General features: G+C 39.3%; 10 protein-coding genes across 20 annotated transcripts; 7 read left to right on the top strand and 3 right to left on the bottom strand.

Moving 5' to 3' along the window:
• Positions 1-11,501: 11,501 nt before the first annotated feature.
• On the top strand, positions 11,502-13,552 carry LOC102233699 (parvalbumin beta). The gene is made up of 5 exons (XM_005811685.2): positions 11,502-11,609; positions 12,065-12,131; positions 12,466-12,598; positions 12,949-13,058; positions 13,145-13,552. Exons 2-5 carry the CDS (start codon positions 12,071-12,073, stop codon positions 13,168-13,170), a joined length of 330 nt encoding a protein of 109 aa, XP_005811742.1. The 5' UTR covers positions 11,502-11,609; positions 12,065-12,070; the 3' UTR covers positions 13,171-13,552.
• Positions 13,553-15,825: 2,273 nt separating this feature from the next.
• Positions 15,826-20,505, top strand: LOC102233956 (parvalbumin, thymic CPV3-like). The gene is made up of 5 exons (XM_005811686.2): positions 15,826-16,037; positions 17,099-17,166; positions 17,753-17,885; positions 19,095-19,204; positions 20,238-20,505. The coding sequence occupies exons 2-5, from the start codon at positions 17,106-17,108 to the stop codon at positions 20,261-20,263; spliced, it is 330 nt and encodes a 109-aa protein (XP_005811743.1). The 5' UTR covers positions 15,826-16,037; positions 17,099-17,105; the 3' UTR covers positions 20,264-20,505.
• Positions 20,506-21,359: 854 nt separating this feature from the next.
• Positions 21,360-35,355, top strand: ccz1 (CCZ1 homolog, vacuolar protein trafficking and biogenesis associated). The gene is made up of 17 exons (XM_005811687.3): positions 21,360-21,505; positions 23,744-23,819; positions 23,908-24,004; positions 24,099-24,196; positions 25,233-25,326; positions 25,427-25,507; positions 26,563-26,610; positions 26,700-26,783; positions 27,711-27,886; positions 28,325-28,406; positions 29,972-30,033; positions 31,088-31,199; positions 31,552-31,585; positions 31,720-31,837; positions 33,153-33,311; positions 34,622-34,749; positions 34,842-35,355. Exons 2-17 carry the CDS (start codon positions 23,806-23,808, stop codon positions 34,895-34,897), a joined length of 1,443 nt encoding a protein of 480 aa, XP_005811744.1. The 5' UTR covers positions 21,360-21,505; positions 23,744-23,805; the 3' UTR covers positions 34,898-35,355.
• Positions 35,356-36,364: 1,009 nt separating this feature from the next.
• dlgap5 (DLG associated protein 5) lies at positions 36,365-45,179 on the top strand. 2 transcript variants are annotated; one of them, XM_023340293.1, is made up of 19 exons: positions 36,365-36,462; positions 37,581-37,829; positions 37,960-38,144; positions 38,249-38,326; positions 38,435-38,474; positions 39,656-39,700; positions 39,786-39,896; positions 39,996-40,070; positions 40,427-40,461; positions 40,562-40,809; positions 41,574-41,732; positions 41,824-41,912; positions 41,994-42,154; positions 42,236-42,337; positions 43,296-43,482; positions 43,567-44,072; positions 44,157-44,322; positions 44,725-44,768; positions 44,924-45,179. In XM_023340293.1, exons 2-19 carry the CDS (start codon positions 37,592-37,594, stop codon positions 45,026-45,028), a joined length of 2,574 nt encoding a protein of 857 aa, XP_023196061.1. In that variant the 5' UTR covers positions 36,365-36,462; positions 37,581-37,591; the 3' UTR covers positions 45,029-45,179. The 2 variants fall into 2 exon arrangements, with proteins under 2 accessions (XP_023196061.1, XP_023196060.1); XM_023340292.1 differs by having other exon boundaries at positions 44,918-45,179.
• Positions 45,180-45,280: 101 nt separating this feature from the next.
• Positions 45,281-54,280, bottom strand: rsph10b (radial spoke head 10 homolog B). Of its 2 annotated transcripts, none has more exons than XM_014473569.2 (18): positions 54,001-54,280; positions 53,376-53,451; positions 53,199-53,267; positions 52,917-53,090; positions 52,318-52,403; positions 52,125-52,245; positions 51,757-51,933; positions 51,217-51,316; positions 51,025-51,152; positions 50,754-50,952; positions 50,548-50,656; positions 49,973-50,052; positions 48,935-49,083; positions 47,533-47,637; positions 47,269-47,445; positions 46,010-46,085; positions 45,626-45,798; positions 45,281-45,400 (listed from the first exon to the last, which is right to left on the bottom strand). In XM_014473569.2, exons 1-18 carry the CDS (start codon positions 54,210-54,212, stop codon positions 45,341-45,343), a joined length of 2,271 nt encoding a protein of 756 aa, XP_014329055.2. In that variant the 5' UTR covers positions 54,213-54,280; the 3' UTR covers positions 45,281-45,340. The 2 variants fall into 2 exon arrangements, with proteins under 2 accessions (XP_014329055.2, XP_023196062.1); XM_023340294.1 differs by having other exon boundaries at positions 51,025-51,140.
• A 61-nt stretch (positions 54,281-54,341) lies between these two features.
• LOC111609857 lies at positions 54,342-61,758 on the top strand. Of its 2 annotated transcripts, XM_023340655.1 has the most exons (3): positions 54,342-54,388; positions 54,980-55,184; positions 58,930-61,758. In XM_023340655.1, exon 3 carries the CDS (start codon positions 59,896-59,898, stop codon positions 61,144-61,146), a length of 1,251 nt encoding a protein of 416 aa, XP_023196423.1. In that variant the 5' UTR covers positions 54,342-54,388; positions 54,980-55,184; positions 58,930-59,895; the 3' UTR covers positions 61,147-61,758. The 2 variants fall into 2 exon arrangements, with proteins under 2 accessions (XP_023196423.1, XP_023196424.1); XM_023340656.1 differs by lacking the exon at positions 54,342-54,388 and having other exon boundaries at positions 54,800-55,184; positions 58,927-61,758.
• Positions 61,759-61,825: 67 nt separating this feature from the next.
• pms2 (PMS1 homolog 2, mismatch repair system component) lies at positions 61,826-72,122 on the bottom strand. Of its 3 annotated transcripts, XM_023340359.1 has the most exons (15): positions 71,968-72,122; positions 70,854-70,996; positions 70,522-70,608; positions 69,980-70,082; positions 69,714-69,897; positions 68,488-68,655; positions 68,295-68,392; positions 68,124-68,223; positions 67,963-68,047; positions 66,807-66,947; positions 65,941-66,715; positions 65,034-65,201; positions 64,856-64,956; positions 64,615-64,784; positions 61,826-62,687 (listed from the first exon to the last, which is right to left on the bottom strand). In XM_023340359.1, exons 1-15 carry the CDS (start codon positions 71,979-71,981, stop codon positions 62,544-62,546), a joined length of 2,481 nt encoding a protein of 826 aa, XP_023196127.1. In that variant the 5' UTR covers positions 71,982-72,122; the 3' UTR covers positions 61,826-62,543. The 3 variants fall into 3 exon arrangements, with proteins under 3 accessions (XP_023196127.1, XP_023196129.1, XP_023196128.1); XM_023340360.1 differs by lacking the exon at positions 61,826-62,687 and having other exon boundaries at positions 64,653-64,779; XM_023340361.1 differs by lacking the exons at positions 69,714-69,897; positions 69,980-70,082; positions 71,968-72,122.
• A 446-nt stretch (positions 72,123-72,568) lies between these two features.
• eif2ak1 (eukaryotic translation initiation factor 2 alpha kinase 1) lies at positions 72,569-88,378 on the top strand. Of its 4 annotated transcripts, none has more exons than XM_023340762.1 (16): positions 72,569-72,928; positions 75,997-76,053; positions 76,148-76,315; positions 76,398-76,534; positions 76,973-77,016; positions 77,093-77,192; positions 77,301-77,381; positions 78,614-78,707; positions 78,806-78,854; positions 78,966-79,350; positions 80,040-80,148; positions 80,315-80,421; positions 86,116-86,230; positions 86,319-86,398; positions 86,530-86,763; positions 88,053-88,378. In XM_023340762.1, exons 1-16 carry the CDS (start codon positions 72,757-72,759, stop codon positions 88,176-88,178), a joined length of 2,058 nt encoding a protein of 685 aa, XP_023196530.1. In that variant the 5' UTR covers positions 72,569-72,756; the 3' UTR covers positions 88,179-88,378. The 4 variants fall into 4 exon arrangements, with proteins under 4 accessions (XP_023196530.1, XP_023196528.1, XP_005811745.1 ...); XM_023340760.1 differs by having other exon boundaries at positions 86,530-86,766; XM_005811688.3 differs by lacking the exon at positions 75,997-76,053.
• Positions 80,432-86,109, bottom strand: ankrd61 (ankyrin repeat domain 61). Of its 2 annotated transcripts, XM_023340765.1 has the most exons (5): positions 84,510-86,109; positions 84,235-84,329; positions 83,863-84,034; positions 83,551-83,751; positions 80,432-82,632 (listed from the first exon to the last, which is right to left on the bottom strand). In XM_023340765.1, exons 1-5 carry the CDS (start codon positions 84,684-84,686, stop codon positions 82,018-82,020), a joined length of 1,260 nt encoding a protein of 419 aa, XP_023196533.1. In that variant the 5' UTR covers positions 84,687-86,109; the 3' UTR covers positions 80,432-82,017. The 2 variants fall into 2 exon arrangements, with proteins under 2 accessions (XP_023196533.1, XP_023196532.1); XM_023340764.1 differs by having other exon boundaries at positions 83,863-84,589.
• A 204-nt stretch (positions 88,379-88,582) lies between the features above and the next one.
• Positions 88,583-104,582, top strand: usp42 (ubiquitin specific peptidase 42). Of its 2 annotated transcripts, none has more exons than XM_014473571.2 (18): positions 88,583-88,900; positions 91,328-91,574; positions 92,067-92,273; positions 92,389-92,499; positions 92,814-92,913; positions 94,275-94,342; positions 94,447-94,517; positions 94,629-94,711; positions 94,807-94,918; positions 95,282-95,422; positions 95,625-95,725; positions 96,718-96,883; positions 96,982-97,617; positions 97,710-97,786; positions 99,074-100,126; positions 102,652-102,947; positions 103,031-103,088; positions 103,179-104,582. In XM_014473571.2, the coding sequence occupies exons 2-17, from the start codon at positions 91,337-91,339 to the stop codon at positions 103,084-103,086; spliced, it is 3,516 nt and encodes a 1,171-aa protein (XP_014329057.1). In that variant the 5' UTR covers positions 88,583-88,900; positions 91,328-91,336; the 3' UTR covers positions 103,087-103,088; positions 103,179-104,582. The 2 variants fall into 2 exon arrangements, with proteins under 2 accessions (XP_014329057.1, XP_023196527.1); XM_023340759.1 differs by having other exon boundaries at positions 99,053-100,126.
• Positions 104,583-105,497: the final 915 nt, after the last annotated feature.

The following is a 105,497-nucleotide window of genomic DNA, read 5'->3' as shown; positions in this document are numbered from 1 at the left end:
AGTCTTTTATGAACTATGTTTCATACTTTGTTATTAATAAATTCAAACTATGCACCCATTTTTGTCTTTTCTTAACTTCATCAAAGATCAGTAAACAGACAATATACACGCATATGAACAATTCTTGATGGTGGGTATTTTCACAGAATCAAAAGTCTAAACACTGAATCAGTTGAGTCAATCTTTGTAGAAAATTTTACATTTTAAGTTGCATTGTGGATTTTATCTTTTAAGTTTATATTGTCTTTTAAACCAAATAATTTCACGTTCTTGCCATAACCTTCTTTTTGGGGACCAGGAAGAAGGTGGTACCCCACCATATTTGGAAAAGTGTGTGAATTACAATGAGCTGCAGTACCAATCTAAAACCTTAAGGGGGCAGTATCGGGTCACACACCCTAACACAAAAGTGACAGAAAAACATGTGATATGGGCCATTGTGGAAACTTCACAAGAACCTTTAAAAGGGTTTATACAGTCAGTTAAACCCACCTTCTTTATGGGGACCAACTTTTAAGTCCCCATAAGAAAGGAGGTCCCCATGACATGACTGTGTAAACAGATTGAAGTCCCCATGATGTGATTAAAAACAAGATCACGCACACACACACATACAGACACACACACACATTCAAACATGGTATGTCTTTCTGTCTTCAGAAAGACTTTGGATCTATTTCCATTTATTTTTCACACATTTTTGTAGCACACCCAGTGCTGCTGACCTAAACTCAATTCACACCTTATTCCTAACCCTAACCCATAACTCAAAACCAAGTCTTCTTAGGGAACCCAAAGGTCCAATAAGGAGCAGTCGTCCCCACAACTTAGTATTAGTAGTATGTACTTACAATGTATCAAATTCCAAACCACATATATGCACACACACACATACCCCCCTCCCCCCCGCCCACACACACACACACACCAACGCACCCCCGCACACATACACACACACCAACGCACCCCCGCACACATACACACACACCAACGCACCCCTGCACACATACACACACACCAACGCACCCCCGCACACATACACACTTGCATGCAGATGTCAAGAGAATGCATGGTTGAAACGGATGGGTAGAGGATCAGGACGGCGTTAAAACCCATCACCTGGACCTCTGACTTGTGCATGCGCTCCCCCACAAGCATATAGGTACTTCACCATGCACAGTTGGGGACAGCTGAGTGTTTCCTTGAGTGGTTTGAAGTGTTTATAGACAGGCTGACAGAGCTCTCACTTACATGCGTACGTAGGCCAGAACGGATAAGATCAAATGAGTTTCAGCAGCTAATCTTAAAAGCGATGAGCCTCTGGTCTAGAATAAACAGAAATATCTTCATGAGGGATTAAGGCACTTGGTAAGGGATCGCCTTTCTTTTTCATGAAATTATTATTTCTTTAGAGGAAAATTTCCTGCAAACCTTTGTGACAGAAGAATTGTATTTTGAAAAGCTAATATAACTGTCAGATTACATCTTTCTTCTATATTTGCTGTAAGCACGGTCTCATCACTCCTCAGAGTTGTCTGAGGAAGTTCCTGAATCTACTAAACCCTCTCACCCTGTCCTGTATCACTTGCATCCTAAGCTGACTGGCATTCGTCAGGCCTTCCGATCCAGTTGCAAAGCAGCGACCACATATAAGTCAAAAATGCAATGAGTCAGGGCTGCCTCATAGCTACATTTCAAAGAGATGAGGCAAGAAGCCAGGGCAGAGGAAAGGCTGTGTTTCATTGAAGAAGCAGAGGAGGATCCCCTTTTGTTCCACGAGTCACAAAAAAGAAGATATTATATTTTCATTTGTATAAGATATTTATATAAGATATTTTCATATTCCTATGAAGATAACAGCCCCACAAATAAGAAGATAAAGAAAGAAAAGATACAAAAACTCTTTTCTTGTATATATTTCATAAAGTGTAGGTAAATTTCATATCTCCCAAAGTGATGGACTGACCATCCACCATCAAAGGACTCAGAAGATTATTTTAAGAAAAACCACACAAAACAGTCTGAAATTTTTAATTTTCAATGAATATCACAGCCTATTATTATATTTTCAGAACCATTGCACCTCAAAATATTCTTCCAGCTGAGCTGCAGCTCCTCCAGAGTTGCCACAGGCCTCTTGGCTCTTTCTGTGATTTACTGTAGGTTTTTGTTAATCAGTCTGTTGGTTCAGATGCAATGCTGTGCCTTACTGGGTTTTTGACTGTATTAACCTCTTTCCAGTTTCAGATAATGTATTGAACAGAGCTTAGTTCAAAATGTATTCAGATATTAGAAGTGGTTAGCCTATGTGCAGGAATAATTAGTGAATTAGTTAATTAGGAATAATTGAGAAGGTGTATGCAGACAAATTTGTCAACTGGAGGAGCACAGGTTTTAGAGAGGTGAGAATAGTGGAGGGCCTGCAACCCACAGTCCCAGGCAGACAGACACAAAGCAGCGCCCCTGGGCAGCCATATGCCACACAGTGACAGAGGTGGACAAAATCTAATAGCCAGGTGTCTCGGCTGAACTTGAAAGCGTAAACGGCATGCCCAGCCAACAGCAGGCCAAACAGAAATAGCTGAGGAAGTAACTGAGCTCAGGAAAAACAGGAACAGACATCAAGGTATATTGAATAAAGTGCTTCAATGTTTCTGTATGAGATGATGAAATTGTTTGGTTGTTAGCATATTTAGTTTACCTGACACTGTGGTTACATCACTGTCCACATAACTTTAAATCGGTTGCAAGAAAACATACTGAATAGCTTGGTTGAAATTCTACTGAAGAAACCCAAGTGAATGGGAGAAAGCCCAGACTGTGCAGTAAGCGAGACTTGAATCAAGCAGAATAGCTCAATTCAACAAGCAAAGTAACTAATGTGCCAGTTTTATAAATGTGTAATGTTAGTAGGTTTGTTCACAACAACAGCCGTGGTACCATCAGCTAAAAATGAGAACAGCTCACATGCACATGTAATAAACTACCATCAGCATATTAGCTAATGAAAACATTGGTTTTAAGTGTCCAAATAAGTTGTGCTTCAGCAGGTAAAAGAAACTGGCTTTAAAACAAACCCATGACGTCAAACACCGCTTCAGTAATTTTACTGCAAGGAGAGACAGAGCCTGAAAGTCAGTCACTAACATACATGTATATCATTTCGAATATTATTACATATGTTCATATTTTGGATCTAATTTTCACCATATTCAAACAATGATAAAGTAAGTGAATGACAGAGTGAATATCACTTCTGTTTCCTTGTAGGTAATTTCACAGAAAACTAAACCTTAGAGAAAAGACGTGTTGAGAAAAAAACCAAAACCATCTGGAGTACAAATAGTTTATGCAATGTAAATGATGGCGCCTCCCAACTCAAAGGGTAATATTAGGTTTTTTTCATTGAATACTTGGTGAGGTTAATCAATCCAAGCTATTTAACCCAATACAGCAAAGTACTTGGAAATGGTCACCGGATAGTGACATTATAGGACAGTTACCAAGTCTTTTTGTTAGTCATGTGCCATATTCATATTCTATCCCATTCTGATTCTAGCTCTGCCTACTATTCAATATCATCCATCGCAAATGACAAAAAGGCATTGGATGTAAAATATTTTAAAACATAATCATGTGTATACTTACTTTAAACACCCAGTAGAACCAAGGACACCCTCTGATAGGTTTGATGATATGAGAAAAAATTATGTTGCAGGTGCATCCCACCAAGAAAATCACTGCTTTCTATCTGTTTTGTCATTTCCCCTTTTAAAATGTTCCACCTCCCTCATACTTGCACGTAGACAGAACAACAACAAACAAGCAGAACGCTGAACTGACATCCCCTCAACTCAACCCGGCCCTCTCTGTGTCTGTCTCTTCCTCTCTGCCCCATCCCCCCTTCTTCCTCCTCTCATCCACCTCTCCATCACACAGGAAGTCTGCTCTTCCTGAAAACAAGCCTCAGCGCATGGAAAGGCACAAGGCCGGCAGGTTTGTACGTGATGGAGGGTAGAGGATGTTTTTGTCGTTTCCATGCCCCTCTGGTCGCTGCAGGCCTTAGCGTAGTCCATCCTGAGGAAACCCTTCTTACGTCACACTGTTGGTCCTTGAGCCAACTCTCACTGGCCTGTCCTGTGACGCAGTGAGAGCTGCGGCAACCTGTTACGCATCTGCACCTGAAAGTTTTAATGAGCAGAAAATGGAAGTGAAGAGAGTCCAAATGTGGTGTTGACAGATGCCACGAGGAGCACCAGTGGTGACTAAGAACACTAGTCTGCCAACAAACATCCATTCATTTCCTGGATGGAACTACCAGAAACTTCCAGCCCACCTGCCAGTGTGAGAATTTATCAGCATGGGGGTTTCCATAGATTTCCATAGATTGAGTGATATATAAAACTAATGATGTCCTGTCTTTACTAGGACATCATGTTAAAACATCTTGGAACCATCTAGTTTCTCAAATCACAAAGACTCAGAGATAGCAAGACATATATTTATATTTTGAAAGTATGTTAAAATGAATCTTTACTAAGGGAAAAGGGTTTAAAATGAAAGTGTTTGTTAAAAGCTATTAGTCTTAGGTTCTTAAAGATTTGGTAAAAATTCAATAAAACATAAAATAGATTGTATGCGAAATGTATTTATATGCATTTATTTTTTACTCTTTTTTTTCTTATTTTCAAGCCATAATATATCGACTTTTCTGTCCTGACATTTTAATGTCTACCTACATATACTGTACATTAATGTTTTTCTTTGCTTCAAGTTTCAGCCACTGACTGGGAATGACCAACATCTTTTGATTCATTTAATATATATATATATATATATATATATATATATATATATATATATATATATATATATATATATATATATATATATATATATATACATAATCTAATATATAGATTTTTTTTTTAACCATGAAATGTTGCTACACTGACAAGTAGCTCCTATAATGAGCTCAGCAGATGCACAGTTTCACCAGGCGTTTGCTAATAGCTGCCAACGCCTGGTGGCGTAGGTGAGTTACAGGGGCCGGGTGCTGCAGCTCTGTGGAGGAGCCGTGTCTTGAAGGCGGGGCTAGGTCCACCCAGGCGTTTTGCACAGCTGAATGGTTGCCACGGGAGATAAATAATTTCTCTAACAGGCATGAAAGAATCAAGGCAACACTCCAGATAGGTTTTTGATGATTGAATAACTTTATAACATGATGTAAAGCCCAGAAAAGTGGATTTTACATAATACTACTTTTTTAAGATCTGCAAGCAGACCTTTATGTAGGTAGTTGTTTCACAAAGGCAAATTACGACATGATTCTACATTTTTTTCCCTCAACTTGATCTGAAAATACGGATTTGTCATTTATTGCAACAGTGTCATTATTATTATATTCAATATGATTTACAAAGCTACAATTTTGTGCTTATTTTGTTTTCTTATAAATTTTAAGTCAGATCTGCAATCCCTTTTTTGAAGCAAAGTAGAATAACTTGTTGAACTTTCTCCAAAAGTAGCTATTCCATTTGTTTTGCAGTAGGTTGTATCTCTATGTGTACATATACAAAAAGTAGACCTAGAATCGCATAACCTCAAACATAAGGGTGAATGTTATCCACAGCATGCCTTTATTCTATTTTCAACAGACTATCCCAGTGGTGAACAGACCTAAATGTTGCATATGCAAACAATGTGGCTGTGTGAGCGGAGGGAGCCCATGGAGTAAAGTCTGAAAGTGATGGAGGCCCTAATAACAGGATGTTTACAGCCTCAGGAAACACTGCCAGAGCAGAGCGACCACGAGCAGTCAGCAACCACGGCTGGAAACTCGAGTGAAGAGGAAACGCAGGCCGAGCCAGGTTTCCCCCAGATATGCCAAATATAACCTCTCTGACAGCCGTTCGGTTTACGCACACACACACACACACACACACACACATTACAGTACCTGCCCAGGTTAGATCAGGTGGATGTAGCAGCATGATGTCAGATCCTCTTTTAATACATAATGCAGCAGAGGTTAAAATGACTGTCTGCAGGTGACACCAAACACCTGCAGACAGTTTTGTGATAAAATGCTGTTTTGTGATAAAGTACTGTAGCTATCATATATTATTCCACCAGAATTTGGTGCTGACCTCATCATTGTTGACATTGTTACTTTATATTTTGCACCTCAAATGTTTTCAGTTTGCAATGGAATGGCTCCTTCCAAACTCTAAAAGATGCAATCCTTGTTATTTATAGCAATTAAATGATAAAGTCAGACATCATCCAAAGCAAACATGCAGTTATATATTTAAGCATTTTTTTTGTCGAGAGGCTACACAAACAGTGACTTGTTAGGATCCCGAGTTGTTCAGTTGTTTTGGAGTTTGATTTATTTATCCTAGTTTGGTTATTCCGTCTTAATCTTTTCTTTGATCAGATCAATCCTATTTCTGTTTTACTTTACTTAAGTTAATGTTCCTAGTTATGTTCATTTCTTGTTTCAAGTTATTTTTAGTTTCTCTAGTCTAATAGATTTTTGTTAGTCTAGTTGCCACCCTGTGCTACCTTCCCTCTCTCTTTCTCTCCTCAGTCTGCCTCTTACTCTCTCCTAACACCTGCAACTTGTTAGCTCATTCAGTCTTTTGTCTCAGCATTCAATCTCCCCAATATTTAAGCACCTCATCCTCAGTCACTCCTTGCTGGATTTTCTCATCTTCTCCTGTTGTTCTTCCTTTCTGTACCCTGTCATCCTCTTCCCCCAGATTTCATGTCTGTGTTCCTATTTGACTTTTTGGATCTCCTAGTAAGTTTGTTAATCTTTTCATTAAAATGAAAAGATTAAAATCACAAAAACTCAATGCGACCATAAACAGTACATGCCTGCTGTTTATGGGTCCAATCTACAAGACATGACTAACAATGAAAGACAAAGTGAAGTCACCCTTTATGAAACACACTGCAAATTTTGACTTTAAAAGTTGTAGGAAGTGCTTGTCTGTAACTGTTTATAAATAGGTCAAAATGTTTAATAATGAATGCAAAGTAAATATGCAGCGAGACAGCAAAGCTTCTTGATAAAGTGTGTTTTTGTGGCACTCTGTTAGTCAGGTGTAGTTTACATCTTATCTTTTTGAACACAAAGTGAGATGAGATAACCTTTAGATTGCTGACAAAAATATGTACTTTAAAGCACACAGTTATCACAGCTAGAAACCAGCAATCAAGCCTGAAATCTGGGTTAGCGCTGAACTCAGACTTGAACCTTCAAAGTCACATGAAGACATTTACAAATTCACTGATCTATCACCTGAATAACATTTCTAGGATTTAAGGACTAATGTTTTAGCAAGATCTGGAGAAACTCATCCATGCATTTAACTTTAGTTGCATTGATTACTGCAACGGTGCCATCACAGGTTTGTCTAAAAATTCAATCAAACAGTTGCAGCTGATCCAGAATACTGCTGCTGGCAAGCTGACTAAAACCAGAAAGATAGAGCACATCACCCAGTTCTAAAGTTCTTCTCTGAGAGAACAGATTTTAAAATACTGCTGTTAGTTTATAAATCACTGAACAGCTCAGCACTACAACACATTATAGACTTGTCGCCATGGTATCACCTCTAGTGCTGCTAGAACCACTCCCAAAGTATCTACAGGATCTCTGCATAGATCATGCACATCAAACCATGAAACACCTTTTTTTCTAATACTAGAATTGCACCACTCATAGGAAACATGTTGGAGTAGCTCTGTTACTTTCATTCTGAAATGAAAGTAACTCTACTCTTTTTGTAGAGTTTTGCTTCTATTTTTTCTTGTCGTTTTGGTTGAGCAGTTGCACATTTGGACAATCATTCCTTCTGGTGTTGAGCAGCAGGAGGGATTTTTAGTACTTTTCTTTTGGACAGACAGTTGTTGTGATGTGTTTCTGTGACAACCAGGGATTTCCTGGATGTGGAGCGAGGATCATATCCCCTCCTCTAACATCTCTGAGTGCGGCTTTCTAAACACACAGCCAGGCAGATTTAAAGAAGAGCAACAGAAGCAAATGAGGTTAGCAGTGCTTGTCAATAACTGATGATGTCATCCATGTCACTGTGAAACATCGCATATTGTACAGTTATGACAGTCATGTCATTTGAAATTTTTTCAAACCATTTTATTTCCTTTCCACAGTTGGGCTTTCAATATGGACGACATAAACATATTTTTATATGGTCCAGTAATATGGGGCATATGACTAGAGAAACTTACAGTAAATGGCCAGATTTTTTTGTGGTTTATCTTTTGGTAAATGGACTGAACTTTTCCAATCATTTTGACCACTCAAAGCGCTTTACACATTCACCCATACAAACACTCACACAACTGGACACCAATGACATGTGGCAGGAGAAAGCTGGAATCAAACCTACAACCTTCCGATCACAAGACGACTACTCTACCCGCAGAGCCATAGTCGCCCCAATTAGTCACCCCATTTTATTTGCTGAATAAATTATTTCGAACAGGGTTTAATGGATCAGTACCAGGGATTTACCAGCTATTTGACACCTCGCTCTCAAACATGGTGGACAAGAACCATCATCGGTGAGAACAGAAGTGTGCAGATGGGATCCAGCTGGAGCTCTGGCAGAGGGAGGACCAGGAGGCTGGTGTCTGGCACTGCTTCTATAGAGTCTTGGTGCAGGGAGGAGGCCGGGTCTCCTGCGGTGACCCAGGGGAATGTCTGGGAACGGGGTAGAGTTTCTGAGCCAGCCAGTTTAAAGGGCTTCTGTCTGGGAGTCACATTTATTCACAGCTTTTCTTTCAAGGTGGGGGACTGTGAACAAGGGGGCCACATCTATTTCTGCTTGCAGCATAACTGAAGGAAAAGGTGGAGATTTGAGCAAATAATTTAAATGTAATTGCCTAAAACTTACTTAAAACCAAGAACATCATGAAAAAGATGAAAAACTGTTTGATTATAAAAATTTACGAATTATTAAAAAAAAGAAAATCCCATCACTACACTATTAGTAGGGAGCATTTCAGAGTGTAACGGGGATGTTCCTGCACTGTATAAAATTACAGTCCTGCTTGATGGGTGTCATTCCTGCTGTTAGATATTTGTAATCCTATCACGATACTGAAGACAGGCAGGAATAGTTACAGTATCTGTGGCTGAGTCGTTTGAGGTGAGGACCTCATTTAACCAGAGCATGTACTGTATGTTTTACACAGGGAGAGAATAAATTTGGAAATGTTTCTACATTTATAGTTTTCCTCTTACAGCTGAGACCGCAGCAGCTAGTGCAATTCAATGATCCAAAATTTTAAAGTTGAGTATTTACAAAGTGATTCTATTTGCAACCATAATGGAATTATTTCACTACTGCCACCTAATGTAAAATGACACACATAGCAGCCTGGACCAGTCCACCAGAGCAAATATGGCAAGGAAAGACCCTTGTGCTACTCCCCATTTCAATCTAATTGTTTTGGTTCAGGCTGTGAGCTCATTATGTAACCCAGCTCTGGTGTCAACATGATGATGAGGAAGATGATAATAGCTACGATGATGAGACAGATCATATTAGCCTTTCAAGATTCCTAAACTAGCATCACAAATAGTTTCATCCCCATAAGGAGGAATGGACCGAATAAGTGGAGCAGGTCCAAAAATAGAAGCTGTCCGGTGCCATTCAGTAAATGATGATGATGATACGGTTAAATTGAAACATTCCCGTTAATCCTGCAGGCTGCTGCACGCCGTGCACTCCTAACATTATTTATCCTATAGTTGCCAAAAGGATTAAGGATTTCTGTGTTTGTTTTTTGCTACATAAACTTTATTTACAGGTAGTGTAATGACAGTATTGTCTTGAAAAAGTGATCATATCCTTGTAACTCTTTCACAAAGTACTCTGAAATACTTCAGATTAGTTTTTTGGAGTCGATTTGACCAAACCAAAGTAATGCATAGCTGTGAAGTAGAAAGTCAGGCTATAAATGCTGTTGTTTTAGATAAGAGCTCACAAGTGTGTTTTATTTCTATCTATCTATCTATCTATCTATCTATCTATCTATCTATCTATCTATCTATCTATCTATCTATCTATCTATCTATCTATCTATCTATCTATCTATCTATCTATCTATCTATCTATCTATCTATCTATCTATCTATCTATCTATCTATCTATCTATCTATCTATCTATCTATCTATCTATCTATCTATCTATCTATCTATCTATCTATCTATCTATCTATCTATCTATCTATCTATCTATCTATCTATCTATCTATCTATCTATCTATCTATCTATCTATCTATCTATCTATCTAGATACATGTATGTCGGCCTCTTGCATATCGAATATCGTCCTTTGTCACACCGTCGCCATAACAAATCAAGCTGGTGGAGAAATAGGATTCAATGGACCTAAATGGTCCTTCCTTCACTTCAGGCCTGAAATAAAATTCCCTTGTGACTGAAAGAAATGATCAATTTCCACTTCCTCTGACTACCATACAATTTGTGCGTCATAAAGTCAAACATTATTCTTTTATATTTAAGTACATAAGAACAGAAACCATATAGAACCATTAAAAAAAAAGTAATATTACTGAAAAGTCCATTTATTTCATGAACTTTATCACTTAGTGAAACACATTATGTAGAATAATTACACACAGGAAGCACTGAGTCCTGTGTGTGTCTAACATTTGAGCTAGTAATGATGATTTTCTACTTACAGTTAATGAAAGCATTATATTTAAGATTTGAATACTACATCAGACAAATATAAAACCACCTTTAACAGCAGAAATGTGTATGTAATGAAAAGTATGTTTAGCATCTGCTTAAAACCTGTTATTGTATATTTATTGAGTAGGACCGTAGATTGAAAATGTGATGCTTTAGATTTCATAGTTGTTCTCTTTAAAGAATAATGTTTTAACTGCTTCAGTCCTGTCACAACAGCTGCATCTTCCTGACATAAGACTGTCAGCAGGTTCTATATAATAAGTCAAACTGTCATTTAAAAGTCCTACCAAAACTATTTTAAATTAAGACGAAGACATTCAGTCCCAAAATAGTCAATAATTTGCCCTTCTTTGTGAGAAATATTAAATCAACTGCTGCTTTGTTTTATAGTACAGTAAAAGGCTTGTTGAAAGGCAAACTAACGAAGGATCCAGACTAATACTGCTGGATCTGTCTGATTATGTGAACCACCTCTTGATACAACTCTAGGCCTCAGATCGCTCTTCACTCTGCAAGGAGCAGCTCAGACCAACAGGCTGCTAGCACAGTGTGTTTTACCCAAATCAGCAGCATTTATTATTAGCCTGATGCAATATCAAGCACTTTCGCTTGGGCCCACACTTGGCCTACCATTTAAGCATCTTCATTTATGTACTTATAAATAGAACGGCTCTGTCTACTTGACACATTTTTTCAAGCCGACTTCTTCGCACACAGTGTCCGTTACATGGCCTATGCATCATATTTCGGCTGAGCGGCGCATATATAAGGCGGTGAGAGCGGCCAGGGTGTTCACTGCAGTCGGCAGATTCATCTGAGCGAATCCTCTCTAGTCTTAGAGATAACCTCGAGGTGAGTTTCACTGGAGGGCGGCAAACCTGCAGGCGAATGTGGCCTCTGGTTCAAAGGGTGTTCCTTCGTAAAATGGGATATAAATCAAATGAAGGGCCACAGAGGTCTGTTTCTTGAACATCAGGGGCCCGGTGTCTGACTTTGGACTGGAAAAGAAACAAAATAGGGGTGAAAAAACTCGACCTGTTGAGACCAAAAGAAGATTTGATCTTTTATCTTGGAGGGTTTGGTTTTGGAAAAACCTGGACAACCTGAAATGATCTTTTTGTTTTCATGGATTACTTACTGATCCGGACAACCTTAGAGGCTGAAGATTACTTATAGTTGTGTATACGTTGTAAACTCAAAGTACATTGAGATGTTCTTTGGTTCAGACTTAATCTGTTTGAATGTGTTTGATGTTCCCAAAGCTGATGTCCTGGACTGACGATTTTTCTTCTGCTCTTCTTCCTCAGTTAAAAATGGCATTCGCCGGATTTCTGAATGATGCTGACATTAGTGCAGCCATTGCAGCTTGCCAAGGTAAACCAAGCAATAAAACTGTCAAGTCATTTTTTTTTCGCTTTCTTTAAGCTACTTAGAAAGCTACATGTTAGTAGACCTATTATGCAAGGCAGACGATTTAAAATATTATTTCAACCATCAAGTTAAAAGGCTGCAATCTTTTAAAACACTGAAAAAGATGCAAAACTAACATTGTGGCAAAGCCTTTTTTACGTCTGGCTTAGCATCTGACTGATGCTAAGACAGAATTGTTACAAGTAAATACTAGTCCTTGCAAACAGCACCAGCAGCAGGTTTGTGTTGAATCATTTCTTGACTTTCTGATGTGATCCTCCTCTCTGTCTCCTCACAGCCGCTGACTCCTTCAAGCATAAGGACTTCTTTGCGAAGGTCGGCCTGACTGCCAAGTCTGCTGATGACGTCAAGAAGGCCTTCGCCATCATTGACCAGGACAAGAGCGGCTTCATTGAGGAGGATGAGCTGAAGTAACCAGTCTCTCTAATCTCTCTTTATACTTTAGCTTTTGAAGGTTTACGATATGGACTGTCTTGATGAGGGTAAATTCAGAAAGAATGTAACCAAAGAAAGTCCAAGAGAAATCATAAAAATACTTAGAAATAATTAACTTTCAAGCACTAAAGGCAACAGGAAAGGTCCAGCTGGTAGTCAGTTCAAGGAATAGCAGAATTACCAATTAATTGGTTCCATAAATTGTGTCCTCAATCAAACAATTTTGTAAAACATTCCCAAGCAAATGAGCTAAGACACTTGTTAGGCACACAATAAAACATGTTGTTAATATCACTCAATAAACTTCCCTCCTTTTCCTCTCCAGGCTGTTCCTGCAGAACTTCTCTGCCAGCGCCAGAGCTCTGACTGATGCTGAGACAAAGACCTTAATGCAGGCTGGTGACTCTGATGGTGATGGCAAGATCGGAGTTGATGGTGAGGAAGCGCCTCCTTAGGCCAAACCCATTTGGCCTAATGAGGCGTGAAAGTTAAAAAATACCTTTCTTGTCTTCTCTATGCAGAGTTCGCTGCCATGGTCAAGGGTTAAATGGACAAACTGACCAACATCTGGCTTCACAACTCTAAAGGAACAACATGAGCCAAAGACATCCTCTTCTTCTCTTCTCCTCTTCCCATTCACTCTACCCCTTGTAGACTCTGCAACACTTTTATATATTTGACCTTTGACCCCCTGACCAGACGAACAACTCTTTCTCTCTCTCAGACCGTGCTCACCCCAGTGCTATCCACGATGAATGTACCTGACTAAATGTATGGCGTGGCTGACTTGTGTCTCTCTCTCTCTCTCTCTCTCTCACTTCTGTCGTCGTTTTACTGTGTGGGATTTGCATGCTGTGAGATCAACAATGATGCTCTTTTATGGAAAACGGACGGACGATGAGACAATAAAGGTTCTTTTTCAATAACAACGTTCTGAAACTGTTTTTTAATAGGCTGTTGAGGTAAAACTGATAATGCACAGGCTGGACCAATCAATCAATCCATCCATCCATCCATCCATCCATCCATCCATCCATCCATCCATCCATCCATCACAAACACCCACAGGCCAAACAACCATCCTCACACATTCAACTTAAGGCAATAGTAACCGATTACTATCGGTTACTAGACACTGTTTGTCTAGTTCCAAATAGTGTTTGGAACTAGACAGAGTACCCAGAGAGAACCGACACATGCACAGGGAGAACATCAAACTCCATGCAGAAAGAACGACTTGAGGCTGGGATTGGAACCCAGGACCTTCTTGCTGCAAGGCAGCAGCGCTACCAGCTCATCCAAATTTCAGTTCGCTTAGGAAAAATGCACGAGATGCAATATGGGCTGCAGTGTTGAGACCAGAATCAGGATTACAAAGCAAATATAAGGAGCCTGAAAACATTTATTCAGAACTGTTACAAAGTATGCTAAACAATTTGAAACAAAATTTTAAAGCTAGTTTAAAAATTACCTAAAATGCCAAGATTAACTTGAAACATCAGGAATTCAAACACTAATAATGATGAATTATGGAATTATTTTCAGGAAGACCACTGTGTGCATACAATAACAATCAGGAGGGAATAATAATCATATTTGTTCTTCCAACTTTAATGAGGCACAAAGAGGTTGAGCAAATTAGATTTGAACCGGGAACACAGAGAACTCTTTGAGAGTGACACATAAACTCTCTCTGCCATAAAGTTACGAGGAAGTAATAAGGAAGAGTCAAAGTCTGCTCTACACAGAATCATTCTGAATCCCCTCGTATAGGAAATACAAAGTCAGCACATAGCCTACTTCAGAGCTTCAGTCCTATATCAGAAGTGTGGACAAGCTCTGCGTTAATGTAAAATAGCCACAAGAGGGTGCTAGTAAGTCACCTACATTTTAAGTTGGTAGTGGTTGTTTTTTTCTTCAAAATAAATATAGAGACTAAAAATTTACACATTTAGTCATTTTTATTTTATGTACCAAATGATTTAAGAGTTAAGTGTAAGATTTAGAAAATAGATTTTAAAAGAATTCATTTAGAACGTTTTAAGTAAAAGTTGGAGGTGGAGTGGGGGAAGCAGGATTTATTCCCCTGATTCTCATTAGAAAAGCAGTTTTGTTCCTCCCAGCTGCTGCCATTACTGCTGACTGCAGTCTCCAGGGACGGCGGAGCGTCAGATGGTTTGACAAGTTTCCCCTGGCAGGCAACAAGATCATCAGTTTAAGTGGCCAGACTTTGGCATGAAAGCATCTTAGATCCCACTCTACTTTCTGAACATACACTAGCATATAAATATAATATCATTTCTTAAATTATGAAAACACAATTTGAATATTTTAAATGTGTTTAAAATATTAAACTGCTCTTTCTGGAGCAGTTGTGATCTGGCTTTTCCCACTGAAGCACCATTTAAATCTGCAGGCCGCCTTCAGTATCAGAAAGTTAAAGGGGCTGTATCATGTAAAATCCACTTTTTTGAGCTTTACATCATGTTATAAAGTTTTTCCCTCATCAAAAACATACCTGGAGTGTTACTTTGACTCTTTCATCCATGTTTGAGAAATCCTTTAATCTCCATGGCAACTATTCAGCTGTGCAATCTGCTCGGGTGGAGCTAGCCCCGCCTTCAAAACGCAGCTCCTCCTCAAAGCAGCCCTATCCCACATCTCCCCCACTCAGCTCCTTCACACTAGCAAGCAGCAATTAGCAAACAGCGGGTGAATCTGCACATCTTATTATTATTTAATTTCCCTTTGGGATTAATAAAGTACTTTTGAATTTAATTGAATCTGCTGATCTCATTGTAGGAGCAGCGCTGGTAAAAACGTTGTTAAAGGGTTGATTAAGGAGCCATGTTTTGATAACTCCCTGAAGGAGGAGTTTCAGAAAAGGCAGAAAAAGAGACAAAAAAAGGGACAGAGGCCGAACCTCATGGTGCTAAATTACATAGCCAAATTTCTTTATATAGCCAAATTACAAAACAATGTAATGTAACAAACAGGATCTAATATTCAACACTAAATATATATAGCCTGTATTTCTCTACATTTTAGGAGATTGTTTGCTAAAGGTTCTAGATGCACCTGAACAGAGGGAGGATGGACAGGCAACAAAAGGGAGGGGAGAGATGCTGAGCGCAAAAAAAGTTGATTGGATAAAATCCACCCAGTAGAGTTAAGGGAGTGCAGGGCAGAGGCAGAGCTGGATATAAACAGGAAAGGTTAATAAGACAGGTGAGACACGGGAATCTGAGAAGCAGGCTGCTGTGACTGCAGGAGAATTTGATCCCCGGATTCATTAGAAACTCAAGCATCCTTCTGAACATTGTGACTGGAATATATAAGACAACTGTCAGCAGGAAGCAGTTTTAACTACTGCTGCTGCCCTGGAGTTGGACTGAAACGAACAAGTCAACAGTGGTGAGTCCCACAGCTGCACAGGAAGTTGGTCAGGTGCAGCATGACATTTATTCTCAGCAGCTTCAGCTGAACTATGGAACTTCAAATCTAAAACTTTACCTAGACTTCTTTGTCAACATGCAAATGAATCAAATGAATGTAATAACATGGTAGTTAACAGCAAAGTAGACAGGTTAGGCTGACTGCTGATTATATAAAAGCTGTTGTTAAAACTGTAATGTTACTTAGAAATGTGTATTTTTCAGTAAGTTGACTGCAGCTACTGCTTAAGTGCATTTAACTCAAATTATTATTGATAAATTTCATGCATTAAGCATCAAATAACTGGGAACTTCCAGCATGGTCTGCACCTGTTTTAATGCATTATATGTGGTTTATGTAGAGGATGGATGAGCTTATTAAAAAAAAAGAAAAACTCATGTTGTCCCAACTGAGCCACTCCCTTTTTACCATTTTAAAGGTGCATGTTGCAGTGATATACTGTTTTTATAACTCCACATTTTACACCAAAACATGATGTTATATTTCTATTTAGTTCAACCTATAACCTCTGCAAATCATTAATTTCATTTAATTTAATTCAACTTATTTATATAGCGGTAATTCACATTAGAATTCATCTTCAGCCACTTTAAAGAGTCATTTCATTTCAGCCATACAAACATTCCAATTAATCCTAGTTATCAAACGATGCATTAAGTTTAGTACATCATTCAAATTCGTTTAAAAAGTTTTCTATCTGAGACTTGCAGCATTCGCTCCTCAAAGTGTGGAAAGTTAATGAGGAAGCCCATGGAGCAAGCATAAATGCAAAAGAATTTATTACAGTTCTAAAACTCTAATAAAATACATATTTAAAAAATATTTTTCAAAAGTATGTTCAGATGCAAACAGGTCTGTGTGGATACTTTCTGGGGTCCTGATGTCAACCTAATTACAGCTGAGAGGTTAAACACTGTGACACAAAAATAGATCCAGAGGAAACACATAAAGCATGAAAGTCGTGTTTTGTCACTGTATGTTCATGTTCCCAATTTATTATTTTCTTTTGTATGTTACAGGACCAACATGTCACTCACCTCCATTCTTTCAGCAGAGGCCATTGAAAATGCAGTCAAGGACTGTGAAGGTACCTCGTCTTGAAAATACATCCTCCTGTTAAATTCAGACAATTATCGTTCAATCAGTAATTCAGCTTGAGTTTCCCAACAGGATCAAAAGGCTTGTAAGATTAAGTCAATAATGATTCAAATAAATACTTCAAAATGTGATGCCTCAGTGCTATGCATATCTTAAATACACTTTCCATCATAGAAAAATTTAATCCTCTCCACACTTTGTTTTACATCAATGTCTGAAAAGATTCATTCCGTTTGTAGCGCCGGGCATGTCTGTGGGCTTTTCAAAATGAAAAACAAGAACACAGCCACATGCTGGTTTAATCCTCACAACCGCGACCAACCAGGTGACTGTCAGGGTCATGATAAACTCTCTGTGTTTGCTTTAAATGTGTGTGTGTGTGTGTGTGTGTGTGTGTGTGTGTGTGTGTGTGTGTGTGTGTGTGTGTGTGTGTGTGTGTGTGTGTGTGTGTGTGTGTGTGTGTGTGTGTGTGTGTGTGTGTGTGTGTGCGTGTGTGTGTGCGTGTGTGTGTGTGTGTGTGTTGGGGTGTGTGTGCGTGTGTGTGTGTTGGGGTGTGTGTGTGTGTTTTTGAGCAGCTCCAGAATCGTTCTGCCATAAGAAGTTCTTCCAGCTGTGTGGTCTGTCCTCAAAGACACCCAAGGAGGTGCGAGACGTGTTCCAGATCCTTGACGAGGACAACAGCGGCTTCATCGAGGAATCTGAGCTCAAGTGGGTAAAAACTCATCTGGGAGACAGAGAGCCTGTTATTCCTCAGACACTGGCAATCCCACTTAGTACTTCCTGTAGTTTTCAGCCTTTCAGCAATGTTTAGCTATAGTATTTGTTTGGTAAATATGAGTAAATTAGCTACTTTGAAGTGCACATGTAACTCGGATTTGGGAATGAAATCTGATAAACAATACATTCAGAGACCTGATTAACTCCCAACAATAAATTAAATTCATTCCAAAATACTTTCTTCTTAAATTAAACATTTTTGTAACTCATATTATGCCGTTTTTTAAAAGAGTCGTTGATGTTGATGGCTGAGGGCAGAAAGCATCTCCTACAGCAGTCTGTATTACTGCAGTTCAGAAGAAGCCTCTGACTGAAGCCACTCTGACATTCTAAAACAATCTCATGAAGAGGAAACTCTGGGTTGTCAGTAATTTTCTTAAAGGATGAGAATACTCTATTCTGACGCATTTTATTCTCTCAGTTACCATGGCAACATCTTCACTAATGGAGATTGTGTAACACTCTGTGTGAAGAAAACATAAAGTGAGATACGAATGCTGCACAACTTTGAGCAAATTCTAAATGTAAGGCAGCCATATTGGATTTTGAGGTCTGGGTTAAAGAAAGAGAAAACTGGGACTTTCCCTATCAAAATTCAGGCTTTTAGGAACCGTTCTGTTCATTTCTCAGACTAAATACTTGGACATTTCAACTTCTCAAGCAAAAACAAAACAGCAAGCAGCCTTCAGTCAATCAAGAAAAGCCAGAGGGGGAGAATGTTCTTTCTTTTTGTAATTTCATGACATAACACCACAAGTTGAATAATTCCTTGTCTTGCTGCAATGTTGGTAAACGTTTTTGGAACTTGAAAAACTTAGCATTTACAGATATGTTTAATAACCAATGATTTTAAACAAATCAAGTAAAAATTAAGTAAAAGTAAACTGCATAAGATAGAAAACAAAAATTCAATACAAGTCAGACACCAGGAGAAGCACTCTTGTTATATTTTGTTATATAATTCAGCCTCTCAGAGCTCAGTGATGAGTGTTTCAATGTCATATTTTGATGTTTGTGTGTGTGTGTGTGTGTGTGTGTGTGTGTGTGTGTGTGTGTGTGTGTGTGTGTGTGTGTGTGTGTGTGTGTGTGTGTGTGTGTGTGTGTGTGTGTGTGTGTGTGTGTGTGTGTGTGTGTTTGTAGGTTCTTCCTGCAGCGGTTCGTCCCTGGTGCACGGACCCTGAGCGATGCAGAAACCAAGAAATTTGTCTCATCAGCTGATGAGAACAGTGATGGCAGAATTGGAGCGGATGGTTAGTGTCTCATTTTTCACATCGTCCAGGTTTAAAATGACAGGAAGCGCTGACTCCATTAACTCTCCCATCATAGAACTAAAAGAAAAACAAAAAACATTCCAAGCAAATTTATGACGCTAAATTTGCTCGGATGTGTTACACCTTAGTGACATTAAGGTTTTCCACATTTTTTAAAATGACAAACTTTTACTAAATGGGATTTTATGATAGATCAATGAAAAGTAGCTTACGGTTGTGAAGTGGAAGGAAAATGTTGCATGATTTTCAAAATGTTTCACTTCAAATTGAGTCCCTTTCCTTTGATACGCCCAATCAGAAATCTCTCCTTCTGTCAAGAAAACAATCCTAAATTCACAGCTGGAGTTTAAACAGAAAAGTTCAGATCAGACAAACTATAAGTCTACTTCTGTTGCAGGACTTGAAATGTTGATGTTCACAGACATTCCCTTTCCAACCTGACTGACCTTGAGCTATTTTGCAAAGAATTGGCAAACTATGTCGTTTCTAGATGCACAAAGTCGGTTTTCAGATTTTTACTTGCAAACAGTTTAAACTATACGTTATTTTCTTTACACTTTACAAAATACATTGAGGTTTCTGGTCAATTTCTTCAGAAGTTCACATGCAATTCCTCATCACTGTGCATGCATTTAGGTTAGAGGAGGAATATGCATTTTAACCAGTTTGAAAAATAAACTGAACTTGACTGCATTGTTTGATATATCAGAATTGTTATGTATAAATGAACATTATATAGATGAACTTTGTGAAATTTGTTGAGATGACATGTATTTTGAAATGAAGCTAAATAAATTTACTTGAACTGTAAAAAAACAAAATGAATTGGGGAGGACAACAGCATTATGTGCATAGCACAATTTAAGACATACTAGTTTTATGTTTTCAGGCTATCAGAGGCCATGTGCTTAATTAGATTAAAGACAAAAAATATTTGTCTTGTGGCTCATTTAATTCAGATGTTGAATACAACTTAATCGTGGTTAACTCAATATGTTTCACTTTTCTCCAGAATTCCAGACAATGGTCCTGTCCTGAGGTCTACCAACAGAAAGAAGCCTCTGGCCATTCCCCAACCTCTGGAGTCTTCTGATAGGAGCGTCCATTCCCAGGAATTTCAAATGTTTTCTATTTCAATCTGTGTGTGCTCATGATTTTTAAATGACCTTACATGTCCTTTTCAAGACTCCAAGCTTCAGGATGTCTTTTCTCTTGGTCCGTTGTTTCTTGTCTAAGCACATTCCGCCTGTAATAAAGAATGAAATAAACATCTGGAAGCATATATGTGCATTCACTGATTTATTTTCCACACCCACCAGGTGTAACAGTCAGACAACAGGTAAAATTCTATATTAAATTTGTTATTATAGCCAGCTCAACACAGAGATACACTGTACCAATGACCTTGCAGGTTGTCCAACAGTAGATATGGCTGTTGGACATACAGTCCAGGTTAGGGTGTTCCCTAACCCTAACCCAGGGAACACCGAAGTCATGTCAGAGTATCTTCTAGGTTCTTAAACCTAGAAGATACTCTCTTTCTTACAGTTGAGATTGAAAATCATCAATATGGATGCATTGCAATATGATTTAAAATTGTGTCATTCCAGTCACAAACCATATCATGAGTTTTATTGTTGCCAAACACATACATACATACATACATACATACATACATACATACATACATACATACATACATACATACATACATACATACATACATACATACATACATACATACATACATACATACATACATACATACATACATACATACATACATGAAGTTTTTGCTGCAGACTTGCTGTAAGTCGCTTAAAATTCTGAATTTGATTATGTATTAAATAGGAATATAAAGAACTACATGAAAACTCGAATCAGATACCAGACACTTACGGAAAGAAAGTTGTTTTTTGGGAGGGTTGAGGTTATCTTTATTGAATAATATGATGTCTAGCACTAACTGCAGATGATTCCAAGTGACACCAGATTTTTCAGATATATGCCTTGATCTGAATAAAACAACATCACTGTTGGACAGTTCCTGACATTTTACTCCTGATACACGACTGCAGTCGGAACTTTTAATTCGCTTGAAGTCTCTACTACCCGGACAACTAAGCCTGTAACCCTTCACTGTCAAAAGCAGGAAGTGAACGATGGAAACTGCTATAATGTGATCGGCATGTCGTTTCTTTGAGTTATTTCCATACTTTCCCCCTTTATTTGCACAATAACTAAGGTGTAGCTGGACGTCTTAATTGCAAACTTCGCGAGGTGAGTGCTTCCGGTCATTTTTCATTGCGGTTGAGGTGAGCTACAGGAACATGTTAGCCTGTTAGCCGGGTTATGCTAGCTGTATCGGTGGCTGAGCAACAGTTCATGGGCAGAAGTTAAAGGATCCTCGTTAAGCTCTAAACTGCCTGACATCTGAATTCACCTTGTTACATTTTGATGCAGCACTAATATTTTAAAGGACGTTAATGAATGTTTTGTTTTCTTACGTATTTACTTCTTTTTTTGGTGAGATTTTGCCTCGGCTTGTAGGTTTTACTCCGTCTTAGACTTGATGACAACATTAAACAGCGAATTAACTGCTTACATGAGCAGATCAATTCTTTTTAGGAAGCGGGACTTGAATACTTCGACAATAAATAGTGAGTTTTCACTCTGCGGACATGGAACTTCTGCCTTTAGAGGGCTCTTGTTATTTCTGGTTTACTTGCTCCCTCTTGAGCACATTTTGAGCACTTTTAAAGATATCTCATCACTATCATCACACGGATGATATTCAGTTCTACATTTCTTTAAGGCCTCATGAGGAAGCAGAACAACATGTCTTGCACAACTGCTTAGACTGTGTCTGATGTTTCTCAAAGGTAAAACTGAACTTATTTGTGCTCCAGAAAAGCACACAACTCTAATTGAAACTTTCCATCAGGAACCTTTAGGTATATTTGGACTTATGAAATATTGTTAGGTTAAGTAGTATCATCTCTAGAACAGAACTGGAAATTGTTTGTCATGTATTTGTTTCTTCATCATTTTCATTTCTGCAACTCATTATTCAGCTGCCTAAACAAAGCAGCCCTGGACCGTCTGCAGGTTGTACAGTATGCTGCTGTCAGATTTCAGAGAAAATCACTTTTTTTCCTGTCGCATTGTTTCTTGTCCTGCTCCACAGGGCCCCATCCATTCAAGCGCATCACTTTATGATTTTGGTTGTTAGTTATAGGGTTTTGAATAGTCAGTTTCTGGCATAGATCTCAGAACGTTTCCATCTGAATGTCCCTAGGACAGTGTTCAGCAACTTTTAAAGTCCCTTGAGCCAGTTATGGTCCTGCTAAATAAAATCAGTTAGAGCCACAAAGTAAATAAATAAAACTAGTCAAGCTGTACAACATTCCCTATATTGAAATAATTTTAATAAAAATTATTTATTTTGAATCCAAGTACCGGAAGTCATTCCCATATTTTGGAAAATCAATAAAAACTGCTGCTGCCCAATGCAAAATGTGTTTCTTATTTGGGGGGGGGGCGACTTTCAAAACCTCATGTCTAAATCAACTCACATAGATAAAGATAACTGTTGAAGCCAGTCGTGCTGTTGCATCTGTATTAGAGACAACTCTTGTTTCTCTATCAGTTGTGGTCGTAGTTAAGAAGAGTGATTGTGCTGGGGCCAATCTGCACAGGGGCCGCATGTGACTCTGGAGCCACAGATTGCAGATAAGGTCACGTGAGCACAGTCTCTGCCAGGTAGCAGGAGCCCAAGAACTCTGAAGCCCTCTACCTTTGGGGTCGGTGGATTCTGTTGAGCTTTTTGAAAACGCAACTAAAAACTCAATATACTTAGAGGACTTTTGTACTGATGTTTGCTGTTTAGCTGTTGTCTGAGTGATCTGTCTTAAAAAGTGTTATTATGAGACACATCAAAGAAACAAGAAGCTTCTCAAGAGGCAGTCTGTCTTTTAGGTTCTCATAATCCTATCTGCCTGTCTTTTTTAAGTAAAGTTGTAAGTTGTATCATAAACATTCCTCCTTTTTGTGCCAGTCCCTAAAGCACTCATGGGAAAACGTGAAATAAAGGTTAATGCTAGTTAATGTTATCACGAGTCAAGAAAGATGTGTAAAATTCTGATATCAAAGATCACGTTTTTCACTCATCACATTTTGAGTGATGACTGAAAAAAATACTATAATTGTAAATCCCTCAGAAGCCCTCAGACCTGTTCAATAAATGAAAATATTATTGAAAATATATAGATTAATCCCACACAGATTAATTTTATCAAGTTAATTGATATTTCTGCTAACAGCTAATGAAAACATGACATTTAAAATTTGAATATTATGTGAGACCAATAAAAAACTATTTTCAAAAGCAGAAATATGGGCTTAATGAAAAGTATGTTTAATAACCGCTTACAGGTTGGAATTTACAAAAGGTACTGTTGATCTGACAAATGAGACTCTTATATTCTAATTTCTAGAATATGACTACTCTTCCTGCAGGTACACGGCATGGTAACCAGACTGTCACCTGAGGAAAGGAAACCATAACCCAAATTTCACTAATGTTAATGATTAGGTAAGAAATATTCATTGATGGCATTGGGTCAGACTGGATTAAACTGAAGGTTTCCATGTCCAAACTCTTTGCCTTTGTCCTTTCCCAGTCCTAAAATGGCCTCAGGAGCACAAGACAAACAGTACACACCATCCCTTCTCAGCTTTTTCATTTATAACCCTACGTTTGGACCGCGCGAAGGAGAGGTGAGAGGGGGCTTTCAGTGGAGGACATCTCTCTGGCTTCTCTGCCAAACCTTGTTCTGGACTAAGTTTCTCATATCACATTTTTTTCTCTCAGGAAGAGAAAAAGATTTTGTTTTATCACCCCAGTGAGATTGAGAAGAATGAGAAGATCAGAAATGTGGGCCTTTGTGAAGCCATTGTTCAATTCACCAGGTACAACACATCATTAACACTTGATTTCACGATGCCTCTGCAAAAACAATATCCAGGTCATTTGTCACTAAAACCTCCAACTCCTAAGTAATTGATTGGGATTTAATGTAATGCACCCACATGAAGCTGTACATAGTTATGAAACGGAAGGAAAACGATGACTGAAAATCAGACAGTGGGTTGTGTATTTGTATTTAGCTCCCATGAGTTAAAGGGGTATTACTATGTAAAATTGACTTTTTTGAGCTTTACTTCATGTTATTCCCTCATAAGCATACATGGAGTGTTGCTTTGATTCTTCTTGCATGTTTGAGAAATCCTTTAATCTCCCGTGGCAACCATTCAGCTGTGTAAAACACCTGGGTGGACCTAGCAACGGCTACGCACCACATAATTCTAAAATTTTCCATTGATTATCCCACCCAGCTGAACCAAGCTATCGAGCTTCTGTCTCACAGAGCAACCCTCTCCTTGTGACTTCCCCACTCAGTTCCTTCAGACTAGCCAGCAGTAATTAGCAAACACCTGGTGGAACTCGTATCAGCAGTGCTCATTATAAGCTACTCCCTAGTGTAACAGTAGTAAAGTCCCTGTTAAAGGGTTAATAGAGGAGCCATGTTGTGATAACTTCCTGAATGCGGAGTTTCAGAAAGAGCAGAAGCTTTTAAAGAGACAGAGGCCCAATTTCAAGGGGTTAAATTACAAAGTCAGATTTCTTTTAAGTCATATTTGACATATACAGCATTTTTAACTGAAGCTAACATAATTGATTGTGCTATAAAATGGTACTATGTTCCTGGAAAACGCATAGTACTGCCCCTTTAAGACTTTGTAGAAGCTCATTTTACTGCAGTTGCAACTGGAAGGCTGATGGTTCCACATTTGCAGGTACTTTGTGAAAAAACAAAAAGCTGGCGGGAATGGGGAAATATCTCTGTAACATTATAATCAATTCCTCATCAAAAAACCCACAAAAGATCGGTTAGTTATCTTTTTTTAATGCATTCTCTTTTTCACACCCACTTCTTTGTTCCAGGACTTTCTGTCCAACAAAACCAGCAAAATCCCTTCACACACAGAAGAATCGGCAGTTTTTCTTTGAGCCAGAAGAAAATTTCTGGATCGTCATGGTATACAGCAGCTACAGATTGCCTCAATTCCGCTGGACTTATTTTGATATTTAGTCAGAGTAACGTTTTGTGTTGTTTTTCTTGTGCTTTTATTCCGCAGGTGGTTCGAAACCCAATGATTGAGAAACCGAACAAAGATGGCAAACCTCCCACAATAGAGTATCAAGAAGAAGAACTACTTGTGAGTTAATGACGAGTACCTTGTTGGGGGTTTTTAACAAAACATTTAAAACTTCTCAACTTATTGATTTTATTAAAGAGAAAAATCATAAATCATTCACTTGCTTCTAAAATATAATGCTGATTATTGCAGTCATTAAATGTTGTGTCTAAGATTTAATTATTGTATAGAATTAAATCCACAGACTACAGCAGAAATCTGGTAAAAATGTTAAAGGGTTAAGAAGGGAGCCATGTTGTGATAACTTCCTGAAGGCGGAGTTTCAGAAAGACCAGGAGTTTCTTAAAGAGACAGGCCCAATTTCAATTCGTTAAATTATAAAGTCATATTTCTTTTGAGTCATGTTTAACCAAGGTAATATAGTCACTTGATCGTGCTATAAAATATTTTGTACCTATAAAATTCTTAGTAGTGCCCCTTTAAATGACCTTTATCTTTAGTTTATTCTAAAAAAATTTACATTTTTTCTTATCCATGCTTCTTTCATTCTTTGGCCTGTTATAGCTTCTGTAGGGATAGACAATCGAATGCTATTGTTAGCTATTGACAGACAAGCAGGTCAGTTTTTTGTGGAAACAGTATACATTTACCAGGGTTTAGCTTGAATTCAGGGATTTCCAAAATGCATCAATATTACAGCATATTCAGATTTATAAATATCTTCCTTCAACCAAGGAGTTTGGTTCTGATAGGAATTCAGACGAGCGTCTCTTAAAAGATAAGGAAGAAATGTAAAAGGAATGTCAGTTTTAAAAAAAATAAGTTATGTACTTTTTCTATATTTAACAAAAAAGATGTTGAAAATTATTCATATCGTTCTTAATTATCAATGAATTCTTAGCAGTGAGCTCCAGCTCTTTGGAATTGGAGGGCCTCCTAACCATCACCCTAATCTAAAGCTTGCTCCACAGATTATTTGATTCAATTCAGGACTCTGGCTTGGCCACTCCAGAACATTAACATTACTTCCACTGGAGTCATGTGATACAGATAAAACATGAGCTTCAGGTGGTTTATTTTTTTTTCCAATTTGCCACCATGTTCTCTTTTTAAAGGATACGGTTTATGGTGCGGTGGTCCGGCAGTGCTACAGTATGTACAAGGTGAGAGCTTTAGACCACCTGTTACCAGTAAAAACATACTTTCTTTAAATCGTAGTTTTAATCATTTTGTTATTTCTCTGGTTCTGCAGCTGTTTAACGGGACTTTCGGTCGAGTGATGGAATCCGGCGGAGTGGAGCTGCTCATCCAGAAGCTTGAGAAATTCTTCTACAGGGTAAATGTTGCCGACTGCTGTTGCTAGGTGTCTTTTTGTTTGGCCTTGTTTTGGACTGTACATATTGTCTTTGTCAAACTAAGTCCAGCATTGCTTCTTTTTTCAAGTCACCAGAGCCTGTCGGTGTTTCCATAAGCATCTGAGTTTTGGCTCCTCGGCTCCAGAGACTTTGTCGGTGTGTGTGTGCGAGCGTGTGTGTAAACAGCAGGATGATGTTTGGAGTCATGGTTCATTTCTCGGCCCTTAGCGACCTGCCTTGACTGTGTCCACTTCTCACCATAAACATAATTGCCTAAGCCTGTCACATTGACCAATTAATCAATTAATTGCATGATAAGTTTAAATAAAATAATTAATTTTCACTCTTTTTAATATTTTTTGTAGGGCAATTTTATTTATAGACTTAATAATCTTTTTCGTAAATGCTTTGGGTTATGTTTGTTCTTTTTTTCCGCACTTTATTGTTTTTGGTCATTTTTTTTTTTTGGTTATTTAAACTATCTTCAAGTTCTTGTGTTAAATGCTCTTTACACAGTTGGTGTTTGTCAACCTTTTAGACGGCGAACTTGCATTCGTTTATTGCCTTAATTTCTGGGACAATTTATCGTCCAGCTAAATTTGTCACGGTGACAGGCCTACTCTTGCCTTAACCAACTCTGTATAAAAGTTTAAAAAATTCATTTTTAATTAGGGAAGACCTTAAATTGATCCAGGCTTCCCTCTCCACCGTGTAACCTAAACACGAAGAGAAAGTAGACGCTGCGGTGTTCTGTGTCTGAGCTTGAATGTCAGCTGAACATCTTATCCCCTCTCTGATGCAGGAGCTTCTGCATCACATCGGTCAAAAACTTCTCAGTCTGCTTTCTTTATTGCATTGTAAACTAATCCTTTGTTGTTTTTGTCTCGTCTCTACTCTGGGCTGTCCAGTATCTGCAGACGCTCCACCTGCAGTCCTGTGACCTGCTGGACGTTTTTGGAGGCATCAGCTTCTTCCCCCTGGACAAGATGACCTACTTGAAGATCCAGTCCTTTGTCAACAGAGTGGAGGAGAGCCTGAGCCTGATCAAATACACAGCCTTCCTCTACAACGACCAGCTTATCTGGTAGAAACTGTTAAAACTTTACACGCTCATCCAGCTAATCCGCTCTTTACCAGAATCGGCAACTCCCACTGCTTTAAAACAACCCTGCATGTGTGCAGCCACTTCCAACAGTATAATCCCACGATTAAGTCAAAAAAACATGCTGAATAAACAGAGATGGTACTGAACAAGAAGCCTGATCTTCTTTATGGTTTGCATGCGACCTGACAGGTCACACATTGTCAGCCTGCTAGATCAGTAGGTAAATACATGGATGTTAACTAAAGGTGATTCACAGTAAACAGTCTTCACACAGGAGGGGGTTTATTTAGTTAGCACACAAATACTCTGTCTACTCATAGTGTCCATTTCACGCCTGAGCTTTAGTTACAAGAAAAAAAAATCATTTTTAAAGGGTTTAAAAGTGCATTTTTTTTATTGTCATGGTTGTGTGTGCAGGAGTGGTCTGGAGCAGGACGACATGAAGATCCTCTACAAGTATCTGACCACGTCTCTGTTTCCCAGGCACTCAGAGCCCGAGGTAGATGGAGGTGAACCCTGGGCACAAGGCCTTGCAAATGTCTTCATACCTACTGGACGTTTTCACATTTTAGTGTTAAAATGACACACTTCAAAATCACCAAGAAGAGAAGTGTCCTGCTGTTGGGGACAATGAAGCCAAATACAAGACAGTCGACTCAGTTCAGTTTATTTCCACAGCACCAATTCACTACAGATGTCGTCTCTGAAGAAGAAAGTCATTTCAGTTCTATCACACATACATTCAAATTAATCCTACACTGCAAAAACACTAAATCTTACCAAGTAATTTTGGTCTAATTTCTAGAGCAAATATCTCAGTACACGTGAAATAAGACAAGCTAACTTAAAAGTAACTTTTCAGCACGATATAAAGGCTTGTTTTAAGTAAATAATTCCTATTGATGAAAAGGTTTTAGTCCATTGGCAGATAAGTTAACTTATAGCATGAAAAAAATGTCTTTTTATAAGTGAAATAATCTGACAATAGAATAAGTATATTTTCATCAATGATACGGAATTACTTATTTAAAATAAACTCCTAAATCTTGCTGAAAAGTTACTTGTGAGTTAATTTTATCTCATTTCAAATGTACCAAGATATTTTCTCTAGATGTGAGACCAAAATTACTAGGTACGATTTTGTGTTTTTGCAGTGAGTTATAAATTAAGCTCAGTTTATTATTCAAATTAGTTTACAAAGTTTTCTATTTAAGAGAAACCAAGGAGATTGAATCGAGTCATTAACTTGCAGCATTCACTCCTGGATGAACATGTAGCGACAGGAGACGATCTCTTGTATTGTGTCGTTGACTTTACAGCAATCCGTCATACTGAGCATGCATGTAGCGACAGTGGAGAGGAAAAACTGCTTTTTAACAGGAAGAAACTTCCAGCAGAACCAGAACCTGGCTGAGTGTGAGCACAGAGACACAGAAAAGAAACAGATGAGCTGATATAAAGATGTTTGTTTTGTGCTAATGAGAAGTTAACAGCAGGAGATGGAGAAGGTTTAGGTTTAGGTGAAGGCAGCATTATGTCAGCTGATTCCCTTGTCCTGGAAGGAACCACAGCCAACGGAACGCTACACCGGGTGCAGCTTCAATGGAGAGAAAAATAACTGAGAGAACACAAAAAGTTGACAGTTGAAATGACAGCAAATGATCCAAATTGGAGAATAGTAGAAGAAGAAAGTAGCAAAGTGAGAAGAGAAGACTTGAAACTCGGACAAATGTTCACCTAAAGTAGATAAGGATACAGGTAGAGCTGCACTGGAATGCTAATGATCAAAGTACGTTCAAAGTCCGGACCTAAAAATAAAGACAACTTTTTGTTACTCATTTCCAAAAGTTTGAGTTTATGAAAACCTCCACAAGTCACCTTAGTAGAGAGAATCAGAATTCATAAAGAATGAATTTATCAGGATTATTTCACAGCGTGTTTCAATCCTGCATCAAGATCTTGAGCATTTAATAGTTTTCCATGTTCTCTACAATAACATGGCTTTGGTGGCCTTGTACTTTTTAAAACTGAACTGTTTTGTGTTTTTCCTGTTTCCTGCTGCAGTTGGCTGGCAGGGACTCTCCTCTGAGGCCTGAAGTCACAGGAAATCTGTTGCATTATGGGAGGTAATTCCATCTTCTCTTTAATCCTGTACTCTGTAAAAAACAAAAAAAACATTTGAATTCATCTGCTGCTCTCATCCCTGTGCATCACGCCATGCACTCGATGTGCTAATTGAATTTTTGCATCATGTTTTTCAGCAGTCTGTGTTTGATGCTGCTGTATAGGCAGGTTTGGACAGAGGATGGGTGGATTATGTTACTGTACTAAAATATGGCATTATTCAAAACCTATCTTTACCTCACTCATCTCCCAAAAGTAAGGAATTCATACCTAATGAACCCCAAGATAACATTTTAGCAGATCAATAAAAACAACCAATTTCCTAAATTAATTTCTTGTCATTGTGGCTGTTACGGCCCGGCTCAGATGGCCGCAACAAAACTAGAGAGGACACGGCAACCAGAAACATTTTTAGCCCTACAGAGGCATTTATTAAAAAAAACGATTGTCTAAGGGAGTAATGGGTGCTGATAAACCAGCGTTCTTAAAAATGTACTATTTCATTATTAGAATATCTGTAGTAACAAGTTTCATATCACAACTGTCCTAAAATAATAGCATATATCATTTTTTTTGCCAAAAGTGATTTTCTTTTTCTTTCTGTTTTTTGCCTGACTCATATTTTGGCCAAAAAGAGGTGGGTTTTTTGTTGTTGTTTTTTTTTTTTTTTTACAAAACTCACTTTTGGCAAAAACAAAAAAAAGGTGCCGATATATAATGGAAGCTAAGTTCATTCACAAATAATCATAGTCACCATGGTGAAGACTTCATCTAAAATAATTGTACCTTTGTCATTCACTTGTTGGGCCTATGTGACCTGGTACATTTTTCACTCAAAATTTATAGATTAGACAGGCATCTCACTCTTCTGAGGATCTTAGCTCCCTTCCTCACTGCTTTGATATTCCGGCTGTAGACTCCTGCTTTGGGTTCTGGACGATGGATGTTGAATATGTCATCATTTCAAAACCACTACATGTATCGTGTAACTTTTAACTGGTGTAAAACTCCAGACCACCTCACAGTCCTCGCTCCCCTGTCTCCGCGTGTCCTCAGGTTTTTGACAGGACCTGCTAACCTCAAAGACCCAGAGGCCAAATTCCGATTCCCCAAAATATTTGTGAGTGCAGAAGACGGATATGAGGAGCTGCATCTGATCGTTTATAAGGTGTGTGGAATCAAAACTGACGCTGTTCTGTTTTTTTGTTGTTGTTGTTTTTTGCTGCTGATCCATTCATATCCTCGCTCATATTATAAATGTATCAGTGACCAGGTCATTCATTATCAGGATGATTTTCTAACCTAATCTGTAATGGAGGGGATTTTGGTTCTTGTTGATCATGGTAGCTGTAGGATTAAATCTCTTCCTTCTCTATGGATGGATTTTTCTGGATTACATGGCTCAATTTTAAAATGAAGTACTTCCAGCAATGCTTATCATCCGATTAGTGTGAATTTTCAACCTTTTTGACCTAGATTCTGCACTGGGTTCCTTTTTTTTTTTTCTTCTCCCATTGCAGGCGATGAGCGCCGCTGCTTGTTTTATGATCAGTGGTAAGTTAAAGCCTACATTATTTATTGTTTTGTTATTTTAATCGATTCATGCTGTCTTCTTCCTCATATTAAGCTGAAATAAGACCTTTTATCCTGTGGCAACTGAATTTCTTCCCTCCGCCATCTTTTCCCAGCCAATGTGGAGCTGACCAGGGAGTTCTGTGAGCAGCTGGACGGCTTGGTGGGCCCTCAGCTGACTCTGCTGGCATCAGATATATGTGAACAGTTCACAATAAACCGCAGGATATCTGGGTCAGTGCCAGCTTCTCGCTTCCTCCCCATACAGTTTTATTTAGTTTTACTCCTCTTCTCAGCGGTATTAGTGTCTCGTAGCATGAATAACAATAGTCATGCAACTTATAAAGCGTCTTAGAAGCCTCAGTGTGATGCATGAACTGTGTTCAGTAATAGACGTTGTCTTAAAACTGTCCTTTTTCTTTTCGGGTCCACAAATACAACTCAGTCGAATATTTACATACTAATAATGAAGACTATGAATGTTATATTCATTTTGGGCTTTTAAAGACACATTTTTCATTGTTGAATGATAATACAATAAATGATTGTAATAACAGTAGCAAGCAAGAAAAGCAATTGTTTATCGTAGATATTCTGTGATGCACATCTGGTCAAAATCATGCATACTGTCCCACTAATGTTGGGATAGAATTCACTTGGCAAAACTACACTCTTTACAGCAGAAGGTCATTGTAAACGGCATCATGGAGGAGTATTAATGTGATGGTGCTCTGAAGGCAGTGTTGGAAAGAACAGGGGCTTCTTAAAGAGACGGAGGCACAATTTCAAGGCATCAAATTACAAAGTCAAATTTCTTTGAAGTTATGTTTAATATGTACAGCACTTTTATAACAACTTTTATAAGTAACCCTACACACACACACAGCTTTCATAAACACTTACCAGCTTTTTACTTTTTTCTTCCTCAAACTGGTCAGTTAGGTGATTATTTTGTACTACTGTCTCTGTAGCCTATTAGCAAAAATTAAAAAAAGACTCCATAAGGGCAGGAGAAATGTTTTTGTGGAACAACTACTGTAAGTAGCAATGTTTGCATGCTGCTTTAACCTGAATGCTGTTGCTATAGCGAGGGCTTTGTGATTCCAGTTCTGAATTTCACCTGTCATCATGTGTTACCTCTGCCTGGCTGGCAGACACAGACAGAACTCTAACATTACTGCAGCTCTTAAAGGGTAACTCAAGCAAGGCAGCACTAAGGGCTGGCATCCTGGTCCATGTGTCTTTGACCCCATCAGTTAGCTCCAGATCCGTAATCTTAGACCTGCCCTGGCAATTCGATGGGCTCCTCGTAATCAACTTAGTAAAGAATGTGCTGAATAAATAATAAGGTTCCAAATTCCTCAGCTATCATTCACATCTCCATCCTGAATTTGGGCTTCTGCTGCCTTCCACTCAGCGATCCACTTCCTGTTGGAATAAAACAAATTGATCCCACTTTCATAGGAATGACAAACTGCTGCTAAAACCTACTTTCAGCTGTTTTGGTTCATCCTGTCCTGTTTGTGTGTCTCCCATATTGTTGCTCTAGGCCAGAGAAGGAGCCCCAGTTCAAGTTCATCTACTTTAACCACATGAACCTGGCGGAGAAGAGCACCATTCACATGAGGAAAACCGCCAGTGTGTGTCTGACCTCGGTCCACCCTGACCTCATGAAGATCCTGGGAGACATCAACTGTGACTTTGCGAGGTACAGCAGCAGATCCTGGAGCTTTATTAAACAAATATCCAAGGTGGTGTTTTTATTTCCTAGTGCCATGTTGCCAATCTGCTCCGTCCTGAAAGCACCGAGTAGATACAAGTGATTAGTTTCAGTTGGAGAAAGTCGACCTTTTAGTGCTCTGTTCCTGTAAGAGAACACCACAAAGAGCCACATCATTCTGAGAGATTTTTCACATTGGAGATTCTATGTTGTGTGTTTTTACAAGTTTTGCAAAATGACTGAGAAAATGGCTATAATTTTTATGGTTTAGTTTAAGCTTTCATTTTTGGCATAAAAGACATTCCACAAACAATAGCAGTGTACTTTACAGAAATGGGATCAATTCCTTGTTCCGTATTTTGAGCTGTAGGGTACAAATGAAACCATATGTTTACATACACTGAGTGAAAAGACACACACACATTTTTTCTCACTGTTTGAAGTTAAATTTGACCAAACTTTTCTTGTATTAGGTTTGTTAGAATTCCCAAAATTATTTCTACTTGCAAAATGCCAGAAAACCTGGTAATAAATGATTTCTTTTTTATAGCTTTCCTCAAATTCAAGTTTACATACATTTGGCCAGTATCAAGGGTAACTATGTAAATATCTGATTTGAAATGTATGGAAAATTATGTTGAAGGACGACAAAACCTACTTTTCTCGCACAGAGAGTCATATGGAGGGGTTGTGAGCTTTTGTGTTGCCTTTCACAAAAAATGTTTTGTTTTTTGAAAATATACCAAGACATTACATTTCAAGTTTTATTAAAAATTTAAAGAATAGCATAAATGTACAAAACCAATCAGCAGGACTTTTGCTAAGGGCACCAAAATGGCCAAAAAATGCCTTGCATCATCCCTGCTGCAGTTCTCCTCATTGCCATCTTAAAAAAAGAGATTGTGCTGCCATGGTTGAGGCTACACTGTCTCGTCCAGCTCCGCTGCCCCTGAAGGCGGTCTAAAGCAAGACTTTAGTTACTTCCATTTCTTTTGAGCAGAGCGAACACGAGCTGACTGACAGAACTAAGACCCTCCTCCTGGCTCTGATTGGTTATTTCTGACTGCTGTATTTCTGCGGATGGCTGTAAAGTCACAGGGAGACAGATAATCACTCTCATGTTATACAGTCATGACACGGTGACAGTATTAACAAATATGTAAAAAAAACAACAACATTTTGCTAATGAAAGTTACATACTGCAGCTTTAAGCCTCAAAAAATCTATTTGTATACAAAGTACAATAAACATTACTGCATGTACTTCCTCATCCTGATTTCTACCAATCTGCTCCCAAGGGTTGACGAAGATGAGGAAATCATAGTAAAAGCTATGACGGACTACTGGGTCGTCGGCAAGAAGTCGGACCAGAGAGAGCTCTATGTGATCCTAAATCAAAAGAACGCCAATCTGATTGAAGTAAATGGTATGTCCTTCAGCAGGAAGTACAGTTGTGTATTCTAACCAGAATGTGCTGTCATGTTTTCAACCTCATCCATTTTCATTTTTGAATTCCAGAGGAAGTGAAGAGGCTTTGTGCGACGCAATTCAACAACATTTTCTTCTTGGACTGAGCAAACAAGATGGCGACTGATCACACTAAAAACTGTCAGGGTTTCAGCGGCAGCATCAACGTAATGCAATAATTGCATTGTAAAATAAACAATATTGTTGAAAAGCTTTCTCACCAAGTTTTTTATTTAATAGACTAAAATTGTAATTTTATCTTGTAATTACCTGTAAAAAAGAAAATACAGATTTGACTTTACATGTACTGCATCTCATTTTGTCTGTACATATTTTTATGATTTTGTCATCTGTTTTAAGTTCGCCCGTATATATTTGTGGATATTTTTATTGAGATCATGATATTGTCTCATTTTAATTTAAAAACTGACATGTACTGATGTGTTCATTCCAGTCTTATTTGGTGATCAGTTATGATTTTAAGATGTCATCATGTCGGAACTATTGTTAGGGTTTGTATACAACTGCACTAACTTGAAATAATAAACGAAGTAATTTTCCTAAATGTATAAACTGCATTTTACTCTTAGCTCTAGATCACAAGTAAAGGCTATGAAACATGCATCTGTGGGTCACTATTAACATTAAGCTTAAACAGGGATTTCCTGGACACAGTAGATTACTGTAGAAAGAAATTGTGGTTTACTACCATGTTTAAACAGCAGCTTGATTATTATACTCCTTGTGATGTCAACAAAAATACAAAGCTGAATCAGCTGTTTTGTTCTGTTTCAGTGAGCTTTTTAAACACTGTATTTTGTGAAATACTTAAGTGAAAATGTTTTTCATTAGCCAGATATTTTGTTGTCACTGTACATTTATTAGTGGGGAACATATGCCCTAATGAATAGTATATCTAATTACAATTAATTGGAAACAAATAAGCAGTTATAATTTGATATGGTAAAGTTGTACCTAAAATATAGAAAACACTCAATCTGAGGACCTATACTTAAAAGATAGTTCTTAGCTCTAAGTCCTTGTCAATCTTGGAATTTAATTCATACCAGACAGTCTACCACTGGAACAAACATTATTAACCAGCTAAACTAAACTTCCTATAGACCATTCTGCACTTGATTACTGATTCCAACCAAACAAGGACAAGGTTGGTTGTTGAAAATGTCTTCCTGTTTAGTAGTGAATTAACTAAAGAAAACGTCAAAGAAAAAGCACCAGTCAGAAGTGTTTTATGCAACTAAAGGAGAATAGGAGCAAAGTAAGAAAAATACGAAAAGAATAGTTTAAAATGAATGTTAGAAACAAAAGACGATGAGGAGAAAATCAGGATGATAAAGCATTTTTGTAAAAAAAAAAAAAAAAAAAAACATAGGGGGCTGTGGAGGTAAACATGTACAGTAGGTGGCAGTATGCACCTCTGAAGATCCGCCAAGAAAAAGAGGAAGATGAGACGCACCAATCAGAAGCCCAGTCCTGTGGTAGGCAACCAATCAGCGTCACTTTAACAGGATTTAAAAAATTCAACCGCCATTATTGTTATGTTTCTTAATCAGGCTGCTTTCACTGTGTTCGTTGGGCTCGTCCGGATTTTAAGTTGCTGTTTTGAAAAGAAGACGCGATTCTTACGCATTATTCTTAGAGAGAACATCAGGTAGAGTATTAATTTAGTATTTATTTAGTATTTATTTGTTTGTTGGTGGCTGTTAAAGGAACATAAGGCTTGCTGTGTTTTCAATGAGCTTAGCTAGCTTTGGGTTATTTTTGATCTTCCACTATAAATAAATATATTCTAGTTTAATTTTATTGTTGTTAAATTACTGCAGCAAGTTTGAGTGAATTTAGACCGTCTTACCGTATAAGGACTGATTGGGTGATGTATATTCAGCCACTTTGGCCCAGAAAGATGTGTTCTTACTTACTACCTGGGTAGTAAGTAGTTACAGTACATTTGCTAGTGTAAAAAAAAAAAAAAAAAAAAAAAATATATATATATATATCATGTAGCAACAGTAGAGAGGAAAACTCCCCTTTAACAGGAAGAAACCTCCAGCAGCACCATACCCTGAGTCCATGTAAACGAGCAAATAGAAACAGAGCAGATGCACAAAAACAAAGAAGCACTCATCCAGAAGTATGTTTAATCCTAAATAAAAAGTAAAGAGAAAATAATTACAGTAATGTGGAGACAGAGTCAAACACCTAAAGGCAGGACCAACTGGGTCATCTATGGAATGGGAACATGAAGTTATTGGCAGCCACATCTTAGACTTAGACTTGTACTTTATTGATCCTTTGGGAAGACTCCCTCAGGAAATTGAAGTTACCAGCAGCTCCCAGGCAAAAAACAAAGATAACACACAGTAAGCAAAAGTGCAAAAGAATACAAAATACAAATTAAATACTAAGGTACACACCAAATGTGAGTAACCAAAACCTTAAATTATACAAGAAAAACCTTAAATTATGCAAGAAACAAGGAATAAGAATATAAGTAAATATTAATACAACACAAAAAAATATAAGAATTTGGCGGATAGATTGACCAGTGATATCGTATTGCACTATGTGGTTTGACCTGATAAGTATGGAGAAAAATACAAGGGGTCACTACTCCTTCCACCCTCTCAACCAGTATTTATTTTTCCAATATCTGCCATGTTCCACACACGCTGTACCTTTTGATCATAGCAGCTCGCAGTAGATTTCCTTTATTTCGTCAACATTTGTGGAAGCTGAAAGTTGGATGCGTTCTGTTTTTCATTCCTGCAGAGCTCTCAAAAATGGATTCTCGATTTGCTGACCTTCGGCGGCGAGACATGAGCGTGTCAATGCTCCGAGTCAAGCAGTCACGCCGGAGATCTCAATGCCAAAAAGAGAACCGGGAGCGGATGGTGAACACTCGCAGGCAGCTGGACAAACTGCCAGAAGGGGACGTGTCTTCTCTGGACGTCTCCACGGTGACTACCAACATGTCCACTGTTCAGAAGAAGACACAGATCAAGGCCACACCAGCTAATAGTATGAGCTCGCTTTTCCACTCACGGGCATCTCTAGAGATGCTTTAAAAATCTATGTCACATTCTGAATTCTTGGCTTCTTTGGACTTCTTTGCCACTAATTGTGGCTTTCGAAATGTGTTTTCCTACAGCCGCAGTAGTAGACAGGCTGCAGCGGCTGCAGAACTGGAAAGAGCAGAAGGAGCTGAAGAAGGAAAAGGAAAAAAGAGAGAGGGAGTCAAAAAGAGTGTTCAAGACTGGCCTCTATCAACCCAAAGACATGTTCAGTTTTGCTCCGCTGCCTGCCGTCCCGTCTGCTACATCCAGACCCAGAGAGGTGCTGATCCACCCATCCCACACACATCTGGCTCCTGTTTATATATTAGATAAGCAAAAACACGTTTGACTAAAAATAAATGTCTGATAATGGCTTTCTTTCAGATAAAGGTGAACGTAGCTCCACCCCAGAGCAGCAGAGTCACTCGCTCCATGAAACAGGCCCAGCAGGAACCACAGAGGGTAAGTCCTCCGATTCTGATCCTGAGGATTTTCTTATATCCATCCGTAATACACCAAGTAAAATATAAAGCATATTTTATTGCTCTTCTTTTGCAAATGTTTCTGCAGCCTCTGGTGACGCAGCATCAGAACACTCGGGCGAACAGAGGTAAGTCGGGAGCAAGCAGCTTATTTTAACATGTTCACCTTCAAGTGAAACGAGGGGAGCACTGATATCGATATGCAATATAAATATTGCTGTTATGGCCGATAACAGATATTTACCAACATTGTATTTACATTTCATATATTTTGCTACTCTTTCAAAACCTTGATTAAAACAACCACAGCATTGACTTCAGCATTGCTTCAGTTAAACTTCCCACAATCCTTTGCTGCATCTCTGTCACATGACCACTCTGCTCCCCTGCACCTCCAGAAACACAAAGCAACAAAATGGAAATAAATCAGTTCTTAATATTGACCCAGTTTTATTTATCAGACTGATACCAATGTGTTAAAATATAACTATTAGTTGATACTGATATCAGTGGCCATATATCGTGCAAACCTAAGTAGATCTGTCCTGATATCAGTATGAATCACATGCTTTTATTACTTAATTTATGTAGTGGAATGTTAGGAAAGTTGTGATTAAGTGATATTACTCAGAACGATAGTCAACAACAATCAGGATGAGAACAACTGACCCACTTCTTATTAACCAACCAGTCTGCCTGCAGGACAGAAATTCAGGAGCAGACTAAATGCTGGAATGGAGCGATTCTATCAGCGTTAATCTTACATCACAGAGTTTCTATGCAGGCCGATAGAATCCCATACCTGTTTTTTGGCTGATATTGGACTGATTTCCGATGTAGTTATCGGATCGGGATACCTCTTTCCCTAAGTGGAACTTGGTGCATTAGCATATCATAAAGTGCATTTATTTTGGTGGTTAAGTTAAAAAATGTGTAACTCATTGTTTAGATTGTTGCTCACAGTGGGATGTATTTTAAATGATTTGGGGTTTTCAGAAAATTACATAATATCAGTAAGAACAGGAGTTTTATTAAAGAAATGTGATGTGGAACTCCTGACACCTGCTCAACAGACTCAGCAGTCTGATATTTCTGCATTAAAATCCTTCATGGGTGTCATGCAATACAAACGATTTGAGAAACAGAATTTTTGGCTTTTCCTTTGGATGTAACCAGTAATCATCAAAATGGAAGTAGTGTGTGTAACAACCTTTCCTTTGAGTTGGATGACTCCAACTCTTCCATGATGATGATGATGTTTTAGATCGATCTGAGCCGTTAACTGACAGCTTCCCTTCTTCCTTTTCAGTCCAGCCGGCCAGGACCCGTTCTGCTGCCACCAAGACCAGTGCAGGTAACCCGCTGGACGGGACGGGACGCCCGCCTCGGCAGCAGCTATAGTGTTTCCATATTAGCATGTCAATCTGTGTGTCTGTCAGGCTGTCCTGCTGCGTCAGGGCCAGGCGGCCGAGCGTTATCCACCAGATCGGCCAACAGGCCTCCGGTTACTAGAGCTCAGGCTGAGGTGAAAGACAATCCTAAGGCCAAAGGTACGTTACACAATCACAGGCTTCCTAGTTGCTGCTAACGAGCTGTTTGATTTGGTTGGTTCAGAAAACTGAATCTGTAAAGTCTGTCTCTGTTCTCAGACGGAAGAACCACAAGGAACAGAGCAGTTATCATCCCTCTACCGCCCTCGTCTGGAGAAGGAAGGAACTGTAAAGGTACAAAGTATTTTCCCAAAGGTCTGACCTGCATTAAAGGGGCACTATAATGTAAAATCGACTTTTTTTAAAAAAATCTATTTGTCATGTTATAATGTTTCATCATCAAAAACTCACCTGGAGTGTTGCCTCGACTCTTTCATGCCTGTTTTAGAAATCCTTTAATTTCCATGGCAACCATTCAGTTGTGTAAAACACCTGAGTGGATCTAGCAAAATTCCAATAAACAACTCACAACGACCATCAAATCACAATGAAAGACGGCGTAAAATAAATACACAGTTTTACATACACCATTAAAAAAAATACATACAAATTATTTTTAAATATGAATTCTGGTGTTTACATCTCTACAGCTGTGATCACCACAGTCCAGCCTGATGAGCACAAGGTGAGTGTTTTCCCTCGGTGTCCCATAACACAGGATTACAGTGAGATTAAAGTCAGAGAGACACACATCAGGTTGTTTGCAGCCATTTTCCTTTTTGTAGGAGGCCAAGCTCACTGAACCTCCGGTCCAGGAACAAGAGAAAGCAGTCTGTCCTCCCCGCCCCACGCCTGGCCGCGAGGACAGAGCCACGGCAGTGAGCCCGGCTCCAGAGGAAGCCGCCCCTGCTGAGGGTTCTGCTGCTCCTTCATTTGCCCCTGACGGTTTCATCTTTCAGGCCCCTGCCGGCCTGTCGGCCTTCAAGTTTGAGCCTCTCACCCCCCGATCGGCAGACGCCTTCCTCACTCCGAGGTGATTGACATTCTGATTCATCGGCATTAACATCGTATCGGCATTAACATCGTAGCGCTCCGATAACCAATGTGTCTTTCCCTGTTGTTGCCAGTTTTGGGTGTGTGAGAGGAGGAAGTTGGTCATGTGATAGTGATGCATGCAGGATGGTGGGGAGTTTACATGAAGCCTACTCTGTGTGTGTGTTTTCAGTGACAAATAGGTAGAGAAATGTGAACAATGCTGGTTACTGGCTGAAGCAGAAATGTTAATATTAGAGTGAGGATACATTTCTGCTTAAATAAACTTGGGCTGGACAATAAATGTTTTGTGATAGACATGATCAATATCCATAGATAATACATCTGATAGAAAATGTAGTAATTTCACTGAACTCTGCACAGCATTCTGGGAGTTGTAGGCGGAGGAAAGGCTTAGTTGCTTAACCTCTCACAGCTTGCTAAGCTAGGTTGCTCTTTGATTGCCTAGCAACAACCTGTCTGAAAACTTGCTCAGCAGCTGTTTCAGATTTCAGCACTGTGCTTCACAACTGCTTTAAAAAAAAAACAATGTTATGGAGAGAGAACTGTGAATAAAACAGGAAAAGGTTGCGTTCCAGCATGGAACTGTTTCAGATATTTAAAACTAATAATTGTTGATATTAACTGATAAGAAACCTTTAAATCCTGACAGTTTTCCAAGCCTGACAAACAGATATTATTCTTCTTATTCTCACCAATGTCGGCTTGTTTTTAATGTAAATGCTGTGCTCTGGTTCTATCCAGTCCCAGTTTCAGTTCCCTACCAGCACCAGTGTTCAGTGATGAACCTCCAGCTGAGCCTGGAGAGCCTACTCCGCCCGAGCCTCCCGGCCGCTCTCCTCTGCGCATCGCTTCGACCTCAGCCAGCCCGCATGAGTCAAAGCATGACGTGCCGTACTTCAGGTAGCGGCACTTTGAAATTCACCGCTCTCTTCTTCTTCCTCACTTTAAAGCTGGGAGAGTTGAAGCATCTTTTGGTTTCTGGTTCGTTCAGATCAGAAATGTCCAACGAGACGGACAGACTGACAGACCTTTGTCTCCGCTGGGAGTCCAGAGTGGAGGACGAGACCATCCCAGAAGAGAGTGAGTGTAAACCTGAAGTGCCCCAGACTCGTGTCGTCAGCTGAGCCGTTTTCACTCAGCGCTGCTGTGACTCTGTGACAGTGAGAGACCGAATGCGCACAGCAGTAGGCCAGGCGAGGCTGCTGATGAAGGAGCGCTTCAAGCAGTTCAGCGGCCTGGTGGACGACTGCGAGCTGAGCCGCGGAGAGAAGGTCACCACCTGCACCGACCTGCAGGGCTTCTGGGACATGGTGTACTTCCAGGTAGGGCTCCTCTGTGGGGCAGACAGGAAGTGATTTTAGATTCAAACGCGGCAGCGTAGCCAGATGTGCACTACCTTCCAGGTGGAAGACGTCAACAGGAAGTTTGATGCCTTGAGAGAAGCGGAGGGCCGCGGCTGGTTGGAGGAGCTGAAGCCGCCCCCACGACAGAGGAGAGTGGTGAAGGTGAGCTCTGCAGAACAGGCCTGGAAAAACAAATTCCTCTGATGCATCGTAAAGTAATAATATCACACACACGGGATTGGTTTCAGAAAGGTTTTCATCTTTCTATCCCCCCTGAGAGTTTTAAACCGGAACACGCCGATCCACTTTCTTCACTTTCGATAACGACATCTGAGCTTCAGTGTTGGCTGATACCGATCCGATACAGATAAACAGCTGAATTAACTCAAAATGTTTTGGGTTTATTCTAACAGACATAGATGTACTTAATGCCTAATTTATTTCATAACTGCACCAATACAGCACACTGAAGTCCACCAACAGCTTCAAAAGCTAACAAACATGTAAAATTGTTCAGTCAGTGCAAATAGGAGGAGAACAACCGATAAATGGTAAAGAAACGAACAAAAACAATATGCTGTTGGTCAAACATGAAGAAATAAACTTCTTTCAATTGGCTCAATGGTGTAATTAGGAATTCTAAATATAATGTACAATAAATAATAAAGCATGACGTTGCTCAGAGCACAAAGCATAGAACTAGACTAAATAGATATGCCCTTATGGATCGGACACATTGTCACCAATACCCAATGTAGAACTTTTTTTCAATATCTGGACTGATACAGATATTAATATCGGATTGGTGCATCTCTAGTTTTAAACATGCTAATCCTATAGGGGGCAGTGTAATGCAAAGCTTAAAACCAGTCAGCCAATCAGAAAAGAGCAAAATAAAAAAACTCCTCCTTTAAATACATTTTAAATTGGTTGTTCTTTGCACTGAAAATCCTCCAAACTACTATATGTATCTAAATAAAATCTAAGTAGCAGAATGTGACCAGACAGTTTAGTTTATAATTTGTGTCCCATTCCCTCCCATGTTTATGTGCACAGCCTTCAGTACTGAAGATCAGGCTCTAACCAGTAAAAATCCTAACCTGTCCTGATTGTTTTAAAGAAAACGTTGGCCATTCCCGCCAAGCCGCCAGGAAACAAAGCTGCAGCCAAATCTCGCCTGGCGGCGGTGAAAGCTGCCATGAAAGCCCGGCAGCAGGCAGAGAAAGCAGAGGACACAGGGGGCGCTGCTGGCAGGCAGGAGCCACTGGAAGGTCTCTCCCAGCTGGAGAGCCCAGCCAGACCGTCAAGTGAGTGACAAATACAGCTTTACTTCTTTATGCTTTATTGTTTAGAATCATCTTTCTAATTGGCGCATATGTTTGTGTTTTCAGCCCGGCGATCCAGCCGCCTGAGCGCGGCGGCGGCGGCGTTGCCCCAGACGGTGTTGGCCCAGGCTTCCCCCGCCGCAGCTCACCCCTCACCCAGGAGAGTCACCCGCCAGTCCCTTGCATTGACCCAGACCCCAGTTCCTGCTCCCCCCGCTCAGCCTGTCCACTCTGCACAGAAACACATGGACTACAAATCCCAGCAAGAAGCTCCTCAGGCCTCCCAGAAGCAGAACGCTTCTCTCTGCTTCTCCCCTGTGAAGGAAGTTCCTTCAGACGAGTCCCAGAACCAGACGAGTCCCAACCAGCGCTCTGAGCAGGAAATGGCGTCCGAAGACCTTTCAACTCTTTCTGTGGACAACAAACCCTGTGATGTCATCAGCGCCAGACTTTCCCCGTCTTCATGTCAAACTCCTTCTGCAGTCCAACCACTGGCCCGTTCCCCATCCGATCAGGTTCCCATGGAGACCCAGCCGCCCAGCTCTCCCACTCCAGATGTTTCAGTCGTTGAGGTCTGATCCAAATACTTATGTATTTATCAACACAAAGTCCTTTTTATGTGTTGCTCAGATTTTATTCTGATGATTTAAATGCAGGAAATTCCTGGTTTGGACTTTGAACGTTATTTCCAGCCGTCGCAGAGATGCAGTATGTCACCGGGGGACACTGTTGCCATAGAGATGTCGTCATCCATGGGAGCGGATGTAGAAATGGAGAGTCCTAAAGGACAACCTGCAGAGCTGCTTGCTCATCTAGAGCCAGGTATGAAGAACGCTGCATGAGCTCCGACTTCTGGGATTTCCACCTGTTAAAGCTTCATTAAGCAGGAAGCTACAAAATGTATTTATTTATTTGTTACAACTGCAAATTTTTAACTGAACTGCAGGGATTATTTTCCTTCCACTTTAGCTATGCTATACCTTATTTAAATCCCCCCAAGATTACACGAGTGAAACATTTTGAGCTGTATGAAGAACTTTACAAGAAACAATTTATTAAAATTGCAACCAAAAATCTAATCTACATATATTTAGTTATTTTTCTGCTTAATGAATTCTGATTTTTTTTTTTCTTTTTCATTTTTTCAAGTGTACTCCTACTTATTGCTGCCTGCCTGATATGGTTTGGGGTTTGTTCACATTTTTTGCTCATCTGTCACAACAGCACTCTCAGCGGTGTCTTCAGTGTTCAGTCCTCAATCACCACAGGTCATTTTTATTTTTTATTACTTTTCTTTAGACAAAAACAAATACTAACTTAAACCAGCACACAAGAGTTCTTTGTGCTTTAATAATTAATAACTAATCCATTCTGGTACTGGTTTCTTTCATTTTGAATCTAATTTGTGTATTTGTAGGTGCAGACTGCGCAGTCGGCCCTGCTGCTCTTCACCCCGGACCTGAAGGACCGGATACGCCCGTCCACCTGTCCAAGTGACCTCATGGTCTTCACCCCTCCAAACGTATAAAAGCTTCTCTTACATTGTTCTGTTTTGACTAAACATGTTCAACGTCTGGAAAAAAAAGAAAAATTTGTCTTTTTTTTTTTTTATATTCAGTTGAAAATATTTCTTTTGCTTCTTTTGAATTAAACTTTGTGTTTGCAAAGTGTCTCTGAAATTGCTTAACATTCCATCACAGACCAGCTGTAAGCCTTTCCAAAGATTTTTTTAAATTTTATGTATGTATATATATATATATATATGTATATATATATATATATATATATATGCAATGGAGAGAATAGACATTGAACAGAAGCTTTTCTTTTATTGAAGATGTCAAGTGTCCTCTGATTCTGGTTCCTCATCTTCATATAAGCTTATTATTGCCTCTGGTTCCTGCAACGCAATGATTGAGGATAAGTATCATTTTGTTAATGGAACAAAAGTTTAGGACATTTAAAAGAATGAAAATACTTATGCATTATTGTTTAAGCCAGTATTAAAAAAAAAGTGGAAATTACAGTAAGTACAAAGCTAACAATTGTTAGCTTTACCCGCTCATGATGGTGTTATTTTAGGAATTAAAACCTCTTAGTTTTAGTTTTCTATAAAGTGAAATACTTTGGTGTTTTGGACTGCCTCAGCAAGCTTCTCCATCTTCCTGGTAACCAAAACATGATGTTCAACTGCAGGGAAGAAGCAGTGGGTAAAAAACTGTTGGATGGTGCTTGGTTCTTGATGGTCTCTGGATTCATGTTCGCTCATTTTCTCCTTGCTATGATCCTCTAAGAAGTCTAGGGCAAAGAAATAGAAGTAGTCAGACCAAATTTTTGCTGAATGAAACATTCCTGCAGATGATTTCTAAGGCAATCATAAGATTTAGCTCTTTTTAAAACTATGAACTAAATGTCAAATGTCCTTTCTATTCTGAATACAATCTGTGTAAAAAAAAGGATTTCTAAAATAAACTGCAGATGGAGGCAACACAACTAAACCAGGCTGAACCTGCAGGCTGTGGTTCCTCTGGCTCTTCAGGTTCGTCTTCCTCACTCTCCATTTTTGGAACAGGGTCATTTTCTTCCTACAACAACATGATTAGTTAGTTTAAGGTGACTATTTGTGTGGATATTAATCAGAAGTATTAAAGATGGCATCCAGTAGAGTTTATTCTTTATACAAAAATGTTAAAAAAAAAAAAAAAACAGAGCTGTGTAATGAAGTCTGGACTTCCACTACACAGTTCACCAAATCTGTTTTTAAAAAAGCATCCAGAAGGAAAATAAAGGTGCTAATTCTGTCCTGTTTATTTGGGTTGATGACATCACAAGAAGCACAAGTATAAAAGTGACGCCAGACAGGTGGTAGTTTCTGAATTATTTGCGTTAGTGTAACTGGGTCTATATTAATAGTTGTATATGTACGCAAAATGTGTTCTTTAATGTATCTGTCCGCTTATACTTGACTGTCCTTGTGTTCTTCTGTGTCTACTATAAGGGGTTTGGTCCTCCAGCTCCGCCTTACTTTCTTCTTTTGTTCAGGGTCCTCCAGGACTATTACAAATATTAAGTTATTAATTTCCTCTTCCCTTTTGTTACTCGTTCCACTGGGGAGAGGCAAGTTTTATAATCCATTGGAATCCTTTCATTTATATTTTTCCTTCTGTATTAATGACAGGTATGTTAGCTTGGCCCTTTTCTTATTCGTTCCACTGGGGCGAGATCGGGTTGGAGAACTGGAGCACATGCTAATGCTAATATCTCCCGATTGACAGATTAAATAAACGGAGACCGCCTCCAAACCCAGACTTGGTGTGTTGTGGTCTGTCCGATCACCATGACACACACACAACGCAGAAGTCCACTGCTCACATTATCCCTGTATGATGTCACCAGAGGGAATGTGAAGCAACTTTGCTTTATTGTGATTTTCAACAAAATACAAAACAAACATGGAACTTTTTATATATAAATATATATATAGTATATATATATAATATATAAATCAGTTCGATCAATTCTACAGTAAGTTCTAGCAAGAAGCTTTGCTTTTTCCACGTAAAAGAAAATCAGTTATTAGAGGCCAGGTTTGAAAAATATTGAATAGGTGCTGATCATATCAACATTATTTGGTTTCCCACTTCAACACTTTTCAAAAGTGAATTTTGCATATTAGACTGTCTGATGTGAAACACTCGTCTCCGCAGGAATTTTTTATCACTCATACAATTTTTATTTATGTAGGACAGTAAACAGAAAGATTCTCACTTCCTGGACATGTTCGGCTGTAGCCTCTGCTTCCTCCTCCCCTGAGGCTTCTTCCGCCTCTGTAGTCTGGCTGTCGGTCACAATCTGGACCGTGCTCTCCTCTGGCTCATCAAAAACCTGCTGGAACTTTAACTCTGCACAGCCCAAAAGCACCTCAAAAAACTCCAGGAACACAATCTACAGATGAGATCAGCACGAAAGCATTAGTGAAGAAACGCTAAATGAAGCACATTATGATAACTGACTGGAAACGGAGAGGCGAACCTCCAGGTCCACACGAGAAGGCCAGTTGTCGCTTAGACAGTGCTCTGCAATGAGGAACTCCAGTAATGTTGTTGTGGTGAGCCGCTGATCGAACAGTCCGAGGTCCTGGGAAGGTAACAGAACATTATTAATCTAATGCCTTAACCATGTATTAGAGATATTGCAGGGTAGGAGACAGTAACTGAAGACTAAATCTGAAGCCTATAGAAGGCGGTAGAGAGGTTCTTAAAGGGTTTGATTATAAAAACCATCTACATTCTATCAGTCTATCACCTGAAAATGACTGGAGGAGCTGCAGAGACAATCGATGCTTCACTGCCACGGGCTTTAAGTAGTTCCATTAGCAGTTTGTTACAAGCCATGTAGGAAAACCAGCAACCAGGGCTGGAACCATTAACCCCACACATGGTGTTGAATTGATTATTGAAATAATCACCAACTAATTTAGAAATTCATTAATTATTAATTGAGCTGTACAGATTTTAAAAAGTCACATTTATTTGTAACCTGTTCTACACAGAACTCATCAAGTGACAGTTTTATCTTCACCTGGTTCAAATTTTGCATAAAAAATCTAATATTGAGCACATTTTGCTTTCCAATTAATCCAAAAATTGAATCACCAGATCAGCGAGCAGAAAGGGCCGAGCTTTTCACATGTTGATGTCAGAATGACTTTTTAGCTGCAGATGCGTCCTTTGCCACAAATGATCAAGTGTTCACTAAAGGAATGCTGCTACTGCTTTTTAGGCAATGACATTTTCTTTTATTAATAGGAATTAAAATATTTGTATTCTAAAACAATCCCAAATAGTACATGAAAAATCTGCAGAAATTATATCTGATTAATCATCAGAATAGTCAAATCCTAAAATAACACCCTGTGTGGCGGAAAACTCACATCACACACCTCTGAAAAAACTGGATGGGCTTCTCTTCCCAAAAAACAGCCACATACTTAGAGGTGGTGGGAAGCTAGCTAGAAGTAGCTAGAGCAGTAGTGGTTTGTATCACAACATATTCATTTGTAAGAATGGTCCAGTCAAAGCACTAAATCTAATTATAAAGCTGTGACAAGGCCTAAAATGAGAGCCTCTCCATCCACTTTGACAGAGCATAAGCTGTTCTGAGAGAACTGGCAAGAAAAAAATAATCACTCTGTAGGTTTACGGCTCTGGTTATCAAATGAAGAAACAGAAGTAAAAGAATGAATCAGTGCAACACACTGATGTGTGTTCTACAGCTTTGCATTTGTGTGTGTGTGCTTTTTCTGATGTAAAGCACTGTGAACTGCCTTGTAGCTGAAATGTGCTATACAAATAAACTTGATTGATTGATTGATTGATTGATTGATTGATTGATTGATTGATTGATTGATTGATATGCGTGCAGCTTGTGGCACCTTGAACATCCTCAGCAGGTGTCTGCAGGTCATGGATGTCTCGTCGCTGTGGGCTGAGTAGATCCTGCAGAAATACTGAAAGATTTCCCAGCACTTGCTCAGGTACTTCAGAGCTTCCTGTGTGACGTCTGGCTGGCTGAACAGGAGGCCTGCGTTAAAAAGGCTGCAGTTATTAAATCAGCTCAAAGACAACATGTAAGGCAACATGGGAATGACTTTTTATTAGTATGAGCCCGACCATTCAATACTTTACTTATGTGTATTCAGTAAATGTGTTTATCATTGTATTATTTAGACATTTTATATGCACAACTATATAAAAAAACAATATTCGGTAATATTTTATTTGCGGGGTGTCATTATTTCCCGAATGACACTTCATGACTACAGTCGTAAACATTCATGAAGACTCCTTCACCTTCATGACACGAGCTATGTCACGTTTATGACAGCGTCATGCCAGTCTTATGCACACTCCGTCAAATAAAGTGTTACCAAATATTCATGTCTGCATGAATACTCTGCTGGGTTTCCCTGGAAACCTTAAACTAAACAACCAGGAGCGTTTCACAGAGCCTTCCTCCCAGCAGAAGTTTGACTCTACAACCATCACTGCTCCCAACAGAATCTACCAGTCCATCATCATTTACAGTCATTTACTCAATCTTAAATAACATTTCTGCTGTTATTGCACTTCTGTTTTTTTTCTGCACTGCACTGATATGCTGTATTGTAAGTAGTCAGTTGTCTTTAATGTTCCATACACTTATAAATTATGTACATAAAAAGAAAGCTCATCCGACTGATTTGCAGGTCGCTCAGAGTTTGAAACTTCTATTTCTGATAATTGTAGTATTTTTTTATGTCTTAATCTTGTATAGTATATTACTATTATTATTGTTAATCTTGTTTTAATGTACGTTTTGATCTTTTGTATGAGCCTACATGCCTTGATGCAGCTCTTACACCTGAATTTCTCCACTGCGATGGATATTTCTGTTCTGTTTTATTTTGGGAACCAGTAAAATAGATCAGCACCTTTTACATTCCTGGCGTTTGGAAGGACGTCGTTCGTCATCAGTTTGGAAAAGCAGGCGGCCAACAGGTGCTTCTCGGACCTGCAAACAGAGAAGACGTTATGTTTTTATTTTTTCTAAAGTTCTCACGGTGACTAATATTTCATCATGTCTTCTTTGTTTCTGCACAACTAAAAAGCAGGAGAAAAATGTTTCCTGGTGAGGTTTTATACATTTCTTTCAGATCATCTGCTTTCGATTCTCTTTCTAAACCTAGATGGATCATAACTAAATCTAAGTTATTTTATTATTCAACAGGGCTGTGCTGAAGTATTTACACTGCTTGAACTTTTGATCGCAGTAACAATGTGGAAGAAGACACTTCATTCAGATGAACGCAAAATTCATATGGTGGAATATTAAAACTGCAGATTCCCACTGTAACACATGGCGGTGGCAGCATCATGCTGTGAGGACGCTATTTTTGAGAAGGTTTCTTGAAAAAATTATTTTCTTTTTTTCTTCACAATATGTGACACTTTTGGTTGAAGCTGAATGTTTTTACACAATATCTACTGGAGGAGATGTTTTCCTTACACCAGATCTTCCCTGTAGATGTAGTAGGCCACCGTCACTAGACCCATGAGAAACTCATGAAGCGGCATGAACGTGAAAGGCGAGCAGGTCTTTGCTACACCTCTATCTTCTGAAACACAGAAGGAAGACAACAGAACAAGCTTCCTAAACATCTGCAGCAGCTAACCCGTCCTGGATAGCGATCGTTACAAACCAGACTCCTTCACCTCTGATCAAACGTTCTATCTGTGTCAGCGTCACGCTGTGACGGTGGATGTTGCAGTCCTTGAGCAGGCGCCAGAACTGCAGGTGGGACAGCAGGAAGATGTTGTCAGGAGGACTGGAGCGACTGGAGAGGCCTAGTTTGCTGTAGAAACCAAAGATGAGCCTCAGCTCCACGTGTTGGCTCATCACCACAGACTCCACCTGAGACAGCACAGACACAGCGTGAGGCGGGGAACAGCAGCGGAACGGCGTCATAAAGGCGGAGGAGCTGACCTTCATGCGCTCAGTCTCACGGTCTCTCTGTGGGATCTTATTCAGGAGAACTTGGATGTTGAAAGCCATGTCAGATCCTAGTATCTTGGAGTCGTTGTCTGACAGCGGAAGGATGCCTGCGATGGCGACTGTAAAACCGTGAAAATTGGGAAATGTATTTTGAATGTTCACTCAAATGGGGCATTTCTTTACCGAGGGGCAGTGAAGCTCTGTCTTCATTCAGGCTGGCTAAGATCAGATCGTCATCAAAGTCGCATTCAAATACACGGCCACTCCTCGCAGTGAGCTTGCCCTGAAATCCGAGGGACACACACATCTTAGAACGCTTCAAATATTACAGAAGCAAAATGATCAAAACTCTTCCTGGGAGATTTGAGTAGCTTCATCTGTAGCTGCCAACAAGATAACTTCTTCTAGTATACCCTATAGACAGCACTGGTAAAGATGGGTTAGTAAAGTCAGCAGTGCATCCTCCTCAAAATGATATTTTTATACACATAGCTACTAAACAACATAACCTAAAAGTAAAGCTTTCATTTTAAAGATATTGTTGGTGCCACTGATAATAAAAACTAAATACAAAATATGGAAGTGTGAGATTATATTACTCCAGTAAAATCTATAAACAAGTTTACCAGGGGTACTAACACATTTATCAGAGTCTGCATCTGATTTATAATCCAGATTTCAGATCATTTTTAAAGCCTCTATATTTCTCAGATGAACACTAACCTGCCCGTGTTTTTTATTGTTCCTCCATTCTCCTGTGTAGATCGCACCACCAGCGTAGTAAAAGATTCCTTTTCCATGACGCTGACCTTCAAAGAACTCCCCACTGTACTGGTTGCTCTGGGCATACTGGGATCCATCAATGCGCTTCAAAAACCAGGTGTGTGTGCCCAAACCATGCTGGAAGATGAAGAACCAAGACTCCAATCCAGTTCGTAATAAACATTAAAATATGGCATTGTTGCAAAATGACTAAAGTGTCCCGGCAGTTTCTTTCCAGGTCAGCGGTTAGAGGGTTAATTAAAACTAAATAATTAATTACTGCATCTACATATGTGTTCAGTTCACAGTTCAGTTCAGTTCTTTCATACCTGCACTCCATCTTTCCAGCTCCCAACATACTGCTGTCTCAGTTTGGTCCAGTTCATAGTTCCCTCTCCATGCCTCAGATTGTTCCTCCATTCACCAGTGTATGTGTTTCCAGACGGGTAACTGTTAAAACCCACTTAATATTATCTCACTAATATTAACTACAAGGTAGGAACTGATCAAGGACACACTTACCCCCTCTCTCCCCATCCATCTCTCTTGTTCACCACCCAGTCCCCATCATACCAGGAGGTCTGGTCCTCATCATAATACACTTTACCCTAAATAAACAGAGTTCAGGTTAAAAGCTGACATCCACCCATCATGGGGATAAGTGTCACATTAACGTTAAATTGATCTTTTATTTATCGTACAAAGTATGAATTATAGAAGGACCGGATGCACAAGTTTAAATTTACCGAGGATGTTCTATGATCACATGGTCAAGCGGTCCAGCAGTAAAATTATCCCCAAAACGTTTTTCGGATTGGATGAAGCGAGTTAATATTAAGCTGTAAATTTGAGGTCTACATTTAAAAAGTCTGGTCTAGGTAACTAATTTAAATGAGCTTTACAAAATCTGTGAAGAAGAGGACCCGACTGTTCAACCACGGCCATGTCAGTAGGTTGTTGGTGGCTACAAAAGTCTGTCATATCTCTGGGAACTGCTAAGGAACATTTATTCAAACATCAGTGGGGTGTATGTATATGCTATGCATATTCATTAATTTTGCCATTCTGTGTGGAGAAAAAAAACATTTAAAAAGAGAAGAAAGAGCAAGAGTAAATCCTACCTTTCCATGCCTCTTGCTGTGGTCCCACTGCCCACTGTAAGACATACCGGTTCTGGGACACTTGTAGGTTCCCCTTCCATGTCTTATACCTCTGCTGATGTCCCCTGTATAGGTGCTACCATCAAGCCATGTGAAAGTTCCCTGGCCCATTGGCAAGTTGCACACAAAGTCTCCCTGCCAACATTGAAAATTTTAACTCACTTTGACATTTTTGTTGAGCAGATACAATGATTAAATCCACATGTTTAGGCAGTGATTATATGCATCACTTAGGGAACATACCTCATATTTCACACCATCTGCCTGTGTGAAGGTACCAAATCCCTCCATGAGTCCTTTGGAGAAAATTCCCTTCACAAAACAATTTACATAACTGATTAATCAATTTAAATGAAAATGACTTTGTGTAACGTGGAGGCAAATCTAAATATCCAACTTTTTGTGTGTCAGTCAATGCACCTTGTACTCATGTCCTCCGTGAAAAGAAGCAACACCTTCTCCATTGATCTGTCCATCACTGGTTTCTCCTTTGTACCTGTCGACGTTGACAAAATTATACACTCTACTGGATTTAAGCAGAGCTAGTCCAACGCACAAGCCAACTATGATGATGACACTTAGGGCTTGTCAAATTTGCAAAAGTATATTTTCAGCACAGATCAATAAGTTTTTGAACTGCTTAGAATTTTTATTTAAGATGTTAAGGGATTGGCAAGTTTACTATAAAGAATAACTTTCCATTGTTTTGTAGGTGTAGTTACAATCTGTTCTCTTTGTGTTTTGAGTTCGGTTTATTCACAAATACATCTAAGCAAGTGATATCAAATCATCTCTTAATTGCTTTTAAGATCAATTAGTTCAACTTGCCTTCCCCACACCTTCTCCCTCCCAGGTTCCACCAGAAAGAGGGGCCCCTAATGTAAACCTGCTTAGGGCCAGATATAACCTGAGGCCTGCACTGCCATTTTGTCAAATCCGATTGAAAAAATGAACCTTGCTACATTTGGTGATTTATCAGCAATTACAATTTGAGAACATTTTAAAACATTTTATTAAATGTTAGGTTAATAACTATTTAAGATACCTTTGTATTTTCAGGCAAATTATATCAGGGAGATCATAAATGTCTTCGGTTTGGGTTCGGTCATTACTCTCCGAGCCCCTCAGCAGAATATTAGCTACTCTTTCTGATAAACTTAACAAGCTTTCATCTAAGTTTTCACCGCCACTCTCGTTGTTTTCAATTTCTGCTTCCATACATATTTCTTCGTCGCACAGTTCATTTAAAACCTCCATGGCCACGTTTACTCCCTCAAACGTCCTTCGTTTTATGTTTCTCAAGCGACTTGAAACGTCTCTATGGTAACGTTCGAGAAAGCTTCTAACTACGGCAGCCTAAGTCAGTCAAAAAGCGCAAAACTAACGAAAAGCGCAAAACTAACGAACGCTAAGTTCTTCCTTTTTTAACCTTTGTAAGCTGTTGTTAGGTGAAATGTATATATTATCAAATATTTGTTGTTTCATGTATCCTAACAGTGTTGCTTATATAATAATCTGTCTTATATGCCTTTATTGTTTTCTTTTCTTTCAGCATAAAGAATGTTTCTGTGTTGTTGAATTACTTTGTTTCCTTTTTACAAGAGGGCCTCCCTGAAGAAAAGCAGTGACAACTATGCTCACAGGGTTTATTACTCAGCAGGAACTTCTTCTTCTTCTTTTGACCTGTTAGATAGCTATAAAACCGTCGCCGTGAAGATGTACAACTTGCTGTTTTACTCTGTGTCTGGAACCGAATAATCTAGTGCAAGATAACATGTGTTTATTTAGTAATTGTCATTAGCACTGCAACTAAGTGATGAAGTGTTTTGCCCCCACACCTTAGAGTTGCAGTGTTCTCTGTGATAGGGACTCCGAAAGTAATAAAAAGAGAGGAGCGGACAAATGTGTTTTCAGAGCAGTTGGAGATTTGTGACTGGAAACACATCTCTGTCCGTTCTCCTCGCGAGATCAAAAGAATCTAATTCTCTTATATTTTCTGTGTCTGTTTAATTTGTCTTTAATAGGTGTCAAACCTGACATTTACTTGGTCCTTCGAGAGCCGGATGCCAATACACCGGAAGGATTCCTGCATGTCTGGTGGACCCCAGTGCAGACTGTGCGCCCGGCAAGTTTCCTAGTGGAAACTTATCAGATCCTGTTCAAGGGCTGGAGCTCGACCTGCCTGCTGGGATCTGACTGTTGACGGTGCTCCAGGGAAAGACACCGGGGGTGAGTGATTCTTGTTTAAAAGTGGCGAGTGACTGAGGGTCATTGCGCGCACAGAAAACCCTGTCAATTCTAGACTCTAACAGGTAAAAATATTGCACGAAATCCGTGGAGGACGGCGGAGTCCTCGCGCAAAATCCCGTGGTTAGGTGGACGGAGCCTGGAGCCTTCCTGCTCTGGGAGACGGGGCCCGACGAACCCGTTGCAAAAAGGAAGGCGGCCTGCGAGAACAGGCGCTTAAATTCCGCGACAAAAAAAAAAAGTGTGTGATTGTGCGAGTGATTGGAGGTAGAAATACCATTTGGTATTTTACCTCATATAAAACAGTAGGACTGTAACCAGCAAACCTCTTGAGGATGCAGAGGTAAGAACCCCCACTCGAAAGAGTTGAAGCGTGGGTTACCTCAACAGGTTGTTTCAATTGCTGGCCTACAGAATAGAACCCCAGTTTTTAGGACTCCCTAGGCGTCGACAAACTGGGCCAAATTTCATAAAAAATGGGGAAAGGGATAAGTAAAAAATAAGCCGACAGTTTAAGATCAAATGACTGGAAATATGTCGAAAAACAGGATCCGGGTAAAATAAAACATTTAGATAAATGGATAACAAACTATAACTTTGACGGCCGTCTAAACTCACAAAAACTAACTTTACTGCAGGATAATATCAAACAAAAAACAAAGTCAAATCCAAAGAAAATGCGCAAACAAGGGTATGACGATGTAGATTTCTGGTTAGAATTAGCACTAGAAAGGGAAAATGGGCAAAATAAATCTTAAAAAAAGGAGTGTAGAATAGAGCAAAGAAAAAAAAGTAATGTATTACAGCAACGAGGATAATGAGACTGGGTCAAGGAGGCAGATAACGCAGCAACAGGCAGCGGGAGGGGGTGGAGAAATACAGTAGATAGTGATTCTAGAAAAAACACAGAAGGGGCAAAACAGGGAGGACAGAGTAGAAGAATATACCCAGATTTGCCATCGCCCCCGGAATATGAGGAGAGAGATAGTGACCGACCTATCACTAGATCAAAAGGAGAAAAGTATGAGTGGTCTAAAACTTTAGGAGAGAGCTTGGTGCAGGGAGCCACAGCTTCCATTGTGCCTTCTCTCCCTCCCCCGTTTTGTCCTTCAGTAGGGAAAGATCAGCCAAATACATCTGAACTGTATCCAATGATACAAGTGGCAAATCCTAATGCAGGGGCAGAGGGGCCAGCGGACACGATTCTGGTCTACAGAACATGGACCCTGGAGGACATAAAAAGGCTTTAGCAGGGATTACATCTTATAAAGAGGATGTAAACCGTTTTGTTGAGGAGATGAATAGCCTGCGCCAGTCCTACCATCTGAACAGACACCAAGTCCAACAAGCATGGATGACTGCCCTAGGTAGTGACTGGCATCATGTTCGAGGAGGGTGGAACCCATTAAGTGGGTCTCCTCCTGTAGTTCTTGCACACAATGATGGGGAACTAAAAAACAGAGTTAATGCTTTAGCAGCAAGGACAATTCAAAGATATCAATGCAGAGCAAACTACACTGAGATAAGCAGAATCAAACAGAAGGAGGAAGAAACTTTTGATGATTATAGAGCAAGAATGATAACTGCATTTAAGATACACAGTGGGCCAGATGGCCTTTGGCAGCTAGGATTAGCTTTAGCAACCACTGATGGGCACATAGCAGTAAAAAGGCGGTCAGAAGTAAAAGAGGAAGATTTCTTTGTCGTCCAGGGATATAGGGAACCATATTATTACTATTCATTGGATGTGCCTAACAGACCCCCACATAACATTGCACAGACACTTCTGGCTGAGGGGCGTAAACCATCTCTGCCCCGCAGGATCAAAGATCTCCTGAAAATCTTCACATTACCCTTTGGTTTAAAACGACTCCGGGGCCTGATAAGAACTATGAAGCCAGACTCAACAAGGTCACCCCAGCTAAGATAACGGTGACCTATCTGTACACTGACGCAAAACTATGGTAAAATGAGACCAATAGCATATTTATCTTCTAAACTAGATAGTGTGGCGTACGCCTTGCCTCGCTGTGTGAGAGCTGTCATTCTATGGCAGTAGAAGTTAGTGCTCCTATAGTTCTGTTCCATCCATTAACATTAAAAGTACCACATGTGGTCTCAGCACTACTATTGCAGAAAAATATGACATTCTTATCACCTGCCAGGCATCTCTCATGTATGTCCACTCTCTTATCTCAACCCCATCTAACTATTGAAAGATGCACTGTTTTAAATCCTGCAACATTGTTACCTCTCCCAGATGATGGTACAAAGCATGATTGTCAGGAATTAGCAGAACAAATGGCAAAGAGCAGGAATGATTTAAAAGACCTGCCATTAGATAAAGGTGAATTACTTTTTGTGGATGGCTCCTCGAGAAAAAATGAACAAGGGAAAACTCAAACCGGATATGCAGTGGTAACCAACAAAATAGTGTTCAAAGCTGAAACACTCCCTTCACATTACTCAGCACAGGCTGCAGAATTGATAGCACTGACAACTGCATGTAAACTAATGAAAGATAAAGAAGTGACGATTTACAGCGACAGTCAATATGCGTTTGCAACAGTTCACACCTTTGCACAGTACTGGAAAAATAGGGGTATGATAACATCAACAGGAAAACCAGTAACACATGCAGACTTGCTAAAAGATTTACTACAAGCTGTGCAACTACCAAAACAGCTAGCTATCTGTAAATGTGCTGCAGGAACAGATAACGTGTCCCTAGGGAATGCCTTCGCTGACAAGATGGGAAAGAAAGTGGCTGAGGGACAAATAAACGTGTTACATGTGGAGGAGGAATCAAACTTATGAAAAGAGACCCTAAGAGACATGCAACAATTAAGTCCACAAAATGAAAAAAATGTTTGGATAAAAAATGGAGCTAAAATAGAAGATGATATCTATAAATGACCCGCAAATAAACCTATCCTACCAAAAAATCTGTATAAATGGGCGGCAATATTGAGCCACGGTGTTTCGCATGTCTGAACAGGGGGGATGGTAGGACAGATACATGAACATTATACCACTTATGGATTTATATCCATAATGTTTGTAGGGCCTGTTTAACATGCGCTAAACACAACCCTCAGGGCAATTTAAGGCCGCGTAGAGAAAAATTTCCTAAACCGCAATATCCTTTTCAAGTAATACACATGGACTTCATAGAATTGAACAAAAGTGAAGGAAAAAAGTACTGTTTAGTGATAATAGATGCTTTCTCCAAATGGATTGAACTTTTCACACAAAAAAACCCAGATGCTTTGACGGTGGCAAAAGCACTCTGTAAAGATATCATTCCTAGATACGGAATTTCTGAAAAAATATATAGTGACAATGGAACTCATTTTGTAAACCAAATTATAAATAAAATAGGGACCATGCTTCACATAGATTTAAAGAACCACTGTGCTTATCGCCCACAAAGTGCTGGGTTAATCGAAAGACACAATGGATTTATTAAAAATAGACTAAAAAAGTGCATTGAAGAAACCGGCAGGCCCTGGACACAGTGTTTAGACTTGGTAAAACTATACATTAACATTACAAGTACATCAGGGCTTACACCCTTTGAAACTCTATTCAGAAGGCCATATACAGTAGATTGCCACAATTTAAAAATCAATGGGAAACAGATGATGAAGCTAATTTAGCTGATTATATGAGAGTCATGTTAGAAAAACAAAAACAAACTGAAGATCACCCTTCTGTGTCCCAGCAGGAAACCATATTAGTGGAGCCTGGAGATTGGGTGCGAGTAAGGAGCATAAAGAAGAAACACTGGTACCCAGGTGGGAAGGACCGTACCAGGTGTTGCTGACAACCCCCACCGCTTTAAAGATAGCAGAAAGGTCAACTTGGGTGCATTTGACACACTTTAAAAAGGTCATTTCATTTCAAAAGTAGAAAAAGCAGTTTGGGACGCTCACCGACCTACAGGGCAAAGTCCAGCGTACACAGGGGGCTAAACCAAATAGTTTAGTCGTCTCAAAACTGGCGAAGATTGTCCACAACCCTGTAGTGTCTTTAGGAGCTGAACAAGCTTGCACACTTAGTGAAATGGCGAATAAATATGTTGTTTTTGTTTTTATTTTATGTTTTCATTTGGGAATGATTCATGCCAGAAATAACTCTTGTAGCACCACTCACAGAGTAAAGGCAGGTATTCAAGTGTGTTTTCCACCTAGTTCTACTACCATTGTTTTAGTCTCCTGGGCAAGTATGACATCAACAAAAAAGAATAAGGGGCTAAACTACAGAGATAATACTTGGTATATGACAAATGATCTTTCTAATACCGGCTGGGAGACTTTAGTGGCTGACGAAGGTAATAAATGGACAAAAAACTGGGGTACCACCACATACGCACAACATCAGAAACGGATACTTAGTATTTCACGTACAGATGAAGGAGTACAGATAGTCATAAACACGACCGAGTATCCTTTGATTCCTCCTAGTTTTAAGGAAAAAAACTGGCTCAACATGCTGGGGATTCTATTTGTGGGCTTATATATCAGGGGCTGATCCAAAATTTTTGACAATTCTTTGTGAAGAACCTAAGACAGGTGTGGAGAACGCTATTTCTCCATGGACAGTAGGGGTGACGGTGAAAGAGGTAAAAACTGTTGACGACTGGTTCAAAGTTGCCACAGGTGTATCAGGGCATAATAATAACTGGTTGTTAATGGTAGAACAAGCTGCAAAAATGGCAAAAAATGATTGTGTAGTCTGTATGGAACCAAGGCCTCTCCTTCGTGTGACTCCAGCAACCATCACAAAACAATGCTTATTAGAGGTAATGACTAAAACTAATCCTAATAGCACCTGTGTGATTTATGATTCAATATTTCCCCTTACTGCAGCAGATGAAAGGAAACCTTTTTTTTCTAAAAAGATAGCTCCAGGTAACTTCTCATGTGTAAATATAACAGGGTCTGGGAAAAGATTGGGACATTTTTCAGACACCATGTGTACTACTGTAATCACTGTAAACAATGACTTTAACCCTGTTTCTCGTGCAGATGTTTGGTGGTGGTGCGGTGACGACAGACTTTTTGATAGATTACCTCGAAAGGTAACAGGGGTTTGTGCATTAGTTTCCTTATTGTTACCTGTGACTGTCTATCCTATGTCCGCAAAAGATCTAATACACACTTTATCTAGCATTTTGCCACAGCAGTGGCATCATTTACAGAAACGCGAACTAACATGGAAAAATGATGATGATCCCACGTACATCGACGCCATCGGCGTCCCTCGCGGTGTACCTGATGAATATAAACTAGTTGACCAAATTGCAGTTGGTTTTGAATCTTCAATTTATTGGTGGTGTATGGTAAACAAAAACGCAGACAGAATTAATTACATCCATTACAACGTACAAAAACTGGGCAACTGGACACAGGCTGGTTTCAAGGCGGTTCATGAGCAGCTGGCCACTACCTCAGTAATGGCTTTTCAAAACCGCATAGCTCTTGACATGCTGCTAGCTGAAAAAGGGGGTGTGTGTGCCATCTTTGGAGAAAGGTGCTGCACATTTCTGTCAAACAACGCAGCAGCTGATGGGAGCCTGACGAAGGCCATTTCAGGTCTCCGTACCCTTAATGGCAAAATGAAAGAACTCTCTGGAGTGAATACTTCCATGTGGGATGCATGGATGGATGTTTTTGGAAAGTACCGAACCCTTGTGTCCCCTGTCTTAGTATCAATTGCAGTCTTTGCTGCAATTTTAACTTTGTGTGGATGTTGTTGTATTCCTTGCCTGCATTCCTTGTTTAACCGTCTCATTACCACAGCAGTCTCTCCCATGGAGGACCGGATGGCACAGATGTATCCCCTGTTAGCAAAAAATCCTGAGTCTGACAAAGAATACTCTGATGAGGATTCTCCTGACCTGTATCCCGATCCTAACCTGTGGACTGAATACGATCCCTGAGTGTAAGCATATTTGCGTTCCAAAAATGAACTCCCAGCTGAAAATCGTTTGAAGTGGCTGTCTTTGGAGGGATATGAGAATTGGAACAGATATGTGATAAACAGGGAGGAATGTTAGGTGAAATGTATATATTATCAAATATTTGTTGTTTCATGTATCCTAACAGTGTTGCTTATATAATAATCTGTCTTATATGCCTTTATTGTTTTCTTTTCTTTCAGCATAAAGAATGTTTCTGTGTTGTTGAATTACTTTGTTTCCTTTTTACAAGAGGGCCTCCCTGAAGAAAAGCAGTGACAACTATGCTCACAGGGTTTATTACTCAGCAGGAACTTCTTCTTCTTCTTTTGACCTGTTAGATAGCTATAAAACCGTCGCCGTGAAGATGTACAACTTGCTGTTTTACTCTGTGTCTGGAACCGAATAATCTAGTGCAAGATAACATGTGTTTATTTAGTAATTGTCATTAGCACTGCAACTAAGTGATGAAGTGTTTTGCCCCCACACCTTAGAGTTGCAGTGTTCTCTGTGATGGGGACTCCGAAAGTAATAAAAAGAGAGGAGCGGACAAATGTGTTTTCAGAGCGGTTGGAGATTTGTGACTGGAAACACATCTCTGTCCGTTCTCCTCGCGAGATCAAAAGAATCTAATTCTCTTGTCTTTTCTGTGTCTGTTTAATTTGTCTTTAACAGGTGTCAAACCTGACAGCTGTTCATTTTAAATCGTACACATAATCAAGCATAAACAGAAACTTTTTACATAAAAAAGAAAACATTTTACATTTCACTTCCCTTCACGTCCACAGTTACATCAATATAAACAGCATACCAGGTTAGTTTTTGCCCTTTAACTTGAAAGACATTTTAAGAAAAAATACTACTTGTTCACGTTTGCTGTGACAAAAACAAGTACATTAAAAAGAACATAACTTCTATAAGTAAACGTTTATGTTTATCTTTACATTAATTAACTTCCAATTAATCTAAATTTCACCACAGCCTCTCTAATTGGAAATCAATCTATAACCTTTTAATTGGCAAGAGAAAAAATGCTTGACTTAGCTCTGAACACAATTCAGGAATCTTTAATTGACACATTATCAATCAATATCCCAGTTGAATCCACTGTTTATTCAGAATTACCTCTTTACATTGTAATAATAAATGATCTGTTATCTCAGTTCAACAAGCGTAAGAAGCATGTGTTTGTGCATTGTTTATTGGATATAAACAATAAAAAAATTATATAATCTATTTAATATAAAAAAATCAAACTAAATGAAAACTAGCATTCAAAAAAGAAGGTAAAAATTACAAGATAAATCTATGACAGAAGTGTCAGAACATTTACACACAGTCTGGTCTGTACAAAGTTTGTGTTTCGTCTATTTCTGGACTCAGTCCTGTGAGATGATTTCCAGGTTGGCGAGGTGTCTCATGGTGGGCCTGCCATGAGGACAGTTCCATGGATGCTCGATCTCTCCCATGTGAATCACCAGCTTCTTCATCTCACCGACACTCAGAGCTGTTCCGATCATCACCTTTAGGCAGATACCAGCAGAAACAAACAATCAGGTTTTTGAGAAAATACTGTGACATAAAACAACAACTATAAAAACTCTTTCAACCGTCTACATGTTGTTAGACAACTCAACAAAATGATGTTCTGACAAAAGGATTTTACAGTTCAGATTACTTCTAACTTATTATCAATCTATATTTCTATCTACTGCCTAACACAGTTACATCTACACTAGATTTATGAATTATTTGCCTGTCTGCTTTAACACACACACTGACTTGAGTAACTCCCCATTCTTAGCCTATAGGATTGAACATTCTGCTGGTCCTATGTCGTTCTTCCAGATGCACATTTGTGAGGTCAGACACTGATGTTGGACAAGCTGCCCTGTCTTACAATCTCAGATATTATTCCTTCCACAGGTGTTCAAGTCGGGTTGAGGTCAGGACTCTGAACTCTGGCTGGTCAAGTGCTTACGCATCAAACTCTCTGATAAAAAATAAATAAAATTGATTATTATTATTTTTATTATTAATCCATGTCTGTTGCAGTACCTTCTGCAATACTTTGTCATGCCGGAGGGCCATTTCCACAGCATGAAAAAGTCCTAAATGTCTCTGCATGCTGAGTCTTTGAGAATTCCTGTGCCTGGACCAAAGGGACCCAAATTCTGTCAAGCAGACCCAAACTGAACCGTAAACTTTGACCAACTGCAGCCAGGCGGAGGCTGCTCTCCTGGGATATGATGGACCAGACAGAGTAGAATGATGGTTCATCACTCTAGGGAACACATCAGCACTACTCTAGAGCCCAGCAGCAGTCTGCTTCACATCACTGTATCCAGAACTCTGCATTCTAACTAGTGATGGAAGGTTTGGATCCAGTAACCCATAGAAACTCATCCCATGAAGCTCTCTGCACAATGTTCTTCAGCCAGTCTAAAGCTCATTTAAAGTTTGGTGGTTGATGTTATAGACGTGTTGCCATGGAAGTGACGACTGAACAAATGAACTCATTGATTTTGATGGGTGAGCAAATAATTTTAGCCCAGTCCGGAATTTTTCATCAGTTTCAGTCTAATAATTAGGACTGAAACAATTAGTTGAATTTATTAGTTGATCAACAATTAGCTGATGAACGATTATTCAAATAATCATCAACTAATTTCGTAATCAATTAATTGATAATTAGAGGATAAAGACTCAAAAAAGGCCATTTACTTACAGAACAACAGTCAGAGCAGAATTAATCCAAAACTGTACAAAATATACAAACATTTTCCATATAAAATAAAAGTATATATTTTGTATATAAATATGCTCTAGTTTCAGCTTCACATGGTTCAAATTCTGTAAAAAAAAATTTATCACCTTTTGTGATCCAACTATAAATCAGTTAATTGAAAAAAGACAAAAAAACAGATCAGCCCAGAACTGCATTAATGTTCAGTCCAGCAGAAAGACGGAGCTTTTCACATGTCGATGTTAGAAGGATTTATTTAGCTGCAGCTCTTTTGCTGCACATGATCAAGAGTTCACTAAAGAAATGCTGTTATTGAATTTTAGTCAATAAGATGTTTATGTTGTTATAATAAAAAGTAACTGAATTATTAGTGTATTTGCATCTTATTATGTATTTTTAATATTGTATAAAAAAAGACTTAAGTGGTCAAATGAAAACCGAATGTGCTAACAATCAGTTAGCACATTAATAATAAATTACTAAAATAATCATTAGTCACAGCCTTACTAGTAATAATAGCCCTTGAAAGTTTGTCACAGAAAAACATTCACACTTTTACTTTCATTATTTATCTCTATTAGTATTGCATATAAAACGTAACTGTGTAAGGAATCTATTGGCTTTCATCAAACAGGGAACTGTTATAATAAATTGTAAGTTCTCTGTGTGTGCGTGTGTGTGTGTGCGTTAAAAGTGAGCTCAACTGATTTGCGACACGCTCTAGAAGCAAACATCTGCCTGACTCTGGACGGGCGGCACATGACGCCCGGACTGTCACTCAGCATGAAGATCAGCTCTTCGATGTCGGCCGGCCCAAAGGTCCAGTTCCTACTGGTGGGCAAGGAGACCAGCTTCACTCGCTCCATCACCTGGGCTGAGGGAATCACTTCACAGTGAGAATATGCAGGAACATTTCTTGAAGAAGACCTCTGATGACAGTCCTACCGTCTTCATCGATCAGGAACTCAAAGCCGTTCTTCTGGAAGATCTCGACGTTCTCCAAGAGCACGTTCTCACTGACTGCAGTCAGGTGGAGTTTCTGTGGGCTGGAGCCATAAGACACAAAACAGATTAGAGAGTCTGGACACAATACCAAGTAGACTGCAGTATGCTAGCAGCTTACACAATGAGCCTCTGTCCGTGGAGCACAGTGTGCTGCTGCAGCATCTCAAAATTATATTTCTCATCGGTGGCGTGTTGGTCAATCATAAAGATGTCGGAGTTCAGCTTGGTAATGATGAAGCCCAGGTTAAACTGACCGATGATCTCCATTTCCTTAAACATGTCCTTACTACAAAAAAGTAGAAAAAACATAACTATTTGTACTCTAACACAAATTGCACACAAACCCTGCTAAGAAAAGCCAGATATGTTGATTACAGCTCAACGTTTCCACATTTGTCAGGTTCTGACCACAAATCTTTTATTGCTTAGTAGAATTTTATGGGATAGATCAACACAAAGTACTAATATTTGTGAAGCAGTAGTAGAACAATACATGGTTTTCTATTGGATTTTGGGAATAAAAAGATGCTTAGTGGTTCTCTAGTTCAGTGAGGTTAGATTATGATTTATTTGGGCTTTGACTGAGTTGTTCTGACATGTGAGTAGTCTCTGATCTAAACCAGGGCTTTTCAAAGTGAGCAGCGTCTTGATAGCATTGAATTAAAGATGTAAAAAAAAAAGTATTATTGGAGATGTTAATTTTACTGTTTTCTTCATTCTTTATTCCACAACAGCAACAATAAATATCAGTAAAGGGAGAAAATATTAATAAATGCAGTTACTGTGTGCGGATTAGTGATAAAAATCACAGTTTTTTGTTTTTTTAAATAACTGGTTTTCAAGCAAATCATGGAAATGATTTTCCAAAAAAAGGATTTGTGGGGCTATATGCAGTCATGACCATACAGTTACCTCAAAACGTAGGAAAAGAAAATCATTTTTAATCCTCATCACTATAGCAACAGAAAACATCATAATAAAATTGTAAGTCCATATCGTCCAGCCCTGACCGAGTACAGTCCCACCTGATCTCTCTGCGGAGCTCGTCCTCTGCTCTCTGGTTTTCTCCAGGGCTGATGTTGGCCCTGAAGCGCCTGTAGCGCTGCCTGTCTGCAGCTCGCTGTCTCTGCTGCTGCTGCAGCCTCTTGATGCCGGCTGCCAGGGCCTGCAGACAGAAATGCAGCGGCACGGTCTTCCTCCGCAGACAGACGGGGACGTCGGCCGTGGAGGAAGCCGTGTCGGACGTTTGCTCTGCGGTGAAACGTGGATCGTCTCGTCTGGCTCTTTTAGCATCGGGGATAATGACGGAGTCCTCGACAGGTGAACGTGCTTCGGTCTGGAACCCCGGGTCCTCAGGGAGGTTCTGGCTCACCGATGAGTCGTGCGTTACATTTTCAACAACTGGTTCAGAGGAGTCTGGGTGCTGTGGATCTGGTGATTCCACTGCCAAGAATCGTTCAGAGTCCTTCTCCCTGACTGACACCCCTTCATTCCTGAACCCATGGAGTTCCGCCCGCGCTCCCAGGCTGCCTTTAGTTGCCTCTGTTCTGGGTCGTACTGGTGATTTAACTGAGCCCTTAAAGAAACACTGCAGCGTTTTCTGGCTCGGCCCGCTTTTGGAAGCTTTTTCCGAGCTTGACTTACTCCCAGAGAGGGCGCTGTTCTGGTTTGAGAAAGCACCTTTGAGGGCAGCGAGGTTCAAGGTTGACGTTGGGCTCAGGGTCCCGGGTTGGTTGTTCTCCGCAGGTTCTGCTTTGTCTTCGACAGGAAGGTGAACTTCTTTAGATGCAGACGATACAGCTAGAGAGAGACAGAAAACAGAGACTTTCAAAATAAAAGACGTAAAATAACAATAAGAACACTATAGAAGTGTGCAAAGACAAGTTCTCACTCGGTGTATAGTTCAGGCTGAGCTTATTTACTCCAGCTTCATACATGTTGATGAGAGAAGACTTTAGGATGGCGAGTAAGAGCTTCTCCTCATGAAGGAAAATCTGTCGTTTGTCAGGCGTTACGTTCACATCCACGCAGTCTGGGAACAACAACCAACCAAAAATCACAGAAAACACCCTGCAGTTACCACATTTCTTGTGAAGACTCTATTTTCACACTCGATTTTTACCCTGAAAAAAAGGAGAACGTAAAGACAATGGATGGCTCTAACTTTTAGAGATCACTACAACGACGTATTAGAGCCAGTATAGATAGAAACATTTAAAAAAAAAAGAGTAAATTTCCATAAAAAAACTCAGACATTTTCAGAATAATCACAGAAATTTTGTAGAAAAAACAAGAACATTTCTGAGTTCCAAAGGGTTGAAATTCTAAACATTTCCAAAAGTCAAGAACTTTTGGTCACTGAAGCTCAAAGGTTTTTTTTTCTAATTTCTGAGAATAACTGCAAAGTTTCTGACATTTTTGGGAGAATTTTGTTTTCTTTCTACCGACAATAGCCCTACTAATACTAACATGTTTCCAAACTCTGATTCTTCTATTTAACTACATTTTTTTCATGTGAGGTTGTTAGAAGGTTTTCATTAAACAAATAATAATATTTCTAGCTTAACCTATTATGTACAGGGTGTATTTAATAAGCAAATGTGTAACTTATAAATAACTTGATTCTAATTAGGAAATATTTTATTCAGAAATGCACTGTATCTAATTAACTGCTGTTAATGTAAAGAACACTTTTACCTTTATATTCAATATTTTGTTTACTTAACTAACACATTTAATTATTGACCTTATCCTAATCTAGACAACTAGACAAGTCTCTCTCTCTCTCTTTCCTTGTAAATCCCAATGTGACTATATTTAATTAGTGGACAGTTTGCACCATGGCCACGTTAGCTCAGCTCTCTGTGTGTCCCGGCTGCTTCATTCATTGTCTTTGTTAAGTGTCTGGAGACAACGTTTAATTGAAACTGAATTCAACTGAGCTGGAAAACGCTTCAATAAAATTTCATGGTGTTGTAGGAGGCAAATGAACCTATAATTCGACAGTTCATTTCAGGAATAATGTTTTATTTTGTTAATTTTCTCACCTGAGGCAACAGTTATGTTCAGGGCAACAAATGGATACTGATGTCTGTTGTACATGTGGTACACTTCATTCACAAGTTTGCTGACCTACAAGGTAAAAAAAAAAAAAAAAGTAGTCAGGTGGAAAATACTAACTCAGTTAAAAGCTCTCAACAATAATGACCTTCACTGGGTCACATGGGCGGCTGTTGATGAAGAAGAACTGCCGGTCTGAGGCGCTCCGCCCCACGCCGTGGTCTCCGGTGGACACAAAGCCTGAAATCCTGCACAAAGCATTTGGATTTAAAGCAACAACAATAGGAACGGTGTCATTTATTAAAAACAGAGCACTCACGTAAAAAGCTGTTTGGGTAAGTCTCCGTCTTTAAGTCCATATTCCTCCATAATATTCTCTAGCGGAGAAACTTGCCGGAACGGGAGAAGACTCTGCAGCTGCAGGGCATGGAAGGAAAACCAGTGATGAGGAAAACTGGCTTCGGGAATATCTTGGTGCTGCTGCCTTAAATTAGGGTAAAAGAAGCCAGAACCTGTTTTGGTCCAAATATGGCTCCAATGTTGTCTCTCATACTCTGGCTGCCGCCGGTGCTGAGGACGGTGCTACGCTTTCCCTGGCCCGTTTGATTGGAGCAGGTGATACGGACTCCTGTAGAGATGATGCAGTAGGCCTGCAGGACGTGGATCATTTTGGAAAACTCCTGAAAACACAGCAACGTTTCAGATTAAGGATGAAAACAACTGGGTATGTATTTACTACATTCAAATAAAAGGAAACGTAACACAGTTAAGGTAAAAATTGAGACAAAGCTGAGAACATGTCTGACTTCTAACCAGATTATTTTAAAAAAGTTATTTGATTATTTAACATGATGACAACAACAATCTTTAATTAGTGGGTGATTAAAGTACTATGAGCATCTGGTGATAAGTTTTTAATCTATTTATACATTTTGGGAATAAGGAATGAGGCAGCAGGAAAGAAAATTGGAAAACATCCAGCTGTGTACCATCCGTCCATCTATCCATCCATCTGTACAATTTCATTCTATCGAGTTCAAATATACTTTATTAATCCCAAAAGAAAATTACATTTTGTGGGTTGTATTGCAGAATTTGTATCAAAGGGTTTTTGTAGATGCTGTTGGTTGAGGGTGGGAAGGATCTCCTATAGCAGTCAATATTAGAGGACCTGAAGAAGCCTCTGACTGAAGACACCTTGTTGTTGGATGACAGTCTGATCAGTGTTGTGTCCAAAATGTTCTGTGTTTTATGAAGAATCCCTTGAGCGATGTCATCTTCAGATGCTCCAGAACAGAGTCAGACTGAATGAGCCTCATCATTTTATTCTTTTTTCATTTGTGTTTTCACTTGTAAGTTTCCTGGAACCTTTTGAAGATTTATATGAAGCTAACAATATTTTTGTCAAAGAGACCTTCTGTTATACATCACATGTTGTTCTTAGTTCACATTGTGTAATATAAATCAGCAATTGGTTTTGTAATTGATTGATTGTTTTTTTTTTCTCAGCTGCAATCGCTGATCACCAGATTACAACATAAAATCCTTTAAGAAGGGAAGCAACATACTGGGTATTCTAAGATCTTTCCATATTGTTGATCATCAAGCTAACAAACAAACTCTACAACTAGAAGTACACATTTGCAAAAACAATTTAAAAAGAATTAGTGTAAATATGACTTGTTATATACTACATTCCACCATGGACATCACCAGTATAAACTGTTTAATTGCTGACCTTCTTGATATTCCGCTGGAACTCCTTGTGTCTGACGGGCAGCGTGTAGAAGAGCTGCTGCAGCGTTACCGTGGTGCCCTGCTGCCTGGGACAGGGGCACTGCTGCACAAGGTGACCTTTGTGGTCAAACACCAACTTGGTGCCTACTTGGCTGGACTCATGGCATGTAATCACACTCAGGTCACTGCAACCACAAGTTGGGACAAGGAGTGATTATAATCTGACTTTTGCTGTGGGCTTTGTGAACAGAATAAATGTGACTTTACCTGAGAGCACACAAAGAGCTCAAGGCTTCACCTCGAAAGCCGAATGTTTCCACGTGGATCAGGTCAGAGAAATCCCTCAGCTTTGACGTGTGATGCTTTAGTGCTGTGGAGCGGCCAGGAGAGGAAGGCACAGCATCATGTGCACACGGTTCATAGAGGTTTTTCATCTCACAATGTCTTACTTTTTCTAATCCAGATTTCCAGAATTCAAACTTCAGTTCAAGTACAGTTGCAGATCAAATGGACTTTGAATTTACTGCAGGTGATTCTGGAGCGGTTTGGTTTTAAAAACAAAATGATGGATGCATGGACGGACGGACGGATATAACATGTTTTTTTTTTTTTTCTTTATTTAATCAGGTAAACCCCGTTGAGATCTAGATCTCATTTTCAAGGGGGACCTGAAACAAACATTTAGACAATGCGTAAGGGAGCAAAGCCTGGAAATACTTGGAAATATTTGTCTATACTTATCCAAAAAGCAAATCCCATACTTTTCCAGATTTTTCTAAATTATTTGGAATTACAAAGATCCCACATACCGAGTCCTTCAAAGTTCGCCTCTTCGACACCTCTGCCATTGTCGGACACTTCTATTTGTTCAGCACCACACTCCTTCAGCTTGACCTCTGGAGTAATAAGCGGTGGTATGTTAATAAGACAAGCAGACATGTACAGCCTTAGTTTTCTAGAAGCATATTAATAACACAAGCATCTAATGGTTTGGTAGAAATGTTGAGAATCAGATAAACAAACTAAAAGGTAAATGTGCAAAGCTTTCTGTTAAATACACAAAGAGATACATTCTAGAGTTTAGATTATGAGATAAAGCATCTGTTTTGTGTTTCAGAAGTACACTTTGTGCCCTGCTCACCAACGTTGGTTGCTCCTGCATCAATGCTGTTCTCCACCAGCTCTTTGACGGCCGTGGCCAGACTCAGAACTACTTGTCCAGAGCAGATCCGATGCACTGAGTGCTTGTCGATGGCCCTTATGGCTCCAGCAGGCTCAGAAGTGCTGAGAAGAAACAAGAGCAGTGAGAGCTGCAGATGGAAAACCTTTCATGCTAAAAATAGACAATAGACACCATAATAGACACCATGGACTTTTACATGTTGCCATAGACAAAAATAAATGAAGTTTTAAACAGTAATAACATTAAGAATAATTCCTTTTACTTCAAAATGTCACCTAATACATACAGAGTTCTCCTGCATTGGTCTGATGAGACCAAAATTCAACTACATGTAAAAAAATGTGTGTGAAGGAAAACTAGCAGTACACATTAGCCTGAACAGACACAACCTACGGTTACATGTGGTGGGACTGGGAAGCAGGTGTGAAGCTGATGAGATGAAGAATGGAGCTAGATACAGAGATACAGAGCACTGATGAAAGGAAACCTGTTAGATGCTCCAAGGGAGCAGAGAGGACATTCACCTAACAAAACCAAGAGCCCGCCCACTGTAATGGAAAGGTGATCAAAGCATAAACACATAAAGAATGGCCCAGTCAAAACCTAAATCCAATTGAAAGACTGCACCAATTTCCAAGTCTTGGAAATGCCTGGAGATGCTCTCCATTTCATCAAACTGGGCTTGAAGAGAGGGCAGAAATTTCAGCAAGTAGTCAAATAATTAAAGACACTTGCAGCCCTAATTACAATGAAAACAGGTTCTAGTTTGTGATTTGGAGGCTGAACACAATTTCACATTTTTCAGGGGTTTCACAACAAGACAAATAAAATTAAAACAACTCATTATTTCCCTGCTACTTTTCAGTTACGAACCACCAAATATTAAAGTGGTCAACGAGAGGGTATACTGCCAGTGCAAGATTTAGACAGCAAAGGCAGTTTCACAGAGTTAAGTCCCCTGGACTTTAGAGCCCTTCATTTTTAACTTGAAGCACTAAAATGACTACAGCTTCAAGTCATAAAAGACCAATAATTCTGGAGGGGAAAAACTAAAATGATACGGTTAACTTACCAAACATCGGACATCTTTCCCCGGATTTCCACTGGATCCCTCCTATCCCCACAGCCTGAACTCAAACGGACCGCTACATCAGCTGGTTATGTACCATATAGTTTGTGTTCACTGATTCTCGATTCCCTGTGAAACAGAAACACAAAAATGAAGCTCTCCCGCGCCGTTTACGCACAATGTTCGTGAGCATTACTACCGCGCAACACTGCGCAGCTTATTATCACAAGAAGGAAAAGTATGTAAAGGTTAAGCTCTATAAAGAATACACAAAACGTGTAATTAGAACCCAAATATAAAACAAAGAATGCACCTTGTGGTACTTTTATTAAAACTATTTCCCAAACCTCTGTTGAATTTCATCATCGGGTGTTAGGGCTCATGGATAATTGTCGTACATCCTAAAAAACGAATACTATTATGTTTAGTAAATAATTGTACCAAATATGCAAATTATTTTTTAAGTATTTGCTTTTATGATTAGATAATTACTTTAATTTTGGAAGTGTTTCTTGTTTTGGAGAATGATTATTAAGGAACAGGCTGTCTTCTTATTGTAGTGCACGCATTTTATGACGGTCCCTTTAAACCGGCTGCTCCTCAAACATGGCCGACAGTTGACAGGGGACGCGAGGGACTTTTCCCCCAGCTTTCATTTCTGACAAGTTCTGTAAAAGTTTTAAAAGCGACTCTCTAACCGTAGTTAGCGACTAACATGAGGTTAGCCGTTGAGAACTTGGTAACACTGTAGAAAAATGGTTTAGTTTTATTTTTTTGTTATTCGCGTTTAAAATGTACAGTTCGACGCCGGACAACGGTCTGATGCGCTCTGAGGAATGTTCTGGCAGCGCTAGCAACCTGTTGGTCCACCGGAACCTCAGATCTGTCCGGAGACGGCAGGTTGAGAGCAGCATTAGCTTGTTAAGTTTGGCGAGCGAAGAGGACGAAGACGTCCAGTTTGACAGTAGGCAGCTTTTCTTCTTTTATAAGAGTGTCATTTTTACCGAATAATTCGTTTACATCGCATTTGTAGATACACAATCAAAATAAATCAAATAAAAAATGTTCATTGATGCAGGTTTTCCAGGTCCCGCGAGGCTAGCTGCAACCCATGAGACATCACTATGACCTTATTTGATTATATGAATGAATTTAAGATATGTTAGATTCAAGATATGACAGTTAAAATTGACATAACAGATGTGTTGTCCAATTTTCTTAATGAATTATCTTAATTAATTATTTTTTTGTGGAGTAAATAATCACAATTTTAACATTCAACCATTATTATCTTTTTTAAGATGCAAGCTCTAAAAATCTTCAACTGTTAGGGGAATGAACTGTTTTCTGTATATTTTTAAATTAATTTACTATTTCAGAGGTGATAAATGAAATAATTTACATATATACATATATAATTATATATATAATCATGTATGATTATATATATATGATTTATATAATAATTTGTTTTTTTATTTCTTAAAAACAAATTAATGGCTTTCACAAAAACAACTTTCCAGCATAAATATTATTCTTTATGGTTAATAAACTATCTATATTAGGAATTTTATAGGCCATATTGACTGACTACTTTTCTTGATTAAAATGATCAAAGTTGTGCATATTTTTATGTGTGACTAGACTACCTGCAATTGTAGCTCATGAAGAACATTATCCTGTCTGTCCTCTTTCTCCCCAGTATTATTAAGCTTAGTTATCTGTGTGATTTTTTAAAATTTTTGTCTCATTTTATGATGCACTTTGGGCTTTTTGTTATTCAGTAAAGGGTTAGGTTAAAGTTTAGAGATTATTATTCCAAACCAACAATCTGTAGTTGGGTGTAATGTCCACTATGTAATGAGATTTCCATGGTGATGGCAACAGTACCACTGTATCTTGGTATTTAAAAAGTTTAAAACAAAAAATGGAAAGTTATAGCTACTGCTTAATTTAAAGCCAAACAGCTGTTGTTCAGTTGTGGCTGAAGTACCATTATGAGGACCTCCTCCAGTGTTCTAGATGGATCCTCCAGTGATCCAGATGGATCCTCCAGTGTTCTAGATGGATCCTCCAGTGATCCAGATGGATCCTCCAGTGTTCCAGATGGATCCTCCAGTGATCCAGATGGATCCTCCAGTGATCCAGATGGATCCTCCAGTGTTCCAGATGGATCCTCCAGTGATCCAGATGGATCCTTCAGTGATCCAGATGGACAAAGGAGCGTTCCCAGGTGATACTGCTCTCAGCAGGTGTTACACTGTGTAGCCATCACTGCTTTAAACTGACCTAAAAAACGTTCAACATTCCTATTCTTTGTACTGGTTTCCATAGTATTTTGAAACAAATATTAAAAGCACAATTTGAAGAGTTTTCATATTCAAGTGCTCATTGTGTCAGCATTTTGGAACAGCTCTTACTTGTTCTTTGTGTAGACTTTTGATACTTTTTGCTTTTGAATGCAGTGCAACTCTTGAGGAATTTTAGCCTTTTCATTCCTTTTTTTTTTTTTTAAACTTTTGGACAATTATGGCCATGGCAACAAGGTATAGTTTTTACAATTCTGATCAGCATCTCAAAAAACTCAGTTCCCAGAGTTGAAAAAGAGACTTTGAGGATTCAGAGCAGAACGAGAAGGAGGAAGATCAAACCGTCATATCCCGACTCCAACGTTTATCTGCCCGTGTTTCTAACGTATGGCCAGGCACAGATTTAAAGAAGAGTGGCAAAAGCAAATGAGGAGGATTAGCAGAGCTTTCCATGTACTGATGATGTCATCAAAGATGCTACTGTGGAATCTCATCTTTGCTGCTTGGAAATGGAGTTGTTAGAATGTCATGATACTTGTGAGGCTGTCATACTGCAACTGTCTTCAGTCAGAGGCTTTTTCGTATTTGTTGCGAGACTGACTGCTACCAGAGGTCCTTCCTGCCCACAGCATCACAAACCACAAAGCCTCTTAGAAGAGACTTAGATGATATGAGTGATGATGACATTTCATTTCTCTTTGGGTTAGGTAAGGTATCTTTGAATTGAATCAAACTTCTTAATTATTATTATTTCTTAATTATAATAATCATGTTTACATACATTTCGGCATTACTGAGCAGCCTCTTTTTTTTAAAACTTAAATTATATATTTATTTATTTTTTGCTACCTGTGTGCCTTTGCTTCCGATAAACTTAAATGTCCCCAGTCAGGGTCAAATGGAGGATTATTCTATTCAAATAGTATACAGTACAGTAAACGGTCATACAAAAGCTATGCAGTAGTAAATAAATGGACAATTTAAATCCTAAAAAATGCAGCCCTACTCCGAGAAACTCAGCTGAATAAATAAACAGTTTGTTTATTCTGACTTCTGCAGAGCATCGCTCCGTTTCTCAGTTCTCTGTGAAGACGGGGAAAGTTCCCGGTCAATCTGGCACTTCCTCTGACGTTTCTTTAACAGAGCCTGAAATTATAGGATCTCTATCAGTGGATTTTAAAATGTTTTTTTTTTATATATATATATAAAAAAGCTTGGTGTGCTTTCATACCAGTAAGCTTCTTGTGTCTATTTTGTTGGTAAATCCCCATTTCTAAAAAATATTCATATTATTTCTTTGCTCCATTGGATTTCCTTTTGTAGTATTTTGAAAACTATCAAGACACACTCAATTGGTACACACATACACACACATTCTGCGTCATGAGGAGAAAGTGAGTGCCTCATTAGCCCCCGCAACCCCCTACACCCTTCACTTTTTGGCACATCTCATCTTACTCGTGTGTGTCTCTGTGTGTGTGTGTGCGTGTGTGTGTGTGTGTGTGTGTGTGTGTGTGTGTGTGTGTGTGTGTGTGTGTGTGTGTGTGTGTGTGTGTGTGTGTGTGTGTGTGTGTGTGTGTGTGTGTTGAAGAGGGGATGGGCTGGTCTCCACTGGACATGGTAGATAAGCCTGACTGCTGGGCGCTCCCTTATGTAAAAACAAGATGAGTTCACTTCATGTACTGCAGTCAGAGGGAAGAATCATTAAAGCTTTCATTGTCAGACATGGACCTAGGAGACAGAAACATTGTTGAAATGATAGCAAAAGTAATTGAAGAAGGTATGTGGCTAAACTTAAAGTATAGTATGTTCCAAATATTAACCAAATATATATATATTTTTAAAGAATATTCATTGTCTGTGTGTATGCTCAGCTTCCGATTCGGAGAGTAACTGTGAGCTCCTGATGGCCGGCAGACATTACCCATCCGTACAAGAGTTTGCCTCTGCGATCCCCAACCACCTTCTCCTCGGTTCGCTGCTGGAACACCTGTGCTGCGTCTACGAGAGCAATCCGGCGCGCTCGCGGATGCTGTTCAAAGGTAGCCGCTCAGCAGGCTTCATGTTTCACACACCGTCACATAAAGCAGCTATTCTATTTGAATTGCTCTCCTCCTCTGACAGTGATCGGCCAGCGTTTGGCAGCCTTGAACCTTCTGTCACCTTTGGCCATCAGTGATGAATTCAGCACCATTAGACTGCAGCACAACCGAGCGTTCACTGAGCTACTTAACGCCGCCAGCTCCTCGCTCTATCCACAGGTACAGTTCAACAGTTTTGTAATGAACACATTATGTCTCATCACAACAGCAGAGTTTAATGTACTTTACTGGAAATCGATGTGATTGACACAAATCATCGCAGGAGTTGTTTGTTGTTTACAAATAAGAATGAAAACACTATTTGGTGTGCACTTTTGTTCAGCACATGTGAGTTATTATATTTGTAGTTTCACATTTTGCTGTAAATCTTGTGGGGAATGTAAATGCAGTTTTGTGCTACTTTGTGTTGCTCTGCCACATAGAGTCTTTATAAAATGCATTGAAGTTTGTGACAAAATGTCAGGAAGATGAAGGTGTTATGGATGCTTAGATGTTTAATGAAGTTGTGGATATGGTGTTTGACACTTTGGGGGGAAGAAAAAAAGTTTTTGCTTTATCAAATTAGTTAATTTATTGTTACTTTTGTTTTATTCACAGGGCCAACAATGTCTTGGCACAAATCCACATAACCCAGCTGTAAGGTAACATGTCTAGAGTTATTTCTGTTTTCCTTTCTAGCTATTTTTTGTGCAGTCTAACAGCCTGATCTGACCACAGGCCAAAGGAGGGGCTGTTTCAAGCCCAGACTTCACGCTATCTTAGTGAGTTTGAAGAAATATGTCGGCTTGGAAAAGGATCATACGGAAATGTTTTTAAGGTATTACGATGATCTTTTTTTTCAAATTTTTTAAAAACTTTTTTCATGTTCAGATTTAATTTATTTTAATATAATTGTAACTGTGATTTCTTGATCATCATTTTGTAGGTTGTGAACAAACTGGATGGCCAGAGTTATGCTGTGAAGAAAATTCTCATCAAAAGAGTCTCCAAGGAGGACTGCATGAAGGTCGGCTTCCCCGTCTTCTGTAAAACTAAAGATTTAAACTGCATTGTATCATTTATAATGTAATATGCCTCACCCTATTCAGCAGAAAGTGTTTTTTTGTATTTTATTTTCATTTTTACACATGAATTGAAATCATCCATGTGTTTGGTCATCTGCTTGCCTTTGGCATGGGATCAACAGTGTTTTGCTCCCGCTGCGACAATTATTTGAAGTTTATTGGATGTAATTGTGAATATTATCAATTACTACCTCACAGAGCATTGTTTATTTATAGTTTTACTCAGAAATGACAAACTTTAGTATATTGTATTGGGGCTTTATTTAATAGACCAAACAAAGTAGTTCAGATTTGTCATGTGGGAGAAATATGGATTTGACTTTAAAAATGTTTCACAAAACTTTTTGTTTTGGAAAGAACAGTTGGTTTAAATGTTTCTAAATGGACAAAGCTGGTAGAGGCATATCCCAAACGGTGGTCCAACAAAAAAATTACCCAGAGGGTTAAAGCAGCACACTTTTCAATTTTGTTTGTAAAAGTCTTAAACAATAACGAACAATAGTAAAATAATTGTGTGTGGGTCCTTCACAAAATGTCTGAAAAACCTCAATGAGTGTGAATCCTTTTGGAAGGCAACGTATTTCTAATGCCTGGTTCACACGGCAAGATCTTTATGCTGATTTTTAACGTTTGACCCAATTTTCCTCTTCTGACAATCTTAATCTGATTACTGTGATACTATAAAGATAATCTTTAGAGCACCACTCCTCTAACCAGCACCTTTTTTGTAGCGTTTTTTTTCTCTTAAAAATAGTCCACAAACTATTATCATTGTTTGTTCTCAGTCGGCCATGTTTATTTCCTCTGAACTCACGTTTGATCTTGAGATTTTTGTGAGATTTCCTGACTATCATCTGAATGTTGGTGAGTGGAATCTATCTGTGTGTGGTGTGTTGTCTTAGGCGTGTGGCTGAACACCACACGCTGCAGGACCAAACCAGTTATATCTATGATTTATTGTCATCATATTTAGGCTCTCAGGCTTTGAAAATCAATCAACAAATTTAAAATGTTGCCATGTGAACCTGGCACACAGCTAGATGGGGATCAGGCTGTTAGATTGTTAGATAGGGGTTTTATTTTTGAATTGTTTCAAAAGAAATGTTTGAGTTTAACATTTCCTCCTGATCTATGACGGGGCCTCAATCTAACCGGGCCCCTGTGTGTATTCTAGGTCCTTAGAGAAGTCAAAGTGTTATCCAGCTTGCAGCATGTAAACATCGTGGGCTATCACACTGCATGGATGGAACATGTTCAGCCAGCCGTCCGTGAGTCTGCATCAGGAAACAAGTTGACCCAACATTAATGAGAGAAGATTTAGACTGATCTGTCCTAACTCTGGCTTTAATGACCTCCTTTGTTGTAGATCTTGAGTCCCACCTTCCTGCTCTGGAATCCCCTGGACAAAAAGATGGGTACGATTAGTCATTACTTTCTCTCAATATCCTTTAGTTGCATTAGCCTGCAGCTGTCCCTAACTGACAGTACACCTCCTATGCTTTATATCTTCATTATTTCATTCACAGTTTCGATGACAGCCTTGACAGCAGTAGCAGCAGCAGCTCTTCTATAGTTTTCCAAAGCCACAGTCAAGGAGAGACTGGTGCTGCTTCCAGTGCTAAAGGACCTCCAACAGAGAGCCAGCCAATAAGAGCCTTAGTCTCAGCCCAGGACCGCCAGGTGGCGTGTTCCAAGACGGTGCGCCTCCTCCCGGAGAACTACGTCCCCTGTGTGTTCCTGGGACAGGGGGAGCCCAGAAATGGCTCCAAGTGTCCTGCAATGGGCTGGGATCGATCGGCCATGTTGGACGAGGACTCGAGCAGGAGCAGCGTTGAGCTGAACAACAACTCCTGTGTTGACAAGGACCATCAGCAGTGGGCTGAGATCCACACCAGAAGATCCTCTAAAGATGTGGGTGTTTTAAAATCTCATAACCACTACTTTGTCTTTTTTTTTCTCCCCAATTTTTCTTTAACCAAAACATCATAAACAATAGTGATGCACTGATCCGATATTAATATCTGTATCGGCCTCCATATTTTGAAAACAATTCCAGATTGGGTATTGGTAGCAATGTGTACAATCAGTCAGATCTATTCAGTCTAATTCTATGCTTTCTGCTCTGAGCACCGTCATGCTGTATTATTTATTTTACTTCATATTTAGAATTCCTAATTGCACTTTCTGAACCATTAGAAAGGTTTGTTAGTTTATTTTTTGAATGTTTGACCAAGGTAGTCAACCTATTGATTTTATTACTTTGTTTATTTATTATTTATTTTACATTTGTTGTTCTGCTCCTATTTGCACTGACTGAATATATTAAAGTTGTTTTTACATGTTTGGCCAAACTTGTGGAGCTGTTGGTGTATTTCAGTATGCTGTCCTGGTGCAGTTAGTAAATGAACTAGTAATTTATTTACTAGTACTAGTAAGTACTTTTATGTCTGTTTAAAAAAGAAATGTTTTGAGTTAATTCAGCTGTTTTTACGTATCAGATCGGTATCTGTGGACACTAAAGCTCAGATATCGGAAATGAAAGAAGTGGATCAGTATATCCCTAAGTATCATTTAATATTAGTTTTTTTTTCTATGTGCAGGTTCAGTTCCACCTGATGCTGTACATCCAGATGCAGCTGTGTGAGCGCTCACTAAAGGACTGGATCTCTGACAGGAACTCCAGGCCACAAGAGGAACACATCCCAAGATGTAAATATTTTCACATTCTCTGCAATCCACCAAAAACTCAGTTTCCTCATATTTATACAACTTGAAATGAGTTCTCTACTTTGAACAATTTCCAGAATGGCATTTGGGAAATAAAATATTTTGCTTCAATTCAGCAGTCAATTCTGCTTTCTGCTTATGTCTGCAGCTCCTTATGACTGTGTTGATGCTGAACTCACACTGAACCTGCTGAGGAACATTCTTCAAGGGGTCGAATACATTCACTCCAGAGGAATAATGCACCGAGACTTGAAGGTAACCGCACTAGATTGTATTTCTCATCTTATTCATTTAGGTTTCTACAGCTTTAATTGTTTTGCAAAAGCAAATCTGGAAATTGTCCACAAATGTGTGGACAACTTTTTAAAATTTCTCCACATTTTGCCACACTACAGCCACAGATTTTAAATGAAGTACTTTTTTAATGCAACGTTATGAGATAGACCAACACAAAGCTTTGCACAGTTGTGAGGTGGAAGGAGAATGATGGTTGTTTTATGGACCTGTTAAGAGTTAGGATTTCTCTACAGCTCCTCTATTAGTCAATACTCTGTTGAACCACCTTTTGCAATTATTTATTGATTGATTTTGATTTTATTGATTCATTCCAGACATGTCACAACCATTGCTTTGAGCAAATCCACATTAATACTGGTATGAATCTATGCATCTGTATATGTAGGCATACATACTGTACATGTATGTATGTTTGCCTGTTTAGTTACAGTTACACTTCTTGTGGGGTGCAGAGATTGTGACATTATCGGAATTAACTTCTATATATCCTGTTGACACATTCTCCCACCTGAGCTGTGCATCTCTGCAACTCATCCAGAGGTACCACTGGTCTCTTGACTGACTCCAAGTCTGACTCATTCCTGTTGTGGCTGATGCGTTTCTCAGAGCTCCGTGAGACGTTTAGTTTTGAATAGATATACACCTAACTGAGAACACATCACTGCTGCCACCAACTGGAGAGGAACTGCTTGTTCTGACAAAGTGAGTTACCTCCCCAAGAGAACAACCATTTACTTGCCAGTAGTCTCTTTGAGGTACTCTGTTTTTTTTAAAGAAGGTAAGTGGTTACACTGGAGTCTTAATATTTGCATTAGGGCACAGGTCTGCAACCTGCGGCTTGTGAGCTGAAAGTAGCTCTTTGTAACATCCACAATGGCTCTTACAAATTTCGCTAACCAAATGTTTTAATTTAGTATAGATGTAACAACTGTAAAATTTTTAACAGTTTTTCAGTATTTAATCAATTCTGCCTTGAAGTTTCACAACAAAATGACACAACCGTCAGTAATATTATTTATTTTTCATTATTACCTTAGAAACAGTCTTTTTTTATGTATTACATAATTTTCCGCAACATTGTCTTCCCGTAGAATAATAATGCATCAGTCTTTTTTTGTAAATGTTTTGGTTTTTTTTGTCTTGAAGCCAAAAAAACAGAAACAAAATCAGGGTTCTTTAAGAACGACCACACATTTCCTATGATTAATATTTATTAAAGCATTTAAGTTTGCCTTTCAGAGAAGGTTATGTAACATATTTTGGCTCTAAGTAGATTTTGTTTATCTGAGGGGAAAAGTGGCTCTTTGGTTTGTAAAGTCTGCAGTTCCCTGTGTTAGAGTAACAGGTTCAATAGAAACACACCTCTGTGTTTAGATATTTTATTTGAGGGAAAAAAAGTATAATTTGTCCTCCAGTTTAGTTATATACTGCTCAGCATAAAATTCAAGGAAGTTTGTGTTTTTAATGTGACAGGCAGTGAAAATCTTTACGGTGAAGGAATACTTTAGCAAGGCATTAAATCTCATCTCAGCTGAATGGTTCAAATCTTGTAGCTCAGGTACATGCACATTGCCCTGCCGCCTCTTCACTCTCTGTCACAAACGAAAGGTTTTGGATCTTCCACTGGTTGAAGACAAAGTTGTACAAGCTTTCAGGAATAACTTTTCTCAGCTCCTCCTTTCTTCCTCTGATGTGTTTCAGATAAATATTACTTTTGCAAATATCCCGAAGTGTCTTTTGCTGCTGGGTTAGTTGGATCAGTTGCTCTCTCTGTTTAAAGAAGCGTGGCTGAGTTAAGGTGGAGGGTAAGCGGCCGTCGTGGCTGCAGACTGTGAGCGGGGTGCTCAGGGTGAGGAGTTTGATCAGCAGGGAGCCGTTCCTCATGTTAGGCGTGTGGTTCAGGAACAGGAACAGACAGCTCTCCCCTGCTGCGCTCGGCTTGTTGACACCAGCTGCGTATCTCAGCAGCAGGTCCACCAGCTGCTCGTTCCCCAGGCTGCACACTTGGTGGAATGGCGACATGCCGGCCTCGTTTACAATGTTTGGCTTCGCTCCGCGCTCCAGCAGCTCATAGACGCAGCTCACGTCTTCATCCAGGACTTTGGTTGTTTTTGTCATCACTGCAACTGCAGCGAGGTGCAGAGGAGTGTTCCCAGAGTGATGCATCCTCTGGAAAACAAAGTTTCATTCAATAGATAGTTGAAAATAGCATTCTTTAAAGGGGGAAGGTAATGTGAAATTAACCTTTTTGAGCTTTATGTCATGTCACAATGTCATTCCCTTGTTAAAACATATCTGGAGTGTTGCTTTGATTCTTTTATGCATGTTTGAGGAATCCCTTAATCTCCCATGGCAACCACTCAGGGGTGCCTAAATGTTTGCTTTCACAAAGCTCCTCCTCTGAGCTGCAGTCTCTAGCTGAGCTTCACCCCCACCACCTCCAATCAGCTCCTCCAGACCAGCAGCAGCAGCAATTAGCAAACACCTGATGGAACTTCACATATGCTGAGTTTATCATCCCAACTACTTTCTCAGTCCAGCCCTCCCAAGAACAGTTGTAAAAGGCATATTGAGAAGTACTGCTACAGTGACATGCTGAAGGTGGAGTGAAAGAGCAGGAGCTTCAGGGACAGAGGCCAACTTGGGGCTGGATGGTATGGCTGAAAAACTTATCACCATATAACTGTTTAATATCAGTTGATATCGATAGTTATTGATTAGTCTTTTGGTTTGAATATCTGAAATGCTGCCACACTAGGGATGTGACTTCCTGTTTTGTCCAGTTTTCACTCCACACCCTTGTTTATTATTTTTAAGCAGCTATGCGGCACGGCACCTGAAACTGCTGCTCCAGCAAGTAACTCAAAAGGTTGTTGCTAGGTAACCAAAGAGTGAGTTAGCCGGTGCCACCCACTTTGCTCAGCTGGCTGTGAGAGGTCATGTATGACATACACAGCATCGTAACTTAAGGTAACACAGTTACATGATTGTGCTGTAAAATGGCACTATGTGCTTGGAATATACATAATACCGCCCCTTTAACTCATACTTATAGGTATGAGTTGAAGTGTGTGCGTAAATACCAACCATGTTGACGTGAGCTCCGTGGCTGATTAAACTAGAGGCTATGTCCTGATGGAGGATTGATGCTGCCATGTGCAGAGGTGTCATTCCACTACTGTCCACTGCGTTCACGTTGGCGCCACAGCTGATCAGCAGCCGCGCAGCAGACAGTGCTCTGTAACGCACTGACAGATGGAGAGGCGTCTGATGACTCTGATCATCCATCTAGTAAGAAACAACAAATTGACATTTGCAAAATTCTATTTTAAAATGTCATTGTTTATTTATTTATTTTATTTCATGTTCAGAACTTGGGTAGGACGTGTTAAACCTCACCTGCGCGTTGACGTCAGCTCCGTGCTCACAGAGCAGCCGTAAACAGGCTTCAGCCTGCCTGCTTGCTCTCACCACAGTGGTCCAGAACTTGGAGGAAGGTTTTGTCTGGGTCGTCATGGTGATCGGCCAGTTGATGATGACCAAATGTAGCGACGTCCGACCCAGCTTGTCCCTGTGCGAAAGGCATCGTTGGTATCTGTGTTCCAAAACCAGACCAGTGCGCTCACTGTCTAGACTTTGTGGTTTTGTTTCGTTTTTCCTGGTTGCGCTCTTAGCAGGTAGTGTAAAAATATGGTAGAGTACAGCAGCTCTCAGGTTCTGGTTGCAACGTGTGTGAACTTGTAAACCCGTATCTGGGATGTTTGTACGCACTTGACTTGAGCTTCGGCTCCAGCTGACAGCAAACTCTGCAGGCTGTGGACTCTTCTGTACGTAGCAGCCAGGTGGAGGGGAAGGATGGCAAAGCCCTAATGCAACAAGAGACATCCATGGACCAGCTGTGTGTTTGAGCCACCTTTATTTTATTTTCAAGCATTAAACATGAAGTTGCAGCATTTCTGTTAGCATTTAGCCTTTTTAAGGTGCTACTTGTTAATTTAAGTTTAAAATGGTTTCTCTTAGAAGCCATTTCCAAAGAAGGGCCTTACCTTCCAGAACACTCCTCCTGATGAACCGTCCTGTATCTCTATCTGACTGTTGCCCCCATACTTCTTTACCATGTCTTCTATTCCTCTGACATCTTCATCCAGAACGGCAGTGTAGAATTCATTTCTGTAAATCTTAATAATTGTATCTCTCTTATCTCTGCTTTGGTCCTCGCCCATGGTGGAGGATTGCTGACTGACTGCTTAGAGAGTCTTCTTCAAGACTTCCATTGGTTTGATTCTAGTTATTCTGGTTTATCATAGTAAAAAGTAAATCTAAAAAGAAATGTCAACATCAACTTCCTCTTCCCTGTGTTTGGTGTTCTCATCAGCTACTTCTCCTTCTCCTTCTGTGTTTGGTACTGAGTCATTCTGACCTAACTTTGCCGTTGCGGCCCAGACCGATCTGATACCTCTGGCTGCATTTGGGGCCTGTTATGGGGACTGTTGACACCCATCGGAGGAGTTACTGCTTGACAAAAACTTTCAATATTGCTTTTGCTTTTTCTTTTTTTTTTCAAAACTAAACTCCTTTTTTTTGTTTTATTTCAACATTTTCATGAATGTTTGTGTCAAAAAAAAATTGGAGCTGGGACTACCCATTATTTTACTATTTGCTTATTCTGACAATTAATTGGATTATACAATTTTAGAAGTATATTTTATAAGATTCAAATAAACAAATAATTCATTTTTTAAATAAGAAAATGAACATTTTACTGCCATAAATGCATGAACAGCAGTCCTTTAGTGACTGCGTCATCATTTGTAGCAAAGGACGCATCTGCAGCTAAAAAAAATAAATCTGTCTGACATCAACATGTGAAAAGCTCCCGCACTTTCTGCTGGACTTAACATCAATACAGAGTAGGGCTAAGCTGTTGGTTATATTTGGAATTATCAGATAAAAGATTGAATAGCAAAAGGTTCATAATAGGAGATTTTCTTGTTGCAGAATTTGAACCAAGGTCGAGCAAAAGCTCTGCCACCTGAGGAATTCTGGGTAAAAGAGATTTACAGACAAATAAGGTTGTTTTTTTATCCTAAATGCAAAATGTATGTATGCCTTAAAATGTATATATGTATTAAAGTATTTTAAAATTGTAGAGAATACTTTTTGCAGGGGCTTAAAAATGTACGTACTAATGTTTTATATCAATTGATCTTAAATTTACAAGCACTTGAAAACATTCACTTTTAAACAACTGTTAGGCTTTTAAAAAAACTAAGAATAAGATCCTTTTTGTCAAAGTTCTGCAACAGTCATAAGTGAGACGATCCCACTACTATTTCATTATTTCTCAAAATCTGTTTCTCATGTCTCAGTGGTTACAAATGTCTCACTTTTTCTCTCTGAAAGCCTGAATCCTACATGTGGATACGTTCTGCATACTCGGCAGATGATGTTTTAGCAGCAGCAGAGTTAAAAAATGTTTTCCCTGAAACTTTGGATTTCTCCACTTTTACAACTGATCAGACTTTTAGGTTATAGTTATTAGGTTTATCAGTAAACCTAATAACTGGTTCTTAGGTTAGCCTAAGAACCAGTTATTAGGATGGTTATTAAGTAAACCATCCTAATAATTTTTCCTTCTTTTGTTTTTTCCAGCCCAGGAACATTTTCCTCCACGGTCATGAATGCCATGTTCGAATCGGAGACTTTGGGTTGGCATGCAGGGATATGATAGTAGATGACCATAAAAGAACAATTTCACCTGGTGATGGTAAATTATTAAACTCTCGTCTTATTACATTCTCACAATACACCAGTAGATGGCGCCATTTCCTCTGAATGGTTCTTTGTGTTTTCAGGTTCCACCCATACATCAGGTGTCGGCACGTTTGTGTACGCTGCACCAGAACAACTGAAAGGCTCTCATTATGATTCAAAGGTAATTAAAACTGTTACATCTTTGTGTTGTGATTAGATAGTTTATGAATGGATGATGTTTTAGATCAAACACATTCTTCTCTGTACATGTTGTTTTTTTGAACACTAAGAGTATAAATGTTGCTCTTGCAGTCAGACATGTACAGCATTGGGGTTTTGGCTCTGGAGCTGTTCCATCCGTTTGGGACAGAGATGGAGCGGGTCCGGACCCTTGGGGACCTGAGAGAAGGGAAAATTCCAGACTCCTTCTGCCACAGATGGCCAGTTCTGACTAAATACATCGTAAAGCTGACGAGCAAAGACCCCAGCCTTCGGCCAGCAGCCAGCCAGCTGCTAGAGAGTGAACTGTTCCGCAATAAAGACATGGTAGTACGGGATAAATATCTGCCTAATACTGTTCATTTAATTCTTCAGAAATCTTGAAGTATGCAGATATAGTTTTGGATTACAGTGCATATGCATACAGCACATGTGTTTAGTTTGAAGTAGGTTTGGGCCAGATTCAGATACTAAGGCATAGTAGAGTTTACAAAGTTACAAAATGGCATACATGTGCCATCATCTAGTTCATTTGAAGCACTTAAAATGAGGCGCCAGAGAAAGTTCTGGACTGATCAGTCTAGATGTAGATCTGTCTAGGCTATTTCTGGACACTGTCAGCTGGCTGAAAGACAACCATTTCTACTACTACATTTTTCCCTCACAAAGACAATTTTTCTTAAGGATACATTACTGAACATTGGTGTTCAGTAATTAGTGAAGTGAGGTTCAGAAACGAGCCGATTCTTTTGAACGGCTCTTTACCCTGTACGATAGGATTCTGCACACATCGCAGTGCCTAAGATTCTATTTCATTTAAAATTAGATTTATTTAAACGGCAAATAAATAAAATCCAGAGAGTTTTTTTGTTTTAACTTAATACATATAATTGAACTTTTTATATGAACTTCATCCACAAGACCAATTAATATAAAACTGTATTAGGGATAAATGGACTTATTAGAAAAATGTACCTTTTCAAAAATGAATCCTTTGAAAGGTACTTTAAAGTAAATGGATCCTGAATATTTGGTTACTTTCAAAGAGTCCCATCACTAATTAACATTCAGCTGCAGGCACTACTAAGCTACTACTAACTTTTTATGTTTTGCTTATGCCCCAACTGTGTGTCACTAAGAGATGTGTTGCCTTATGTACATAATGCTCCAGCATCACCTTCCTACACTTTCAGCACTGAAGCCTACACAGTTTAGTCACCACACAAGCCAGGCTCCCAAAAATATTGAAAAATTCCATAACTCTCACATGCCATATATACTGTACATTTGCCACTTCAGTAGCATTTACACAACTACTACTCTAATATCACAGCAATGGCCAAATATTGACATTACTTAATCTCATGCGACACTGTTCAAATGTTTGGTCTGCCCTAATCATGATCCACTCTCCTCTGAGTCTCCTTTGCTTGAAACTGAAAGTAAAACTGTCATCATAACCTACTTTCCAGTGTCACTGCTGGCCCAAGCCTAGTTTCAAGTTCTCAACTTGTGATGCAAAAAAGTGCCATCTTTTTTGTGCTTTGTTCCACTTGGAGCTAAAGCTCCCATAATAACTACCAACCAGTTGTAATATTTATTTTCTTCTTTTTCAGGTCATCCACGGTTTACAGAAAAGAGTGGAAGAGCAGGAGGAGGAGATCATGCAGCTGAGGAGGCAGATCAGTCAGCTTCAGAACTCAAAAGTCACCGTTAGCTTCACTGAACTGGACAAAACCTGAGCCTCAAAAACATCAACAGATTGTCTAAACTTAATTTATTGAGCCCCTAATTTACTTGGTTTGACATGATACAAATGCCTGCATGTGTGAACATTTAAGTGTATTGTACTATAGATGGTAGTGTTCTTTTCCTTTTTTTTTTTAACATTTGTTTTATCCAGCTGCTAAATAAACCATCTCAGGTGTTTCAAAAACACTGATATTTAGTTTGATTATAATGTTTATGCAACATGTCTTTCTCAACCTGAGTCTCCCATTCACAGGACAGTTTCAATGTTGCGGAGCTCCGTACAATGTAAAAGTACTTTGATTTTTTTTCTAACATCTTTTTATGCTCTTATCGCAAGTTTATTCAATCTCAGTTTTTAAAAGATGATTTTGTACAGGCTACATGTAATGCGATTCGCTCTGACCACAAAAGTTTTCGGAAAATATCATTTCATCGTATTTGTGCTGAAATATTCGTGTTTGTAGTGCTTGCTAGATTGTCACTGTAGTGGAAAAGGCACAATAAGGTCAGAGTTAAGAACATGCGTCGGATATTTCCGAAACACGTTCTTCACGGATATGTGTCGGATGGACCTATCACAGACGTCGTTTCATGGCAGGTACCCGGATGTAGCCGTGGGGCAATTAGCTACGTCATTGTTCACCGGCGGACACCCGCTGGAAATAAGAAATGGATTTAAAACCGCTATTAAGGTGTTCATAACAGACTCCAGGTGAGTGCTGATTTGTTTTTACGGTCTAATGTTAGAACTGGTGGATAACAGAGGTACATTAGTTGGACCAAACCGCTGGAATTCGCTGTAGTAGCCCAACACCGGTTCTCTATGTCATGTCGGAGAGCAACGCAGTAAACGCACACAGCCGCCGGTGTGGAGCCCATTCTTCAATAATCCTACTAGACAACCTGTTTGTAATCTCCACACTGATGGAAGTCGGTACAATTTAAAACCATGCCCGCCAAGGTCTCTTTAACATGCTACTTCTTAGCCACGGGACTCATCACGGTGTCAGCTAGCATCAACTAAGACTGCTAGCTAGCTTGCTCCGTTAGCCGCATTAGCCGGAATTGTGCCGCTGCTGTCGTTTCTATCCTCCGCCTCCTTTATAATGTTTGGCAACAGATTATTCATCACAACTCCGTCTTTTTCCAATGTTCGCAAAAAAAATGTACACACATCTGGACCCCTCTTACGTGAGCTGAGCGTTACTGCGTGTTCTCTTTTGGTTTTAAAGGCGCTGCGTGTTAAAGGCCTTGCTACCGTCTGTTAGCCAATGTTAGTCTGTCTGTTGGAGCGGGTGGGAGGGAACAGCTGCAGTTTAACGTGCTTCTAACGAGGAAATGTTCCCGTCTGGGTTGTGTAACTTCCAGGGGTAGTTGGGAACCCTTGCGCCCGCAACAAGTTTCAAATTTAATCAGTTTTAACAGGTAATATTTACTTTTTCTTCTTGATACGCCAAATCTTTAGATATTTTTTTTTACAGACGCGTAAAACAAATTTAGACTTTAAATATTTGTTTTATTTAAAGTCTAAATAAAAAAAAGATTTTTTTGAGCTACTTTGCTCATTTTTTTCAATGATTATGTATGATTATTTCACATTGTGAAATAGTCATACATAATTTAGTTTTGAAGGGAAAAAGTAGCAAGTACTATGTCAGCGGCAAACTGATCAGGACAATTAAGTGATTTTTTTTGTTTGTTTTGTTTTCCTGTGATGCCAAGTTCAAGTCTTGAATTGTCTAAAACATTTTCTTTAATCCAAAGTTTTGATTCAGCATACTGCTAAATAAATATTGTCTTCAGTGAATCGATACAAATTATCACTACAAAAATCTCAATTTTATACAATCTTACTGCTTTTTTTAAAAAAACAACAAATTAGCAACACATTTTGTCCTGCTACTAAAATGTTGAATTAGTTAACTTATCTTTACCACGTACAGGGATTTTCATATGTAGTCTTAAATACATATGAAATACATATTATTGACGCACTTATCAGTCGGCCATAGATGAGAATCGGCTAAGGATGGCAGGTCAAATACTGACAAATCATTTATTCCTAATATTCATTAAATGTATCAAAATTGAGAACTCCTGCTTTGTTTGGGTTAAAATAAACAACCAAAAGTATTTCATTTGAAGCTTTTTTGTGCTCTTCCAGTCTGTTTCTGGATTCTTATTCAACTCAATTTAAATTCTAAAAACAGTATGACTGAAAATGCAAAAGTAACTGGCCAAAGTGAGCTTTGGCCAGTTACAGTTTATACCTGTAACTGGCCAAAGCTTAATCCATCCATCCATCCATCCATTTTCTTACATGTTTATCCCTACTGGGTCGCGAGCGGTGCTGGTGCCTACAATACCCACTGATTTCCTTAGTAACAAACCACAAAATGTCAGGAGAGTTTCCATGTCTTCTCCAAATTCATCTTAAATACAGACACACCATGTCTGTCTTTAGTAGGGGTGGTTGTTATGGACTTAAAGTTTTACCACAATAGTTTGTGGTATTATTGTGGTAACAATAAAAATTACATTAAGAACTTTTTATTACTATGTTTTAGGTAAATGTGTGGCTGTAACTGCATGGCACAGCAATCATAGCAACACAAACACAAATACTTCTCCTGAAAACATTCCCACTAGTAATCGGTTTCTTTAGAAAAAGTGCGATTTGTATCACTAGACCACACACAGTAACTGCATCTAGTCATATTTTCAGATTTATTGAATGAACAGTGTAAAAAAAAAAAGCTTAACTAGTAATCCAAACAGTTTGGAGAGCGAGTGGTTAAACAACATTAAGTGGAATTCATCATGACAACAATAAATTCTAATTATTATAAGAAATTAATCCTAATAAATGTCCACCGCTAGCCGTTAGTCCCTCTGGTAGTTCCAAACCAAAGGAAGTTGTACCAGACGTCCTTTTTCTCCCAAAACAGCTGTAAGCTTAGATGTACAGCTTTATCTTTTTCACAGAAAATTAAGTCCTATTATTGGCCTAATGTCAATTGTTTTGTTATTGATACCTTTATTCTTGCTGTTGCTTCTTTCCAAATACTACAGATTAAAGCTGTATTCTTGTCTTGTCTGCAGCTTTTAAAGTTGTATGATTCTGTTTGTGTCTATGCAGCTATGAACAATGACCATAGTTGACAGATTGTCAGAAAAATCTGACCACGAGTCAGTTGGATTTAACCGATCCTTCACCAGTGGAGACGTGGGGATGGACGGCAGTTGTTCCAGCAGCTGGGCTGTGGGTCCCAGCATGCCCGGTGACTCTCCTAGGCTTAAGCCTTCAGGAGGCTGCCTGGGTCCGACCCCCGGTGCTGCCGTCTATAACGGCACACCCGCCTCTATGGACCGCCCCAAGGACCATGGTACGGGGAAACACCTGAACCTGCATGAGTGACACACACCTCTGTCAGAGCAAACACCGAGTTACCTGATGCATGTGATCAAACAGGACTAATACACACCAAACCAGCTTTAGCTAATAGTTTGTTTTTCTAGTCTAGTGAAAAATGGTGATTTACAGTGTTGACTTATACACAAATATACAGGACGCACTTCAGAAATATATATGCTGGTATTTCTACAAAACAAAGTAAAATTGGTTGTATTATGACTTGTGAATAATTAAAAAGCTGCACTCTGCTTATGGTTTTCTCATGTGTGACGCGTTGCTTCATGTGGGCGTTTTGTTCTCCTTCAGCTCTTTCATTCATCCAGTTACATAACAGCTAGTTTAAAAGCAGGAGCACAATCAATCAACTTAAGCCTGTGATGCAGTCGCTGGGTTGAGCTAAAATTAGAAACAAAAGAAACTTTCTGCGCTGATTGTGACTGTAGCTCTTGTCATGTTTGCCCAGTGATGAGCAGTGAAGATGGCATAGAGCTGCCTCAGAAGGTCCTGTTTCCTCCAGAGCGGCTCAGCCTGAAGTGGATCCAAGTTCACCGCATTGGTGCCGGCCTGCAGAACATGGGGAACACATGCTTCCTCAACTCAGCCCTGCAGTGCCTCACCTACACTCCACCGCTAGCCAATTTCATGCTGTCAAGGGAGCACTCCAAAACCTGTAGGCTCAGTCTTTTGGTGTTTTTATTGCAACAGATTGACCTAAAAATAATCAGTTGTCTTAGTTTTTTTGAGCATTTTTAATGTAGTTTTATGTATTAATCTTTCTCTTTTAGGTCATGAGCCTGGATTCTGCATGATGTGCACCATGCAAAACCACATCATTCAGGTTTTTGCTAACTCTGGGAATGTCATTAAGCCCATCGGTGTCCTCAATGAGCTTAAAAGTAAGTAGGTGGTGTTGGTGCTAAAACTACTGTCACCTCTTGTCATTTATGGAGGGAAATCTTCTGATTGTGATAGAATTGGCAGATGGGGAAAAAAAACCTTTTTTCTTATGTTTTCAAGCCAGGTTTATTTGTGTAGCACATTTCATTAAGGTGCTACACCAATAAAAAGTCCTTCACAGGATAAAAAACATAATACAGTAACCAATTATGAAACAAGCAACAATGGAACAGTCCTGTGCTTAATTACAGCCAGATATTTCCTTGCATTTTGATGATTTTGTTATGAATGTACTCTTCCCCCCCTTCAAAAGGAATTGCAAAGCACTTCCGCTATGGAAGCCAGGAGGATGCTCATGAGTTCCTGCGGTACACAGTGGACGCTATGCAAAAGTCCTGCTTACCTGGAACCAAGTGAGTGTGATTACACTTGTGGCTAATTACAGCATTTTTTTAAAGGTGGTATTTTTACCCCACGGTGGACCACAGAGTTCTGTTTAATTAAGGATCTCTATCAAGTCTTTTTTTGGCCAAAGACACCATTCATAAATGTTCTTTTACTACTAATGGAAAAATCTTACATTTAATTACAATTGCAGTTGAGGTACTGAGTTCAGATGGACACTTGTACATTTTCCAGTCAAAATGAATCTGTTCCTCAGACTTGACTGATTTATAAAAAGCAAAATAACTAGAGGTGCACTAATACTTGCATGTAAAAACCAATCCTATCTACATTTAAATAGTCATAAAGCTGCTGCATTTGGGCAATTTTTTTTGTACCACAAGAAAAACAAAATTCTTTATAAGTATTTATAAGTGTCCTAATAAACTTAGGACAGTTTATTAGTGCTTTAAGTTATTTTGTTAGTCATCAATAAATCACAAACCTTTTGATTTTATACAAATAAATACTTCTGTGCTCTTTAGTTTTGGTAAGAGGCTCAAAACAGATATTTAGTCTCTAACCTGTTCAAGTTAAGATGTGAAAAATTACAGACTTAAAAAACGGGGGCGTTTTTTTTTTTTTTTTTTTTTTAAATTTTTTATTTTCTTAGTCGTTTGGACAGAGATACTCTAAACTTTTTATTTTTATCTGAGAGCAATACTTCATGTGCAGTTGATACATGTTTGTTTAGTGTTTTCCAATAAAGTGAGATTGGATCCTTAAAGGTGTGTAACCTTATAACACCCGACAGCATCAGTTATTAAAAAAAAAAGATATGGGCCAAAATCAGAATCAGCAAGTCAGGATTTTAAAGATCAGTGACAGAGCAGAAAACTGCAATCAGTGCACCCTTACAAAAAAATATTAAATCAGTTGGCTGTTATTTAAAATTACACTTTGTGTTCAACAAATTAATATTTCCCCAATCTATAAGCTATTTTTGTGAAAGTTATTTTGCCATAGTTACAAATCTTAAGATTTATGGCATATGATGATCATATTTTTGGTTTTGTTGCGTGAGCTCTATTTTTCTGTCAATGTTTATTTTGGGTAATTGCGTCGCGTTATATATGACACACGAAAACATTTGACATTTGTTAATTCTTCAATTTACCTAAAACCAAAATATTTCAAACAACACAAGGTGAAGAACATTAATGGACTGCCTCTTCACTTTCTGCTGTGCCAGAAGGGTTGTATTGGGTTGTATTTGAAGGATCTCTGTCTGTTAGATATTCAGGAGATGTGCAGCTGTTCTTCTGTAGCCACATGCAAGTACATTCATGACTCATTTATGAAATTACTTCTCTCATTTCTTGTGTGGCAGATTGGACAGGCAAACGCAGGCCACCACTTTCATCCATCAAGTGTTTGGAGGGTACCTCAGGTCCAGAGGTGAGATATTAATGCTGATTTGTTGTCCTGTTTTATTCTTTGTTTATGGCAGAAAAATTGTTGAATCTTGTTATTTGGTTAACTTTCTAATGTTTCTTTTTCAGTGAAATGTCTGAACTGCAAATCAGTTTCTGATACATTTGATCCTTTTCTGGACATCACGCTGGAAATTAAGGTAATCTGACCACATCCGTTGTCACCATTGACAAACAAATCCAAATAATTAATTGTTTCTTAATACTGAACCTATAAAATGTTTGATTTTGTTTTTTTTCCCTCCATGTAGACAGCACCCAGTGTCTCCAAAGCTCTGGAGCAATTTGTCAAACCAGAACAGCTGGATGGAGAAAACGCCTACAAGTGCACCAAGTAACTCTTCAAGCCTCTAAGCACAGATCTTCATTTTTTATGTTTCTGTTTATGCATCAATATGTTAATTAAAACAAATTTCTTTTTTTTTTCAGGTGCAAAAAAATGGTTACAGCCTCAAAGAGATTCACAATCCACCGCAGTCCTAATGTGCTCACTCTCTCACTAAAACGATTTGCAAACTTCACTGGAGGAAAAATCACAAAGGTACAGATCTTCCTGTGTATTACATCACATACTGCACCGGCCCTTTAAGACCTTCATGTAAGAATAGCATTAGAAAGTATCGGCAGCACTAACAATAGAGTGCAATAATGAGTCCCTCAAAAAATTCTCATGTTTTTCAAATAAAAGTGATAATGAGAATTATAAAAAATCAATTGTAAATAAAGAAATGTAAATAAAAGCATACCTGTCCCTTGTGGACGCTCACGGACCAGAGCTCTGTCAAAATACCTGCTAGATAATGTGCTTTTTATTGCTGTTAGCTACAATATGCATCATTTTCAATAATGATGGTCCTGATTAGCGAAACGGAGCAAAGTCAACAGTTTTTTTTGTCTTTACTAGGATGTTAAATATCCAGAGTACCTGGAGCTGCGGCCCTTCATGTCCCAGTCTCAAGGAGAGCCTCAGATCTACGGCCTGTACGCTGTGCTGGTCCACTCCGGCTTCAGCTGCCACGCTGGCCATTACTTCTGCTACATTAAGGTGAATCATCTGTCAGAACGCTGCTTTGGCCTTGTACACACATCTACATACAGAGAGATGGAACACAAAACGCATCAACCTGCAAATGCATAGTTCAGCTTTGCTTTGTTTGTGCTGAATGTTTAGCTGCTTTCATTATGTTTCAACGTTTCATTTCATTTTCTGAAATGGAATCAAAGTGTTCCTCTGTGTTTTGTGACAGGCCAGCAACGGTCAGTGGTACCAGATGAACGACTCGTCTGTCTCTGTGAGCGACATCCGCTCAGTCCTCAACCAACAGGCCTACGTCCTTTTCTACATTAAGTGAGTAAACCATGACTCAGCAAGGGTCCAACATTACAAATAGGAAATGGACAGAACAGAATATTCATTGTAGGTAAAATGAATTGTGATAAAAAGACTCCAACCCTCCAATAGGTTAAGAAACTGGGATGGAAATATTAATATTAACAAACATTAGGTGGTGTTTTTATATTAAAATATGTAGAAGCAATTTAAAAATGACCAACTGTTGAAGCAGTTAAGGTTAGGATGTTTATTCAGAAATGGCAACAATGATGCTTGTGAGATTTGGTTTCAGTTCATCGCTGCTCAAAGTGTTTGTTCTCTAAAGAAGTGATGTATGACCAGCATTTTCTGCTCACATCTAACACTGTTAATCCCCAATTTATCCACATACCTGGCAGATTTAAATGGAAAGTTATTTCTCTGAATCAATAAGTCTGTAAGTAAGTTAGAAGCTGAGGTGGGCATCCCTCCAAAAGATCATAAAATTGTTTTAATTAGCTAATAATTTGATTGTCAAATATAATGTTGAACTGGAAATGAATAGGACAGGACTGAGTGCTGTGATAAGTGCACCTCTAAAAGAATCCATTTACTTCAAATTTTATAATGCAGACTGTAACCTTAAAATGACTTGTAGTTATTAACATAATATATTATTTATGAGTTTGTCCTGTCTATTTAAGGGTCAATAAATGTAGATATTGACATAATCTACAAAAGATTTACAAGACAATAAAATTATATTTAGGGTTCAGCACATCACCAAGCAGGCAGGTTGAGAGGCACATAAAGAGTTTTACCATATCTTCTATCAGTGAGATATTATAAGTAACCAAAGTGGATATTTGTGTAAAATTATCTAAGGATTCTGACATTTTTTACTTTGTTCTTTTATTGCTATTGTAATATTATAGTTTAGTAATAAAAGATATTTCAGATGCAACTTTAAAAAAAAAAAAATTCAAACATGATGAATAAAATATTGGCTTGCATTTTGTTGTTGTCAGGTCGTGTAATGTGAAGAAAACTGGGGAATTCAGCAACATGAGCCATAACCCAGGTATGTCTGGTCAGTCGTCTCCCCGGCCGGTGGTAACTCCTCGTATCCACACCGCCGTTCACCACGGCAACACTGGCTTCATCGGCCCCCAACTACCACCACACATGACCAAGGTAGGGCTAAAGAGTTCCCTCTGATGTTTGAGGATTAGTTATTATTAAAGATTCAAGCATGTGATCCTCTTTTGTTCTTTGTTTTCCTTGTGCCTCAGAACACTCTCCATGTTAATGGGAATGGGTCTTTGAGGGACTATCCCAGCAGTTCTAAGGCCAGCAGCAGTGCAGTTGGCAAACCCAGCCACGGCCTGGCTTCTTCCTCAATCAGCCGACCCACATCCATCCCAGACCAAGAGAAACGACAGAAGCTTTCGTTTTTTATTGGACAAGGCAAACAGAACCGAGCATCTTCCTCATCCGCCTACAGCCACCCATCCTCTGCAAGCAGCTCCTCCTCCAGCTCGTTATCTTCCTCGCAGTCTACCTCAGACGTTCACTTTGTTCCGCGTCAGCTAAACCACTTTAACGGCACACCCAGCAGTAACGGCGACCAACCCGCCAGGGGCAACGGGTCGTCTTTACTGGTGCCGTACAGTCAAGAGTCCTCTGAAGAATCCGACCAGGAGAACGGTACCACTCAGGATGCTGGCTGCATATCCAAGCCTCAGACGAAGGGAACTAATGGAACAGGAGATGTGTGTGCCTCTTCTTCTAAAAACACAAATGGTGAAATAGATGTCTGTTATAACAGCAGTGAAGTGAATGGGTCAACCTCTGAATTTACGAAAACAAACCAAAATGGACAATTTAATGGGCACCACAAAGTTAACGGACACAACACACATGAGAAGGTAAATTATGCATGTGTGATCTGTAAAATATGCAAAGGATCTGTTGCTAGAATAGTGTGATGTCAGTAGTAATGGCGTTGTGTGCTCCTCAGGGATCCATCCATAATCAGGACAGTTCAGCTGTGAATGCTGTTGCCAATGGACTTGGCAGTGACCACAATGAACCCAAGTAAGATTAATGTGCCTGATTCATGTTTACATTTCAACATAACATTTCATTTTACATTTCAACAGTAACAACAAAGTCCTTTGCATAAGTATTTATGCACCTATAGACATGTTACAGTCCTAAGGCTCAAAGCATTTTAGGGCTATTCGAAAATAACTATTTTAGTAATCAGTGATCTATCAGTTATTCTGCAGATCAAGTCCATAATCAAATGTAAAATTGTCCTGTTCTGTAGAAGTCAGTAAAAGAAATATGTGAAAGAGAGATTGCTAGTCAGTAGTTCCTGTTTTTAATAAGGAAACATTTGATCTATTAAATGTTTTTTTAATCTACAAAAGCAAATGAAAAATAACACCTTTCACTAGTTTTTTTTATTACTAAGCAAACTTAAATGTAGGCATTTAGTAAACAGCCTTTTATAATATAATTAACTTTGTCTCAAGCTTGAAGTATGGGAAAAGCTTTTTTTAAAATAAGGATACGTGATTAGATATTTCTAATATAAAATAAATAACTTTCAGCATTGTTCAAACATCTGAAAAGTGTGCTGTGCATATTCATTCAGCATTCTTGAGTCGATACTCGGGTAAATGAATTGTGATAAAAATTCAATTGTAGCAAATGGAAGAGCAACCATTTGCTACAATTCCATCTTCATAACTTACGGGGCATTTCTTTACCAGCTTTGCACATTTGACAACATTTTGTTATATTTTTATGTCAGTAAAGAATTCAGTGTTAATACTGAGACTAAACATGATGGGACTCTCCTTTCTGATCAGGTGACCTCTGACGGAAGGCAAGCTCACTTTATTTAGACAATATGGGATGGAGTAAATGGGACCAAATACAAACTCAACATGGTTTGTCACATAAACTCACAAAATATATATTAATTTGAATGCTCTTGCAAGATGCTGCAATTAATAATTGCCTTATTTTTTTCAACTGATTTTTTATCCCCTAAATCTTTGCAATCTCCCTGATCCATAAACACACATCTATTCAGTCTAATTCTATGTCTTGTCCCCCGAGCAACGTCATGATTTATTATTTGAAATTTAAATTCAAAAATACTTTATTGTTCCCTCATGGAAACTAAATAACTACACATTATCCAAAAAAGAAACTCTTGTCCAAAACAAAAAAAAAACTATCTACCAATACTAAACCTTAGATATCTGTATTGGTAATGGAAGTGAACAAAGTGCATCGGTACATCCCTACTACAGATACTCTGTGAACCATGAAGCTTATCTCAAACAGTTCTGTTCTTTGTGTTCCCAGCAAAGAGCTGGTTGACCCGGCCTCATCGCAGACCTGTTCAGCTCAGAGCGCTCCTCCTGCTGCTAATGAAAGAGAGCCCCTCTCTGCTGCTGTTGATGAAAGGGCTAAAACGCTGCCTGAACCTCTTCCTCCTCCTCACCACACCTCATCCTCTCCTGTTAGCTCCTCACCTTCAGCTACTACTTCCAAGACGCACGCTGTTGCACCCAGAGACCTGTCAGCCTTCCCCTCAGAGCCAGTCTGCTGTCAAAGTGTTAATGGGATCTCTACAGCTGCTCAGAACATTAGCAAAACCGAGGAAGAAGTTAAGGATTCCTCGCAGACCAACGGTCCATCAGCACGGACAGACGGTGGTACAGAGAACAAGGGGCAGAGCCAGTCCAAGCCCGGTTCTAGAGGCCATGAAAGGCAGTCCTCCCATGACAGGGACAGAGACAGATTCTACTCTGACTATAGCAAAGACAGAGACAAACACTACAGGGACAGAAGTCCACCACGAGAAAGTTACAGCGATCGCCATCGGTATAGGCGAGACTACCGGGATCACCATCGCTCCTACAGGGATCGATTTCCTCCCGAACGGAGCTACTGGGACTTCGACCGCCGCAAGGAACGACTCGGCTCGCACTCCTGGGAGCACGACCGCGACCGGCGCTCGTACCATTCCAGCCATTACTACCACAAGTATGATGGGAGCCATGAGAGGAGGGGATACCCACAACCTCAAGAGTGTCACAGCTACTGGCGGTCGCAAAAGGACGGTCGGGAATCCTGGGCAATGAAGGACAAAAGGAATGGGTGGGATAGGGAAGAAAGGAGTTCCTCCCCAGCTGCTACTGCTCTAGAAATAAACAAGTCCAAGGTTTCCCCCCCCTGGGACCGCCTCTGTAATTTTAACTCCACTCTTAAGAGGGAGGAGCCGAGTGACAAGAGGCCAGCTGCTCATCTAAGAAAGGAGAGAGAGGACAGCTCAGAGGGCCGCCGCTCCAAAAAACACAAAAAAAGCAAGAAGAAAAAGAAGTCAAAAGATAAAGACATGCACCACGAGAGCAGGTAAGACCTGCTCAAATCAAGGTTTGTCCCCTAGCAACAGCATGGTGCTGCCTAATGTTAGGACTCAAGTGTCTTATAAATGTCTTTGAAATGTTTAGATGGCTCAATGTAGCTGAGTCAAAAAGTTCTAGGACACTCAGGCTTTTAGGTCAGGCTGTTGTAGACTTGTTCTGTAGAGTGGGTCAGAACAGATCAACCCTACAACACAGAAAGGTTAAACTTTCACAACTTCCACACCTCACAATATTCACCTATAAAATCACAGTTACATTTTCCAATTATCATGCAGCCCAAGTAATATGTGAAGCGCCACTGCAAATGTATAAACAAGTCAAAAGAGGAACTGGAGAATAAAGAATAACATCCACCAATTTCTGTTTTTTTGTTTTTTTTGCAAAGCTAGTTCAAGTGATGAAGAAACCAATCCATGCTTTAAATAGCAATTTCAGAGGTTTACAAATCGTAAACATAATGTTTGAATTCAGCTTATTTACAGAGTAAATTTGAGCTGTGTCAGAGTAAACTCATAGCTGATCAACATACTGGGCTTTATTGGCTAAACACGCGCTTTTGTTTTGGATTCACCCAATAAGTTGCAAGTTTGAAGTAAACACATGACTCATGAACATCTCCAACACATTAGTCAACCCACTTGAAAACTGGACTTTATGTTGCTAGCACTTGTCAGCCGTCAACAACTCACAGGTGGGAGTGAAAGCATTGTACAACATAAATAATCACCCGGTTGGAACACAGTGCGATAAATAGTAAAACATAATTTAACGAACCTTCAAGGTAGCTAATTTGCCCCAAAGAATTTTAATAATCGAGATCTCGAATCACTCAAGGAATCGTTTCAGCCATAGTTTGACAGCACTGGAAAGCATCGAATCTACACATTCTGAATCTGTAAATAACTAAAAACGCTCTGACTAGACATGTTCATGTTATTTTTAATGTGTATTTGTTATGTATATTGAAAATCTAGGAAAAAAATCTACTTTTAGTAGTAATAATTGTTAATTGTGCAAATGATCAAACGTTTGTGTATTTTGGCTTTTTATTGTAACAGAGTCACAGCTTTTGTTTGCTGACTTTGCATATGGGCCTTATTTAAACTGCATTACCTTATTAAGAGTGATAGATGGCGCTCCTTATGTTTCCACACTGACAGCTCATGGATTTTGTGAGCAGGAATAGTTGTAGTATGGGAGATTTTCTTTTCTTCTTGCAAGCATTAGAGGAGCAGTTACATTCTTCCAGCTGAGCAGCACAGTAACGTTTTTCTTTCCTCCAAACAGCTGGGGAGAAAAAATATGGTGCTGTTTTTGGGCAGGGATAGAAATTAAAAAAGATTTTTTATCGGCCACTGTTTTGTTTTTTTTCTTTCAATTACAAACCCCACCAGTAATGACATAAAATACATAATTTATTCTTAACTTTATGAAAACCAATTTACTCAAAATAAGTTTACCATACATATATAAAATACAAACTAATTTAACATGAAGCATGGATACCTTAACAGAGGTGTAGTGCAATACGTTCACTTGAAGTAATTACTAACAGCAAACTTCAGCTACACAACCCTAACATTCTTGCGATCGTTTCCTATTTTGAACATTTCCACATTTTGGATACAACTCCCCGAGATAGTATTTACTGAAGATATGTCTAGTAATTTTTAAACATAAATGGTATCAAAAGCTGTTTTCTAACTGTTCTATTTGTTGTTCCTGACTTATTACGTTTTCATGTGTTCATTATTAATTCCACGGGCCGTCATGGTTCCTGTGTTATCTCCATACCTGTCAAGTCTCCCGTTTTGTCTGGGAAACTACTGTATTTTACATCACCCCCTGCCCTCTCGCGTTAGCTTCTCTCCCTCCCCGCCTTAACGGTAGTGATACCCTCTGTGACGTTACTGTGTGGTAATTAACATATCGGTTAGTTTGACACATTTTTCTGAATGGGCTCACGCGCTTTTTAGCTTTAGTTGTTGTAACTTTTCTGACCCGTCCCGTCTCGTATCCACTCACTTTTCTCGGACTCCGGTTAGCTGAAATGGTGCTATTTATAACTTTGGTGGGGAGGGGCGGGCCAAGGAGAACTGAGGGATTTCATTGGATTAGCCAAATGTCCGTCAATGAAATCAACCAATGGGCTGCCGTGGTCAATAAAAATTATATTTGATATACTTTTTTGTTAAATTATGACAGCCTAGGTCCGTCCCATATACAGTATGTGCATCAGTCTGTAGTCCAGTCAGTCACTCCTGCCCTGGGCCTGGACAGAAGTTCAAACTGAACAGCTTTTTTTTTCCTGTTCAAATTGTCAACCTGCTGCGGTGGCGGGTGCGTTGCTCCAATTTACACGCCACCTCATACTTTTACCCGCGTTTGGCCAGTGGCGGGGGCTAATTTCCACCCCTGTTTTTGGGAGGGTGCCATACAAAATGACTGACTCTTGGATTGTCGAATGGATTATTCAGTTTAGTTTTGTTTTTCCCCTGTCTCTACTTGAAGCTCTGACCCGGATTCAGACAGAGCCACCGAGAGCAGGAAGAAGAAAAAGAAGAAGAGGCGGCACAGGGACAGCGACTCCGATTCCGGACGGGGCCACACCAACAGAAGCAGCAAAGAAAGAGAGAACCGGAAGCGCCATCACTCTGACACCAAGGACTCCAGGTATGACAAAGACTTTTTACCGGAGAAACGTCAGCGCACAGACTGCAGCGATGGCAGCAGGGACCAGCCTCTCCCACCTCACCACAACGCCCTCTCAAACCATTCAGCTCACCAACATCTCAACGGACACACAGGTACTGCCACATTCACAGCTGCTCACTGAAGTTAAACATGTTTCGTGTCACAATTAGACTTGAGAGGTTGTCCTGTTTCTCAGGAAATGGTCGAACCAACGGTGACTTCCACGGATGCTCCAGTGGCCTCAAGCAGTGACTGTGAGTACCAACCCGCTGTAAAGATTCCACCTGGAGCTCAGCTCAGACGCTCAGTCAATGTAACAACTCCGTGTTTGTTTCTCCTTACAGACCCCTCACCCACCTGCAACATTTGACAACAGCAGAGGAATGATATCACAAAACTATTTGAAGTGGTGCTTCTTCACTGGGAATAAATCAGTTTTGTTTTTGTTTTTTTTAAACAGTACTATTGTTTTAAATGTGCAAAAGTACAAATTTTAACAGTGTTCCTTTATCTACGATTATTCTCCTACGGTTAAAAAAACCCAACAAAATCACTTGTTAAACATTTAGATCTAAAAGATGATAATATATAGTTATTTGAGTACAAACCAAGCCTGGCGCTTAAACATCTCAGTTGCTGCTCAGCGGAACTCAGGACTCAAACCCTTTGGAACAGAAATCACTTATCCACATGCTTCAAATAAGAATGAAACAAAAGGGAGAATGTGTTGTGTAAAAAAGACTGAGTCTCTTCATGTTTAGATGTTGAAGATGTCACCATATCTGCACAGCTGCAATGTTTTTACTTCTCACCTGTTTTGTTGTCGAATCCACCCTGTGGTCAAACTACCAGAGGGGGGCATGTTTCTGATTGAGGCGGATGAATGCAGTGGTGTGAACATGGGTTTGTTGAGTGATACCTCCATGTTAACCCTGGACAGACTTGAGGACATTTATCTGCTTTTAGTTGTTGTTTTTTTTTTTTTTTTTTTGCAACAATGTCCCCTCTTGACGCCTAAGACGCCCTTTTTAAACCGTTTGAGTTTTCTCTCTAAATTGCATTTCTTTCTCCTGTTTTTTTTAAGGTGTTCAGAAAGAAAAGCGTTTTATTATTTTTTTCTTTCACAACTGTGGACCATTTGTGTTTAGTTTTGAAAAAAGATAAAAATACAGTTTGTGTCTTCTAGCATCATGAAATATACTGTGAAGTTGAGTTTTGAACTGTACTATCAGTTATTTTTATAAGTAAAAAGCCTGTATCAGGATCCTCTTGCTTTGTCTGTAGAAGGATTTGTGTTGATTTTTGACCATATTCTCTGGACACAAGTCACTAATGGATATGGTTAGATTTTGGGGGTGGGATTGTGAGGATGGGGTAAAGGGAGGATATTTCTTTCTTTGTTTTTCAACTTTAGGAAGAAGTTGAGGAAACTGCTGTTATACCTTTTTATTTTAGCATGTCTGAATTTATACATTGTGTAAGGTAAAAGCCTTAAATACATTTGTTAATGTCAGAAATTGTAATTTCTGTCTTTGGACTTTGTTTACAAGCTGTGTTGAATGACAAACGTTGATTGATATGTTGGATTTATTTACCTTTTGTATTATAGAGAATTGATTGATTGTACCGAAGCCTTCTTGTTGAACAAACATATTTTCTCGTTCCATTTAAATGTAGACGGTAAACTTCCCACACGTCCACTATATTCAGGTTTGGTCAAATAACACACAAGCTGTTTATCTCCTCTTGGTCAGCTTGAGTCACACATGTATTATTTCCATATATGAAACAACCAAAGACTGGTTATGTTTGGTGAGTCAAACTTTTTCACTGAATTCACATGCACACAAAAGCTGTATGAGCACGTCCATTTTTTTTTATTAAATTGTAGATCAAAGTACTTTGCACCATTTCCCCAACAAACCTATAACCAAGTTAAATGTAACTTCTGCACTAGTTAGGTTTTGGCAGTTTTTGTTTTTATTTTGTCTCTGCTCAGTAAAAACGGTGTAATGAGGCTTATGCTCTACTAAGAGCATCATACAGTCCCTTTATTATAACACATTAAGCTAAAATATTGAAGTGGTAATGGCTAAAGCCATGATTAATACTACATGACCATAATGATAACAAAACTGTACATTATATTGCATACACACTAAATGCAAGTGGGGGGAGGGGCTGCCTCTTTTGTGAAACAAAAAGACAATAAATAAAACAAATGAACTTCGATTGCAAATATGGATCTTCAATACAAAGTAACTATTTAAAAAAAACCTCACTGCAGATTATATGTCTTCATATCACAAGTGACGTATCTAAACACTTTACAGGACATTATTTTGTAATCAAACCCCAGTCCGTCCAAGTGGAGTTTTAAACCATGCCGGTTCAGTCCAGCTGGAATGGAATCCAGTCAGATTCAGTTCATGATAAAACTGTTCTACAGTGAAAGGCTTGGAGAGGAAACCCAGCTCACTGCATTGAGGTGTTAGGAGGAAAGTGGAACCAGCTCTTCCCTCTACAGAGATAAAACAGCAAAGAAGAGTTGATGGCAACAAAAAGCCATAAATGCAGAATAGTGGTGACCTAAACCTGCAGCAACACAACTGTAAGGCTAGTTCAGGATAGCTGGAGCCACTCCGAGCACCAGCTGCATCAAA

The sequence above is a fragment of the Xiphophorus maculatus genome, chromosome 10 (genome assembly GCF_002775205.1).
Source record: "Xiphophorus maculatus strain JP 163 A chromosome 10, X_maculatus-5.0-male, whole genome shotgun sequence".
Lineage (NCBI taxonomy): Eukaryota > Metazoa > Chordata > Actinopteri > Cyprinodontiformes > Poeciliidae > Xiphophorus > Xiphophorus maculatus.
Note: the sequence above shows the minus strand (reverse complement) of the source record. Positions and strands in the feature narration are given on the sequence as shown.

Excerpts from the sequence above, each read along its gene's own strand:
- LOC102233699 (XM_005811685.2), top strand. The coding sequence starts at position 12,071 with ATGGCATTCGCCGGATTTCTGAATGATGCTGACATTAGTGCAGCCATT. Across the intron at positions 12,132-12,465 it reads AGCCATTGCAGCTTGCCAAG|CCGCTGACTCCTTCAAGCAT; the intron begins GTAAACCAAGCA and ends GTCTCCTCACAG. Across the intron at positions 12,599-12,948 it reads ATTGAGGAGGATGAGCTGAA|GCTGTTCCTGCAGAACTTCT; the intron begins GTAACCAGTCTC and ends TTTCCTCTCCAG.
- LOC102233956 (XM_005811686.2), top strand. The coding sequence starts at position 17,106 with ATGTCACTCACCTCCATTCTTTCAGCAGAGGCCATTGAAAATGCAGTC. Across the intron at positions 17,167-17,752 it reads TGCAGTCAAGGACTGTGAAG|CTCCAGAATCGTTCTGCCAT; the intron begins GTACCTCGTCTT and ends GTTTTTGAGCAG. Across the intron at positions 19,205-20,237 it reads TGGCAGAATTGGAGCGGATG|AATTCCAGACAATGGTCCTG; the intron begins GTTAGTGTCTCA and ends ACTTTTCTCCAG.
- ccz1 (XM_005811687.3), top strand. Across the intron at positions 28,407-29,971 it reads CCAGGCACTCAGAGCCCGAG|TTGGCTGGCAGGGACTCTCC; the intron begins GTAGATGGAGGT and ends TTCCTGCTGCAG. Across the intron at positions 31,200-31,551 it reads TGCATCTGATCGTTTATAAG|GCGATGAGCGCCGCTGCTTG; the intron begins GTGTGTGGAATC and ends CTCCCATTGCAG.
- dlgap5 (XM_023340292.1), top strand. The coding sequence starts at position 37,592 with ATGGATTCTCGATTTGCTGACCTTCGGCGGCGAGACATGAGCGTGTCA. Across the intron at positions 37,830-37,959 it reads CAAGGCCACACCAGCTAATA|CCGCAGTAGTAGACAGGCTG; the intron begins GTATGAGCTCGC and ends GTTTTCCTACAG. Across the intron at positions 43,483-43,566 it reads GAGCCCAGCCAGACCGTCAA|CCCGGCGATCCAGCCGCCTG; the intron begins GTGAGTGACAAA and ends TTGTGTTTTCAG.
- rsph10b (XM_014473569.2), bottom strand. The coding sequence starts at position 54,212 with ATGGAGGTTTTAAATGAACTGTGCGACGAAGAAATATGTATGGAAGCA. Across the intron at positions 47,446-47,532 it reads CTTCTCGTGTGGACCTGGAG|ATTGTGTTCCTGGAGTTTTT; the intron begins GTTCGCCTCTCC and ends TCTCATCTGTAG. Across the intron at positions 46,086-47,268 it reads CAGCCGAACATGTCCAGGAA|GAAGAAAATGACCCTGTTCC; the intron begins GTGAGAATCTTT and ends ATGTTGTTGTAG.
- LOC111609857 (XM_023340655.1), top strand. The coding sequence starts at position 59,896 with ATGGTAGAACAAGCTGCAAAAATGGCAAAAAATGATTGTGTAGTCTGT.
- pms2 (XM_023340359.1), bottom strand. Across the intron at positions 66,716-66,806 it reads CAGCCTGAACTATACACCGA|CTGTATCGTCTGCATCTAAA; the intron begins GTGAGAACTTGT and ends GTCTCTCTCTAG. Across the intron at positions 64,785-64,855 it reads GTTCCTGATCGATGAAGACG|CCCAGGTGATGGAGCGAGTG; the intron begins GTAGGACTGTCA and ends TGATTCCCTCAG.
- eif2ak1 (XM_023340760.1), top strand. The coding sequence starts at position 72,757 with ATGTACAGTTCGACGCCGGACAACGGTCTGATGCGCTCTGAGGAATGT. Across the intron at positions 78,708-78,805 it reads ACATGTTCAGCCAGCCGTCC|ATCTTGAGTCCCACCTTCCT; the intron begins GTGAGTCTGCAT and ends CCTTTGTTGTAG. Across the intron at positions 80,149-80,314 it reads AGAGGAACACATCCCAAGAT|CTCCTTATGACTGTGTTGAT; the intron begins GTAAATATTTTC and ends TTATGTCTGCAG.
- ankrd61 (XM_023340764.1), bottom strand. The coding sequence starts at position 84,348 with ATGTCTCTTGTTGCATTAGGGCTTTGCCATCCTTCCCCTCCACCTGGC. Across the intron at positions 83,752-83,862 it reads GAGCTGACGTCAACGCGCAG|ATGGATGATCAGAGTCATCA; the intron begins GTGAGGTTTAAC and ends GTTTCTTACTAG. Across the intron at positions 82,633-83,550 it reads ACGGAGCTCACGTCAACATG|AGGATGCATCACTCTGGGAA; the intron begins GTTGGTATTTAC and ends TTTGTTTTCCAG.
- usp42 (XM_023340759.1), top strand. The coding sequence starts at position 91,337 with ATGACCATAGTTGACAGATTGTCAGAAAAATCTGACCACGAGTCAGTT. Across the intron at positions 94,518-94,628 it reads ACATCACGCTGGAAATTAAG|ACAGCACCCAGTGTCTCCAA; the intron begins GTAATCTGACCA and ends CCCTCCATGTAG. Across the intron at positions 97,787-99,052 it reads AGTGACCACAATGAACCCAA|TTCTGTTCTTTGTGTTCCCA; the intron begins GTAAGATTAATG and ends TATCTCAAACAG.